General features: G+C 45.8%; 1 protein-coding gene and 1 non-coding gene across 2 annotated transcripts; both read left to right on the forward strand.

Annotated features, from left to right (window-relative positions):
* The first annotated feature begins 27,920 nt into the window (after positions 1–27,920).
* Positions 27,921–103,847, forward strand: Fam78b (family with sequence similarity 78 member B). Its single transcript, XM_052200430.1, has 2 exons — positions 27,921–28,349; positions 102,841–103,847. The coding sequence occupies exons 1-2, from the start codon at positions 28,087–28,089 to the stop codon at positions 103,361–103,363; spliced, it is 786 nt and encodes a 261-aa protein (XP_052056390.1). The 5' UTR covers positions 27,921–28,086; the 3' UTR covers positions 103,364–103,847.
* Positions 103,848–122,329: 18,482 nt separating this feature from the next.
* On the forward strand, positions 122,330–122,433 carry LOC127698036 (U6 spliceosomal RNA). The gene has a single exon (XR_007980675.1). It is a non-coding gene; the product is annotated as a U6 spliceosomal RNA (small nuclear RNA).
* Positions 122,434–144,179: the final 21,746 nt, after the last annotated feature.

Consider the following 144,179-nt stretch of genomic DNA (forward strand, 5'->3'; position numbering starts at 1 on the left):
ACCCCCCCAAAAAAACAAACAAATAAAAAAAAACAAAAAACAAAAAAACAAAAAAACAAAAAACAGAATCAGTGGGTGATTATGGGCAAAACATGATGCTTAACAGAGGTTGTTATGATATTAAGCCAGATTAGAAACATAAGAAAACTTATAGTAATGTGACTTGAAAAGGAAACCTCTCATCTCTGCTGGCTACAAATCAAGAGACTCTCAGAAACAAATTATGAACTATGTTCATAAACAAACCATGCCTCAAACTCCTTACAGCCTATGGATAATAGGGCTTTCATTACCTTTTTACAATCAGTTTTTTTTATCACATTATCTTGTAGACCTGTACAGTGTGTGTGTGTGTGTGTGTGTGTGTGTGTGTGTGTGCAATATTTAAATGCAACTCTATTGAAAAGCCTGTGCCCACTCTAGGAACCGTATTATTGTCTTTTTCCTAAGCCCCATCCCCAATACTGAGTTTAAATCTATATTAAAATAGTCTCTCAATTAATTGCAGTGATTGGATTGTTTTGAAATTCTTTTCTATGCCGTTAAAGCAAGAATTCCAACTTAACTTTAGATGAGTTCTCTGAAAGAACACCTCCAGTTGCTACAACCAGCAGCATCAAGGTACATCTCTCAGTGCCACTTCCAACGCTAGCCAAATGTCTTTTCTCACTTCCAGGAGTATTGGTTGAGCCCCTGCATTAGCATGAAGGAAAAATGGAGCTCCTTTGGATCCACTTATATGTTTTCCCCTGGGGACTCAGACATAATCTTAGGCATAAGGAAAAAAAGGTTTAGCTGAAAGCTAGGCATCTCCACACTATTGATTCCAACATCCTTAAGGTAGCCTTGATGCAATAGCAGCAGCAGGAAGCCACTGTTCCAGAGAGCAATGACATGGTAACGTAATGTTTGAGATGTTCCTTTGGCAGGAGAATAGAGATGGGCTAAATGGGAAGAGATCTGAGTCTAACCCAAGGTAGACATAAAAGGAGAGTGATGGAGGAAGCATAGAATTTTAAAAATAATGAGATTGGGAGAAAAAAAATGGTGCCATTAACATAAAAAGAATGTAAGAATATTGTAAGACTGTGAGACAGCTAGAAACGCAGCAATGAATGGAAAATCTACCCAGAAATACTCTCTCATTTGGATCAGAGGATAACTTAACAAGTTATCATATAGGCTGTTGGCAGGGAGTGGCTAGGAAGCAGACAGTTGACCCCGGAAGGTCAGAATCCGGGACACCACCGCATACTTCCAGGTGTGGCCCGCTTGACTCCAGTTTTGCTTTATCTCACCTTTCAACTGACTCTGTGCGCCAAGACGTGATAAACGTCTGAATCTGAGGTCTGGGCTTCTAGAGGGCTGCCTCACCAGATTTCTTCCTGGGGATGACATCATACTCCTAGATGACCCCTGAGTCATGGCAGACAGGAAGTCCTACCAGGACAGAGGACAAAACACCACACCCTATTTTACACCCAAAGGAGATTCATTATCACCTATCCACCACAGTCATGAAATCCCATTATTTATGCTCCAAACAGACACTGCATACAAAAATGAGCTTGATGCCTTACCAAGAACTTGGTAACCACTCAGCGTCCTTCAAGCCATCAGAATAGGCTTCTTCCTGTCTTTCGTCTCTTGTGGGTCGAGTTATTCCTGTATTTAAACCAGACACGGAAAATAAGCAAAGCTGTGACGATGAAACCACCTTTGGATGGCTTCAGTGCTGTCGTGTGTGTCACCCATTGCTTTACACCCACAAGTTTAAAGGAATGAAACAGATTCTGAGAATCACGATGCTCAAATGGCTCCGAGATCCGGATGTGTCTTTCTTGAATGAATTTTTACCATTTCGTTGTTTGTTGCAGATTGCACTCTTGCATATATTGTGTTCTATATATTGTGTCCTCAGGCCTCTGTCCCCACTCCGATCAGCCCCTCCTACCTCCTGTCAGTTTCCTTTGTCTCCTCCCCACAGACAGTTTTACTTTTACTCCCACCTCGTATGTGTGTGTGTGTGTGTGTGTGTGAGAGAGAGAGAGAGAGACAGAGACAGAGACAGAGTCAGAGAGAGACAGAGATCTGTGTATTTATATAAAATCTAGGAAGCACAAATGATACACAAGGTTTGCCAATAGTTTTAACATTTAGCTCTTCTAACTTTTTAAGACTTTCATCCATGAGTGTTGTTATGTGATTTCTGCCAGCAGTCCTTCTCCACCCTCCAACTCCTCCCATGTCTCTCTCACTCCACCTCAAACTCACCAGTCTTTCTCTTTAACTGTAGGTACATACACATAGATGTAGTATGTTACATATAGGGTACATATGCGAGAATGCTTGCTCCTATCTCAATAGGATTTGCGTTGACCACATGGGACTGAGTAACATCAGGGTCTCATTCCTGGACAAGACTGATTCTCCCTCTCTGCAGCCATTGACTGTAACTTTTCATCCAGGTGTAGGGCCTTGATGAGATTTCCCAGTGGAGCCAGTTTTATTTAGATGACCATATATTTGAAAGCTTATGGGCCCAGCTTCCCTGTCACTTATAGAAGTCACTCTCTTCAATGCAGATGTCCTGATCCATTAGCTCTTACAACCTTTCCACCCTCCTTCCTTGGTATTCCCTTCGATATATATATATGCATATGTGTATGTGTATATGTATGTAATATGTATATGTGTGTGTCTGTTTATTCTAAGACTGGTTTAGATTACTTAATATGATTATCTACAGGTATATCCATTTTTCTGCCAGCAGCATAACTTAGTTCTTAATAGCTGAGAAAACCCCATTGTGTATGTGTAACACATTTCCTTGTCCATCTTTCTATTGTTGGACACCTAGGCTGGCTTCATAGTTTAGCTATTTTAATGTACTTTTAAACCCAAAATGCATAGTTGATGCCATTTCTGTTAGAGGCCAACTATAGTTTACACTATACCATTTTATCTCTTTAGTAATTGTTTGGTTTTCGGATAACAAAATACATTATTTTGTGAAAAACCATTTTATAACTCTTGCTAGGCAATATATACTCCAAGTCTCAAAAGCAACAGAAGAGAGCGAGATGGTACTGAGAAGCCTCAGTTTCCCCAGAGTAGATGGCTATATGTCAGAATAAGAAGACAGGTTTGAGTGAGTTCTCTTAGTCATAGATTGTACACCTCTCCTGCCTCTCTGAGCCTCACCTCCCCAGATAGTGTCACTTTTATACAACAATCAAAATAAGAGTGAGCATTTTTACCATTTCTCCTGGGCCAGGTCCATATGAGGCACTTTGTGGAAAGGATCTCATTCAGTTCTCACCACCACTATCTCTGGAGCCTTTATGTCTACTGCTTTGTCAGTGAGTTAAGTAAGTCCAGAGAGGTTAGTGAGTTACCAAAGTATTGAGTGAACGCATGGTTTCCTAGACTGTGGCTTCTCACCAATGTCTCTCTCTCTCTCTCTTTCTCTTTCTCTCTCTCTCTCTCTCTCTCTCTCTCTCTCTCTCTCTCTCTCTCTCTCCTTACTTTTTCTTTGACACACTACTAGATCGTGATCTTAACTCTCTTGCATCTGGACTGACAGTCACCAATTGAATGAGGAGAAAGTGTAATCACCCTCAATGAGTGCCTAAAACAAGTCCTATCAGTTGGTCCCTACCTGTTCTCTTTCTGTGTCTCAGGGATGGATGCAGAAGATACAGTGGAAGACTTAGATGAGGGAGCCTGGGCCCATGCATTAGGGGTCCACAGAGACATGGAATAGGATGAATGTATACATATGTAAATCTACATATAAGTACATGCACACACCCATAAACAGTAAACATAATATACACATACAAGCAGATTTGTTGTGTGATTTTAGCTTACAGAGTGACAAGGATTGAGGGTCTTAAGACCTGATGCTCTCTGTAAGTCGGAGATCCAGCAATGCCGATGAGACAGTTTAAATCCCTGAAAGCCAGAGAGTTGTGGGCAGAAGACTGATGTTCCAGCCCAAGCCTTCAAAGGTAAAGCCAGAGAATTTTCCATTTCTCTACCCTTTTCTTCTACTCAAACCCTCAGTGGGTTTGATGAGACTATCACATTTGGGGAGGGTAGACTTTTCCCTCAGCATGCCAATCCCCTTCCTTCCTCCCTCCCTCTCTCCCTCTCTCCCTCCCTCCTTCCTTCCCTCCCTCTCTTCCTCTCTCCCTCCCTCCCTCCTTCCCTCCCTCCCTCTCTTCCTTCCTTCCTTCTTTCTCTTTTTCTCTTTCTTTCTCTCTCTCTCTCTCTCTCTCTCTCTCTCTCTCTCTCTCTCTCTCTCTTTCTCTCTTCTGCTCTCCTCACGGTGCATGCCCACAGAAATAATATTTAACTAGATACCTGGACATCCTGTGATCCAATCAAGTTGACAACATAAAGCTAACCAATACAGTCCCTGAATCTCTTCATGGATATATGTAAGCATGATCAAGTTCAAACCAACTTTCTGAAGGATGAATCACCATATGGTGTTGAAACAAGCAATCTCAGCTGAGCCAGCCCCCTTGGTCCTCTTTGCAACTGATCACAGCTGTGTGAGTTACAAAATATCCACAGACTATAAGATGGGAGAGAAATGCACGTTTATTGTGAGTAGACACTGTGAGTTTCATTTGAGTGAATAATATTTTTATTATATATGTGTACACACACACACATTTAATTAACTCCAAAGCTTGTGCTTTCCAGGAACAGAAATCCAAGACTGGTAATCAATGTCATGTCCTGGTCAAGTTCTCCCAGTGTAAGAAAACTGACCCTAAATCCCATAACACACATGCTCTCACCAGTAGTACTGGCTCTAGGGTACTACTAGAGAAAAAAAAACAGCTTGGGAGATGCCAGCATTAGAAGGCTTTTGATATATAACAAGCTACCCCAAAGCCAAATGGCTTAAAAAGAAACAACCCCACACAAATACTACCCCCACAAAACAAAACAAAAAAGTTTTAGCTCACAAATTTGAGGCTCTACATAAAGTGTTTGCTGGACTTAGCGGGGCCGTTCTTCCCACCCAGGCTCTGCTAACATCAGCTGGGCTCACCCAGGTGTCTATGATTAGCTGAGAGTCAGCCATGAGTTGGGTAATGAAGTAAGCCTGGCTCGCCCAGTTGCCTCTGTTTGGAGTGTCTTTTCCTCCAGCCGACCTCTGAGCCTGATAGCTTGATAGTCATGGCAGAGGCTACAAGGGCAGCAAGAAGCCAAAACCATGTGTTTTCAAGTGACTTGGTCAATGCAGGTTTACTAGCTATACCATGGGAAAGTGTGGGCAGTGGGCATGGAGAGAGAACAAACAGGTTCCCTACTACAGCCAAGCTGCTACAGTATCCCAGGATCACTGTGCAGGGACCAAAGTGAGAACACGCACATCTCCAAAGTCATCTCTTCTGGCCTCTGATCTTAAAACCTCCAGCTATCTAATAGCAGCACTGTCTTCAGGACAGCAGCAGCAGTGAGCTGTCACTGGAGTATATAAGAAGCCATATTTGTAAAGAAGTGACCGAGGCTCTGATCTTGTGACTGGTTGAGCAGAGTGCTGACTCCATCTGACTGAAACATGCTTCCACAGGATGTGAGAAATCTCCCTGCAAAGAATGGATTGTGTGATCCCAGAACCTTGCCTCCCTGTACCCCTCTACCTGTCAAAGATTGTCGTAAAGCAATTTCCTGAGACAAAGCCCTACTTCTCCGAGGAAAGCTCATTACGTGAGGAAATGAACAACTCAGAAGCTTCAGGAAACCCCTGAAACTGACTAGATTCATTGGGCTCCTACCTCCCTAATAAAAGCAGCAATGATTGTTGAAAGACCATCTCAAACAAACAGAACTGCTTAGAAGACTCTCAGACAAGTGGACCTGCCTAAAAGAGGGTCTGAGCAGCCGAGCTTCCTGGAAGGAGCAGAGATTAGCCTGGTGACCTGGAAGACTCAGGGGTCAGCTGGGATATCTACAGCCCCAGTACCTGGAAAAAGCCCAGGTAATCTAAGATTCCTGTAAGAGACAGTCCCCTACCTGTGGAGCTGCCTGCAGGCTTTGCACTGCTTTCTTGGTTTCCAGCATTCATTAACTGTCACAAGCTGGGGCAGGTTTTTTGGTGATGCAGCTGTCTGAGTCATTTGTGCTCTTACAATGTGACCCCTCACCCATATATTTCAAGTAATTCCAATAAAACCCATTGGATCAGTACAACATCAAGGTGTACTATGATAGCATCCTGACTATGGTCTTTCCTTGATTCCCTATCTGGGATGAGTACATGTTTGTTTCTATCTCCACAGAAATAGTGTCACACAATAGACAATGTGACAAACACTCACCTGAATACAGTGCACTTTTTCCCCCAAAGAAAAAGAAATAAAGAAAGATAGTGAGGTATTACACACACACACACACAAAAACCCATGGGAGCTACTGTTCAAGTTGCTACCCAATTTTTATTCTACTAAAGCTTCTTCTCTGTCTTAGTTTCTATATACCAGGACTTCTCTTTGTGGCTTATTATTTCTATAAAAACACATCTCATTTCATAACATCTCAGCCAAGAAAAACAAAATGTTGGATGTCAGCAACAAATCATCTCAGTGACTTAAGGCTAGACCAATAATAAACTGTTAGTGTGAGTTGTGTCTGCTTCCAAACTCATATGTTAAAGTTCTAACCCCAGTAGTTCAGAATGTGAGCCTCCTCGGGAGCAGGGTCACTGTAAATGCAATTAGTTAAGCGAGTGTATTACAGAGGTGCACACAAAGGGTGTATGTGATGATTTAAAGGCTGGGGTGACCCAACAGAAGCCAGGAATACCGAGGATTGCCAACAAGGAAGGCATGACTCAGCTTGTTGGTGTAGGATGTCTACTGTCTGGAAGTGTAAGATGAAGTGTTTCTCCTGATCAAGCCAGCCAACCTGTGGCCATTTGTTATGGCAGTCCTGGGAAATGAGTTTGTGTGTGAGTGATCACCTACGTCATGGGCCACTGCACACTTGTTTCATTTTTTTGTTCCTTACCCTTAAAGAGGTTGCTGGCCCCAGTTCCCACTATGAGCACAGGTCGTTGTTTACCTGGGCTCAGCCACCATGTCCAAAGCCAGTTCAAAGCCCGATCTCCTGACTAACTATGCACTTCGCTTTGCGAGTTATTACTCTGTAGAGGTTTCTAACAACCAAAATAAAATGTTGAGAACAAAGCAAAGACTGGAGCTGCTGCTGTTCAAAGATGCCCCCATGGCGCAATAGATTAGTCTCTAAAAGAATTAGTTCTTAATCGATTCCTTATAAACTCGATGGTAGTTTATGCCCTCTCAAGGTATTTCCCATTTAAAAGTACCCTGTGGGAGATCCTTTTGTACAGAGAAAGGTATTTTTTGGAATGTGAATGATTACCTGCTTCCTTCTAAATTTGTTTGCTTTCCGCGTATAATTTCCTTTCCTTTAAGAGATTTGTGTGTCTGTGTGAAAGGAGGCCTGCCTTCAGTTCTGCGCCTCTCTTTGGCCACTGAGGGTTGGCAAAAGCTTGCCTCTGCCATCCTAGCTAATGATAGCCATGAAAGCCACCCACAAGTTGCAGTGCTTTTTAAATATACGTGGCACCTCCCTCTGCTTCCAGCCATTTTGAACATCCTCAACTTAAAATCATTGCTTGCATAGGAAAAGGGAAAACGTCATTTTGTTAGATGCCAACCCTGAGTTGTCAGTCACTCCCTAACTCTTAGTGATCTCTGTGTCAATTACTATTACAGATACCTAGCTGTGTGTAAAGTAGCAGGTGCTTTCTTTCCTTTTCTGGGGTCTGCCTCTAGGCTGCCTGTGTAGAAAGAAATCCTTCTAGTGGCCCATGAGATAAAGAATGGCTATGGCTAATAACTCAACTAATTGAGTGACTTTAATATCAGTTTTTAGGGGCAACAGAAATGGTTCAGAGGTTAAGAACACTTGCCTGGGTTCAGTCCCCAACACATACAGGACAGCTAACAAATGACTGTAACTCCACTTCTAAGGAATCACATGCCCTCTTCTGACCTCCTTGGGTACCAGGTTTGCATGTGGTACACATACATATATGTGGGAAAACATATGTGCCCATAGTAAATCTTTAATTACAGTTTCCATTGGGGGATGAAAGTTGCCGATGTTTTTATGGGTCTCTCCAGCCATTGTGTGTGTCATTGATTAATAAATTTCATAAATACCTATGAAGATCTCAGGTCAGGCATTATTTTTAGTCCTCGGGACACAAAGGTGAAGAGGACTCTGGCCCTCTCTCACTTGTTCTATCTCCACTGAGAAGATATATGTGTAAATAAGAATCACATCAACATGGAAGTACAATATTAAAGAAAAGTGCTTTGGGAACACAAAAAGGAGTCCAACATTGAAAGAGCATTTTTCCAGAGTTGGTGGTATTTTTATAAAATCTTAAAGAATGAGTAGATAGCTGCTGAATGCATCATGTCATTCAGGACCAAATGCATGATGTCATTCAGGATCAAATACATGATGTCATACAGGACCAAATACATGATGTCATACAGGACCAAATGCATGATGTCATTCAGGATCAAATACATGATGTCATACAGGACCAAATGCATGATGTCATACAGGACCAAATGCATGATGTCATACAGGACCAAATGCATGATGTCATACAGGACCAAATGCATGATGTCATTCAGGATCAAATACATGATGTCATACAGGACCAAATGCATGATGTCATACAGGGCCTTTCAAGAAGAGACAGTCCTATGAGGCAGTTTTGTGATCCTGGTGTTTAGAGGTTGGTGGGTGGCAGGACACAGAAAATGAAGAGGAGTAGGAAATTAGTTGAAAACTCATAGTCTTCAAGACCACAATGGAGCTTGGGCCCTCACTTGCCATGGAAGGATTTCATCCTGGGTGGGTGTCCTCGTTACTTTTCTGTGGCTATAAGGACACTACAGCCAAAACATCTTAGAGAGAGAGAGTTGGTTGGGAGTTATAGTTTCAGAGAGTGAATCCATAACCATCATGGTGAGGAACATGGCAGGAGGCAGGCAGGGATGGCTCTGGAACAGTAACTGAGATCTCACATCCTGATCCCATCCTGATCCACAAGAACAAGGCAGAGACAGAGAGAGAGAGAGAGAGAGAGAGAGAGAATAATGGTATAGGCTTTTGAAACCTCAAAGCCTACCTTCAGTGACACACCTCCTCCAACAGGGCCACACCTCCTAATCCTTCCCAAACAGGTTCACCACCTGGGGACCAAGAATTCAAGTACACAGAGGCCAAGTATTCAAAAACATTAATTTATTTGAGCCACAAAAGTAAGGGCAGGATATCATAAAATTTGACAACCTGGATAAGGGCAGGGAGGTGAACCAGAAGACAAACATAATCGCAGAGCAGCAACTGTGGAAAAGGAGAAAGAGCAAACAATTTACACAAGAGTAATGAGGTAAAATTCCACAAGCTGATGGTTGAGATGAGAGAAAAGGATCGTAGAAGATCACACATCTCAGACCTCAGCAGTCAGGCAGCCTTAGAGAAAAAGAGATGGCAAAACCAAGGAACATGCTGGTGGACATATTTCCAGAGAGCAGAGGACTCGCAAGCTGGTGGACATATTTCCAGAGAGCAGAGGGTTCAGAAACTATAAAGGAGACCTTTAGGAGTCAGATTCCCAATCAGTCCTAGATGCAGGTTTGGGACCTGCTTGTTCATTCCGACCTAGCTCTTCCTCAGAAATTGTATTTTCAGTCAGAGTAGAAATGAGTTCAATTTGCAGCCACATACACAGGAAGCATTAGCCCTTAACAGTGTAGAGTTGAGAATTGTATCTGCCAGCTCCTCAGTTCTGAACAGCAGAACTTTCTGGCCACTTCAGTCAGGGAAGAAAAAAATATTAAAATATATTATTGACTCATAAAATTACCCAGAAGGCCAGGCTTGGAAGTATCATGGCCAGGTATGACTTGAGCCAAGTCATACCACTGATGTTGGGCCCGGGAATGCCCAAATTCTGCCTCTTTTGTGCAACAGTCACATATCAGAAAATGGTCTATAGTTCTTATTTCCTCCCTTGCCTTTCTTCCCACCAAACTCTCCCATCAGTGCAAGTAATTGATAAAACTTGAATCTATAGCCAGGAGGTAAAAATACTAGTAGCTGTCTTTCTCCTTAGGGAGGTGAGATTCACATAGGCAGGATCCATCCCATAAATAATGTTGGGGGTGGCTGGGGGTGGCTGGCGGCCCCCGCAGTGGCAGCGGCAGTGGCTGGCGGCAGTGGCTCCAGAAAGACCACACCAAGCCAAACAGTTCCATGTGAAGTTTATTGAGATGGGAAAGGGCAAAGGTGACCGTGGAAAGAGAAGAGGAGAAGAGAGGGGCGGGTGCTTTTATAAATATACAGATGGTAATGTGGTCACAGGTAAAGGTGAACCCAATGGATTCTGGGAATATGGTGGCTGTTACCTTGGCAACAAACAAGTGTCTAGGTCGCGCTGTTACCTATGTGATGTCACAGGTTTCAGAGGCCCTGGTACCAACAAATAGGAAACCAAATATTTCTTGACAGAGCCACTGTGAAACATGAAGGAAATCCCTTGTTTCTATAACTTGGGAGCTGGGATCACTGAAATTTTTACAACTTTGTGCTTTATAGGAGAATTATCCCCATATTGGAGAATTCACTGTGGCATGTGAAGTATTTTCAGTGTTGTGTAGGTGCATTGTTGGTACACACAGCCAGTACGACCTCCGTGACTATGGTCCTCTGCAAGGCCATGGCAATTAGGAAGCTCTCCATTTATATGTTCAGTAAGGACTAACTGCATGCCTATGAGTGCTCTGACCTATATTTGGCATTACAGTCAACTGAGCACAAGTACTGGACACATCTGTGCCTGTATCATTCTGTGTCAGGTTCACAGAGATGACACCTGGAGTCTGTCATCCTGACAGCAATCTGTCATCGTTACAGAAGCAATTACAGTTTGCCCTGACACGAAGACCTTCATGGTCACTCAGGGAGGTGAGAGCTTGCTTGGCACTTGTAGCAGGACCACCCTGGCTACACCTTCCATTTAGCTGCTACAGACTCGGCCTCAGTAAAAAGAAGCCACAAAGGAAATGATATAAGGCCCAAGGAGAAACAGGGTAAGAATGAGCTTTCTGGCCAGACTCTTTGAAATAATGATTCCAGGCATGGAAGAGAGGCTCACTCTCCTGATAACCATTTCCATCTTCTTCCCCTGAAGGCAGTCAGTCATCAGGGACACTCAGCCCATTGGATTTCCTGTCCCTGTGCAGCACAGGAAGGCTCCTAGCCCTTATCCCTCATCTTCACAGTCTCTCCATTCTAGAAAAATCTGAATTATTTTAAGGAAAAAAATCATTTCACTGCAGAATTAAGCATCATCCTAAGAGGCGTATGTGGGCTGTGGCAAGATGGCTTCCTGCCTCAGTCATGGGTTAATGTTTAGGTGTGAAGAGGCCCCCTGGGCTCAGGTCTGTTTCCCTGGAAACGTGAGCAGAAACAGTCTTCAAGGAAACCAGGCAGGTACTCTATGACCAGATTCCCATGAACATTTGGCTCCCTATGAGTAAGATAAGTATCCCAGATTCTGGTTAGCTAAGACTCCCCTGTCTAGCTCTACAAAAGCTTTCTGCAGGACCCGTGTACAGTTCTGACATGTGGCAGTCAGCGCCGGCTGTGCAGAGCTTAGGCACACTGAGGGTGTCTTAAGGTTCACTCCCTACTCCAAGCTTCTGTAGTTTCATTTCTTATAGCCATGGTATTGTTCCTTCGATTTTGAGATGCTTTTGAAATGTAGTATCTTAGTAATCTCATCCTGAGATTTTTTTTCCCTTTAACCTTTTATTGATTTTCTGTGAATTTCACATCATGTACTGCAATCCCATGCACCTCCCCATCCCTTTGTATCCTGCCCCCACCCTCGCAACCTCTGCCTGAAAATAAAGTAAAAAGTAAAAATGAAAACAAAAGAAAACAAAAATCTCACCATGGAAGCTGTAGTGTGTCACAGGGTGGTCCACAACACATCCTTTTGTCCCCGCGTCTTTACTTGCAAGTGTTCATTGAGGTGACTCATTGGTCTGGCTCAAGGCCTCTGACTTCTGCTACACCATCAATACTGGATCCTCACAGACTTTTCTCAGATATCCTGTTGTCGCCCTGTGTCATGAAGATCCTGCAGCTCTGGGTTTGCAGGACTGTCCCCTTCGTGTGATCCAGCAGATCACAGACAGGGTACATGTTGGGTGGGCCAACACAAAGCCCTGAATCTGGGCCTTGGTGGTCGCTGAGCTGGTCATCCCACCAGCTCTCCCCACCCCCACACCACCAGAGCATGGTCTCCGGCACCACCCTGGCTAGCTGACCCAATGTTGTAGCCAGCAAGGGACAGGGCCAGCAAGCTTATGCCCGGAGGGCCAGCACTGCGCTTCTGCCACGAGGGTCAACTCTACTGTGCTGCCCAGGGGAGGTACAGGGCCCATTCTCCCAACTGCTGCAGCAGGTTAAGGGCAGGGCCAGCTCTCTCACTCCCATGAACCCCCTTAGATATTTTATATCTGCTTCTATGTCCAAGAAGGTGAAGTAAAGATGACCCAAATTACCACACTTATGAAAACAACAAAACCCGAACACGATCTATTGAAAAATTTTTCATACAAATAAGTAAATAAATATATAGACAGACAAACAAATAAATGAATGAATGAATGAATAAATAAATAAATAAATAAATACCCTAAATATGTGCCAGATCCAGGACTGGAAAGTTTATTTTACTTACAACAGAAAAGGAGATTCCCCAGGGAAAGGAGTTTACCTGAAGAGGTGGAAGTGTATGTTTAGAAAGCCACGAACAGCTAGCTAGATCTCACTGAGCAAATGTTCCTTGAAGATCTGTGCTCATGAAGGGGACATTGGAGCCTCACTCAACCACTTTTCCCCTTTCTCTCCACTTCCTGGTCGCCTCGGGCAGCATGGTTTTGCTCAACAACACTCTCTTCCACGATGCTCTGGGTTGCTCCAGGCCTAAAAACAATAGAACCAAAAGACCATGCACTGAACCTCGGAAACACTAAAAAGAATTGCTACCTCCCTCATCTTAAGTTGTTTATCTCCAATTTGTTGTTATTGTTGTAGTATTGTTGTATTGCTATTGGTGATTGATACAACTTACTTGCTCAGTGAGAGAGCTGTAGAGATCTACAAAGGACTTCCCTTCAACGTGTGACTGAACAGAGTTGCTCCTTGATCTCCACAATGAATCGGTTCCAGGAAGTCCCACAAACACCAACATCTAAGGATGCTTACGTTCAACATGTAAAATAGCATAATTCACTTGAGTGGAGTCTACACATGCTCTGAAGCTCATTACTAGGCTTCTTATATATACTGCATCACAAATGTTATGTGAATCAGGCTTATGGACTATTTGGGGAGTAATAAGAGGGCAGCAAAAGATCACTATAGGACTTAGTATAAACACAACTCCGTAAGAATATGCTCAATTCAAGAATGGACAAATCTGCAGACAGGGAATCCAGGGATACTGAGGGACACCTTCACTGGTTAGGATTGTATTCAAGAAAATTGCCTGAGGCAGGAGAAAAGCCCAAGCAGGTAAACAATACTTGAAGCTGGGACTCATTTATATTGCCAAAACTTAAGGGCAGAGAACCCTGCAGAGCATCAGGAGTAAGAGATGCTATCCAAGAGAACACTGCCAAATTAGCCCTATGTAAAATATTGATGGGTCTCACTTAACCAAACTCAAAAGAAAGTCTCAAAAGGCTTCACTATGTGATCCCTGACTGTTGCTTAGATCACAGCACTGGGGCATTTAAAGTACAAAGCTTTAGCACCCAAGAGCCTGAAAGTGTAAAGTACTTGGCATCCAGTAAAACTTTATCAGACAAGCAAACTAAGGAGGGTGACCCACAAGGGACACATCATTCAATAGAGACAGACGTGGAAATGGTATGGTCCGTAAAATTACCAAACAAGGATATTATGCTCCTAAGATAAACATACCCCTGCATGGTAAAGTGGAGAGCAAACATAATTAGCATGGAAAAGAGAGACATAGATGATGTTTATAAAATGCAGCTGGGTACAACAGTGCACACCTAATTCCAGCTAATCAGGAAGCTGGAGAAGAAGGACAGCTGGTTGCTGGTAGTTTGGACAATTTAACAAGACCCTGTCTCAAATTAAAGTTTTTTTTTTTTTAAATCCTAAAGCTATTGAAGAAATCACACTTGAAACAAAACTTTCCAGAAAGAAAACTCTAGGCCCAGTAACTTTGCTGGCAAGTGCTATCAGTTCTATACAACACAAACACTCTCAAAAATTGAAAATTACTGTATAATAATGGTCAAAAATAATGGTCTCTTCTGGATGTTCATGTTGCGATTCCTGGAAGCTATGAACATGTTGCCTTGCATGGGAAGGGGGAGTTTTCAAATGTCACTAATGAAAGGACAGTGTCCTGTGTTACCCAGGTTACCAATGACAAAGGTCACCTAACTGAAATGAAAGTAGAGAGAGCACAGGGTGAGATGCAGAGAGCCCTGTCTGGCTGGCTTCTCTACAGAGTAAGATGGAGGACTGAGCCAGCCTCTGGAAGCTCAGAAGGTGAGGAATGAATTCCCAGAGCCCCCAGAAGAACCTCCACTCTGCTAACACCACTATTTTACTCAGTAAAAATCATGGAACCCCAAGAACTTTGAGATAATGCGTTTTTACTGTTTCAGTCAGTGGTGGTGGTGATGGTGCTGGTGCTGCTGGTGGTGGTGATGGTGATGGTGATGGTGATGGTGATGGTGCTGGTGTTGCTGGTGGTGGTGATGGTGCTGGTGATAATGGTGGTAGTGGTAGTGGTAGTGGTGGTGGTTGCTTAAGGGTTTAAATTTTTGAGGCAATGTCTCACTAATTCCAGTCAGAACTCAAGCTCAGTACAGTGTGGGCTGAACTCAGAGTACACTCTAGGCTGGCTTGGAACTAGCTGCCTTCCTTCTTTAGTCTCCCCATTACTCAGATTAAAGATTCGTGCCATCATATCTAGCTCGATTTCATTGTTTGAAGCCGCTAAATTTATGTTCATCTGTTACAAGAAATAGCATAAAACTGATACCTGGGAAGGACATTTCCAACTTTATTCCATGGGGCCCACACCAGATACCCAGAAGAGACCGTAACATTACAGTAAAGAAACCCACAAAACCATTACCGAATTAGCAAGCCTATTCTAACAATATAGAAAGAGGATAAGTCACCATGACTGAGCGAGATTTATCCCAGAAAAGCTATAATGTGTTCAAACTCCAGTGCGCTCCCCTGTGTTCCAAATTTCTCTAGTGGTTTTGACATCTACCAACACATCACGTGTCACCCTTCATCTTTTCCCATGCTGTTCTTACCCCAGGCTTCACCCACAGTGGCCATCTTTCTGTTTCCTGCCTTGTCATATGCCTATGACAAGTTCAGGCTCTGTGACAACACTGTCTTCCCTTACCCTCTCTCAGGGACCATCTCTTACTGATCCTGTAGCAGATGCGCCTTGGGTTCTGCCTCGGGCTCCTTGTTCCCACCTCGCCTATCTTTCTACCACATTCTATCAAGGCTTTTGTACCAAAGTATCACTATCTGTTAATTTTTTTTTTTTTTGTCTAGACTATGAACTCCAACAAAATTGAAAGTGCTCTTCAGAGCATCTTTGAGTCTAAATGCTTAGCACTGTGCCTGGCACAAGGTAGAGCCTTCACCTGTGTCTATTGATTTGTATCTATTGAATAGTTGGTACTTTCTAGAGATAAATCCCATGTTCTAGGGAACAGAGAGAACTAACTAAAATAAATAAAATAAAATAAGTGGTCCTTCCGCTAGAGACTGGAAGGGTTCCAAAAACAAACATCACTTTTCCACTCAAAAATACATCACACGATTTGCATGTGTTCATAGGCTTACCATGTCAAAGTATTCATAATTTGCCAGCCTATCTGAGATACTGGGAAGGATGTGATTAAGCCCAGTTCTCTGATGAGAAAGTGGAGATCCAGGAAAGAAGAAAGATATGCCTAAGATTCTGGTGTGAGATGATGCAGACCAGCTAGACCCAGCTCCAGCTGGCTTACTCAGTGCCGCCTTACTCTAGCTGCGTCTTCCTATATGTGCTGCAGTCCCACCCCTCCCTACAGAGAGCAGAAATTAAGAGTGTTTGCCCTTACCTCAGGCCCTGTGCATTCTGTCTCTATTTCCGTCCTTTGCCTTCTATATAACTTCTTTAACTAATGAACTGCTGCAAGTCTAGTCGGCCCTGTAGCAACCTGAGTTAACCCTGTGGTCCCTAGACTTCCTGAGCATTGCTTTTATTTCTGGGCAAACAGGCTAGCTCCTTTACTCTCCTCTTTAATAAAAAATAAAAATATTTATTTAATAATAAAATGAGAAAATATTTGAACAAAAATTGATTAGCTACAGCTAATCAGGCCAACAGCCCATTGTCTTTCCTGCTTCACATCCTAAACTCCATCTCATCTCAAGACATAGCCCACTAGGTCTACCATAATCATGCACTCCATCCACCTCAGTGATGGTGAGGATCACTGATCCTGTCTAATGCTCCTGGTTGGTCCCTCTGTTCTTGTTTGATGTGTGCCTTGCTGTGCCAGTTTGCCTCATCCGCCCATTATTGTCTAACATGTCTGCTTTCTTCTTTTTGTCTTTACCCAGCTGCCCCATAGCTTCCACGTTCCTGTGAAGAGAAGGCCTCTTTCTTTTCTGCCTCTGTTTTCTCACCTTGAGAACTGTCTTTGGGTTTCAGCATTCGGACCCCATCACTCTTTGTCTTCTAGAAAATAATCTGAATTTCCTTCCACTGATTATTCATTTTTTCATTTGTTTCATGTCATATTTTAATTTCTTTCTTTGCAGCCATCAAATTGCTCAGTCTCTTTAGACCTCTGCCAAATTCCTCAGATTTGCTTTTTTTTTCAGTCTAGTACTACAAAGTGTTCAGAAAGATGCTTTCCTAGTGGGTGGCCCTTGATCCCCAACAGCCATGAAGAACAAAGGAACACCTTTGTATATTACAGTGCAAGTCAGAAATTGCATCCTGTACTAGGGATTCCTAAGGGAACAGAAGTGATTGTATGACATATAGTAATATATGATATATGGGAAATTTATTACATCAGCTTACAGGATATGTTCTGGTTGGTCCAGCAATGGCTATCTCACACTGGAGAGACCAAGAATCATTTGCTCATGCCATAAAACTGCAGAACTCAAAAGTCTTAATCTGGCACTAAAGACTTAGAAGGTTCCGGGAGAATTCCTGAGCTTCAGTTTATTTAGAAGTGTACCCCCCCCAACACACAGACAGACACACACACACACACACACACATATTGGTGAATGAATATTGGTGAATGAATTCCACAGCAACAGGACAGATGAACTTGCCAGTGAGAGTGGGAGTACGTAGGCAGAGAGCAAAGGTCAAAGGACAAGGTGTCCTTCATCTGCATCTTTCCATTTGGAAAAGTATTCGAAAGCACCTCCCATACTTAGGTTAGGTCTTCCCACTTCAAATAATCTGATCAAGAAAATCCCTCCCGAGTGGTCCCTGGTTCTGGAAAGACTCAGTGAAACAGTATTCGGCAAAACCAGAACAGGGAACTGGGAAGGGGTGGGAGGGAGGACAGGGGAAGAGAAGGGGGCTTACGGGACTTTCAGGGAGTGGGGGGGGGGGGCGGCTAGAAAAGGGGAAATCATTTGAAATGTAAATAAATTATATCGAATAAAAAAAAAATTAAAAAAAAAAAAAAAAAGAAAATCCCTCCCAGGAATTCCCAGCAGTCAGTGCTTTGGGTGGTTTCAGATGGGTCAAGTTGACAACCAAGATTCACCATCAAGTAGCGCCAAAGTCTGAGGACACAACAGAGAGTATGTTAAGCCCTTAAAACAGTGATATGTAGCACTTAGGAAACCTCCCACGTGTGTCTGATATGCAAAGAAAGCATGCAAGGAAATTGTCGCAAGGCCATTTCTGGCAGTGATGGAGGTCCTGACTGCAAGAGTAAGTGCTCACAGAGATCTCTGCCTTTGTGCTGCGTTTCCTTCCCCCATGTCATGTGTCTCCCTTCTTGAGAAAGAATTAGGTTGGTTCAAGCACCCAGCACCAGTTCTCAGAAATCCCCTTTGCAAGATTTCTGTCACTGTTAGGGAACTTTAATTCTCCATTCTCCTCCGAATTTGTCTTCATGTCACTTCTCAGCACTGGAGCTCTACTGTCAGTCATAATTGTTCCTACGTCTTTATCCTAGAGTTGAAATCGATTCAGACATGAACTCAATCTTATTCTCTAAGCTAGGTGGCAGGGGGGCAATAAAGAGAGAGGGGAAAACACTTTGACTGTAAGGAAGATTGGGTTCCAATTTGGAGAAACAGATTAAGTAGCTCCTGTACGTGTGTGTGTGTGTGTGTGTGTGTGTGTGTGTGCCTGTGCCTCTGAGTGCGTGCTTGTCTGTGTGTGCATGTGTCTGCATATGTCCATGTGTGTGTCTGTGTCTGTGTCTATGTGTGTTCTTGTCTGTGTGTGCTTGTGTGTGTGTCTGTGTCTGTGTGTATGTCTATGAGTGCTTGTCTATGTGTCTGTGTATGTGTCTGTATATGTGTGTGAATGTCTGTGCATCTGTGTCTATGTCTGTGTCTGTCTGTGTCTATGTGTGTGTGTCTGTGTGTGAATGTCTGTGTATCTGTGTGTCTGTGTCTCTCTGTGTATGTGTATTGCATGTGTCTATGCATGTGAATACATCTGTGTCTGTTTCTGTTGGTCTGTGTGTGTATATGAATGTGTCTGTGTGTCTGTCTGTGTGTCTGTCTGTGTGTCTATGTGTCTGTGTGTAAACAAACCTCCTAAAACTGAGCCACAGGACTTCCTTCCGAGAGGCTAGCCTCCCTATTCATTTTGATTGAAACTATATTTGGATCTTTGTCCCTCCAAAGGCCAAATTCTTTTTAGTCCCTCATTTTGCTCCAAGATACACTCTTGCTATGACGTGCTGCCTTGGCACAAATGAAAAGGAAAAACTGTCAGTCAACGTAAATTTCTTCTTTTTGTAAATTGATGACCCTGGGTCTTTGCTATATCAGAAAGCTAACAGAAAGAGTAAACCATCCATCCTCTGATCTCTCCTTTGTCTTCTCCTTCTAGTCAGTCTTTTCCTACTCTCTAAATTCATGTTCATTTCTCTAAGAACATGTAGTCGAATCTTTGGAAAAAACCTGGGTCTTAAATTCTTTCAGTAAAGGTCACTGAATAAGGGTGTGTCTAGGGTGTGACACAGGACAGCCCTTCTGGAGAGTCAGAACCCTCAGCAGGTCACCAAGTAACTGTCAGTTCTTTTCCCATGACAGAGCAAGTGGGAATCTAGAGACAGCCAAGAAGGCAGGTATTTTTAATTATGAATACAAATAGGGAAACTGAGGCTTCCAAAGGAGTTCACATAACTGCTGATTCTTTGTGAACTGAAAGACACAAAGCCCATGAGACACAGTTTCCCAATTACTGGTCCCAGTGCTGGGTTGTGGTCCTATTTTAAGATACAATCAATTGTGCTTCGAACATTTTAGGGAAACAGCATGGATTTCTGCACGCAGCTCGGCGGGAGGGCTGTGAAATAGAATTGCCATGTGTGGCCTGCTCCTGGCTTGTCTTGTTGTCATGCAGGATTCTGGGTGCTGCCCTCACTTCCCCCAGAAAGTGTGAACACTAATGTTATTTCACCTCCACCGTGGGTGATGCTTATTGAACTGATCCAGGTAAAATTAGCTTCTAGTCCGGTAAATACAATACTTAATTTGAAGAGAACCTCAGGTTTTTCTCTTTCCCTTCTGTATTTTTTTTCCTGTATATACTGTTCATTTCCTTTATTTTAATGTGTTTTGGGTTTTCTTTCTGTTCATAAATCAATAGTTTGCAGCAGTAATAAAATATAATCAAATACATCAATGCTAAATGTTCACAAAGATTGCTACTCTTGCATTGTATTTACTTAGCCTAGACTAACGTCCGTGCTATATTTTTTTTCTAACAGAATCTCACAGAGACGAAGGCGTAGCCCAGGTTATCCTCAGACTTTCAACAATCCTCTTGTTCTGTAGTCCAAAAGCTGGGATTACAGGTGTGAGCCACAGTATCCAGTGCTGCATTGTCTAAGAAAACAAGGTAAAGGTTTCCTACGGGTCACCTTCCCAGTGCCCCCTCTATGTGTGTGGTTTCTTCAGACACTGCTCCTTGGCACAAATTGGGTGATCAGCCCAGAGTGTGGAACCGAGGACCCACAAAAATAGGCAGTATTTGTAAATCTGAGGGTAGGTAGAAGGGTCCTGTGCAGAAGGAAAAGTTCAGAGATTCTTTTATCCACCCAGATAGTGGGAGAATGTTAAAAGTGAGATGAGCTCACATCTCTAGAAGGTGTGGGGTGCTACATGGGTTGCCAAAGCAAGGTCCCAACTTCATTTGTTTGACAAATATTTGTTAGAGCCTATTGTGTGCCCACTGCGAGCCTACTGTATGCCCATCATCGCTTTGAAGGCTAGAGAAGCAATAGAAGAAAGATCAACATAGTTTCCCACCATTACAGAGTGTGCAACCTAGCAAGAAATACAAGTCATAATTAAATAACCAAGCAAATGATTAAGTTCTCATAGGACAGCTGAGGTGGGGCAGGGGTGAGGATGGGACTTCAGGAGCTCGCAATAATGATTCCCAGCTGGGTCTGGGAAATAGAAAGGAGGGTGAAATGTGTGGGTTAAACTTTAATAAAGCTTGAGTTAGCTAAGTGAATGGCCGGAGGTCAGAGATTGGAAAAGGCGAGAAGGAAGAATGATTCATCAGGAAAGGGACCCTCCACAAAGGCCCAGAGGAGGGAAGCAAGTGGCTTGACTCAGTCAGTGAGGCGAAAGAAGGAGAACCGTCAAATGGACTAGGTAAGACGGTGCCTGGTGAGGCAGAAAGGCAGCCAGGGGCCACATCAGGAAGGATCTCGTCACAGCCCTGGCTCTCTGAGGTCCCCAAAGCAGCGGGAAAACATAGATGGATTTGTGGATGTTTTCTCAAAATTTATGATGTGATCTTATGAGGTGATCTTATGATGTGATCTTTTTCAAAAAGATACTTGTCAGTCCCAGTATTAAAAAAAAAAAAAAGTAGGCTTTTTTCTTTGGTTGGGGTAGGGGAGTTGTAGATAACACAGTGTCTGCTGTGCAATGTGAGGTCCTTATTTCAGATCCCCCGGACCCGTGGAAAGAGCAGGAGATGCCAGCACACATCTGGAATCTCAGTACTACAGAGACAGAGACAGAGACAGATCCCTGGAGCTCGCTTGCTGGCCAGTCGGTCCAGCCAAATCAGTGAGTTCAGTGAGAGACTCTGCCTCAAAAAATATAAGGTTGAGAGAAATTGAGAAGGACACCCCCAGTTTCCACATGTACACACATACATGTACACACACATATACACACTCACATGCATGTACACACACACACAAACACAAACACACACATACATACATACACAGTAGTTTTAGGGCACCTGAGAAAGAAATGTGGAAGAAAAACAACTAAGTGGCTCAAAAGAGTCAGAAAGGAGCCTGCTCCTACATGAATAATGGGGACTAGAACCAGGAACAGAGGCTCAAAGGAGCTCTGGGTCTGTGATGCTCTAGGTCAAAATCAGCCTGAAAATGAGGTTGCTCTGGAATGGCTAAGACTCAGCAGAGTGGATGGCCTCCTATTTCTTCTGCTAATGAAGAGCAGGCTCAGAGGTGTCATTTCTGAGCTCCAAGCTAGGAAACCCTAAAGTTAACTCTTGATCTACGAAGAGGAGCCGTGGTGATATACACTTAGCCCATAGGTAGTCAGTATTTTGTTTTGTTTTGTTTTTTTAGAAAATATAATGGTGCAGGAACAAGAGTGGAGTCCCGAGGCTGCAGAGTGTGAGTAGCCAATGGTAATTTAAGGAAGGCATCTACCTTCTCCTGAGGTGCTCTACAAACTTGGGGCTGTTTGCAAGTGGCAATCTCACCTCAGGCCACACCTGTACAGTCAGTTCACAGCTTGTCCCTTCAAGTTTGGGAATGAAACAGACAAAAGAAGAGATGGAGGAGCTGCTGTTGCTGGGAGAGCTCTCCACTGTGGTAATCTGATCGCGCTTGACAATCCTACAGGCAGGGCCTGGGCATTTTCCACTTGTCCACAGCTCACATTGCCCAACCTCATCAATAGTAACAGTGGTCTCAGGAAAGCAATCTCCACAGAATTGGATGTGAACATGCAGAGGACATGGCCTAGCCAACACGGAAAGGGGGCTCTTCAGGAAAGGTGAGTGAGCCACTCTGGTTGAGCACAGGGGTGGATAGGAAGCAGAGACATGGCTAGAAAGTCACGCTGGTTCTCAGGGCTCTATGAGGGGCTCTCAATCAACCTGTGTCTTGTTTGTCCCTTACAGAAGGCTGATGTACTAGAAAACAACAGGGAAAAGGAGAATGAAGATCTAGGTTGGTTTAGTTTCAATACTGAGGAGACACTGAGAGCGTCAGTCAGAAATGGTTGTCAGAGGAGACTCTGGCTGGCCGGAAGAGTGTCAATTCATTGATACGGAAGAAATATGAAGACACTCAAAGAAACATCTACTGGGTAGACTGGAACACTTGCCTTGAATTGAAAAGAAATGTATGGCTGCAGGGTGGGGAACATAGAAGACACTTGTGACAATAATAGTCAAATCCAATATCATGTGGAAAAGTCCTGAAGACTCCAGGAGAACCCCTTAGGAAATGTGGGGAGCAGGAGGAAAATAAGGGAGTCAGAAGCTGAAGGAAATCAACAGGGAGTGGGATCCTGGCTTAGAGGAAGGAAATAACATCACTGTACTGATAAGGACTAAGAAAAAAGACCTTTCAATGTGTCAGAGACGGGACCTTTGACAGCATGGCAAAGCCAGAGCATGTCTTCATGAGCTTTATAGAACCCAACACAAAGCTGTCAGGCTACTTGAAGCAGTCCTGTATCTCAGGCTAAGAGACTTGGCAATCCTGTGTCTATGATCATGCTCCATGCTGAGCTTCTTAACCTATCTGGAAGAAAATCTGGTTATTCACATCCTAAAGTCACAGTCAACCAAGTAATAAACCTAAATGGAATGACTCCTCCGACTTTGTACCCTTGCAACTGGAAGCTTCATCCAGCCTCTTACCCATCGTCAGGACATCTTAGCCAGGTCCCATCTCCGTTTTTTAAGTTTCAGAGGAGATTCCTCAACTTTTGGCAGTCTGTCCTATGGTTTCTGGAAATTCTTGACAAGGTCAACGAGAAGATAGGCCTCTCTGACCCATCATTTCTAAGAAGGCATGCTTGGCAGGCTGAGGAATGACTCAGTTGATAGGAAAAGTCAAGACAGTGATCTCCCTCTCGTGAAGTCGGAGCACAGGGTCACGGCAGCTGAGGCAAACAGGCTGGAAGTCCCTCAGGGTGTGCTGGAGGGCCCCGGCTAGGGAACTGAAGACCTCTGTCCTACCCCAAAACATCAAAAGCTTGGAGTACAAAGAAGCATCTGTGCTGTACCCCGAGAGAAAGTGCCAATGACATTATTCATAAGGAAAGATTGTTGTCAAGGTCTTGTCATTGGGGTTTGTCCAACTTCTGGTACCCAGGACTGAGAATCCTTCAGACTATGTACAGAGCTTAAAGACACAGGGCATCAATTAACATCAGGCAAGCCTGCTGAAAACGCAGTGGGATGGGAAAGACTCAGGACCCAAATGCATCCTCACCGTAGGTAATAGGACAGTTTGCAGGGCTTGTAGGGAAGGGCTGGAAAAAAGATTACATCAGATTTCCAAGTCTGGAACATTGTCAAATGCTTATTGAGTACTAGACACTGAACTGGGTGGCAGAGCCTCATGGAGCATTTTCCTGAGGAAGAAACTGCCTCCCTCAGGAGATTAGTGTGAGAAAAAAAAAAAAACTATGAGCAGCATGCAGGTAGCCAGCAAAGGCAGGCGTGCAGTGCTGCCAGAGGCAACGGGCACACACGCGAAAAGGTGGAAAGAGAAACAGAAGAGGGGCTAGGTATAGCTAGGAGCATGGCACTTGCCTGGAATTTGGCATTCTTAGGGTAGATCACTAACACCTGAAAACAGGGAAAGAGAAACACAGAGCAGCCTCATGAGAAGCTGCTGAACTTGCAAATGTTCCATCTGCACTATGTGCCTAGGTGCACCGGCATCTGACAACAAGCAGTGGGGAAGGGTAACTGTCCCCAGCCAGTGACCTGAAAGGTTCATGTCACAATGTAATTAATTGGCTGAGATGTGAATTTGAATGGGCTTCCGGGAGGCTAGAGCGCCCACGTCAGCCATGTAGCCAGTGTGTGGACCACGCTGAACACCTGGCATTTGTGTCTCCACACAGCTTAGCTCCCTCTTCTCATTGACATTTACAGAGTAAGTCTCACTGCCTTTTTTTTTTCTCGAAGACTCAGGTGATAATGCAGTTGATAAGGTAACAATGCACTGTAATGAAGTAAGTTTATTTTAATTGCAAACTTTATGTAAATACCTTTAGAAATTATCATAGTCCCATGTTTATTTAAGATCCATTAAGTCTGAAAGGATTCCTTAGATTTTTACGACTATAGTTTACTATATTTTATAGTTGAAATTGTCTTGGTGACATTCATGATTCTGGAGATTCACCAAGGTCGAGGGTGAACATGTCAAGAAAGTCATTGATCAAAGTCTGTAGATCATATATTTTATTGACACTCTACAAAACGTATTCTCCCTTACATAAGTTTTCTACAGGTTGGAGGCAGCTAACGTGCCCTCCCCATGTATGATGGCTTGGCTTGTGCTACCAGAAGACAATGGAGATTTTTATCCACATAACTGCAGACTGACAAATTATTCAAATGAGAAAGATAACCTAATTCTCCAGCTGCGTGTTTTTCTTTCAGTCTCTCTCCTAGAAGATAATAACCACTGAAACCCACACTCTGGCTCCCTCCCCAAACCATCTCTTGAGCACCTCCAACTTAACACGATTTGACTCCCAGCCTCAACATGATCCTACCTTTGCCTTCTTCAGACCCACGTGCATTTGATCACCAAAGCTGGAAAACTCAATAGTTAGCCCCATCCTTCTTCTGATACTAATCAATCACTGAGTGACTCAAATCTACCCCCTGATGACTCTCAGGTGCATCCAGGCCTCCTGAGCCACACAGCTCTACCCTAACTGAAGGTCAAATCATCTGCCAATCACAGACCCTGAAACCTTGCCTATTTCTAGTTTCCACATTGATAGAGAACCATTCCCTAACCCCTCACACTGTGAAACTTGCTTTCATTGGCTTCCTCTGAAGATCAAAAACTAGTTTGGGGGACAGAGATTTGAAGCCTGTTGCCCACACTAATATTGAAACTCTACTATCAGCCTGTTTTTCCTGAGGGTGCCCAGGGTGTTTCACATCTCTATGCATTTTGCTTTTCACAAACTCATCTCCTTCTCACCCTCTCACGCTTCTCTCCTTGGCCCGTCTCAATCAGCCCTCAGGATCTAATTCAAATGTCACTGTCTCCGTAGAGCCATCTAGAAATCTCAGTGGCTCTCCTGTCTGGCCTCCCATAGCAGTGGATATAAGTTTCTATTACAGCAGCGTCACAGTTGACCGTAACAACTTGTTAATAGATTTGTCTTCTCCAGTGAATTGTGAGCATTGGTTCAACTCTGCATCCCTAGTACCTAGCACAGTAATTGGCTCCTGCCTTTCCACAGGAAGTGCTGAATGAAAGGACCAGTGATGGAGGCCTGGAGCCACATCATAAAATGAGCCACATCATCAAAGAAGGAGACTGCTTTTGTTGTGAACTATAAAGTGAACCCAATGTGTCAGAAAAGGTAAGACAAGGACGAAGGGTGCTTTTAGAACTTTAGCCATTCATCTGTCCTAACTAAAGACTAACCCCAGCAGCCATCTGTGGCCTGTTAGAGGAGTTCACACCTTGAGTACCAGATCTAGCAATCGCTCAATGATCGTGAAGGGGGAAAAAAAAAAAAGCTAAAAGAAGCTGCTGGCTCTGAACTATGTGAGAAGATGCATAATAAAAAAGTATCAGCTAAATATTCTTCCTATTTGACACCTGAGATCACAATAACACACACCTGGCAGATACACGGAATGGAATGTGCAGCCCATCTGTGGCGTCAGTTTCCATCCGGAGAGCGTAGACAGGCTCTTCTGTCAAGGTTTTACTCTGACACAACTGGTAGGAAATGGCTATATGCTGGTCACTACATACTTTCCAGAGAGGCAGAGACAAGAAAAGATCCCTAAAATCCCCAGCTTTCTATAGCGTTTAGGGTTTTCTACAAATGGGCGCCTTGACTGTGTAGGATTCAAGTGGTTACTCTTTAATCCTCCTGGGTCCCGTGAAGTCCTGAACTTCTGCTTGTATGAAACAGGCCTTAGGTAACATCGGGAGGGTAGCTAAGCGTTCTGATCTAGCTAGATGATTCCACTAAGTACAACTTGTCTAAGAATGCGAAACAATCAAAAGGCAGTGCTTCCCAAGGAGCTCCAATCCCCCGCCCCCCCCCCCCCGCACTGTCTGTTGTTCTGATAAGAATATTTTCAGAGGTTGTGGGGGGAATGATATGAAAGCAGGCCATGAGTAGGCTGAGCTCGTGCTTCTACTAACACTGGCATTTGGGGTGATTTTGTGTCAGCCTCCAACGGGATTTCTCAGGTACTACTCTCAATACTGTGGTGAGGGGAAAAAAAAATCAGCTTCTACTAGTCTAGAGGAAACAGTGGGCCAGTGAACGAGGTAGTAAATCATTTAGTACCGCTGCTGGAGCTCACACTTCAGCCTTCCTCAGGGTAGGATACCAGAGGAGGTCACACCCAACTCTAACAAACTACATCACAAATATATATCCCAGATAAAGCTGATTCTCCAACCTCAAACATCTCTCCTCCCGCACCCCACTGTGGTTCCCTCTATACTCTGAACCACACCGCGCCCTCCCTGCCCCACCCATCCCAAAAAGCAGGGTCCCGCTTCTGCTCCCCACTATCACCCGCGGGGCGCCACCTACCGGGGTCCCGGCCCCGCCCAACCCCACGTGCCGGGCCCCGCCCGGGAGCTAGCGGACCTTTAAACACCCCCACCCTTGCACACTACCCCCCCTCCGGACGGCAGCCGAAGAGGGACAAACTCATGGCGTACAGCCAGTCTCTTCCGCGGAGCATGTCCCCCGTAGCCCTAAGCCGCTGGGCTCTCCGCCCGGGGCTACGGTCCCCTGGCGCCCCCCACACGCCCCCGCAGCCGGATGCTGGAGTGTGGGCGCTGTCCCGCTCCAGGGCGGGGCGCGAGGGAGCGCGGTCTCCGCCGCCGCCGCCTGCCTCCGCCTACCGCTCGGGCCGCCCGCTCGCCCGCCGCTGGGTGCGCTGCACGCGGGGGGCAGCCGCGGTGCAGAGGTTCATGCAGCGGCGGCGGCGGCGGCGGCTGCTGCTGCTGCCGCCGCGGAAACAGACAGACCCGGCGCTGCTGCCGCCACCCTCCCGCAGCTCCATGCCGCCGCCACCGCCTCCTCCTCTCCGGCGAAGGGCGGGGGGCTCCGGCCCGGGGTGGGCACCACTCCTCGCAGCGCCGCTCCCCTCCCTGCCCTCCGCCGGGGCGCGGGAGCCGGCGAGAGCGCCCGCCGCCTCCTAGGAGCGCACGCTCCGCGCGCCCTTGCTGGAGCGAGGAGGCGGGCGTGGGCGGGCGTCGGGGCAGCCGCGACCCAGTGCGCGGAAAGGGGAGGGGGCTTCCCCGGAGGATGCCCCGCGGCGGCGGCTCCTCGCTCTTAGGCGCTAGCTGAGCTGGACCGGGAGCGAGCCGCGCGTCGCCATGCCGGCGTGACGGGTGCCCGCGGCTGCCCGCGCCGGGCCCCCGCGCTGCCCCACGCCGCGCCGCGCCGGCGCCGGGCGGCAGGATGGGCTGTATCCAAAGCATCACCTGCAAGGCGCGGATCCGGCGCGAGAACATCGTGGTGTACGATGTGTGCGCCACCATCGACCAGTGCCCCACGCGCATCGAGGAGACCTCGCCCATCGTCCTGCGCTACAAGACCCCTTACTTCAAAGCCTCGGCCCGTGTGGTCATGCCCCCCATCCCCCGCCACGAGACCTGGGTGGTGGGCTGGATCCAGGCATGCAACCAGATGGAGTTCTTCAACACCTACAGCGACCTGGGCATGTAAGCGACCGGCCACGCCACGCGGCGCGGGAGCGGGGTCCTGGCTCCTTTCTCCACTCTCCATTCCGACCCCCCTCCCCAGCCCCTTCTTACCGTTGCCCCCATCTCTTTCCGAACCTTCTTCCTGCCTCCCCACCCACCTCCCTCCTCCCTGCGCTTTTGTTTCAGTGACAGGGCGGGTGACGGGAGGCTCCTCGCGAAGGCATTTTCTCGTGCTTTGCTTCTTACTTCCTCAGAGAGGCGAGGAGGATAGTGAGGGGCAGGAAGAACGCGACTGGGAAGGTTCAAGAGGCAAAGATGGGATGATTGGCGATTGTCGTGGGAGTTTGGGGGCGCAGTCTTTATTTGTGGGTCTCCCTGGGAAGTTTGGGGAGAGGAGTGGAGTGCCGGGGGCGCATGGGCTGTGTCGTGCGTCTTTTGGAGAAAATCAAGCTGGCTTGGAAGAAAAGGTCCAGGGTGTAGGAATGGAAGTTAGAGGTCTGCCGTGGCCACCACCACCCCTCCCCCAGAGGCCAGCGAGCCTAAGGGGCATCTCTGCCTGGAATCTCCAGCAGGCCAGAACGCCCTTCTAGCTATGCGCCTCGAGGACCAGTTCTGGGGCGGTGGGGAGCTGGAAGGCTCAGGATGCTCCCGGGCCAAGAGGAACTGGTGGCCTTATGCTAGCAGCTGCCTGGTGTAGCACGAGGTATTCCTTAGGCTCGAGGAAAGGATGCGTCCCTTTATTTGTCTGGGGTCTTTACTTTTCAAAACTTTCCTAATTGCGGCGCTGGAAAGGATTCCCGGGCGCCCACCGCCTATCCAGTCGGCTGGCTGGGAGCTCTCCAACTTCCTTCAGCAGCGCCGGGTAGTGCGCGCTGAGGGTTTGGCAGCTGCGGTGCACCTTGATCGCCAGGGCTCTGCAGCCGCCAGGGGCGGACATCCTGCCCTGGAACCACACGGGCTTTGAGAGGTCGAGTTCTGGACATTTTTATCTACTACATTTTCATCTGCCCTTCTGTCCCTTTTCGGAACTAGACTCCGTGTACTTGGCCACTACGTTTGGCTAGGAGATTTGGGGCCTGTATTCTACTTACTATTACAGTGTCAGTCTAGAACACCCTAATTAGCTTGTAGCCTATAGGGAAAGCCCTTTTCTGGAAATTCAACCTCATTTCATTTCTTAGTCTAAAACTGTGGCACTCCCAAGGTTTACCTATTTAATATGGATATGGGATGGGGGAGTTCTCATTTTAAAAGGTCAAACCATCTTTTTAGCAGCAGTTTTTTGGGCTTTTTTCTTGCACTCTGGGAGCATGTAAGTTAACACTAGTCATAGGTGCTAAGAGGAATTTTGACAGATTGCTTTGTTTCTTTTCCTCCCAGAGTTTGCACTTTGCTCTTTAAACATAAAAGCTCAGGGGAGAGAGAGCTAGTTGGTGGTGAAGAAATTCAAACCCCGCTTTGCAATATGCCTGTGCACACTGTGTTCTTGTCTTTCTGGAAATGAGAGAAATGGGGGACATATTATTTTGGGTGAATCATGCCATCTAAAAAGACACAACCTGAAAAGAGCGGTTAGAACTGTTGGCTTGTTTGTTTGTTGGGGGCTTTGTGAAATTCATTCTTTCCGGCCAAGTAAGGCAAGCAAGGAAGCCTGGCAGGGAAGGCTATCCGTCTCATGATGGGGCAGTCTGGGGTTGCTTAACCTTGCTGGGGCAGTCACATAGCCTGAAACCCCTAGTAAAGAAAGCCTGGAGAACTTGGCAGAAGCAGCGCCCCACCCATCTGTCTCATGACTACATGGGGGAGCCCTCTGTGGCCTCAAGTCCCTTGTAAATCAGTAAATACGAGGCACACGTGTGTGTGTGTGTGTGTGTGTGTGTGTGTGTGTGTACATATATATGTATATATGCATACATATATATTCCTTCAATAAGATATAAAACGTTGTCTGCCAAAGAAGTCGGGTTGAGCTGCACTCAGACATGATAGTGGAACTTCCTTGTCTCTAGGGGAGGGTGTGTCCACCTTTGAAGCGTTTTCACAGGCATGAATGAATTCCTAACAATATATTCTCCTGTTATACCTTGCTGAGTTCTTGCATCTGAGGTTTGGAAAGATTTTGTTTGTTTCATTTAACTGCTGCTTTCAGTATTTCCAGATTGCTGGTTCCTGTGTTGCTGGGGAAGGGAAGCAACAATAGTCCCCCAAGAAATCATAAATTGCATTATTATAGATCTGTATCCAGAGTCGATCTCTCTCTTTGTGGTTGTAATAATTGCTATGTGTTTAGGGCCACTTTGGAGCCTAGATTTTACTGAGCCAGTTTCTACAGAATATTTATGCCCTGGAAACTTTGCCAATATAAACTTTTAATGGGAACTCATATTGCATAGAAGTCACCGCAGTCTGCCGGTTGTTGTGTCTGCTTTAGCCAGTGTCGTGAGCAGCAGACACTGCAGCCTGGGTGTTCACTCCTGTGCAATGTCTTCTCACAGGAGCCTAGTCCTGTGAGGTTTGGGTTAGGAGAGTGACTTCTCAGTATTTTGGAAAGAACTGTATAAGACTAAATCCACATCTAAAACACCAAGAAGCTGTCAGTTCCAGGATTGAAAGAGAGCATGTCTTTGTGGCTTAAATGTTGAATTTCCTGGAGTGGAGTGGAGGGGAGGCTTTTGTATTGGCATACAAAGAATAAGGTTTCATCGTGGCATTTTTCAAACAAAATGTTTGCTGTGATTTCTCTTCACCCCACCCCCCCCACCCTTAGTTACCCACTTCCCTCCTGTGCCCTTCAACCCCAGTAGCCTCCTTTCTGCTTTCATGTTACATGTGACCTTTGACCTCTCCCCTCTTTCTCAACAGCGTGTGTTTCTCTCTTGTCATCTCCTACCTGGTTTCAGAGTCTGTACCTACTCTCTTACACATACCCATTTACAAACTTACAGACGCCAGAATTTAGTCAGCATATGAGAGAGCGTGAGATTTGTGTGTATGAGAGAAAGTTTGTGTGGTTGAATGTGTATGTGTGAGTGTGTATGTGAGTGTGTCTGAGAGTTTGTGTGTGTGTGTGAGTTTGTGTGTGAGAGATAGAGTTGTGTGTATGTAAAAGAGTTTGTGTGAGCATGTGTGTGAGTATATGTGTGAGAGAACGTTGTTTGTGAGTGTATGTGAGAGTTAGTGTGTGAGCATGTGTGTGAGAGTTTGTGTGTGTGAATGTGTGTGAGAGTGTGTGTGAGAGTATGTGTGTAAGAGAGTTGTGTGTGTGAGAATTGTGTGTATGAGTGAAAGAGTGTGTGTGAGTGTGTGTGTGAGAGAATTTGTGTGTGTAAATGTGTGTGAGTGTATGTGTGTATGTGTGTGTGAGTTTGGAGGAGGTTGGTTTTTTGTCTTTCTGAGTCCAGGTCACCTTAATTTAATATACTTTGTAGACCCACCTATTTTCTTGTAGATTTTATCATTTTATTTCTTTTATGGTTAAGTAAAATTCCAGTGGGTATATGTGCCATGTTCTCATTCTCCATTCTACTGTTGATGGACTCCTGGCTAGTTCCATTTCCTTCTTGTTGTAAGTGATGTGGCAACATGGATGTGTAGATGTCTCTGTGGTCTGATATAGAATTCTCTGGGTATATATGCTTAGGTGTGATAGGGTAGTTGTATGGTATGGGGCGGTATGGTGTGGTGGGGTATGGTATGGAATGGCACTTCTATTTTAAGTCTTTTAAGACACCTCCAGACTAGTTTCCATAATGGATCTATCAGGTCTACACTCCCACCAGCACTGAATAAGGGTTCCCCTTTCCCCACATCCTGCCAGTATTTATTGCCATTTTTTTTTTCTTGATCGTAGCCCTTCTGACTGGAGTGGGACAGAATCCCAAGGTGGGTTTAATTTCCATGTTCAAGGGGTGGGCTTCTAAAAGCGTATTTGAAATAGTCGATGGCCATGATGACCTGACCTTGGACTCAAGCGACTTGGTACTTCCCCAGGGCGCTATGAGGAGTCCGGCTGGCGAATCCATGCTGTGACTTGTTTATTTCTAACTTGGGTCTGGTGAATCTGGTTAATGTAGTCTTCAGCAGAGTGCTCAAAGTCTTCCTCTTCCAGCAAGGAGAGCCACTGGTTTCTCCATCAGCCTTCAATGAACACAGAATTCCCAAGTGTCCGGATATACAAGCACCACAGAGAAAACAAGGGAGGGACAGACACTGGGCTATGGTGGAGGATGCACGTAGCTCAAGTCTGACAGGCAGATTAGGACCTATTGGGGAAGATCGCATAACAGTCTAAAAAACAGGAAAGTTAAGGTCAGCTCTTCGTGACCACGGGGCGTTAGGAGTTTCTCTGTGTCTTCTCCATACCTCATGGGTATGCCTAGGCTGTCCAGCAGAGGCGGAAGAACAGCCCTGAATGCTCAGTGCAACATCCTAGAGATTTCCTGGGTGAGGCACAACACCCCAAGAGATGAGGCTTGAGCAGGAATGGGCTTTCTTGCCAGGAAGGAGTGGGGTGAAGCTGAGACCAGGGGCAAGGCTGTAGCTAGAGAGCTCCTCCTGCACATTGTCTCCTCAGGCTGGAAAGGGATTCTCCCAGGATGGGCTCAGACCTGCCCAAATCTTGAGATCATTGGCTTAGGTGAAATTTAGGAGGTCATATCTCGCTCCTCACTCTCAAGAGGGAGTCCCTACCTGGTTCCCTGATCCTTCAGTGTCACAGCTATTGAGCATCTGACCAGCCCCCACCTCTGAGACCCACTCACCCCCATCCGAGCTGCTCTTCATCTGTTGAGAAACTTACTCATTTCGAGTTTGCAATCTCCACGCTGCTAACTCCAGTGGACCTGCCTATGAAAGGCACTCACCTTTTCAATGGACCACTCGTGACTGACAGCTTTCTGTCCTGGTTAACTACTCTCATCTCTTTGCAGCTGTTCCTACCTCTGTCTTACCTTACAAATCTTACTTTATATCACTCAAAATACATACTTTTCTTCTCATTCTACACTTTCTCTGAGTAACTCCATCCACCCCAATAGCAGCAGATGCTCTCTCTCTCTTTCTGGTATGCAGCCAGGTACATGTGTTTGTGTGCAGTTCTGCTTGACTGGCGGAAAGGTATCTCTGGCTTAAGATTTCTACTCTTAAGTCATTTTCTGTTTGTTTCTTTTGGTAGCAGTGTTGTTTAATCATTTGAGAAAGACTGTACTACGTAGCCCTCCATGGTCTGGCGCTTAGTACGAGACTCAAACTGGCCTGGAATTCATGACAATCCTCCTAATTTGACCTCCTGCTTTGACCTCCTGCCTACTAGGATTATGACCCTGAGCCACACCCAGCTTCTCTTACATGTTTGCTCCCCACTGGAACATTCTCCATATTTCTTCAACCACTGTCCTTTCCCGTCTTACCAATCAGTACCTCCACTCCCCGAGTTAGGCAAGACAAAACATCTCGGTTTCATTCCTGACATTCCTCTGCTTGTCCAGTCTGTCTTCAGACCTACTGACCCCTCTCCATGTCTGGGACACAGCCACCTCCCTCTGTGTGTTCGTGGCTGCCGTCTTCTGTTTCCCACCCATACTTAGCAGCCCCATCCTTACTCTGCCCCCATACCCTCCCCGCCCCCCCAGCAGGCAGAGTGATATATTACAAACACAGATGTGCTCACTTTCCTGCTTAAACTTTTTAGTGTCCTCGCATCACAGGTGGTATAAAATGGATAAACCACTTTCCACTCCGGATTTCTGTTTCTAGGCCATGTCAGATGTCGCCCCGCCCCAGGTCTCCAGTGGAACTGGCATTACCTAGCTCAGAGCATTGCCCAGGCTGGCCTGTATCTGAAATGCTCCTCCTGTCTACGCTGGTCTATCTAATTCCTGTTCATTTTGCAAGTCTCAACTGCCCCTCAGAGGCCACCATTGACTTCACGGTTTCAGTGGGTTCTCTAGTTCTGTTCTTCCATAATGCCCTGTTTCTCTACCTACAGCCAGGGGAGTGTAACAGTTCACTAACTTCCTACATGTATCAAGAAAGTAGATATTGTATCGGTTGTGTCCTCCACGAACACTGCCTGGACCATAGAAGATATCCAGTAACCATGTGATAATCATTAAATACGTGAGATGTTTTTACCAAGTTTAATCACCAGCGTCCCCTTGAACAGACCACGTCTCTTCAAAACTAGCTTTTCATGTGAACCTTCAGCGACCGCTTAGCACTGACACACATCCTAAGGGCCCGGAGCTTCTGTGTCCATTTTGTCCCCCTGGACTTCACTGGAAGGTTTGCTTCTCAGCGTATGGCCTGTATCTTTCACCTCCTCCAACTCAGCTGGGTCCTCTCCATCCAAAGCTAAAGCCTAACTCTCCTCTCACCTATCTGCTGTAAAATGATACTTAGTGTCCACCCAAAGGAATATGGCGTAGAAACTCTGTAGCCATTGTTCCGCCTGATGCTGTAGATCCCAGGATTTGTGAGGATGGAGATATGAAGGTCTTGCCTGGTTGAGTTGTGTTCCCCTAAGTTGTTGCTTACCTTTTTGTTTCAGGATCTATGCTGCTGTGTGTGTGCAGTGTTGTTTGGAGGGTCGCCCTCACTGATGGGCATTTGACATTTCTTCAAGGGATCAAGTGAGTCCTCATACCCATGATCCCTTCCTATGACGATAGTGAGTCTCAGGAAACACAGGGGACCCTTCCTAGTCTAGAGAGAGCATCAGGTGGGAAACAAGATCCAATTCCTTGCTGTATGTCCTGAGTGCCCTTGAAGGGGAGATGGCCTAACCCTGTTCCTCTAATCTCCTCCTCCATCTCTGCAAAAGAGGAGCAGCAGAGGATTAACTGGTTTTATCAGCAAAGCATTAAGCTCTCTAGAGATAAAGCACAACTCCCAAAGGGACAGAGAGCATAACGTGTGGTTAGAGGAAAGGTAGAAAGAAGGAAACAAGATGTACTTTGTGCCTGGATGCTAGACTGTGACTGCATGGGCAGGGTGGGAAGGGGCCAAGCAAGGAGAGGGTAATTTGAGGACACTGGACTGTAAGATACAAATGGCCTTCCGCTAGGCAGCGGGAGTACATGATGTCTTTGGGGGCAGGTCCCAGGTTTGCTTCTCTTAGCCTCCTCCTGTCTACCTTGTTGCATTAAGAAAAGTTGCTAAGGATGACACAAGCCACTGTTTCTATTAACACTCAGCAGGAAGTGGCTACAGTTTCCACATCAATTGCTATGGGTTCCTTTAAGAATTAAAAAACAATAGGAAATAAGCAGAAGAGCGTTTGGGTGAATACTCCAGAGAGGGGCAGAGCTCACACAGGGCTGAGGGTCTCTGGGAGGGAGGGACTGGAGCCTGAACTCCGACAGCAGAGATACCCACAACGTGAGGTCAGCACCCACAGAGGTCCGGTGGGCTCCATCGCCTCTCCTTCCTGCAAGTTCAAATCAGTAGGACTTTTAAGGACTGGTCCCATAGTTGTCAAGGATTTCAGTACAAAGCAGGTGCTGACATGTATAGGAGAATGTCTGGAAAATCTTGGTGGTTTTGCTTGAGAGGAGCCAAAAATAGCACACACCATAAACATAAAACAACATGCTCTACATGTTAGAGGCCTGTGTGTGTGCGCACCGCAATACTGAGTTCCCCCTTCCTTATGTGGCTTCATGGAAATCTTACCCAGCAAGGGAGCCTTTCCTAGAGCAAGGTTCAGGGAGGCTTAGCAACCTGCCTGGGGCCTCATAGGCAGCAAGAGGCCCAGCTGGGAAGCCAGCCTGTTGTTCCCTGGCCCCTCCATTTCTAATGGACCACTTCCAGGAAGGAGGCTTTTCAGACGTGCTCCGCTAAATAAAAATAATGAACTTAGTCTTGTTGTTTTTCACTGATTCGTGAACTTCCTCGGTGCTTTGGATTGAGTTCAGAGAACATGGAAGCAAACCTCTTGGAATCTCCATCTCACCCTCCCTCCCTCCCTCCCTCCCTGAGAAGCAGTTGTGATGAACAGTGAACCCCATCTTTGTGGGAGGGTGGGAACAAAGAGAGTGCACAATGAGCTCCATCCACTCGTGTTTTCTGGAAATAAAGGTGCCATCTCCAGCCATCCACACCCCCCCCCATTGTCTGCAGTTCCCCTGTGGCCCCGTGGATGACTGCGGAAGCGGAGGGGGATGCTTTGTGGTGACTCTACCCTTAGACATTCAGATGTGTTTTTGGCTTCCCACAATTCATGTCTCACATTCAATTTCATTAAAGCCCATCAGACCAGTGCTGGTGGGTGGACCCTGCTTCTAATTAAGTTCTGGGAGACACACCAATTGGAACTATTCACCATGCCAGTTTAAAATCTAGCTGCTGGCTCTCCAGCCCAGAGCTAGAGTCAGAAGACCCAGGTTCCGGTGCCAGCTCTGAGACCTTTGGCAGGGTCTTCAAAATTCAATGTCTAGTTTGCGTGTACATAAATAAACAATCATGTCTAGAGTCAACTAGATCTAGGAACCAACTAAAATGAAAACTGTGCAGGGGCATTCCAAATTGTTGCGTGGTGTGGACATGTTAGCTTGATTATTATAGGGGTTATCAGTTAGCATTACCAGTCAGTGACTCCAGATAAACCTAAAGGGAGAAGAAAGTTGAGGTTGTAGCTCTCTGACTTTCCTGGACAGAATCATTTAGACCTTTGAGAGGACCTGGACATGGCAGCTGCCTAGCAGCCCTCCCCAGAGCTAGAGGAGAAGGAAACGCTCATCCTGAGCCTCTAAGGCCATGTTTTCCATTCATGCTGAGGGGAAAGGGAGGAGATACCCTCCCATCAAGAGTCATCTTCCAGCTGTGCTGTATGAAGCACCTGGGACCCTGCTTTGAATTCCTGAAGCAGATCCCTGAAGCTTGGCCCCTTCCTCAATGCCACCTGCCCCTCACCGAGCCCTCTCTTGGTGACAATATCACTTGTACTTAAGCTACAGAGTACTGCATTCGAGGAGTAGGGGACGCAGCTGTGCCCTGTTCATACCCAAGAAAGTCACAGGGTTTTTCATTTTAGAGAAGACAGAAACCAACATATGAAATCATTTATATCCTAAACTATTTCTAATATTCTTCATTCTTTCCCGTTGTGATTTTTTTTCACAATTTCATCTCTGTAAGCGGATGTCTCATAATTAATCTTACAATAATCGTGAAACAGATTTTAGGACAACAGTTATCCCCTATTTTAGAGAAGCAAGCAGAGGCTCAAAATGATTCAATAATGTATTCCATGTCACCTTGGCAAGAACTGGTAGGACCAGGTACATGATCCCCCAGTGTCCTCCCACAGCTACACAGGAGTTAGACTTAGGGAAAATTATCCTCAGGACCACATGTTGTTTGTTCTGAGCATGTCTGGGGACATCATTCATAGCCTCTGAAAACCAGTGAGGGAAAGACAGGATCATCCAAATGTGTTCAACAAATGCAAAGAGAAATTTCAGGCTGTCCAGTAAAAACCAAGTGAATAAGGCTGTCTGGCAGTCTAATGGTCCATGAGTGGGGTGACTGTGTCAGCCCTGTCTCTGGAGCATCCACTGGCTTAAACTCTTGGGGCCTGACCTTTTCCAGCTGGCTTGTGAGTCTGTGTCAGGCCAAGGCACTCAAAGGCCACCAGAGGTCTGGCTAATGGGAAACAGTAAATCGACATCCTCAGTCAGCAGTCACAGCAGCCTCCTAAAGGGGCAGACAGGCCAGGGATGCCAGGGAATGAGTGGTGTATGGAAGAGGCTTTGGCAAGGCTGAAAGCTACCAGACACAGGTAAATGACATCTCGCCTTGCCCTCTGCCATGGGGTGGGCATTGAGGGGTGTCAGGAACTGGAATATGTGAGAAGAGAGGAGCTTCAAGGGAATCAGAAATGCTGGTTCAGTGAAGATACAGGATCAGACCTGCTCATTCTTTTTTTTTTTTTAAACATGAGAGTCACATTATGAACTGCCCATTCCAAAATGGCGAGAACATCAAGTCAAGAAACTGATTGTTCTAAATGACTCAACACTTCCAAATCTTCCTGAACCAACTTCATATTGTTTAGAGAAGATGAGAGATTTGTGCCATCCAGCTAAACCCCAGAGCTCCTGGTGAAGATGTTTTCTTGGTCTTTGGAACCAGGGAGCCAGTCTTTTATAAGGAGACCTGTCCATTTTGAGTGATTGACAGGTGTCTACTTAGCGTGTCTCCCTGTGCAGCCATAAGCAACTTAACCAACTTAATTATTACAAAGCTATTTGTTGAATGCTTAAATAGTGCCAAGTGTTTTATGTGCAATGCCTCTGAAGTAGGAACCACCCTTGTTTTCCTCAGAATAAAATAGTGAAATAGGAATAAAGAGGTTCTGGTGGCATGTTTAGTGTTAGGCAACTAACTAGTGGAAAAGGCAGATTTAGAAACAGAACTAATTCTAATGACTGTGATAGGCTGCCCTTAGAAAAGTTGAACAAATGGATGGATGGATGGATGGATGGATGGATGGATGGATGGATGGATGGATGGATGTATGGATGGATGGATGGACGGACGGACGGATGGACGGACGGACGGACGGATGGACGGACGGACGGACGGAAGGATGGATACATGGGTGAATACATGAGTGCATGTTGGCTGTTCTGGACATTGTCTGATTGCTTGCTCTTGTCCTTGCTGAGGAAACCTGGAAAAGGGTTAAACCACATTGGATATGCAGAGGGTTCTCGCCTCCCAGCTGCCTAGTTCACTCAGCTGGTCAGGATCTGATGCTAATGAAACCAAGGTCTTAGGAAGAGATCCAAGAAAGGGCATGAGCACCTGAGTCGGTACGCTTTGCCCTTCCAGCTCCCTCACCAGCAGCTGTCCCAAGCCAGCTCTTGTTCACAACAAGGTTAGACCGACAAATAGTGAAACAGCTAGGAAAAAAAAAAACTGAGAAGGGTGGTCTACCAGAATCTTCTTTGCCTCATCAGGTGTTAGCGCAGTAAATCATACGGCCCCGGAAGCACACTTTACAGATGTGCACACTGGAACCCAAGAAGGGCAACATGAAAATGTGCACGCGAGTCGATGATAGAACCTGGATTCAGACTCAGGTCTATCTGATGCCATTGCTAATTCTCCCATCCCTGGGCCTTTCTACTGCCTTAGCCTGTGGGTCAAGGATGGATACATACCTAACCTTTTAGTTTGAAAATCAGTAAACAGGGGAGATTACCTTCTAATTTTGCACCACACACACACACACACACACACACGCCCTTGTTTGCTGAGAGTCCAAGTCTGCTGACAGAAATGATCACCTATATCAGAGAGGAAGCAGACAGAGCACAGGAATCCCTTGGCAGCCCAGAAGAGAACTCGGATCAGCCCAAGGGATGTCTGCACAATTGCCAGGAGTGGGGACCAGGCTATTGCCAGTGTCTGTACACAGTGATTAGCAAGCTAGAAAGGAGAGGGTCTCCCCAGAGACACCCATCACAGATGGCAGGAAATATGAGGCCCTGGCAGCCAAGAGAGGCTGGACGTATGGAGAAACTGGGATTCAGCTGGGGTACCCAGCAATTCTGAACCCCTGTTCACCAGCTCTTTCAGACCTACCCCACCCAACCCAGAGGCTGATGGCAAGGACCGGCCTCCTGGCTCCCTGCCCACAGACAGGCATGGTATCCTCATGTCCCCTGGCAGCTTCAAAAGAAACAAGATCCAAGTGGTGTCAAAGATGACAGATTGTGAGGGGGCCAAGGGCCCTCCCCTGACGGCAGGGCTCAGCTGGGAGGCCCTGGAGAGCAGAACAGATGGGGGACGTCTGAGAGGGATATCCTAGCAGCCTGGGGACTCTGTCTCTGTTGTGGATTTTGGTTGGGTTTCGTTCATTTGGGATCTTTTTTAACATTTTCTTTTTGTGTTAAGGGGGTTTAGCCCATGGATCTCATAGTGCTGCTTCTGCTTACTCCAAAGGAGAGGACCTGCTCAGAACAGGTCCAAGCCACTCAGTTGTGCTTCAGTCTTGTTAGGACTTCAGTTGAGGATAGAAGAAAACCATCAGAGGGGAAAGTGTAGACTTCCCAACAGTGCGTCACAACTCCAGAACTGTCACCTGTCACTTTCCAGGCCATGTCTCAGAAGGACTGGAGAAATCCAGGGCAATGTCAGGGACTCAGCCTCCCCGACCCGATCCTATTCCAACCTTACTCCCTCTCTCAAAGACTGCACTAAGACCCAGTTCCTGTCTTCCCTGAAGGAGGATGCAGCCTCAGATCTCCTGGGCAACTTCCAGCCCCCATTATCACAACCCGTGTGGCATGGTCTTTGCAGGTCCCATAACTCCAAGATGCCCTGATGCCTGGGTAACCTGGGATTTGTTAGTATTTGCTACCAGGCTCAAAAAATCTTAACCTTTTGCCTTGCCTAAGTGACCTCAGATTCCAAGTAAATTCTGAAGTGAGTTCATCAGTCAGGTATCTCCAGATGTGGACACACTGACAGCAGTTAGACGAAAGTGAATGCACGCTCAAGTCCAAATGCAACTGTGTCCAGGTCTATACCTTGGGAGAAAAACCCCTGTGTGAATGCTCAGAGACTTTACAATGGTTTGTAATAACACAAAAATTGTCAGCTTTTATTTTATGAATAAGCATATGCACCTGCTACTTCCTGACGTGGTGGGTCACTTACATTGGCAGCCAGAATTAATTTGCATCCCAGAATCACAAACAAGCAAACAAACAAAAAGTTTCCTGGAATATTTTTCTGCCTTCATACATAAGCATAAACACTGGAAGATATTCTAGTGCAAATCTTGATGGTTAAACTGGAACTCCCAGGAACAACAGTATGAACAAACCAGTACCCCCAGAGCTCCCAGGGACTTAACCACAAACCAAAGAGCACACATGGAGGGAGCCATGGCTCCAGCCACATGGGTAGCAGAGGATGGCCTGGTGGGACATCAGTGAGAGGAGGGGCCCTTGGTCCTGTGAAGGCTCAGTGCCCCAGTGTAGGGGAATGCCAGGTCAGGGAAGTGGGAGTGGGTGGGTTAGTGAGCAGGGGGAGGGGTATGGGATAGGGGCTTTTCAGAAGGGAAACGTGGAAAGGGGATAACATTTGAAATGAAAATAAAGAAGATATCTAATGAGAGAGAGAGAGAGAGAGAGAGAGAGAGAGAGAGAGAGAGAGAGAGAGAGAGAGAGAGAACCTGGAACTCCCAGCCTGCAGGTTCCAAACTAGATCATAGTCTTGGGTCTGGATTATACCCTCCTTCCACATGGTTGTGATTTGCCTCTGTAGACATTTAAAAGAAGCTGTATAGGAAACTTGTCATCCAAATTTATTGCAAAGGTTGCATAGGTGCTCTGTGTTCTAGACTATTGTATCTTGAAAACGTTGCCTGTTCTAGATGATTCTCTCGGCTTGGACTGCCAGTCACAGGGAGGGTCTTGTGAAGTGTCTCTAAAGTGCTTGTGACTCCTCTTTCTGGTTTTCAGGTTTTAGCTTTACAGGATTTTTTTTTTTTCAGGCTGAGCCTTCTTATGTCTTGAGTTTTCAGATTTTTGCTTCATTTTGGACTTCAAGAAATTTATTTTGCAAACTCAGCCATGCATTAAGAAGAAATCATACCAGGGCAAATTTTCCAAGATGTTTAGTTTATCATGGTTTGTTCACTAGATCCTTCATTACTCGATTATGGACGGAAGCTAGCTTTTCGTGATTACCCTTGTTGGATTGAGTGAGTATGTTTTCCAAGTAAATTTGTGTCGAGGCAGCACTCTTAGAAGCACTGTTTCTAGGCATTCTGTATTAGGAATTGAGATGAGAGCCAAGGGACGGCCAGTCACAGAGAGAGTCTGATTAAGGCCAAGGTCGAGGGAGCCCAGCAATCACCTCTGCTGTGCACTTGACAGAACCAAGGTCATATTGATGCCTCAGCAGATCTAATATTTTTTCTGACATATCATAAAGGACTCTGATATATGACAGTGATCTCTGTCACCCAACTGTATGCACTCTAAGGTCTAAACTACTGTGACACTCTGGAAGATTCTTCTAGAAAGAAACCTGCATTCCTAAGATGCCTCCGGGCTCTTCTGAGGTCTAGCCATCCTCAGTATCTCCCTGCAGCAGCGGAGAGACACAAGCAGCTGGCTCCAAGTTTTACCGCACCTGTTCTCTGGCCTCGCCCCAAGGGCTCATTTTACACTGGCATTTGGCTTCTGGCAGGCAGGAGCTTGTCTGCTTCCTTCTCTTCCAGATGGCTCAGAGAAAGACCAGCCGAGGAGGGGATGGGGCGGAGATAGAAAATAGGACCAGGAGGCAAAATGCCTGCCATTTGGAAGATGCAACCAGGGACTCCTGAGGAGACAGCCTGGCACTTGATGGTCTGACCCTAGATGCAGGGAGCAGAGCACAGGCCTCCTGCATTGAATTATTCTGGGACGCAGCAATCTTAGGTTGGTTGGAGCCATAGAAACCTACACTCTCATAGGCAAATGAACAAATGAGCAAACAAACAAGCCAAAAGGCCAGGGTGTAACCAAGTCAGGTAGAGATGCTGCCTTGTGTGGAGCACCCACAGGGTGTAGAGCATTAGAGATTGGGTATGGAATTATCCTTCTCCATTGCACACGTGGGCAAACCTGGGTTCAGCGAGCAGAACTTAGCAGATGGGTTTATAGGGTCAGGAAGTGCTGACACTCCCTATCTGATTCCACACTGACTGTTCCATTAAATAGCTAGTGCCTGGGGGTGGGGGGCAATGGTTTTTCAGAAGCTAAAGGACTGGAGACTTCAGTGTAATTCCTCTATTGCACAGGTAAGGGAACCAATTAAAACGAAGGAAGGAGGGCTGCCCAAGTCCACTCAGAAAACCCAAGGGCTCCGAGAATGATGGAGCTTCTTTTAAAAGGCTGTGTTTCAAAATATTTTAGTTCAGTTAATCTCAGTTTTATGAGTGCTTAGCATTTCTCTTAGAAACCCACTCTTTCATGGAATGAGTCTCTAGGAATGGCCCATCCAAACAGACAATTGTATAGGGAGAAAGGATCTCATGCCCTATTTTCATTTTTGCCCTTGCCTCTTGGTTCAAAGACACAGAATGGGTTGTCTCCTTCTGCTTAATTTCCATTAAAAAACAATCTGAGCTGACTTCAACTCTACTACCTGTTAACTATCCATTACTGATACCTAGTTACAAGCAAGGAAGAGGGAAAAGAGGAGAAGGGGGGAGAGGGAGGGGGAGGAGGAAGATGAGGAGAAGGAGGGGGAGGAAGAGGAGAAAATGATCATGAGATGCTAAGTGTTTACACAAATTTGAACTCAATTAAATCTCATACAGATTCATATTACTTACATTCCAAATGTAAAGAAATGGGGACTTTCGAAAGATTAAGTAACTTACCCAAGCTTGTAATGAGAAGAATTCTAAATGAACACCTGATTGCCATGCATATAGATATTTATCCTTAAAAAAAAAAAAAAGTAAATACCAAACTGTAAGATTTGAAAAAACTATAAACCACAAATAGTTGGAACATTTCAAACAAAACCACAGCAAACACTCTTCCCAGTACAAAAGGTATTGATGATTCAGCCATAAGCCAAACACTATGTAATATGTCAAAGCATTGAGTTCCTTAAGTTTTCAGCTCTCTGGGTCCTTCCTAGCATCCTGTGTATCCCTCAGAGGTTTCCTGGTAGGTAGGAAGGACACAGTGCTGAAGATCCCCTGCTGTTAAAGTCTAAGGTCTAACTTAATGGAAGGGGAAGGGTGTGACTTAATAGGGAGAGTCACAAAGTCCAGGAAACAGCAGCCAAGAATCTGTTACCCTTGACTCTCCTTTCATAAGAGACAACATATAGAAAACATGGTCCAAGGAATCTTAGTAAGTAGGTTCAAATCCTGCCCTCGACCACCTACCAACATCTCTATCTGCTTCCCCACCTAGGAGAAAGGATAGTGGTGTTCCTACTTGTGGCATGGTCATGATGGTCACGAACCATTGTTATGTGCTGTAGCCATTAATAAGTTCTATTAATACGTTCATGCTCCAATAAATAATCTCCCACGGCCTCCCCACCAAAGAATAGAGAGACAAATATTTATTGAATACACGTTATATGGTAAATGTTCATGGTATGAGTCCTCCAGTTGGTTTGGAATTACCTGGGTGTACACCTCGGTACTTAATACCAATCACGTCTACCATGGGCTTTCCAGCCAGTAAAGCCCACACTACTCAAGGCAGTCCAATAGACCCATGAAGAACTTGGTGCACCATACAATTGCCTTTGTATCCAGCCTTCTGCAGGCAGGACTCTTGCCAGTTCCTGGCAGTGCCTTTGTGGTTCTCACTTGGTTCAGAAGCTCCAGGCTAAGCCATCTGCAACCCTGGGAGGACTTTACTGTCCCCCTACTCACTAATACTGCCTAGAAGTTGTTATCTTGGCATGGTGACCCACAGCATGCCAATAGGAAAGGGCATCTCTTACCTTTGACAACTCTAAGACTATCTGCTGTAATCGGCCTTTCCTGCCCCAATGTCCAGCAGGTTTCCCTGTGTCCAGAGCGGCTGGTACTGTGCTAAGCTTTCTTCCCTGCTGAGCATCTTTCCAGGACTGAGGCTCTTTTTGATCATCTCCTCTTAGACCTGGTGTCTTCTGAACTCCAGCCAGGCAAGAATTAACTAAAAGCTCTAGGATAATGAGCTCAGAATTCTGGGAACCCCAATAGCTTTTATGTGAGTCCCAGATGGTTTGGGGAACCTTGGAATCAGACCTATAAGAAATTGAACAGACCATAAAAAAAGACAAAAGTGGCCAACTGAGCCTGGGTACAGAGGAGATGAGGGGTCTGAAGCAGACAGTGATGACTGCTTAGTGTAACTCTGGAGAGCTCAGAGTGGAGTCTGTGCACATGTTCAGCAAGTGGCTGCTCCCTTTGCCAAAAGCAATGGTTTCATCAAATGGGTCATGACTCCTTTGAGGGTCAAACATCCCTTTCACTGGGATCAAATATCAGGTATCTTGCCTATCAGATATTTACATTCCAATACATAACAGTAGAAAATTGCAGTTATGAAGTAGCAATGAAAATAACTTTATGGTTGGGGATCATCACAGCATGAGGAATTGCAGTAAAGGTCCTCAGGATTAGGAAGAGTGAGAAGCACTGGCCAAGAGCTTGGCTGAGATGCCTCCTAGTGCTTGTTATTCTGATGTCTTCTGGGTATTGAATTTGAGCGTTAGTTTAATGTATACCCTGACCCTGACCCATTGTGTATTCTCTAAAGAGAATGTCTAAACTGTCTTGGAAACTTTACAGGCTCCAGTCCCCTGCCCCCTTAACTTCAAACCTTAGCCTTTGGTATAATGAAGCTCGGACCTCACAGCACTGCTTTGACTTGTATTGCTAGTTACTGAGTCTTCTAACAGCAGGAAACAAGAAAACAGCTTACTTTCCATTCCTCTTCGTTCCCAGAGAAGTACATCATCCTGAGTAGCCCATTAGTTGGTCTTTATTTATTATGTTATCAAATGTCTTTAAGATTTATATTAGCTACTGTTTCTAAGCATGGTGTGGGAGAGGTAACAATGGGAATCTTTAAGTTCAACTCAGAGACAGAGAAATATAATGTTTGATGTCCTTGAGTACCATAAAATGTATGAAGAATAGAAATTAATTCTTGGGTCAAAAGCCTTTGTAAGAAATGGTGGTCATTGTGGACTCTAGGGCCCCAAGCCCCCTGCATTGTCCTCTGGGAAGATGTTGAACCAACCAAGCTATGCTGATATTTATCCTTCACCCAGGTCCTATGCACATAGTGTGCTTCCCTTCATTGCTTTCCCTTTGCCTCTCCCAGTAGCTGCATGAGAAGGGCAGAGAATGTATTGTTTGTGTTGCCCATGAAGAAACTGAGACTCTGAGAAGGTCTACGATTTGTCCACGACAGGGGGAACAAACAGAAGACTAAAGAAATGTCTCTGACTTGCTTCCCACTGCTTGTCTACAGTATCATCCCACTAGCCTTCAGGTTCTGAATTTGAATACCCGCTTAATATGCAGCCAACAAGAAGAAAGCATTAGTCACCTCTCCTTTGGAGAGCTTGCATGAATGGTCTCTGCTGAATGCCAAGAATGTGTCTGACTTGGGCTTGTCTTTGAGTCTGTAGAAGTTCCAAGACTGGACATTTTGCTGACTTGAGCTATGAAAATGCACCATGACCTATCTCTGAGTCATAAAGCAGTTAGCAGGAACTTTGGAGAAATATCTGAATCATGTCTTCCACTCCTTCCCACAAAGAGGCAGGTAGATGTCTCCTCCCTGCTGGCCTGTGTTCCTGCTGTCTACTGAAAAGCCCTCTTCCCCATTAAAAAACCTAGACAAAGTGCAAGCAAAACCTTGGGCATCAGCTTGCAGAATGCTTGGATGGAAGATGCCAGGCATACTCTGGGAGGCTGGGCCAGAGACAGTGACGTGAGATAACAAAGCTTTCTCAATATAAAATCCCACACCCCAGTCTCTGTTGGATGAGGACACCCTCCAAACCGTACAAATGAATTTGGAGTAGATTTGATGGAAGTGGGAGGAATCTGAAGCAGAGATTTTGATTCCCACATCATGGCTTCCTGAGTCTGTATGTATCAGAGGAGTTCATCATTGGTAGACCAGGACCATCCTTAATGGTGACCACAGTGACTAAGTGGACTCCTCTGGTTTGAGAGGATTTGTCCCAACCTCCTGTCTTCTTTTACAGAGTTTATGTTTTAGTTACTTTTCTTGTTGATGTATCAAAATACCTGAGAAAAGAAACTTAAGGAAGGGTTTGTCCTGCTCACAGTCTAGCATGGTGGGAAGATTATAGAGCAAGGGCTTGAGACGGCTGGTCACATTGCATCTAATCAGGAAGCAAAGGCTCCTAGTTTTCTTTCTATTGCTGTGATAAAGGTCTTGGCCATGGTGTGGGGGAGGGGCAAGGCATGAACTCAAAGTGGGAACCTGGGGGTGGGAACTAAAGCAAAGGCCATGGAAGAATGCTGCTTACTGGCTTGCTCCTCTTGGCTTGCTCAGCCTACTCTCTTTTACAACCCAGGACCACCCACAGAGGACTGGGCCCTCCCACATCAGTCATTAATCAAGAAAATGCCCCACAAGCCAGTCTGTTGGGAACATTTTCTCAGTTGAAGTTCCCTCTTCTCAGATGACTCTAGCTTGTGTGGATTTAAAAACTAGCCAACACCGAGAAGGTGCCAAATGTTGTGGGTGAGCTCTCCTAGGATTCGTAGGTCCAGGGTCCGAGTTTATGGATGGCGCCGCACACTTTTAAGGTAGTTCTTCTGTTAACTCAATCTAACCCCCTCATAGAATGTCCAGAGGTTTGTTTCCATAGTAATTCTAAATCCCATCAAGTTGACGGTTAAAATGAAAACCCTTATAGTTTGAGATGTAGAGGAGCAGGTAGGTACCAGGGCAGGGATGAGCCTTCAAATTTAAATTGTGTCTAGTTTCCCCACCCTTCACTCCACTCCTGTGGTTTCAAAGAAACCCCCAAATTCTTCATGAACAAAGCCAAGAAGAGAGGTTGCCTTTTTAAGGGGAAGATGAATGAGTTCTCAAAGAAACCTCTGGGTCTGGTTCCATGAGGACCAGAGGAAGATGTCTTGGGTGGTGTGCGGTGTACCTTTAATGTTCTCTACTGCCACTGAAGATTGTGCCCTGAAGGAAGTTAGTTTACACCTCTTTACTGAAGAAAATAGCTGAGATTTCAAAGATAAACAGCCACCCACTCCCTGTCTATCAGGAGCGGAGCAGTTTAAGATGAATGGAGACCTCTGTCTCCTCTGTTCCCGCCCACCCCTTCTCTCTCTGAACCTTCCTGCTCCATCAAGAGGACAGCCTCCTCCCCATCCCTGCCTCTCACCTTTAGAGGGAGGCGGGGCAGACCTGGGCTGATCCTTTGGGAAATATTTCATGCTCACATGCGTCCCTTGCCTAGAAGCAGTTTCAGGGTTCCTGTGACTCTGCATTTCAGTCACTTTCATTTTCTACAAAGTAATTGCCATCTGTTGATTTCATTTCTGTGACACCCACATCAAGATCATTCATAAGGAGAATTAGACCACTCCTAGACCCCTCCCATTTAAATGGCTGACCTGAATCTGTGAAAAAGTTATTCTCATTCTCTCTCCCTCTCCCTCTCCCTCTCTCTCCCTATCTCTCTCTCTCTCTCTCTCTCTCTCTCTCTCTCTCTCATCTCTTTCCCTTTCTCCGTTCCCTCCCCCTCCCCCCTTCCCCCAGTTCCTCTCTCTCCCTCTCGCTTGCTGGCTGTCAGGCTATCCTGAGTTTTGTGGCATGTGCCATCTCTTCTTTCATCCCTTGAGAAGGGTGATGGTTTCTGGAAACTTTCATTCGAGCCAAGGGTTCCCCTGTGCCATTTGTCAGCTGTCCGGGCTGCCTCACCATTACTTAATGAGATGCCATCCTTTTTGCTTTTATTGAAGGAGCACGGGCAGGCTGTGGCTCGTGTGTGTTTCGGCTCCTGAGAACACTGCTCCCGCTCCATCCTTTGGGCCCTCCCTACCACACACCGAAGGGTTCAGATAGGACTGCAGAGGCGCTCTGTGGACTGTGTTGGGCACAGGGCCAACACACATGCATATACACACAAACACCTTATGCACAAATACACACACACACACACACAATTCCTTTCAAGAGCTGTAGCTTGAATCCAGTGATCTGGTTCCAAAGTTTACACCCTGGACATACATGCCTGGGAATTTGTACCCTCATAAAGCACTGTGTCATCAGCCAAACCACAGCTATTCTAGAACGTCTCCGGAACTGAGAAACCATGTGCTGCTCTCCAGGTTGGGATTCTGGGGCCTGATCCAGGGCACAAACACGATCATTTTCTCAGCCAATCTCTTTGTCCACCCATCTTCCCAGAATTGTCTTACTCGGCAGATCTTAAAGCTAACCCCCTTCTTCCAGTCAGGTGCTTCACCACTCCGACAGGCCTGAGTTGTTCAGAACACTGGAACTTCCTTTAAGTGACGTATAGCCCCTCCCTCTTTATGTTTCTATTCATTGCACAGTGTTCCCATGTGACCTGCATAGATACACACCCACACAAGGCAACTTACCTCTTCTGTGCAGACATGACTCAGGTCAGAGCAGAGCTGGTCAGCCTCACACCCAGTCTGACCCTTTGAGAAACTCAGGGCAAGGAAATTCAGGACCTGTCACTGTTGACGTGCCCTGCTGGGACATGTAGAGAACAGTGCAACTTTTCAGGACAAGCCCTTGCCCACCGGCCTCCTCCCTTCCTCCCACATCCGCAGAGCAGCAGTCCTCCTCCAGAGCCTATGGACCTGGCGTGAAAAGCCGTGCCCATCAGGCAGACACAGAGGACAATGCAAGTTGTCATAGATTGGGCATCCAGGTAGTAGCCAGGTCAGAGGTGGCTGCCCTGTGTCTGTCTTTCACACTTTGGCTTGATGGACACCACCATAACACTTCCACGCTGCAACATTTCTGCCATGGAAAGTGGGATTAAAGATCCTGCATTTAGTAATTAGAAAAATGCATGTTAAGTATCTGTTATGAGCCCAGCTCCCAGAGCAGTGTTAATCTCCCCCCACAGACAAAGGCTATCTAATCATGTGAAAGCAACGCAGGGAAGGATACTCCTATCTTCTTTCTGAGGTTGGATGACCTGGATAACTAGAACCTCAGGGAGGTATGTCTTGCTCCATATATAGAGAGAGTAAGCCAAGTGATGTCATATGCTCAAACCACCAGAGTGCTCCCAATATTTGTTTGTCTCCCTGTGACCCAACTGCATGTTGACTGTGTCTGCAGCAAGAGATCATCAGATCTGTGTCTCTTATAGACAGATAGCCTCGGTTCCTAGATCAGCCTTTGACCCCTGATACACCATTCTGGTGGGATCGTGCCAGGGCCTCATTTCTGAGTGTCCACCTCCTCGATGGCCTATGATGTCATGGGAGCAGTCCTGACCATCGAACAGACACACATGTTGTCGACATTTATTGTCCCTCTAATTCAGCCACTTTTGCTTAAAGGAGGGTTGTTTTCAGGAGAGCAGATGGTAGTCCCAGGTAGACTCTTGGCTGCCTGTGATTCCTCTAAGTCATTACCTCTTAATTCAGTAAAAAAAAAAAAAAAAGATGGATGCATAGTAGTAACACTTCCCTCACGGGGTTGTTTTCAAAGTGAACGTAGTTATAAGAAGCTATTGTGGAGACTTCAAGCCCTTTCCTCTCCATAACACAGGCAAGCAGAAGCCCAGTGATTAGGGTGGATACCACTCCTGCCCTGTGCAGAATTTTGGTTGTGTTTTATCACTAACATTTTCTGAGAGACGCTCTACATACTTTAATTAGTCGTTATCCCACTACTTGCTCTTACAGATAATGACACATGCCTTGAGAACTAAGTATCATCTAAGGGTGCAAAGGCAGAAGTCCCTTGCAGATAAGTCCCATCATTCCTCCCTGTATAGATGGTGGCTCCATTGTCTGTCTTCTGGCTTAGTTAAGAAGACAAGTTTCAGATTTATTAGTGGCCCCAAATGCCATTTTCCCTGAAAACCCTGAGCTCTTAGAGCTGCCGTCTGGCTTCTGAGATTTATAATCACCATTTCTAGCCCTTAACAATGTCCACAGTTTGATTTGCATGTTCCCCTCCCCTGTCCAATCTACATCCACCTAAGTGGCTGTCATGCTAAAGGTGGCTCTCTCCTAGAAAGTGAGCCTGCTTTCTCCAGCAGAATGGCGATACTTACGAGCCAGGAGTTGACAGTGGATCAGGCTGTGGAAAAGAAACAACATGCAACCCGCATGTGGGAGGGCTTAGAGCGGGAGAGACAGGGTGGTGTTTATGTGCGCGGATTGTCCACACTGTGACCACAAAAGCGTTCATAACTTCTACCCTGTAACTAGAGAGGTTCTCATAACTCGGAATAGTCCTGCGCCACCAGAATGTGTCAGGAGTATGTGTGCTCTAAACTCTTTCCTGTTTGCTTAAAGAAGTCTTCCAAAGACATCTGCTGAAACCTGTTTCTACCTTCCTCCTCATTCTGCATCCCCATGGGGCTCCTGGCAGTGGTAAAGACTCCTGTCTAAGAGAGAGGACCCTGCTTCCCCCACCCTTAGACTAGAACACTGGACATTTTATGAGGCTGTAACAGAAAGGGGAGGCCCTCATGAAGGCCTTCAGCTGTCTCTCTAAAAGACTGTGCTTTGCTACTTCTGGGGCAACACAGACCTAGTGTCCACAGGAAGAGTAGCCTCGGGGATTCTCCACACTGCCAGCTGCACACCAGATACATGCAAATAAAAGCCACGCACAGCCGAACTGTCCTAGTTAGGTTCTCTGCCACTACAATGAAACACTATGGTCAGAAGCTTTGGCTAGGGAAGGGTGTATTTGGCTTATACATCCACATTATAGTTTATCACTGAAGGAAGCCAGTGTGGGAACTCAAACAGGGCTGGAACCTGGAGGCAGGAGCTGATATGGAGGCCATGGAGGGGTGCTGCTTCCTGGCTCACTCCCAAGGGCTTTACTCAGCCTGCTTTCTCATAGCACCCAGCACCACCAGACCAGGGATGGCACCACCCACAATGGGCTGGACCATCTCCCATCCAGTCACTAATTAAAATGCCCTATGGCTAGATCTTAGGGAGATTTCTCTTGCGGTTCCATCCTTTCTGATGACTCTAGCTCCTATCAAGTTAACAACATAAGACTAGCCAGGACATTAACCTAGGCAAAGACATCTATCTGCTTGTTGCTCAAATGTTGCTGCCTCTGCCAGGAAGCATTTGACTTGAGGACTTCTGGTTTTTTCTGACATCATTATACCATTATGGTCATTTTGTGGGATTGTGGAATGTAAGTGCCAAATGTATAGAGATTTTTCTTTTTCAACTCAGCATTCTGAAAGCCCCGTGTGGTTTGTGGCACATGTGTGTGTGTGTGTGTGGGGGGGGGGGGGTAAGCATGCACAAGGTCCCAGGTTCAGTCTCTAGCACACACACACACACACACACACACACACACACACACACATACACATGCCTGATTGCATCTGAATCCCCAGTGGTTTGATTTGAGCTATATTAAAGAATTCTGCTACTCTCATAAACAACATCTAAATGATTATAAATTCATTGATCTCAGATTTGTTTTTCTAAAAAGTTTCTGCATTGTGGGGCTTATCTCAGCTGTTTCTTATATTACCCCCAATCAGGACAATATAAGTCTTATATTCCCAGTCAGCCCAGGCTTCTCCTTCTAATGTAGGTATTGCACCAGATAACCCCCTCTATTTTCTTCTCTTCAGAATGAGAGTATTGGTGAGAAAAAAAAATCCCAGTATCCCCTGCTGCCCTGTGATTTTTGAAACTCCAGTACAGCAAAGGGTCTGGATTTTCTTCACATAATGTTCAGGGGACTATAAATATTTTGTCAGGGAAGGAGATGACTTGGGGAGTGTGACAGCTGTCTCAGATTGTTTCAGGGGCTGTCGTGTAGAAGATGAAAAGGGTTAGATTTTTTGAAAGGCCTCGAGGACTATAAACAAGACCAATTATTAATTCATCCAACAAATACTTTTCGAGTGGATGCCATATGCCGTGTACTATTCTGGGCCATCCCAAGGCAGCGATGAGAAAAAACACCAATAATCCATACCTTTTAGGAATTTACATTTTAATGAAAAGAGATTATCCAAAACCAAATGAACCAAATGGGAAGAGGCTTCACAGATGTTCAACATGGGCTTCCCGTGAGCTCCTCAGTTGTTCTGGCATTAGTCAATGTCCTGTCACCGTAACCCGAGAAAAATCTACTTTTATTAATCACATTTTATTTTGGCCCATGGTTTCACAGGCTGATCCAAGATTGGTTGATTTTGTTGTCTTAGGCCTAAGGTAAGGTGGAATATCACAGTGCTGGGAGCTTTAGCTGGGAGAGGCTGTTCACCTTGTGACAGTGGAGAAGTAGTAAAAGGGAAGAGAAAACAGAGCTGGGGGAAAAACACCCCTCAAAAGCATGCTGCCAGGAGCCTGCTTCCTGCAGCTGACCCCTGTAAAATAATAGCCAATCCAGCTTGGAACTCATCAATACAGAAACACAATGATGAGATTGACGGTCTCACTAGCTAGCACCATTCTGAGTCCCATCACTGAACATTGCTGCATCAAAAACCAAACCCTAAATTACCTGAAGTCTGAGGGGACACTTTACAACTAAACCATAACATTTGCTCTTGTCTCACAATGACTCATGACATCTCATAAAGCAAAATGCATTTATTCTATCTCCAGGAGCCTCTAAAGATTTAACAGTTCCAGCATTGCTCAAAAGTCAAAGACTTCTTAGAGACTCAAGGCAACTATTACCTTTGAGCCTCTAACATTTCTACTGCTGTGCTAAGACACCATGACCAGCATAGCTTATTGAAGAAATGGTTTATTGGGTTTACAGGTTCAGAGGGAGAGTCCATGACCAGATGGGGACCATGGCAGCAGACGAGCATGGTGCTGGGGCAGGGGCTGAAAACTCACATGTTAAGACAACAACCATGAGGCAGAAAGCAAGAACTAACAAGAAGTGGCATGAGCTATTGAAACCTCCAAGCTTGGCCCCAGGGACACACCTCTTCCAACAAGGCTTATCCTTCCCAAACAGTTCTGCCAACTGTGGACCACGCATCAACGATAGGAGCCAATGGGGACCATTCCTATTCAATCCACAACATAAAGACACAGTAGATGCAGAGTTTCCATTCCAAAAGGAAAGAATGAGAAAACGGAAAGAAGTGAGGCCAAACAGAACAAACAGTGAATCTTGTGGTTCTACTTTCAACATATAGTTGTCATTTAAACTGCAAAGTGCTTAAACAGCCACACCCATATGACCTTGCTGGCTGCAGACAGATGGCCATTCCCTTTGGGCTGGTTCCACTTGCTTCCTGTGGCTTTTCTCAGTAGGTATTATATGCTTCTGGCATCTCTCAGCTTCCTGAGGTCATCACCGCAGCCTCAACTTCACTCAGGTTATATTATGCATTGCCTACTCCGGAGCTGACATCAGGAACTCTAATTGTGCTTCATGTTGCCTTCCTTTGAATTCTGCATAGGAACCTCTGTTATTCTGTAAGTCTAGCATTCTGCTTTCCTGCCGGATGAGTATCAGGGGGACAGCATCAGGTCCTGCTTCCAGTTTATGTAGAATCTGGCCCGACTTAGACCACAACTATAGGACCCTCCCAATGTCGGAATGGGTAACATGGTGGAATTAATCCTGGAGTAACATCTTTTTAGGCAATCCTGTATAAGGAAATACTGTAGCAGTTTTATTACAAAATATTTTTTGGAGGGTTTATACTTTTATACCCTGGTGCCCTGGGTTTAGCAGTTGCTGAGATTCTCATAGCTGCCCTGCCTGGTGTCCTGGCACAAAGCACGGGGCTTCCTTGCAATGGAACTGTGTCTTCAGTACCAACAGTTCTGGTACTTCTCTGTGACCAATGCTTTGCTTTTAGCAGTGAACTCAACTCATTGATCTCATTGATGAGCTTAGCACTTTCTCCAGCCATCTCTCCAGACCCCACCCTGCCCAGAGTGGAGACTATTCCCCACCTGTGGAACTATTAAATCATGGGTCAAGCCTTCTCTGCACAAATCCTGGAGGAAGGGGGATACTTTCTATTCAAGCCAAAACAGTATTCGAAGACATATCTATCTAGTTCTGAGGATCCATTTCCAGTAGCTTCTTAGATCAAACAACCAGTTAGTCCTTTTAGTCCTGTTAGTCCACAAGTGTAAAGCTAGTTAAGATGAATGATATCTTACATGCTAACAGTCCCAACTCAAAACATTATGATCTCCACTCTGGGCAGTATCTAATCAAGGTAAATGTAGTTGGGAAAAGCATTAAAAATAATGCCTTAAAATCATTCATTGTAATAAAGAGATTTTTTAAAATTTTTTTTTTGGTTTTATTTTGGTGGTTGTGGTAGTGTGTATGCGTGCATGTGTGTGTGTATGTGTGTGTGTGTGTGTGTGTGCTAAGACATGTACTCTATTTATAGCCATAGCAGACCTGGAGCTCTCTATGTAGACAAAGCTGACCTGGAACTCACAGAGACTATAGGAGTTGGATATTTTGGTTGAAGAACCAACAGAAGTGAAAAGAAATGAAAGGAACAGAAGCTGGTTATAAAGGGCAAGCAAGTGAAGCTTCTGACAAAGAGAATGAGGAGGGGACAGAACTGGGAGACAGACCAAGGGTGGACCACCCCCCAGACCTGGGAATCCTGGAGGAATCCTCTGTAGTAGAATGCCCTACAGCCATTAGCGCCTTCTTTGAGGAGATGAAAGTCTAGGAAGTATTCCAGGGTTCCAGCTATGAATTCATCCTCAGTGAACTTGGGACACTCAGCCTGAGAGTGGGAGAACAGGAAAGAGGAATCCTACCCTGATGGAAGTGTTCTCATCCTACCATACACTTGGACCTGAAACTACATAGAACCAGATGCCTCCGGGAAGATGGGATCGTTTCAGCAGCTTTCTTAATTTCCTTTTGGGCTCTTATACATAGGGACATTGAGTAGAAGCCTGTAGGCATGCAATAGGTACAACTGAGGCAGAATCTACTGCCCCAGATGCCTGACGACCTGTAATGCCCTGCATCTTGGACAGCTGCCTGTCTTTATTATTTTCCCATCTATGAATAATGTCATGGCGCAATGGTATGGGCGTGGGCTAGTTTTAAATCATATTTTCTGGTGCTTGAATCTATTATTTATAAAATAGGTTGGACAAGAAAAGGGAAGTAGGTCAAATGGGTGACATCTGTAGAATTATTAGCCCTTTCCTTGTCTGGGTCAGACATGGATAATCGATCACCACACACTGTCCCACTAAGTCCGATACGTGCCAAGTCCTCAGTGCGCACCATCCAGGAGTCAGCAATCCTTGCTAAACATCGGTTCTCACATGAAGCGACAATGCTTGCCACCCCTCAGCTAGCTGCTTACATTCTTGGCTAACATTCTGGCCTTAGACAACTAGTTTTCTTCCTTTCCAGCCTCACACTTTCTCCAGATCATTCTAGAACACTCCTTCCCAGGCATTCAGTAGAAAAACAAAACAGCCTGACAGTGAGGAGACTTCAGGTCAGGCCCCTTTTCTGGCCATTATAAACTTAGTTTCCTCGTGTTTAAGTGCATGTAGTTGGGGAAAGCACATAGTTACAGTGGATAAACATTTTTCTAAACTATAAAGTGCAGTGCTGGTCATCCTCTTGGCAGACCTCAGTAAGTACCCAGTCCATGCCAGGGTACTTAAGATCCTCACCAAGCCTCTAGACCCAGCTGTTTCTCGGGACGGTAGGGATGAGCAGATGTCTGAAGCGTGGGCCACTGGGCAGACCGTGTTGCGGCCTGTTCACCATCTTCCCTTTGGTGGGTCCTCTTGCTCCCCTTCGCTTTCTTATCTGCCCTTTGCTTCTTTATTCTTCGCTTTGTTTGTTGATAAAGTGGTGACGCTTAAAAGAGAAGAGAAGGGTCTGATTCTTAATGACTCTGGGGCTGGGAGTTGGCAGGGACAGTAGCAGCTGAGAGGGCAGAGATGAGGCATCTGGAGACAGCTGCCCTGCTCCCCACATCAGAGCTCCGCTCATAGAAGCCAGCACACAGCGAGAAGCCAGCATCCCCAGCCCTCACCCTGTCCCTGCAGGCACAGGCTTTCCATTACCGGGCTCTGTGAAGATTAACGTGTCATCTTTAAAGCATTTGGCACTCCTTGGGAAAAGCCATGCTGTGAATTCAGGCATCACTAAAAGATTCAACTCTTATTAAGTCTCCGACACCCTGCGTGCATCAGAATTCTTACAGCCTTTGCTGTTACATCTCCAGTGTCCTGGGTTAGTTCCCAGCTGGTCCTACAGGCAAGCAAATTACTGGCAGGCTCTGGTTAAGACACTGTACTTAGCACACCTAGAGTAGTAGTGAGTGACAAGGTTCCTTATAAAAGGCTGTTGGCAATGAAGCATGCTGCATTCCTATGTCCCCTCTACTCCATCTTGAGAATGCAGGGTCCTCCTGGGATTTCATAGGTCTTGGGGAAACTAGATCTCTTAATACACCCAAACCAACCTTGGGAAATGGGCTTTCTCTCTACTGATTCTAAAATACTTGGATGTTAACCTTTGTGTTCTCTCTCTCTCTCTCTCTCTCTCTCTCTCTCTCTCTCTCTCTCTCTCTCCCTCTCCCTCCCCTTTCTCTCCCTCTCCCTCTCTTTCTCTCCCTCCCTCCCTCTCTCCCCCCTTTCTCTCCCTCTCCCTCTCTTTCTCTCTCTCCCTCCCTCTCTCCCCTCCCTCTCCCTCTCCCTCTCTCCCTCTCCCCCTCTCCCTCTCCTTCTCCCTCCCTCTCTCTCTCTCTCTCTCTCTTTCTCACAGACAACAGAATGCACCTTTGTTCTCTCTCTCTCTTTCTCTCAGACAACAGAATGTGTTTGTTTGGTGAGGAGAAGCTCATCTAGGCCTTGGCTTCCCGTCTTCCCTTGGCAAAGTAGTAGTATAGAGTTTCACACCCTGTTCCTGCAGCTGTGTTGGGTGAGGCAGGGAATCAGAACCAGACCATGATGGAAAATGTTCCATTTGGAATCCTCTCTGGCTTGGTTCCTCTTCCAACCCTTTTCTCTCCTGGCTGCAAAAGAAGACTTAAGACTGCCACCTGACCGTCCTGTCTTTTCATCAATAAAGAGAACATCCTCACCCAATATGCCCCTTGCTATTGAGTGGAGCAGACCAACAACCGAGACTTAACTCCTCCGTGGGTGAAACAAAGCTTTATGACGAGGGAGGCTTGAAATACAGCAGGCCTTTCCTCCGGATGGCAGTTCCCAGCGTTTGTTCCGTCTGCCCTCTTTATATACTAGAAGTCAGTTGGCTCTACCCAGCGTGAACCAAAGTGGGGTTTTTCTGAGAGCATTGAACTTTGAAAACAAAAGAATTCATTTTCAGGAGTCACTGCTGGAATATTTTCTCTATAGTCTATGGGTCACTGCCCGAGTCAGTGTGACCCCCACCCCCACCCTGTGCCACCCCAGTATCACTTTTGCATCTTCTCTTTTGTATCAGAGACAAGCCAGGCCCATACAGGTGTATAAAGCAAATGCCTACTGAAGTAGGTTCTAACTCAGACCAGCCAGGGAACGTTACGGTGCAAATGGACTGAACTTTTCCAGGGCACTTGTTGAAACCTCAAAATTGGCCTAATTAATGTGTTTGCATAGTATTATGCCTGTTTTCATTGTCGGCTTAATTAGCTTCTTTAAAAATAATTCCTCAGGTGAAGGATGTTAATGGCTTCGCATCCTGCCCTGCTGCGCAAAGCCAGAGAGCTCGATAGTTTTAGGGTCGAATGGAAGGAAGTAGTACTTTACGCTGCAGGTAGTCAGTGTGTGAAAATCGTTACTCTAAGAAACAGTATGGGCCGGAGTTATAAATAGATCCCAGGAATGAACTTTCGGAGAAAGTCACAGATGACAGATATAAACTGGGTTATTAAAGGAGACTCAGGACATTTCCTACATTTTTAAAGTTAACATTGCAGACAAGTCACTCGTATTCTCCCAGGACAATTGTGATGCTACCCCTCAGAGACCGTGGGAGGTAGTGACGGCTGTCTGGCCTACTGAGCTGTTTCAGGATATTCGTGCTCTGTTCTTTTTAAGCCAGTTAAGTCGCTGTGATTCGCTCACTCTTACTGTCTTTGTCTCCTGCTTCAGTGTGCTGACCTTTTAAGTGGGCGCTCCTTCTGCACTCTGAAATGACTTCAGAATGTTGAGAATGGTCAGCATAACCATAAGACTCAAGCTCAGATTTTGTCTCTGCCACTAACCAGTGGCCAGGTTAATGATCATTCCCCATCTGGGCTTCACTAATCCTAACAACCTTCCTGCCACTTTATTATAAAAAGAGAGGTGTGGATTCAATGCTGTCCAGAATCCCACTGGTGACTAAAGTCTGACTCAGTCAGTAAGTGTTGCATGCACTTATTCAGAGACCCCCTGAAATGGAAAGAGTGTCACCAACAGGGACAGTATATCAAAGGAAATAGCATGGGAGGGTCTGCACCCCAGAGCCTGCACCCCAGAGCTATGAAGGGACACTTTCTAATTAAGTCAACCCCAGTCAGCAGTGGACTACATTCTAAGCCCTGAAAATGAGATGCAATGTCCCATATTATGTCTAAGTTCAATTTTTTTTTCAAGATTTCTCTTCAAAAGTTATCTGCCTTTTAATTACTCACTGGAATTAGATACACGTTTGTGGAAGATCTTTAAGTAAAACATTGTTGCAGTTGGGTTTGTATTGCCGCCACCTGCTGGTGGAGTATGCAAATTGCAGGTTCTTGTAAAGATTTACCTCTTCGAGGTTCATCTCAGAAGCCTAGACAGCAACATTCATCCTTCATGCTATGAGCCTTCCCAGCCAGCTCTGGGGGAAGCCCAAAGCAACACTCAACAAGGAGTCTGTCACTGCCGTGCAGCTGCAAATTGCGGCCACGACTGGGCTAAGCCTAAGCCCTTGTGCCCACCCAAGAAATGTAGAGAAGGAACAGGTCCAGCCTCTAGCAGAAAGCTTGATCTCTGGAAGAAAAAGAATCACTCTTCCATCCTTGATAAGTCAGCAGGGCCCCTCCAAGACACTGCCACTTTAATAAGCAACCCACTCCTTCCATTTTTAAGGGAAGCCCCAATTCTCGACAGATTTCCATGAAATCTGAGACAGGCCACACAGCTTGCTCCAATACCCCAGGAAGCCTAAGAGAGAGGCAACTTCACAAACTTTTACCTCTCAGCATCTTGGGGGGTCACTACATACCAGGAAGCAACTCCTTCTTTGTGTGTTGAGCTGGCAGTATAACTGCACGTTATTTCAAGATAATCCAGAGTAATACAGAACAGAGCTAACTTGATTAGATCACCTAATGGGTGTTTTGGGCTTTGGGGGGTTGTTTTTGGTTTTTGTTTTTGTTTTTTTTAGGGGTTTGTTTGTTTGTTTTTATGGTGCTTCCGTCACAGAAAACTGGAGGAAAGTGACTTTTGAACTTTGGGACTTCATTCAAACATGAGAATCTTTGCCTAACTAATTAGGTGGGGTGACTTGGTGCAGAACTGCAACAGTTAGGTAGAGAGCGATCAGATAGGGAGATGGAGGAAATCACCATTAAGGAGAAGGATGATATAGGAGAAGCCCTCCGTTCTGATGACTGACTGTGCTGGGTGTCCTCTCTATTTTAAGTTCTCCACAAGCATCTCACTTGCTCCCTAGGGGTGCTGGAAGTAAAGTAGAAAACTGCAGAGGAAGTTAAATGGCTCAGCCAGGGTCTTCGTGTAAAATCACGCCCCTGGATTTTGAGCTTAGGCAGTGTTAGTCAAGCTCTGTGGAGTCACAGTGTGAGTTCTCCAAGGATGGGGATTGCTAGATTGACCTCTGAGTAACAAATGCAGAGCAAAGTATCCTCAAGTCATTTATGTGAATGCTTGTTATAGAGTAGCCATGACAAGGTATCACCAGCCCCATGATGTTCATTGTATGGTAATTGTATTGTATGGTGGTGGCTGACAGTGCTCAGTCTTTGTAGCCTGTTCTTGCTGTAGAGACATTTTGACAAGTCTGGGATTTTTGTTTGTTGTTATTTTATTTTGTTTTGTTTTGTTGAGACAGAGTCTCACTTACATCCCTGGCTGGCTTGGACCTTGCTATGTAGACCAGGCTGGTCCTAAAGTCACAGAGATCTGCTAGCCTCTGCTCTCAGAGGTCTGGGATCAAAGACATGCCCAGCTTCTGACAAGTTTTTTAATTGGCTTGCGGGGTAGGAGGCTCTGCTTTGGTTTTATTCTCTTTCTGGTCTTCTGTCTTAGGTGAAAGCAAAAGTCTCTGTCTGAGGAGCTCTTTCACTACATTGAAAATGTAGTTCCCTACCATTGGGGGGGAGGGACAGGATGTTCCCAGTTACATCAGGTACTCTGCTGGGGCCTGCTCTTGTGGTTTCGGCTCAAGCCCTGCAATTAGCACACAGCAGATCCTCCTTCTTGGTTTCATAAAACATAATAAGTTCTTGGTACTTTCCAATTAGAACCTTTTTTAGTGTCCCTTAGAAGTCATCCAAATCACTCTGAACCCCAGTGATGTTGTGTCATTTTAGACAATTCTCATCAAACTCAAGTGCAGTATAAATCTAACTCCTGCCCACCAGAGCCTCTCAAGACGCCTCCCATAGATGCAAAAGGCTGCCTTGTAGATTCTAAACATGTTCATGACCCACAGTCCCTTCCTTCACATACCAGTCCTCACAGCAAAGTCACCTGTGCTGGAGGCTCAATTCTCCATCCTTTGGAGGGATTTTCCTTCCTCTGGCCTCTCCTCCACATGGACCAGTGTAGTTGCTGCAACCTGGAGCAGCCTTAACTGGCCCACTAGGATGAGGGTTAGCTGTCCTCTCAGCCTCCAATATGGCCATCACCACTGTCTTGTTCTGTGTACACACAGAGAGGCGCTGATAGGCCACGTTACTCTGCCTGCACCCTGCGACCTGTGATCACGTTGACATCCACCAAGCAAAACAGTGACAGCATTCTTTATCAGCTGTGACACTTCTTGGTTCCTGCTGTGACATCTGATTATGCAGGTGGACACATGACCTAGGAAGAAAAACACTGCTCAGAGAATTAAAGCCGTAAGGATTAGACCTTGTCCTCACTCCTATTACTGTTATCTTGGGAATGATGCATAACTGTGCCTCGGCTTCTTTACCTGGAGTAAAGTTAGTGGCCGTCTTACATTAATGCAGGTTTTCTTGCCAGTGCCTTACTGACATGTTGACCTGTCAGCTGTCCTGTACGTTGTCTGATGCTCCACAGCGTCTCTTACCACTCCCATTGATGCAAGTAGCATCTCCCAGGTGTAACAGTGAAACTGTCTCCAGATTTTACCAAGTGTTCCCTGCTTAGTAAAGCTGGCCCCAGTAGACTGTCCTAACTCATAGGTTTAGCAAAATACCTTCATTCTCCATACGAGGAGATACAGTCTAGTGGTTTTCCTTCTCTTCCTCTTCCTCTTCCTCTTCCTCCTCCCCTTCCTCCTCCTCTTCCTCCTCCAGCATCTTAGTTTCCTCTGATTTGTCTTTACTGATGTAAAAGCAAGAAGAAGAAGAGACAACACTTTTCATACCACATCCTTCCGTGGTCCAGAAAATAACTCTGCGTTATGCAATTCGAGGAAGCTGCTCCTTTTTAATGTATTTAAGAGCTGCTGTGTGTGAAGAGTCATAAAGTAAAGGTGCCTGCTTTCCTGGATGATGAGTTCTTGTGGGAGGAATATTTAAGCACAGAAATGACTAGAATACCATGTGCACAGACAGAAGACCGACAGTACTTTTTACTCCGGTAGCAGAAAAAGTAGAGAAAGATGATGTTTGAGATGGGCACTGAGGGTAAAGCAGGGTTTTAGCAGGCAGAGGTGGGCAGTATAGCCTGAAGGTGGTTGAGGCAAAGGAGTAGAGTGGTCTGGAGTAGAGAGCACTAGAAGAGAAAGCAGCAGGATGGGGTTGGGGGGGGGCGACCTTGTGGTCAGATCATGAATGCTCCGGATGCCAGGTTTGCAGGGTGCTTATGGAAGATGGTGTCTGAGCAGTGGACTGGCACTGTCAGAGCTTGGTCTGCTAGGGAGGAGGAGCTAGGCGAGTAAGGATGTGGGGGGGGAGGGGCAGTTATAACGAAGTGAGCACTGGGTTAAACAGGACGAGTGGAGACTAGCCAGGAGAGGGGAGCACAGCTAAGGGAAGGAGAGCAGCATTGGGGTTGGAGAAGGGTAAAGAATGGGGAGGCAGCGGAAGGGTAGGATTACAAATCTGAGTCCCTGAGAAAGTGGTTTCCATTAATAGAACCGTAAGCAAAAAGATCCAGGAGTCAGGAACTTGTCCACTGGACAAGCGCCAGGGAGCAGCATTAGACTGGAAGGTTTCTGGACTTTTCCACACCCGTGTCTGAAAGGTCGCCTGTACTTCCTGTGAGGAAGCACATGGGGTTTTCCTCAGAGATTTGTCGTTGCCTGGGAGACAGGCTTCTCAATTCCATTTATCATTTGAAAGGGGAGGTAGTTATAGGACCCTCAAAAAGTAGCATTCGGGGTATCCTTTGTTGTTGCTGCTGTATTTTATGGAGAACAGCTCACCTTGGCCTCCTGCTCACTCTGAGTACAAAGACTCAGAGTTCAGCCCTCCCTGAGTTGACAGCAGGGACAGAGTTGCATGTGGTGCGTGTGCCATATGCTGACATCCCCTCGTGTTCTAGCAGCACATCGGGATGCTGAGTCTGTAGCCCCAGGAGAGCATCCCCAGCGGGGGCTCCAGGCACTAAATTGATACAGCTGGCCTTCCTGCTACGTTCACACAGCCAGAGGGCAAGGCCTGGCCTGGACTACAGAGGGGAGAGCATGGGCAGGATCCCATGCTGTGTTCTCTCAAAAGGCTCTCTTATCCTTCCCAGGGACTCCTCAGTCACATTGCCATTTTTTCTTCTCCATAGGTGACTTGACTTTCATCATTACTCTTCCCAGGATCACCTTGCCTCCCCCATCTCCCCCCACTCTCTTTTTATTGTTTCATTCCAACACTCCATGCAATTCTATGCTGAGCTCCTTAAATACACTGAAGGAGAGGCATCAGAGGACTGACTCCCAGAACTCCCGCCCGCCCATCATCCTCCCTATATGCATACTCACTCTCCAGGATTTATCTGCCAGCAACCCAAGGGATACTCTTGCATCAGTGGGTTTACCCCAGGGAGGAAAGCCATCCTTCCTTGTCATGCTCATTCATGAACCCCATGCTGTGTTCATTCCCAGTGAGACAGAGGGATCTGCCCCCCCCACCCCGCCCCACCCCCAGTCCAGCTGTGAATGCGGCAGTGAGTTCAGATGTAATCCTGTTTCCAGCTGATATCCGGGAGATGTGGCTTCCCTGTGGGGAGTTCATCACAACTGGGTTGGTATCTTCAACACCAGCCCATTCTGTTATGGTGAGAACTGATACAGGTAATAACTCCCTGTGTTTTAAAGGGTGAAGGTGACCGTGAAGGACCAGACCAAGGCTGTGCTCCTGTTCACTGCTGCCTCTGCCTGTGCTTTCTCTCCGTCTCTTTCCCCGGGCTCCCTCTTCCCTGCTCCACTGTTACTAGGGACTGCATGGAGTGAGAAGTAAATCCAGGAGAAAAGTACTAAATGAATAAAACTGATGAATTAATAGCATAAATGAAGTAATAGGCAAATAACTGAAGAATAAAAGGAGAGGCAGAAGCCGGGGCGGTGGAGGCGCATGCCTTTAATCCCAGCACTTGGGAGGCAGAGGCAGGGGGATTTCTGAGTTCAAGGCCAGCCTGGTCTACAGAGTGAGTTCCAGGACAGCCAGGGCTACACAGAGAAACCTTATCTGGGGGTGGGGGTGGGGGGGGAAGGAGAGGCTGTGTCAGTCAGATAGCCCAACCAGTAAAGGCAGTAGCCTGACACCAAACATAACTCTACCTGAGTTCAGTTACCAGGTCCCCTATGGTAGAAGAAGGGAACTAACTTCCACAAATTGTTCTCTGACCTTTATGTGTGTGTGGACTGTGGTGTGTATGTATGTGCACACACACACAATTAATTAACTAGATAAAATTTTAAAGCAGTGAAATGCAAAGACAAGGCTAGCTCCTGTTGACTGGTCTGATTAGACTGTCAACCCTGTTTCTGTACATTTAGCCTTTCTGGTTCTCAGTTACGTGGACAATGTTCAGTTCATCTGTTCATAGCTTTTATTTCTTAGGAATTTCCCAGTGCTTAAAATTAAGTTTGTACTCCTGAGTTCACAGGTTGTTTTTAATCAAGTACCATAACTCTTTATCTGATGCTAGTAGTTCTAAAATGATCCATATTACAAGCCAAATAAGTCTATGTGGATCCATTTGCCAACATAGCCAGGGCAGTTACAAATTAGGTCAGGTCTGGGGACCTCCTCAGCCTTCAGGTTCATACAGCATGGGGATTTTTTTTTTCTGATCTTGGATTTATCATCTTCAACCTTGAAGAGTAGTCAGACAGTCCTGTGAACTAAGCTTGTCTTTCTCTTCCACACCAAAGTTATCTTTACCAACATCTGTTCAAACTGGCTATACCTTTTTTGGCAGCAACAAATTCTAGTTCTACCAGCTGACAAGTTATATAGCACATCTAACTTGTGTTGCTAATTCTTAAGACAGTGCTATGCACATGCGAGGTTAAGTTCTACATGATGAGAGAGAGAGAGATCATGGTGTCTCAAGACTAGAGGAATGTGGAGCATCCAATTCTGGGTACCTTTGGAGGAAGCTGGACTGAGGTACAGCCTCCCTAACTTCAGATTAGGTCCCCAGGACCAAGCATCTCATTGGACGTGGTGATTGGAATCGGTCTATATCCTGCCTCTGTCTGGAACAGTGTTGAACTTGGGGACAGGCAATGACTACAGCTGTAAGAAGCTGGGGAACGAGACAGGAAGTGAAGGAGGACCTGTCAGCAGTTTCAGAGCCCTGGCACATTGATCGTTTAATTTAATCTCCCCAATCCTGCAACATTGGGATGACTATCTTTATTGTACAGTAAGGGTACTGGCATCCAAAAACTATGCCACATGTCACCTAACAAGATGAAGGAAGGCTTGAGCCTTGAAGTCTTTCCTCCTTCCATTACACAAGAATTAGATCTCTGAGATCCTTCCAGGTGAAAACATTCTCTTGTCCTACTCAGCTCTGCCTGCTTGATAGGGCCAGACATTGCTGCTTGGCTTGCAGTGTCTTAGGAGGCATATATTAGGATGAAAACATGAGACTGGTCTTAGAGCATGTCAGTTCATTTCCTGCTCTGATGTGTACTGATCACGTCACCTTGGACAAGACATGTAACCTCTCCCTACCCCATTTTCCTCATCTGCAAAATGAGTCTAATAATGGTACTTATATTGTATCCTGTGTAAGAGAAAAATCAAATCTCACCTTATCCTCATCTTTGCATCTGCACTCTTTCCTAGCCTTAACCTGCCTTCCCCCCCACCTCCCCATATGCACCTCAGAAAGTGTTCCTACCCTTAGCATTTTGCCTAGAAATGTTCCCCAGATATGCACATGGACTGTTGGTGTGGTAAAACACCGTCACCAAAAGCAAATCAGGGAGAAAAAGGTCTATTTTCCTTATACTTCCCCATCACAGTCTGATAGATGACTAAAGGAGGTTACAGCAGGAACCTTGAGGCAGGAGCTGAGGCAGGGTTCATAGCCACTGAGGCAGATTATCAGTGTGAGCCTCCATGTGCAACTAGAGCATTTAGTTAGTTATCCAGCATTTAGTCTGAATAAAAGTTGGAATGGGGAGAGTTTTGGCTGTGTTAGAAAGGGACATTTCATAGAGGTGACCTTGAAGGGTACAGGGCTCCAGATGGATGAATTGATGTCTTATGTCCCCTCCTCACACCAAGTCTTCCAGGACAGCCAGTTTGGGACTGAGCTTCTTTGACTAATTCTTCCAGCAGTCCCTAAACATCTAACTCCCGTGAACTCAAGCAGCTCCTCTTCCTCCTTTTCCCTGCTTCTGCCGGGTGAAGTCTGTTTTATTCTGTCAGTGTGGCATGAGTGCCTCAGCACCAAGAAGCACGAGGCTGGCTTGTTAGTATGTTTGTTTTAGCTATTTTTGGGGTTCATTTATTTACTACCCTTCCAATCCTTATTCCACCTTAATCCCAACCCCCTCAGCACTGGGTAAGAGAAAAAGGAGGTTAGAGGGGAAAGGGGGTACAGATGTTTTTTAGACTACTTTATGCTGATTAGGGGCATCAGGTTCCTAGGGGCAAGTCCAATATTAGTCATCAGAACGTCCAGCAATCCAGCAAGTGCAGCAGCAGGGGGAACAGCAGTCACCACGGGCCCTGTTTGAGTTCTCCCATTTATACTTTCTCTGGAGTCTCCAGAATTAACTATCTGCTGCAGGCAAAGATCACAGCCCTGCTAGTGCATGAGACAAATCATAATCACCTGCTGTGAATCAACCTCTTATCCCAGACCTGGGATTAAAACAGCAACATAGTCACATAAAGTAACTGGGTTTTTAAAGAAGCCAAAACTCTCACTACACTGGCTGTTACAGGCCCTTGTTCATAGGCCAACTGGGTAGACGGGGCCTGCTGAGTTCGTTCTGTAAAGCACAGACTTAGAGCCACAGTGGCTCTGCTACCTGTCATAGGCTCTGCTGTTAGCTTTGTGGTCTCAAAAAAGTTATGTGGGCCACCTGACTTCAGTTTACTTCCTTCAGAAAGTGGGACTAATAAGAGCAGCTACTGTTGTGGGAAATGCATGAATCTTAGTTAAAATGTATCAAGTGCCCAGAGTGTGGCTTAGCCCTATAGCAGGTGTATGGTGTGTTTGCCTCTATTACCATTCTCATTTTCATTGTTACTCTGTAGCGACTACAATAAAGGGACAAAGGTGTACTGGGATCACCAAATAACATACCTAGGAAGGGCTCTTAGAAGAGGACAATGAACTGAATATCTAAGGATGACTAATGTATATCCTAGCAAAGAAGATATAGAAATGGTTGCAAGAAAATATGGTAGAAACCATAACCAAGAATTGGCAGAAGGAGGTGAGCTACCACACAGGCCCAGATACTGCTGTGGTGTCCCATTCGAGGTCGGGGACAGTGGGTAGGTAGCAGAGATGTCTCAGGGTCAGATTGTAGCTAGTCTTAATCAGCTCAGCACCCTTTGACCTCTTTAGCCCAGATCCCACTCCCCTCCCCAACTCTAGATTAGGTCTGGTCTTGAAACCCAGGTACCTACCAAATGTTCTTTCACTGTGTTGTCCACAGTATGGAGAGGAAAGCACATGGCTTGAACTGACCAATCATACGCTCCCTGGGATTTCTGCCAGACAGCAGCAGAATACCACTATTCCCTTATGGCGATTCTGGGAAGAGTGATTCTGGGGCATAGGCCTGGCCCTTGAGCTCCCAAGAGTCCTGAGATCATCCATTCCAGGAAAGTCCCTGTGTCTTTTCCTTCTGTGCTGTGAATATTCCCAATATCCTGCCAACATACCTTTATTTTTTTTTAAGTTTTTTTTTATCTGGTTTCCTACATCGGTGGATGAAAAAGACCTAACTAGTAGACTAAGGAGTGTGGTTCCCATCATTCTCCACCCAAGAGCTGTGGAGGGGTTAAATTTGGGTCAGTTGTGCATTTTACAGCTGTCAATTTGACAGCTGTGTGAAGCAAAACTAAGAGAAAAAGATGTTGGAGATGGTCATTCTGGGTAAGCGCTATTGTCCAAGCTATAGAATATAGAAAGGAATAGAAAAGGGATGGATGGATAGATAGATAGATAGATAGATAGTAGTTAGAGATATCTATAGATAAATATATAGAGATGTATAGGGATATATATATATATATATATATATATACATATATATATATATATCACTAGAAAAGGGAGGTGCTCTGGGAAATGTCAAGCAGGGGCCTGAGGTGATGTAGGGTGACCAAGCCAAGGTTTATTGGCAACTGTGCTTCCATCTGCAAGGCTGAGAGCCCAGCACACATGGTGGATACATGGGAAAGGTCTAGTCCCAGAAGCAGGCAGTTGGCAGAGCAGCTAAGGTCTGTTCTCTCCTATACTCTGAGCCTTCCTGTCACACCTGAATGTCACCTTGCTGGTTGGGGTCCCACCCTCACTGCCTTGCTGTCTCTTCCACTGAAGGATGCTTCATAAACTTATGTGTCTGGTTCTACTTTCCTGAGAGAGTTCCCTGCACAGAACCCCTGTGTTCTTAGGCCCTTCCCCTGTGTTTTGATGTCTTTCTTCTGCAGCCTGGTCATGCTTGCCCCATAGAAAACAGGGTCACCCATAGCTGTGAACAACCCTCTCCACAGATTCTCCAAGATAACCACTGGCTGAAGCTCACGGAGGGAGATGCAGAAGTTAGAAATTGCCTGAAAGGGGTAGTGGCATTTTAATGTGTTTTATATACCAGAAACTATTGCATCTTTTTCTTGTAGTAATCCTGTGAAGCACTTACCATCCCATTTACATGTAAGAAAGCAAGGTTCAAGGACAGCTGTTGTACACACCACCACATTTTTCTGTGGCTCATCCTTCTCTCCCACACAAGGGCAGTTTCCTTCGCTAGCTGCTGGGAGCTCTGCTCATCTGAAGTTTGTCTCTTGCTTCAGATTGGCCAGCGCTCTGCCCTCAGAAGCCTTCTGATTATCAGCTATGGTGTCCTGCCACCAGTGTCCTCCTGTGGAAATCTAATGCTTTGCCCTGACTGGGCATTTACCTCCAGCTTCCCAAAATGATACATCAGCAAATCTACCACTGGGAACCTAGGAAATTCACCCATGATTCAGCAAAGTAGTCAGTATGGAGCTATAGCAAAGAGAAGTTTCTGGATATTCACAAATGTAATCTAAAACTATATAGCAGGCAGTCTGGCTGGGAGTTGGCTTCAGGGCTCTGGGAGGCTGCGATAGAACCTAAGTGTCCTTAAGATGAGTTATGCCCCGTGTGGAGGACTGTAGTGTAGTAGGAAGATAAGAGGGAGGAGTTACAACCATAGATCTACTTCCATTACTAAAGAATTCTGGGCAAGTTGCTTACCCACTGAACCCTAAGCTCCTTGTCTGAAAAACCACACAAAGAGTAACACCTGACAGTATTTAATGAAACGGAACAGCACGTGTAGCCTGCATAGGGCAACTCTATTATATGCATCTTTAATACACAATATATAGTATTAGCAAAGATTACTGTCATTCCTGCCCTGGTCTCCGTGCATCAGTGAGCCCCACTGAAGCCCTCTTATATGGACCCCACTCAGGATTTGAAGTTATGAAGGCCGAAGATCCATTCTTCTCGATCATTCTTCAGTGACAGCTAGGACTCTGGAATCTCCCACATAAACAACTTAGAGTTTCCAGAACCCACGTGGACGTTTTCTGGGCTGTTTTCTGAGAATGGACTCAGACTGCCTTGGGAACTCTCAAAGGCCCAAAGGTGTCAGGAGGTCAATGTGGTGGGCTGTGTCTGATCCTGTGTCCTTCTGTGTCCCGCGGTGGGTGCATGGCTCCTTCAGTACAGTGGTACCCACACATTTATTTCTGTGTAGACTCAGATGCTGCATTTCAATGCTGGTCAGAAACAAAGATAGTTCTTGAGGTAGGAGACAATCTCAAATTTAGCAATGTGTAGGCTAAATTGATAACTTTTAAATAAATATGTGATGGTGGATTTGTTTTTATTCTTGCTGAAGACCCTATGGTTTTAGGGTTGGCCTTGATCCCTGTGCTGATGCAAAGAGAGATCAGAGTTCCTAGCACGTGGAAGTGACCCTGCTGCCCACACTGATGTGTGTTCTCCATCCTTCCTGCTCACTTTGCCCAGGTAGACAGGGGAGGAAGGGGAGGAATCTGCAGCTAGGACTCCGTGTCCATCCATTCTCCGCGGCTCACTGAGTCTGCAATCAGGCATCCCACCCACTCCTGCTCCCAGAAACACCTCTTAGCTCTTCCCATGTTTACCTTCCCACCTCACTCGGAAGTGAGGGGTGCAGGGATTTTGTCAGCTTGTTTGTTTGTTTGTTTGTTGTTTATTTTTTGCTATCTTAAGCTTCCTGTGCAACGTCTCTCAGGGACACCTCTTCATGTCCCAAGTGAGCACAGCTTTCCATCTGGTTGGCAGTATCGCGGCCATGATCAATTCACACCAACATAAACAAGTGTATCTCCAGGAAAATCAGCTGTGTTTTCTTGTTCCACTCTTCTGCCTTGGCTCTGCACACCGTCTTCGGTTTCAGTGTGTTCCGTTTCAGTGTGCTCTACCGCACATTGAATGCATCTATGCCTGGATGCCTGTTCCTGGAGCTGCTGGACACCCTGTTGATTGGGTGAGGCACAGTCATCCTGCAACCCTGGGAAAAGAACATCTCTAGAATCTGGAGGCGGTGCCATGTGACAGAAGACCCCATTCCACCACTGGCTCCATCCATGTCTCTGCTGCAGTCACTTAGCTTGGATTTGTGGGGGGCCACATATGTAAAATGATAATGGAGTTGACCTTGCGGCTTTGTGAGGACACGCCTTTCAGCTAATGTAAACATTAGGACCCTGATTATCTCCATCCCCAGTGCCACACCCAGTGCCTAACATACCACCTCATTGTCTTTCTGCTGAAAGGAGTCAATTTGTAGGAAGGGGAAGGCTGGACTCCAAGGGACAGGTAACAAGAGAGTCACTAGCTAAGCCCCAAGCAGGACAGCAGGACAGCAGGACAGCCATTATACTGAACATCTGTCAGCCTCAGCTTTTCTGTGGCTGCAAAATGTTACCCTGGAAATTCAAGCTGGGCCTGAGCTCTATGGCCCAGGACACCACAGGCATGTCCAGTGCAGTGTGTATTGCTTTGTCAAAGCTTCTTGTGGGTGTCTCGTGTGACCACTTCTGATATGTGACCCTTATTTTCTCAGCCACATATGCCCAGACTGTTAATGCACTTTAATCTCTTCTGTGAATATTCACTCCTGCCTGTCTAAGAAAGATAGATGCTTGGTAAAGTGAGGGGCATGCAGGCAATGAAAAGGTGTGTAGCCTCAGAGAAGGAAGAAAGAGCCTCCGGGGGTGAGCTGTGAGAAGGGCTAGACTGGGGCTTGGCTTTCAGTGTACGCTGTCCTGGGCAAAAGTAGATTGTTCTGGAGGTCTGATTGATTCTTGTCACTCTGGGAAATCTCCCGCTCAGAAGGCGGAAGCCAGATGGGGGCCTTCAAGTGGCCATTTCTTCCTTTAGCTATAACTGTCGGCAGGGAGGGCTTGTTTTCCCCGCTTTGTGGCATATCCTTTGGAGTCTCTTACTTCAGAGGAAGGTAAATATCAGGCTCTTGTTTGTTTTGCTGTTTGTAGCAGACGCTGCCAAAGGAATCGAAGAAGACAACTAGATGTGTTAAAATCATTTTAACCCATCAGGACTGCTTGGAGTAATTTCCCATGAAACCCATGAAAAGGGTCCTCAAGCCGAGCCTGAGACAGTTGTAAATGTGTCCTTTTGTTGGCTAACAGAAGGTGAATGCTAATGCTGAGAGGGACTCAGAGAGCCAAAGGAATTCTTGTCTACAGAGCTCTCGGAGTGCTGTCTTCCTCACCTCAGTTCCCTGGCATATACCTGATGGTTGGGAGCTGCTTCTCAGGTTGAGGCCTGGCCTGTGGAGAACAGACAAGTCCAGTGGCGTTTGTTGGGGGCCCAACAGACAAGTTGGCCCTCTTGGCCTTGATGTCTGTGACATCACAGTGTTCATGATGTGAAGAAGTCCTAGTAGAGAAAGCATCCAAGAAGGGGACCCAAGAGCTGAGGCAGAGTCGCATCCCCCCTCCACACACACACACACACACACACACACACACACAAAAGAGTCACAGTCCTAGTGTGCCTCCTCCTTGGTTCCTCCTTCCCCTCCCACCACAGATGGGCCTGCTGTTTTCCTGATAAGCCCATGAAGCCTCAGATCCATCTCCTTCACACTAACCTAGTTAGCACTGCCCCCATTGCCTTGTGCTGGGAACACTCTCCATTGCTGCATTTCAAGGGCTTGGGGGGAGCAGTTTAAAGCATTGTCCACTTCTAGCTGCACTCCTGACCCCAAATGACCTACCGTGCATACTTTTCCAGACATCCAGGAGCTACTGTCTGAATCCCAGTCTGTCCAGAATGGAGGATTAGAATATTTAATACTCCTTAGGTATTGAAGTCCACTCTTTTCCAGGCCAATCAGAACTTATGTGTATCCCACCGTATGCCTGCAGTTCAGCAATTCCTGCATGAATGAAACAACTAGCTGCCTTGCCAACAAAAATCTATGCTAATACAAGCATGCATGCATAGAAAAATAAATACCATTAAGACTGGAATGAAGTGGAGGCCCTTGGAGTAGCATTTCTCAGATAGGAGTAAATGGATGCTTACTGTTATTAGCCTATCAGAGAGACGGCAGCTTGTGCAGACGAGAGATTGGGATATGGGGATGCCAGGACTATAATGGCTGATCCTCTAAATGAAGGAAGGAGAATGTGCTATTTGGAAGCCTATTAATCTGCCCTCGTATTTACTGAGCACCAACAGTAAACTACGTGTTTGTTCCACAAGATGCAAATTGCAGACCGAGGCAAAAATCTTACTTGGGGAGCTACATGTTTCCCAAAACAGATAGGGAAAAAGAAGAGGTCAAAAGGTCAAAGTCAAGGTCAAAGACGAGGGGTACGGTCAAGAGACACCTTCAGCTGGGGTAGATGGCAGGGCAGTGCCATTCATAGCAAAGGGGTGTGAAGTCCAAGAGGTTCAGCCTAGGAGAGGTCTTGGACTCTTCTGTGCTAGCACACTCCTCATTGCAGAAAGTCGTGGAAATCTGAAGAAGGCTCTGGTTCTTGAGCCTAGTCACTGTTTTCCTATAAGCCAAGAGTAGGCATTTCAGCCAGGGAGGTAGACTTACTGTAGCACGGCTCTGATGAGGAGATAAAGTGCTGTGCTAGGTGGAATGGGTAAGCCTTGAGTCGGAGACGCAAGCGCCCCTGAGTGTGGGTGGCTCATACGTCATTCCAACTTCCTTGCTGGGAGTTGCTTCATTCTGAACTCTGACCTGGCCAATATCCTGATGGAAATTTACTCCCCATTGTCCCTTCAATATACTGAAAGTACAGGTTCTTCTTTCCTTGGCTGAGTGCCTCTAGCTATAGAATAGCACAGTTCTGGGCCAAGCCAAGACACCCCACTCCCAAATGCAGACAAATGGCAATCCAAATCCCCAAACACCTTGTGCCTGAGGGCTGCTTGGAGTTCTGGTTGGAGATAACAAGGCACTCAGAAGCAAAAGGGATAAGGCATATACGCTTGAACAATTCCAGTTAACTATTATGGTAATAATAGTTACCATACAGCAGCAGTGTCTCTGATAGCCCCACTGAGAGTTAGAGTCTGTACAGAAGCCATCAGGCCTGAGATGAGAGGCCTGACTATAGATCCTCACAGAGCAGGAGACTAGCCGGGATAGGGCAGTGAAGAGATATGAGGAGCTTATGTGTCTGCCTGTGCGCATGCTCACATGTCGTCACAGTGTGTATCCGTGATCCGCGGTGTGTGTCTCCAGTACAGTGAGCCAATAGCAAGCGTAGAACATTTATCCAGGATTCACAGGCCTCAAACATTTTCACACCTTGGCTTTGTTTTCTCTAGAGAAAAGCCTTGTTATCTTCATTTTATGCTTGAGCCCCAGTCTCACTAAGGATGGTTGACAGACACATAGAAGATGTACAATCCCAGTCCATCAACATGGCTTCCAGGGGCCCAGGGTAGCTGCACTACCACTGTGCTTACCACTCTTCAACTTCACCTCTGCCCACCTTCCCTAAGCTGGCCTCAGGGGCACAAAATACATTCACACCTCCAAGCCTTTACTGTTGTCTGTGTAGCCAGAATATCTGTCACCTGGTATCCCTTCTCCTTGTTGGCATTCATTTAAAATGGTGAAGAAACCATCTTTGCCCCTCAGTCTAGAAAGCAGCCCCTGTTCTTATTGACTGTTTGTTTGTTGCCTGCAGGTAAGGTCTCTTGGAGAAGGGACTTTACATTGCTCACTATTGCAACCCTAAAACTTAGAACAATGTCTGAACCCAACATCTGCAGGAATGTCAGGTCATGACATCCCATCATGCTCTCTGTCTCTCTATCCCATCATGCTCTCTGTCTCTCCATCCCACCATGCTCTCTGTCTCTCCATCCCACCATGTTCTCTGTCTCTCCATCCCATCATGCTCTCTGTCTCTCCATCCCATCATGCTCTCTGTCTCTCCATCCCATCATGCTCTCTGTCTCTCTTATCCCATCATGCTCTCTGTCTCTCCATCCCATCATGCTCTCTATCTCTCCATCCCATCATGGTTTCTGTCTCTCCATCCCATCATGCTCTCTGTCTCTCCAATCCCATCATGCTCTCTGCCTCTCCATCCCATCATGCTCTCTGTCTCTCCATCCCATCATGCTCTCTGTCTCTCCATCCCATCGTGCCCTCTGTCACTGTTTACCTTTCCCTCCACCTTCCTGAGACAGACTTGTTGTCTCATGCCTCTATGTTGTCAAGTGGTGAATACTAAAGGGAACTTATTCTGGAAGATCAAGCTTTGGTCCTGTGATCTTAAAGAACTACAGGCAACTAAGGAATGCTGTGAACAAAGAAATAGTCATCTCTAGGGAAGAGCACTGAAGTTTGTTATCCAAAATGGTCAGCCCGAAATTATATACATACAAGTAATATTACATAGAATGAGCAGATCTCATTGATATATTTAGGAAGTGGTATGTGTCTATGTGTGTGTACACTTATACATAAAACAATTAGAGAAAAGAGGTCATGTATTTGAGCACGATCAAGGGGGCACATTGGAGAGAGGGGATGGAAGGGACAAAATGATGTAATTGTATTTTAATTTCAAAAAAGTAAAAAATAGCAAAAAACAAACAAAAAAACAAAAAAACAAAAAACAAAACTCTAGGCCTGGCAGTGTCCCTGGCATTGGGAGCCTCGGAGATGCTGAGTCAGACCCGGGAAAAGGTGCTTGCTGGCATAGCTCTGGTTTCTGAGTTTTGGTAGAAACTGTATAGCAAGAAACCTAAAACTAAGAATCTATACTATAATGCTATCTTTTAAAATAGGGTATCTATGTTAAAGATAGGCCCCCTCCTAGTCAGGCCATGTCTTCCCTTGCTGTGCCCTCTGAGGTAAGTAGCATGGAGAGGGTGGGTCATGGCCGCCACCTCCTCAAGCCCCACTGTGTTAGAATGCAGGATGGACCACATTGTTTCAAGTCCTACTGGGAATCTCCTAGCTAGAAACCTTCTCAGACACCAGACTTCCCTACTTAAACCATAACTCTTCTCTTCTTCTTGGAAATTAGTGCAGAATTTTTCTCAACATTACAGGAGGTATAGTGCATTCAAAATTCATGTACAGCCTTCTAAATGCCAGTCTTTGTCAGAAGTTGACAGATCTCTGCCAAACAACCACAAAAATCAATTCTGAACCATCCCAACCATTTAATAAAGAGTAAACTAGTGAATGATTGAAACTACCAATGAGCTAACTCCCATTTGATTGAAGGTACCCACGAGCTAACTCCAATTTGAGTGAAACCACCAATAGACTCAATCCCATTTGATTGAAACTACCCATGGGCTAACTCCCATTTGATTGAAGCTACCAATGGACTTACTCCCATATCACTGAAGCTACCCATGGACTAACTCCCATTTCATTGATGCTACCCATGGGCTAACTCCCATTTCATTGAAACTACCCATGGTATAACTCCCATTTAATTAAAGCTACCCATGGGCTAACTCCCATTTGATTGAAGCTACCAATGGCCCAAACTCGCCATTTGTTAACTATGTCTTAAGACAGTCTTTCTCTGAGCATCAATTTTCCAGGCTCTAAGTGATCATTAAAATCCATCAGTTCACTTCAAGAACTCAGTTAGAATCTCTGTGCATGACTGCCTTAAAATTTTTAATCTGCAATCATATTTTGATTATTATACACAGCACCTCCCATAGGTGCCCAGTATAGAGTGTACACCGAAGATGCTAATGGATAGTGAAAGAAGAGATGGGATCCATTTGTTTTATTCCTTGTGCTGGGTCTTGTTACTAAAGGAATTTGTACACTTGATCTGAAAAAAAATCACAGCAAATGCTACTACTAAGGCAGCCTAAGCTACACAATGAGATCCAGGGCTAGCCTCCACTAGGCAGCAAGAAAATCTGTTTGTTTCCATTTAGTTTTGTCTTGGATGCTTAGCAAGTCCTTATAGGCTTAGGAAATAGCTAAAGTGATAAAGAGACAGGTGGACCCTGTATTACTAATGGGTGAGCCCAGTCCAATGAATGATACTGCCTTAAAACACAAAGTGGATATCAACTGAGAAATGCCACCCAAGGTTGATCTCCAACCTCTACATGCCTACACACATGCATGAGCATCCTTCACACATGTGCGTACACATATGAACATGAAAATTAATTAATTGATGCCTTCAAGCTGGTTAGTAGATTTGTATGTGGATAAGCAGCCTCCTTTTGGTCTGTGTTTGGTCTTTGTGGCCTTTGTGGTTTGGAGACTGTCACTGCTATGAGGTGACATCTTTCCCATCCCCCGCCCCCATCCCCCATCCCCATCCCACCCCCATCTTCCCACGCCACATGGGACAGATCTGAGTAAAGGCCTAGTGTTTCCATAACCATGTCCATCCATATACAGGTCCCAGTGGACAGTGACATCCATCACTGGCTGTCAGGATGCTCAGTGCAGAGGAGAGCAGCCAGAGAGAGGCAGGGCAGACAAGTCCTCCCCCAGTCCTTGCTGTCAGCTGGAGAAGTACAGAACTCTTGACTTTTTGGTACCGCAAAAATAACCTCCTAATTGGAACCTCGTTTATTAAATTCCTCTTTCAGTGATCAACTACGTTTGGAATCCTAGTTGTTGTCCACACCCTCATGAAAATACCTTTAGTTATGGACTTAATTGCTGAGGTTTATAAAGCTTTGATGTTCTCTCGCCACACATTTAATATTTACAACTCTGTGAAGTAGCTGTGATCCCTGTCAGACACCTGAAGAAACTGAGCAGTAGCCTGGAAGCTGCAAGGCAGAGAGAAAGTATTTCAACAGAGCCTTATCTCTCTAATGAACATGTCTCTGTCCTGACCATACTGTCTCCCAGGAGTCTGGAGGTCCGGAAGATGCAGACTAGGGAAAAGCTTCAAAGCAAGACCCTGCTTAAAGCGGACCCTGGCCAAGAGCAGCCAGTTTGGTCCAGAGCGCCTGGTGAGAGTCAGCTTGCCCATCTACTTTCCACTTCTAGTCCCTAGCCCTACCTCCCAAAAGGGGATGCCTAGGGTCGAGGGGACACTGGCCATCATTCGGCTGAACGACCATCAGAAGAGGCTTTTCTGTATCTTCATTTATTTAATTGGAAAATGGTTGTTTAAAATCTCTCATATCTCTAACTTAACCATTTTAACAATGCACTTAGAATAGTTTTCCCAAGATTAGAGACACAAGAATCCAATGTTTAGATCCCAGCTGTAGCAGTTATTGATATGATTTTGGGTGAGTTACTACATCTGTAAAATGCCTGTGACCTGGACACGCGCCTGTGACCTGGACACGCACCTCTGACAAGTGTTGGTAAGGTGAAACCAGGTGATTGTTATAATGAGAGCTCAACACATGACAGGAATGTAGGAAATGCTCACAGAATCCTGGGTGGTCCAGGGCCTGGCAGTCATAACACCATGCACTCTATTTGAGGACAGGAGTTTAGGCAACACCCACTTACTGCAGGCACTCCTTGAATAGTGGAGAAGGGAGTGGCGGGCGTGGGAAGTTAGCGTATGCCGCCTTTGCTATCAGCAGAGTCCAGCAGCCACAGCTTCATGGAAGGTCTTTCAAAAATCTGTCTCAGCTGAGGCCGGAGCTGGGTCTCAACACACTCGAAAGCCTAGTCTGAGGGGATGCACCCTTCTCTAGCTCCCAGGTTTTTCTCAGTTATTGCAGGGTTTTCACCCAAAACCCTCATCAGACTACTTCATAAATGGGGTGGCATGGAGGTAAGAAGAAAAGGAATGGGTTTGGCTTGTAGATCCTGCTGTGGACTCACACCAGCCTTTTCCTCAAACAGACTGTCTTGTGTCAGTCTATCCAGAGAGCAGGCTTGTTGGCACAATTGTAATAGAAATATAATAAACAACTAACAACAACACTAGTCTCTAATGAATATATCTAAAAGATGAGAATGAATGAGCTGAAAGAGAAATTCAGAAGCACAGAAGAGCTGTACTCTAACAAGGTAGACAGAGACAGCGATGCCAGAGAGGCCTCTGCCTGCCTTGAGATGAAAATTGCAAAATTATAACCTGGGAAGCCACGGCACTGAGTAATGTCTCCTGATGTTAATAAAGTCTTTGAGAGCCTGGATCATGCAACTTATTGAACTTAATTTATATTCTCTTAGGCAAAATCACCATGACCTGGATAGAAATTTAGCCAGAAAGTAATAAACCACGGAGAGCCACAGGTTTTGAAGCACCCTCTTAGCAGCCAGGGGCCCTGCTCTCTGACCCACTGTATTTTAAATGTTATAGGAGACTAGATAATATTGGACATTTATTAAGTGAATTTTATGTGCCAGGAATTGTGCCGTGAACTCTGATGACCCATATTCACTAGACACCCTCGGAAGCCCTCTGCAGGAAGACATTCCAGTCAGGTCTTTTTCTGTTCTATGTTCTTTGACCTTGGGAGTATGAGTTTTCTTCCACCGAGGTGACCAAGAAGAAGTCATATTCCTGGTTACTTACAAAGACATCAAGAGGCTTATGACATTTCTGTGACAGATCACTAGCCAAGCTGAGTGAGACACAGTCCCCAGCAGTCCACCTATGTGGTAGACAGCAGTTCCAGCCTCTGCTGCAAGGAGGTCTGAACACTTCCGAGACTTCTAGGTTTCAGTCCACACTTGCAAACATCATGAGTTTTAGACCTTTCAGCCAGATACCCAAGCTTAGAAAGCAGAAGCCCACAGTTGGGGTACAGACAACAAATGGGAGTTCCAACGTAGCTTCACCCTTCCCACCCTTTCTGCCTCTCCTACTGACCTGGAGAGAGTTCTCCCAAATTCCATGAATCTGGGGACTCTTTGAGACAGAAAGCAGAAGCTGTTATTCCCACCAGAGCCCAGCCACCTGAACCACATAGCTGTTTCACCCAGGGAGCTAGATAAGAGGACCAGGTCTGGGCCAGTGTCCCTAGGATGGTCCTGGTATACAATGGTCTGTCTCTCTGCTTGTCTCTTTCCCACAGAAGCCTCACACCTTCCACCCTATGAATTTGTTTCTTAAAATTCGTGGTTCAGGAACCACCTTAGTAAGGTGCCTGAGTTCAGGTCCCCAGCACCCATGTCAAAACTGAGCTGTAACCCTAGCCCTCAGGGGAGATGGAGACAAGCAGATCTCAGTGCTCGCTGCCCAATCAGTCTAGCCAATTGGTGCACTCTGGCTCAGGGATAGAGCCTGAATCAAAACTAGAGAGAGAGAGAGAGAGAGAGAGAGAGAGAGACATAGAGACATAGATACATAGATAGATACATAGATAGGTAGGTAGGCAGGCAGGCAGACAGATAGATAGACAGGTAGATAGACAGGTAGATAGATAGATAGATAGATAGATAGATAGATAGATAGATAGATAGATAGACAGGCAGACAGTGAGAGAGAGAGAGACAGAGAGAGACAGAGAGACAGAGAGATGGTGGAGAGAGAGAGAGGAGGATACCCAACATCACCCTATAGCTTCCTTACACATCTGCACATTCTCACACATAAACCTAGACCAGTGCTTCTCAACCTTCTTACTGCTGGGACCCATTACTACAGTTCCTCATGTTGTAGTGGCCCTCAGCCCTAACATTATTTTCATTGCTATTTATGACTGTAGTTTTACTATTGAATATCTGTGTTTTCCGATGGTCTTAAGTGACCCCTGTGAAAGGGTCACTCAACCTCCAAAGGGGCTGTGACCCACAGGTTGAGATCTGCTGCATTATACACCACACACACACACACAAACACACACACACACATAAGATGATAATTCCTACTTATTATTTCATTCATCACAGCTCCTGCATTCTTGTTCATATTTGTTGATGGGAACTTTTGAGATTTTTCTGACTCCTATAGAGATATATAGGACATGGGACCACCCAAAGCTGGGTGATATAGGACCAGAATTAGTTCACTCTTAGAGCTTAATTCATAACCTGACCTAAGACCACTCTGGCTTCTTGGACCATCTTCAGGGTTCCAGATGTGATCAGTTTTTCTGAGCCCTGCCGGATGAGCTGTCAGAACTAGAATCTAGTAGTTGGGGCCACACACTCACTCTTCTCACCAAAGCTGGAGATTTTCAGTGTTTTCCATGTGGCTTTGTGTCAAGTTTCATGGCAACCAAAGTCATTGTTGCCATCTGCCACCAATGATTGTGCACATGGGGTGACGCCGATGTTTCTGTGTTGGGCAATCAATAAAGAGACAGTGAAGGTAGCTACAAGGTGGGCCTTATGCAGCATCGAATGAGAGGAAAAGCCAGTGGTTGCTCATCTCAGTGGCATCAGGTAATGAATAAATTCCAAATAATCAGAAGTAAGAAATCAGCCGCAGTCTCTTCCTGCCTGACTCTTCAAAGATGGCCAACTGTGCAAAGCAAGGATCTGAAGTTAGGATTTCATGATACCCAGGGAATAAAGAGATCACAGCCAGTAATAAACCCAGAAGATCGCTTCTTATCTTCTCTGGATTCTAGGACTCTAGGTTGACTCCCCTGGAAACTAGCTGAGTTCCTGGATCAAAGGTCAGAGGGAAGGAGTGGGGTTGAATGACCTGCCTGCCACAGGTAGGGATGCAGGGCCAGCTGCTGAGGGCAGATAACAGGTTTAGGAGTGGAAGACAAAAATGTTAGAGCGATCATTTGTTTACACTTTTAGGGCAGTCAAGAACATCCGCTGCTTTACTGATGAGGAAAGAACAGCCTAAATGCTGAGCGACTCACCCTGGGTCACACGGGTAGGCTATTGTAGAAACCAATTAGATCTGTCAGGGCAAGAATTTTCCTTCTTGAAGAAAATCCAAAGAGACTGTGCATTTAAGGTTGTTGTCTTGGACAGTTGATTGAGTTGTGGCCAGCCAGGTGCAAGCTGACCACCGCAATGTGAACAGACCTGCTTCCCTGCCTTGCCTCTGCTGAGTGGCCAAACAGAGTGCTCTGTCCAATGACCAGCCTGTCCCAGCAGGCTCTCCTGGGTAACACCAGGCACTCCAATACCTAAAAGAAGGCTGAGATCCAAGTGTGTGTTCTTCCCACCAGCTAGAGCAACTCAGGATGGATGATTTGCTGAAAGCAGCAGAGACTCCTGGGGCGACTGGCAGTTTGAGTTTCTCAGAGACAGACAATATGTTGGTACCAGATGTCATTTTAAGCTAAAAAACCTATGGTTATGTTGCTTAGATGATCTTCTTTATTTACTCTAACCCATAATCCCCAAGCCATTCTAGACTGAATGTGGACTGCTGAGCATTCCTGGGAGAACCACAGCTCAGTATTTTTAGGTGATGCCATTTCCGGCTGGGGAAGAACTTCTGCCTGCAGCTTCCTGCATTTAGCATCTGATTACCTCTGCATTTATTCTGTCGCAAGTCCTCAGAAGCTGGGCTGGCACCTTGCTCCTCTCTCCCAGGGGGTGTCTCTCTCTCTCTCTCTCTCTCTCTCTCTCTCTCTCTCTCTCTCTCTCTCACACACACACACACACACACACACACAGGCACAAATTGTTTACTCACCTGCTCCAGTCCCTGGAAGAGTCTGTATCTCACTTAACTGGATCTGTCTCTTGGACAGGTCCCTGCCCCTTTTCTCCTGCTCCTTTCTAGACATTAAGAAGAGGGAAAGGACCTGGGATTCTATGGATTCACAGAAGTAAGATAGGCAAAGGAGTGAGTGTTCTCTGACAGGGCCGTGGCTGAGAGTCTGGATGAGCCAGCTCTCCGAGCCCACTGAAAATGCTGCCGATGCCCTCATTGCCCTCCCTTGGAGGCACTGGGCAGCCATGAAGAATATCTTTGCCCCACGTATATCCAAACCTCTGGCCAGCACCCAGGCCTGCTCCATCAGTCTGAGTGTCCTCCAGTCTGTCCCAGTTCCTGCCTGCTCTATTCCAGACTGCACCCCGAACCCCGTGTTTCACTTGGGTGCCTGGATCCTCTTCAATCGTCCAAGTCCCCCTGGATCTGGCACACGTCCCCTCCCTGCCCTTTTCAGGGCTGCTCTGGCCTGTCACCACTGGTGGGGCTGGCATGGCTGGAGAGGCTGATATGTAAAGAAGGGAGGGGAACTTCTGGGATGGAAGTCCCAGGCAGCCCCTTTAGAAATGGAGGAAGTCCATAGGTCCAAAATGGACCTCCTGGGGTTCTGCATTCTCTGTGTCAAGAGGTTTGCTCCTGAAGGGCCTTCTAGGGTAGCTCAGGCACACAGAGTTGACAATACCTGCAGATGAAGCAGGAGTGTCCTGAATGTCACAGAGACCTGCCACATCAGCCATCTGTTGATGTAGTTACCTTGGACAAGTCTCTTCGGCGTCCAGAACTTGTTTGATTTTACTGACATATCTCAGCTTATGATCTACTTAATGTTCTGGTGTGTGTGTGTGTGTGTGTGCGCACGCGCACACACATGTATGCATGTAGATTGATGTTGGGTGTCTTCTTCCATCACTCACCAGCTTTTGTATATATGTATTTATTATTGTGTATGTGATGCGTCAAGCAGTCTGATATGAATGCGTATTTGTGCACATGTGAAGACACACATGTGCAGTGATGTGCATGTGTGAGTCAGAGGACAACTTTACCATGGGCTCCAGTGCTCAAACTCAGGTCACCAAGTTTGTGTTGTAAGCTCTGCATGGTTTTGCCAGCCCTCCACCCTATTTTTTGAGACAGAGTCTCTCACCAAACCCAAAGCTTGCTGATGCAGCTAGAATGTCACTAAGATTAAAGGTACATGCATCATGGGAGCTCTTAGGTGCTAGGGATCTGACCTCAAGTACACTGGCAAGCTACCAAAGGAGCCATCTTCTCAGACCTCTGATAAAGCCATTCTAGGTGTATTGTAAGTTTCTTTAAAAGCACTTGATACATCTGACCTACCGAGCATCTCATCTCAGCAGCATGGTACACCACAGATTGTCGGATATTTACCCTGAGGTTGCTCACTGCCACTGTCCAGCCCAGCACTGTGACAGCAGCATCCATGTATTGCTGGCCCAGGAAGAACTGAATGCTGACTTGTTTTGAACCATCATAAAGTCAGAGCATCCTATGCTGAAGCTTTGTAAGTTAGGGTCTGCACATGAAGTGAATCTGGTGAATTCCACCCTGCAGAAGGGTTGTTCTCAGGATTGAAATGAGGTGAAACAACAGTATGTGTGCTGTTGGCCTCAACTAACCCTGCACTCCAGCCTGATGTAAGGCAGGGGAGGGCGTGGCTCAGCCTCACTACCCGCCTCCCCGACTCTCCTGCTCCTCATTGAGTTAACCTCCAGGATATGTGACTATTCAAATGCATAGGGGCATTAATGCAAGGTCAAACTATTCACTGAAGAAAAATTAAGGCACACCCCAGACCCCACATCTACAGCAATGCGCAGTCAGTCTTACAAGGAAAGCAGAAGCTCTTCAAAGCCGAGAAAAGTCTGCCCAGACAAAACAATGACAGTGTGGACATTTAGGCTGATCTCAACAGTGCAGTGTGGCCAAGGGCAGTTCTGGGGCCCCCTGGATTGGAAAATGCCTGCTGTGGCATTCTGTCAGGGTTCAGCGGTCAGCATCATATGCATACAGCCTGTGAGAATTGTACCATAGCAGAGCGCTCCTGTCCATAGAGACTACAGGGCACAACCTGCGTGCCTGTCCCCATGCAGAGTGCTGGACACGTGCTTGTACCTTTTCCTCTGGACTGCAACTCTCCTCTCCACTGGTGCCCACATGATTGCCATCCCTACCTCCCTGTCACTGACTCTCACTCGACACCATTCTCTTCCGGCCTGTGAGCTTGGGCATCCTACGCACAGGTCCACCCAGATGGCTGGTCTCTGGAACTGCACTGAGCTCTTCACGGTTGAGATAAGCCCCTCTGCCCCACCTCCTGCATCCCTCCGGCTCCATAAAGCTTGAACCCCACACCATGCACAACTGCTCTCTCCTGGTCCCCCAAACTCCTCTGTGAACTAAACCCCCTCCATGGTAGCCCTGTCCTCGACCAGCCCCACCAGTCAGGGGATATTGACAAACAATTCAAATCCTCCCTTTAAAGATCAGTAATTGCCTCACCTCCAGTGCCCCGTCTACACCTGCTAATGTTTTCGCCTCTTTTAAAAATACAGTAAAGAACGCTTCCCATGTGACTGCTTGTCTGCCATTCACAGGCCCCCGAGAAGCTCTGCTGGTGAGGACTCTCTTGTTCTGCCAAGAATTGCTTTGACGCACTTTTCTCTAGTGGGCTTGTCCTCTATTAATTTAGCACAGGTTCAGTCTCTTTGAGCCTTTACATGTGGGGAAGGATAGAGAGATACTGTGTTACAGAAAGCCTTCAAAGGAGGCCCCTGAGCCATGGGTCCCAGAGGGCCAAGCAGGCTGGGGTTTTTTCCACCTCCTGTAGCTCAGAGGAAGAGGAAGTAAAGGAAACAAAATGTGGCCTGCCCCCCCTGTGTCTTGGGAAAAGCAATGGGAAGAGCAGGCTCTTGAAATGGACATTTGGAAATGAGAGTTTAAGGCCACCGCCTTGGCTCCTCTACTCCCCGCCACTGCCATTCATGCCCATAGCTGAGGCACAACCTGTGCATGCAATCATTTGCCTAATACCTGTTCTAGGCAAGTCCCATAAACTGATGTGCCCTGCTTTAGGAAAGTGTGTGGAAAGGAAGAGGAGGGAGGTTTGCGTGTGTGTGTGTGTGTGTGTGTGTGTGTGTGTGTGTGGTATCTGCATATGCTAAGAATCTAACCCTGTGTGTGCATGTCTGTGTGTGTGCTAAGAATCTAACCCTGTGTGTGTGTGCGCGTGTGTGTGTGTGTCTGTATATATGTGTCTGTGTCTACATATACTGAGAATCAAACCTCACAGACATGCTAGGCAAATATTCTACCACTGGGCCATGCTCTATCACAGCCTCTAAATAGAATATTCAACAAAATGTGCAGCCCCTGGTAGGTCAGCCTTGTACTGGTAGAAGGTCACACATTTAAGAGTATGTAGGGAGCCCAAATTATACTCAATAGGATTAAAAAAAAAAAAAAAGACAAAGTTGGGTGAGCAGTGAAGGAGATGGGTCTGGGGAAAGAAAGAACATATCAAAATACATTGTATGATAGACTTCAAGAACTGATTTAACAACTCACAAAAAATATAAAAACAAGAGAAATGAATGGATACTTATTTACATGTGACATTAAAATGTTCCTCTTCCCAATGCTCCTTTTAAGGAGATGGAATTTGTGTATTGAATTGTCTCTTCACACACTCTTCACAGTTAGTCAGTCTACAAACACATTTGGAAGAACAGATTTGGGACTCAGAGACAAGTTGAATCCAATCTAGACACTTACTGGCAAGTTACAGTGTCTGCAAAATCCAAGGTGCTTGTCTGCAAAAATAGGATGCTCTGTATTGTTTAAAGGATAAAACAAGCTACTTAGTCCTTCATTTATCAAAAATGTGTATTATGGTCTAGAAAAGTTACTTAGTGGTTAAGAGCACATGTTGTTCTCATAGGAGACTTGATTTTGGTTCCCAGCACCCACATCAGGCAGCCCACGACTGCCTGGAACTCCAGTTTCAGGGAGCTAACACCTCTCTGATCTCCTCAGGCACCTTCCCCAACACACATACATATAGAAGATTCAATAATAAAACTTTTAAAATGTGTATTGAATAACATTTCTTATTCTTAAATCAATACAGAATAACAGTACGTGGTCAGACATCACTGAATTTTAAGAGTGTGTATTTGAAATGATTAGAACCAAAAGTAGTGGTGCATTACAGAATTCACTCTTGAGAACATGGCAAGCCCATGCCCTTGAGCCCCAAGGGTCAGGATTGGAGTTGTAAGTGGACAAGGATGGCTTGCAGCTGAGGCATACAGAATAACCAAGGATCGGAGTCTGTATTCTAGATGACGGGACCAGATTTAAAGAAGCCGTAACTAGGGAGTAGGAAGAGAACTAAAATGGTTTTAAGGTAAAGGGTGTCCAGGACAGAAGACACAGGGAAGGATCTTGCTGTAGGAACAGGATGTTGGGAGCCCTGGCCCAGGGCAGGTACCTTTGAAGAAGCCCTTGGATGGAAACAGACAACTGGGAGTGTGAGCCAGGGTCCAGGATTCGGCCTGCACACTGGCCAGGCCAGGGTGGATTGGCACAGACAGTCAAACACTGGTGACGGTTCTTTAGCTAATTATTTCTAGCTCCTATTAACCAAGTGTACTACAAGCAGTTTGGACCAGGCTCCCTGTAAGCCACAGTCTGGAAAATGCTTTTGAAGACAACTTCAAACACAAAAGGAATTCACTCTTTTTTGTTCTGCAGAAAATAGTGATGGCTGCGCCGTGAATGGCGGACCACAGTTTCCAGGTTCTCTTGTGGGGTCAATCAGTGAAAGTCAGGAGAGGTCAACAGAAAACGCACAGGCACGTGTTCAAGCCTTGGCTCCATCACTTAGCAACCATTGTTGAACTTGGAGAAAAATCTCCAAGTCTTCTGAACTTTGGTTTCTTCTATTAAGAACATAGCGACTACTTGGTGGGCTTTACCATAAACGTGGGGGATGTCTTATGAAATGTACAAATGGATATCTAGTTGTGATTCCTTTCTCGTTCGTTCAGTTACCAAGTATGGAGGAAGCATCTCCATAGCAGGAAAGATGGTGGGACACCAAAAGATCTATGCATGGGGCACACCTCCTGGACCACCCAGACAACCAGCCCTGGGGCACTGTCATGGCTACCATATCCCACTCTGTCTGCTCCTTTCCTAGACCAACGTTATGTTCAGCTAATTCAGAAAGTTCTTTTACTCTCTCTGTCTGCACGAGTCAGAAAACACTGTGCATTCTCCTCATTCAAGCTCTGCTCTAAGGAGCCAGTGTTCAAGTTCTCTGTTGTCTAAGGCTGGTTCCTCTACCTCCCCAAACCTCATCCCTCATCCTCCTTAAACAGGCATGATGGTAGTACAGATGTTGTAAGGTCACTGGGAAGGTTCCTCATGAAGTAGTCTGTATGGAGGTGTATTGACAGCACCTGTGCACTCTGAGCTCTTAATCAACAGGCGCTGTTATCATTGTCACCGACATCTTGCTCTTCCCGATGCCCAGGTCCTTTTGCTGCTGCTCCACCCTGAAACCTCTTTCCCCAAATATCCCAGATAAGAGAGGTCCCCCTCTCAGAACAGAAACACTGTCTTATGAGTCTTGGTGTCCCCTGCATATACAAGATGCCGTGCCCATTGTAAGTAAGTCAAAAATCATTGAGCTGATGTCAAATGAACCCTCTCTCTGAAGTGCTTCTCTGTACTCCTCCCTGTGGCTGGGGTTATGTTCTCTCCAACAGAGTTGGTTGTAGCCAAAGAATGGCTTGGCATCCTTTTGATTTTAAATGGCTCTCACTACACCAGCCCTGGTGAACTGGCTTCCTGACACCCATGGCCCTGTTGACTTGGACCTTTCGCCTGTGCTCATGCTGAATAAAGGGTTGTTTGTAGGGGTATAGCATTGCTCTCCCTGCCCAGAATGGCAGGCTTGGGTATCAGAGAGAGATCAGGTGGTCTTGATGGCCCTGGCCTGGATAGTGTAGAGTGATCGATTCTGGCAGTGGGCACAGGAAGCCCAGTGGTGCATGTGTAGGAGGGCTTGCTATCTTCCAAGTTTTATACTGGTATCTTTCTACCCACATCAGAATGCATGATCCTAGAGTGGACACTGAGGGGAACTATGGGACTCTGGGAGAGATGGAGGAGCTTTATATAACTAACCTGGGTATGAACTCGTTCATTTTCAACAGCTGCGTCTGCAGCCGACAATTATCATCTTCCTGTCTGGTTTTCCATCCTCCCCTGCCTCTGCTGTTCAACTTTGTAAGTGCTGCCAGGAAAAGCAGGGCCTTGGTATGGCTCAGAGACAGCAGAAGTGGAATCCCAGGAGTCTCGCCCAGGGCTACAGACTACTGAGGAAAGGAGACAGTTTACCCTACATCCCTGTATCTTAGCTCTGTTAGCACAGTCCTGTCTCCCCAGGAGAGCTCCCTCATCTGGGTCCAAGGGACACTGGTGAGGTTCCAGTCCTCTCAAACAACTACAAGGCAGAACCATCCTTCCCAATGGATGGTGTCAGACCCCTCCCTGGAGCCTGCTCCTGCTTCCTGGCCTGTTTCTGAGTTCCCGGGAAACTCTGGATACCCTATACTTCAGCATTGTTTGGAGTGCTGCGCCTGCTGCCTCCCTGGAATCTCTCCACACAGAGGTCCTCATAGCTGTACATCGGAAGCCTTAAATTCACGAAGCCCACTCTTGGGCTTTCTGCTGTATCTGATCTCTGATCCCTCCAAGCCCCTGCTACCTCTGCCTGCCCTTCCCTGCTGCCTTCACGTCATTGTTACCCTGCTTTCCCATCGGTCTCTGCCATCTTTCCCACAGAGGAAATGGACGCTAAGTTATAAGTGGGTGTACACTCTGTAACTAAAAATAGCAGTAAGGTACATGAATCAGGGAAATACGGAGTTCTGAAAGAGTCCTAATTTAGTTCAGCGTGGGAAGGTGGAGGTAGGCGGATCAAGGACGGAGTCCCAGAGGACGTGATTCTTAACACTTCGATTCACACTTACCCCCATGGACTACACAAGTTAACAAAGTGGTGGGGAAAGAGTATATGTCTCCCAGAGCACATGCTAAGGCCCTGGGGCAGAGACTGGCATGCGTAAGGACCGCATGAGAAGCTAATGGCCGCAGAGTGCTGAGAATATGGGACAGTGTGATACAAAAGGGAGCCGGGGCCTTGACAGGAAGTAGATTGTGCAGGTCTCTGAGGAACAAATGAAGTGTTTATGTTGTGTTGTAGTGACAACAAGGAATCTTTCAGGAGTTGTACACCAGTAAGCCCAACCTGCCCAGCACAAATCAAACTTCAGATTAGCCACTTGTCACTTCCTCTTTCTCCCATCCTAAGGAGAAAGATGCTGGGGCCACAGCCCTCCAGCAGAAGGAAGATGGGGAGAGTCAGGAAGCCCATGAGAAAGGACCGAGTGGTGGGAATGGTAAAGTCATAGCTGGATGCCACTTGACAAAGTGTCTCTGTAAGAGAATCCTGTCTTTCAGCTTAGGACTCTGAGGCCTGGTAGAGCCTCAGTGACAAAGTTATGCAGCAGAGTGACAGGCCAGAACACAGACCCAGATCTGACTCCAAAGCCAATGTAGTTTCTGCCCCACCCAGTGAGGTCTGCTGATGAGAAGACCCCCCAGGGAAGAAAGGCCCCTTGCAGGTGTGCTGGTGTTCCTCAGATTTCCCTCAGCAGATCGAAGGGCCACCCACTGACTGAGCTCCTGATTTCAGTTTAACATCTAAGGAGCAGGAGGTTCCTGAGGCCTGTCTTGCATGCTGGCTCTCCCCCCCCCCCCCCACACCAGAATCACCAGAGCAGAGATGATCTGTCCGTCTGAGGACAAAAGCCACGGCCCAGAGCCTTTGAAGGAGAGGAACAACAGCCCGAACAGAATGGATTCAGAGCGCCTGCAAGCTGCCTTCTAGTACGAGCTGCCTACCTCTGTACTCTTGCCCAGGAAGCAGCAGACACTGACTTAGCCCGCTATGCCTGGCACCCCAGAACCTCCTCTAGCCTTACTGACACTGCTCCCATTCCTCCATTCCTGTGGTCACTTACGTAGGACCTATGCCTGCCAGGAACCAGGTCACAGACATCTTTAAGTCCCTCTCCATATACTACCTTAGACGCATAGGGCTCAAGTGATCGCTTATTTAAAACGTTAGCCAATCGACCCACAGGCAGAGTCGTTGGGAGGATGCAACGTTTAGAAACAGAAAGCTGAGCTGTCGTGTGGGAGCCTCTCTTGTGGATCTAAGTCTCAGCTCTGACCCAGCTAATCTAGAGGACACAAGTTCCCTTCCCCCACATTCAAGCGACAATATTTGCAAGACCAGGCTGACCATGCCTCCTCCACCAGCACTGTGGAGTACCAAGTAAGCACTGAGCACCGTCCAGTGGGTGAAGGAGGGTAGTGGGGCTTAAGGACTGGCCTTCCCAAGTTGCTTTGTGAGAAATGAGCAGCTAACTCCAGCTCTCTGGTCCTGAAGCTCTCTGTCTCTCCTCCTTTGCCAAATGGGCTGATGCTCCAGTGTAGGTATGCCCGCTGTAGATCAAGGACGGGAACCATTTACATCCTTAAGAGCTGCCGGGGCCTCCCGTCTAAACACGCTGCGTGTGGTGCCACTTAAGCACCCAAGAAGTCTTGCAGCCTCCCTTTCCTTCACAGTCTAGAGGTCACTTTGTGAATCCCTCTGTCCCTGTGTGTGTGTGTGTGTGTGTGTGTGTGTGTGTGTGTGTGTGCATGCACGCACGCGTCAGTGTGGTCCCAGCACTGTCCACTATAGACGAGTACCCACTCTACATGCTGGTAGGACATTTCCACAATTCTGCCCTCGGGGTACACACAGCTGTGAGCGACCTAGTAGCCCCTGCCCAGGCTGAGCTGCAGCTGGAAACCCCTCACATCTGTGGCCCTGCCCAGCAAGCAGCAAGATGCAGCTGAGAAAACCAAGTGGAAACTTAGTGAAAACAATCAGGCCTGTTTTTTTTGTTTGTTTTTTTGTTTTTTTTTTTAATCTCTGCCACTAGACCACGCCCCCCGCTGCCTCCTTCCTCTTCTGTTTTCCCAAGCCCGCCTCCTCCTTCTGTTCAGCATCCACAAACCTGGTCCCTCCCATTACCCTTCCCTCCCTCCTGGGTGCTGTTTGGCCAGAACTGGACTTCTTTCCATCTTCCCGCCTTTGATACCAGGGAAACAAGTCAGTGTTCCCAACAGCCGGCCAGTAAGTAGCACTGGCAGAGCCTGATCCTCTGGCACCTTGTCCCCACCCCACCCCCTGCCCCCCAAGGAACATGCCTCAGCTCTGATGCCAGCTGTGGAGAGAACCAGTGCTTGGGGGACGGTGGAAAGAGAATCAGGGTAGAGGACCCAGGCTTGTACTGGCTGTGACAGCCGGATACTGACCAAAGAAGTGTGCACTAGAGCTGCGGTGCCAGGCCCCTCCCACTTCTGCGATGTCCTTGCTGATTATGTGACATGATTATGTGATTTGCCTGAGTTTCAGCTTCTGCACGAAATAACCAAAGCAACATGCTGCTGGAAGGGCTGCCGTGTGGATCGTTTGGTAGACTGCTTGGCATCCAGTAAATACCGGTAGTGGTAATATCATAATATCTGACTTTGGAGGCCCCTGCCCTCTGTCTGCCCTGAGCATCTCGACTTAGTCACCACAGCTATTTTGCTCTGTGGTTCTCTTGGCCTTGTTCTTGTGCCCACAAACAGATTTCTCTGAGTTTGACTTTATTTCTTGGCTTCTGGACTTTGGAAGTCTGCTAGAGCACTGAGGCCAAGGGGTTGAGCCTACACTGAACAACCCCCAAGTTCACAGATGTTGTCCCAACTCAGGCCCATCCTTGGCTTGGGAACCCAGACCTAAGGTTTGCCAGGCTGTATTCTGGTTCCTCAGACTTTTGGCCTTATTCTTTCCCCAACTCTGTTTGCCACAGACATTTCTCTTGGTATGTCCTAGCCATTCTTGTTCCTTCCACAGGGCTAGCTAAAGGAGGCAGGCAGGAGTACTGGGGTGGGGTGGGGGCACCTAGGGTATCTGTGAGCCTCTTATGGCTATGGTCATAGCAGCTGGGTTTAACATGATCATTTTTCCCTGGATCACTAATGTCCCAGTAGCCACCTAAGCAGGAGAAGGGTGACAGCACTGTCTGGCCCTACTGGGGCCTAGTGCCCCTGCTCCCCTGCTGCCGCCTGGGGGCCCAGGAAACTGCTCTTCAACATTCATTCAGCTGATGCCTTTCTTTGTATCCTGGAGATTTGACAACTGTGTCTTCATCAGTATGTTCTTGGCCTTGAAGCTGTGTTCTCCTTAATCAGACAGGTGGAAAAATCACAACTACTTCTGGGCCAGCTACTCAGAAGGGAGGAAAAACTGTCCTGACCTCAGCTTTTAAAGCTAACACCAGGGCTGGAGGGATGGCTCGGTGGTTAAGAGCACTAACTGCAGTTCTGAAGGTTCTGAGTTCAAACCCCAGCAACCACATGGTGGTTTACAACCATCCATAATGAGATCTGGCACTCTCTTCTGGTGTGTCTGAAGACAGCTACAGTGTACTTAACATAGAAACAATAAATAAATCTTTAAAAAAAAAAAAAAAAAAAAAAACGCTAACACCAGTTTAGGTCCAGATCTCAAGGCTTCACAAAATGATTCTCCTTCTCTCAAGGGCTGCCCAGCACCGCCACCACCCATCCTCCCACAGCTGCCCATTCTCACTGTTCATTGTCACCAACAGATGACTGATAGATACCGTTGCACTCGACCACAGAAATCTAGCCTCAACAGTTAGGAGCTATGGAATCCTAGATTGTGGCAGGGACTCTCGGAGAAGCTTGGCTTTGAGGATTCAGGTAGTGTCCAGGCAGGAGAGGAACCTCCTCCCACCACCCGGCCTCCACATCTCAGCCACAGACAATGCAGGAAACACTGAAGGAACCAGAAGCCTGAAGAGGACAGTGAGTAGACACCTGGGCCCCTAGACACCCAAGAGCCCAGGAGAACCAGTTGTGTGGGATCTTCGTTTATGAGATACACAGCTCATCTCTTGGGAGCAGACACTGTGTCTCTTTGTTTGAGGGCACATCCCTTTATGGCCCTCAGAATGCAACTCTATCAGTACAAAGACCCAAGTCTTAAGTCAAAGTATAGCAGTACAGCCCAAGACCTTCCTACCCAGGCATGTATTCTGCCCTCTGGGTTAGATACATGAGAAAATTCAAAACTAAAGAGCTTGCAAGGGAGTTGGAACTTGACAGTCTCTCAGAAAGATACGAACAGGCTCTTCAAATAATTCCTGCGAGTAACCTTTACCATGTAAGGTGTTTGTGCTCAGTGTGTGTGTGTGTGTGTGTGTGTGTGTGTGTGTGTGTGTGTGTGTATTTAGGTCTTCCCGGGCATGCATATGTGCATGTGTGTATGTTTTCTAGGTCTTCCGTGTCGTAAAGTTAAACATAATGTCAGAACAAAGTAGGTGCTCACCAAAACCTTTGTGCAAAGACTTTGGGAAAATGTGTTCTCTTGGAGTTGTGCTATGACTGGCATTTCTCTATTTCCATGTCCCCACTGAATAAGTGAAGTGTGGCTACTTACCCTGCTGTCACCTCCTTGGGATGAAAGTGAAATGGTCCAATCCCATCTGCATAAGGGGAGGAAAGATCCCTTTGAGGACTCTCAGGCCACGGTTGTTCACCATTGGTTTGAAAAGAGCAATATGCAGAACAGTGCCCGAAAAGCAGCTGCAATGCACCGAGCACCGCTTCCTCTTGGTCTACATAGCAGCCGCGCAGCAACAATACTTTCTTAGGAAGAACCATCTCTTCATCACCCCATGGGCTGTGGTCTTCCTGGAGGATTGGGGAGGGACCCCTCCTTGCCTGCCACTAGGCTCTGCGTGTTAAGGGACTAAAAGGGTTTGTGTGGCCTGCGGGCGTGATCCTTGTAAGAGACGCACACTGGGTCTCACAGAACTGCACTGCAGTGTGACTAAACGCCCTTCTGTGTGCAGGCTGCCAGCCTGAGCAGCCATGGGAAGGAAAGGCGCTGTGCTCCAGGAAGCTTAGAACCGGAATCAGAGGCAAAACATCCTCAGACATGACCCGGAAACCTGGCCTCCCACCTGAGGTCCCGGGGCTGTCAAGAAGAGAAGTCCACAAAGGTTTCTGGGTCCCAGGTGGGATAACTGACCCCCACGAGGCGAAGGAGAAGCACATCCCCAGGTGTCATGGTGCTAGTGAAACTCAGTATTACCAGAGCGTGTGGCTGGGGAATGAGAGAAACCTCCACCCAAAGATAAGGCCTCTGCCAGGACTCAGGAATCTTGGGAAACACGGGAGATTTTCTTTTCTGTGATAGAAGAGGGGAAGAATATGTCTGCATGTGTGCCAAAGAGAAACGGATGTGGTCAGAAAGGAAGGAAGTGGAGCGGAGGTGGGAGGGCTGTGTTTACAGGCTTCTCAGAGTCTGACACAAACAGTGCAGAACTAGGAAAATCCTAATTTTAAAACCTATTCTGCAATCATGGTACAAACCATCCGAGAACTGGGCCATGGGCCAGGGCCAGGGCCAGGGCTGGGAATTGGTAGCTGAGAAGCTGGGTGACTGCTTAGAGACAGTGAGATTTGTGACTCATCAGGTGACACACAGGGTCTTGGTTTCCACCCCTGCTCACCCACCGCTGCCACAGCTCTCCCCCCAGCCCTGAGCCCAGTTCTCACCTGCTCCAGGCCTCTCCTTTCTTCAGCTACCTGATAAGGACCGAGGCAGATCCTATCAGGGTGGAGTTTGGAGGGAGAGGGGCTACAGACCTTCAGAAGCTCCTGGACGAACGCCCGTCACTCTCCTCAGCACTAGATATAGGAAATCTTGAGTTCTCAGAGCAGGTGCCGTGCTCTTTTTCCCAGAATTCTAATTCCTTAGACTTCACCAATGAAGATTAAGAGCAAAGATCTGAGGCTCTTTCCCACCCTCTAAGTTCAGCACAGTTAACTTGGCAAACCGGTATCCCTTTAAAGAGTTGGCTCAGCCCAGCAGTTAGACCGCAGACTCTCATCACCGTATCAGTAGTGAGGATGCTGCAGTCCACTATGATGGGGTGACATTGTTGGGACTGATCATCAGCCCCACAGGAGAGCTGGATGGTGGAGGTCTCTGCTCTGCCTCTGTTAACCCTTGAAGTTGATGGAGTCTGAAGAAAGGAGGCCTGAGTAAACCTAGGTAGCCAGGGTGCAGAACCTGTGGGGAGGATGAGAGACTGTCTAATAGCTATTCCACAATGTCTGGCTATTGTGATGCTAACACGGCCATGGCCGTGTGCATCAATGTCTTCCATGAGTACCACTCTGATCTCACAGGAGTCCAGGGCCATTTAGCACCAAGGAGGCACTGTGAGAAAGCAGGTTTAGAATCAGACCTCTGTTCTGGCACTCAGTCTTGACTCTCCCTAGAAGGATGACTTTGAACAAGGTTCCTGTCCAACAGCACTGCCCAGCCCCCACCCCACCCCACCCCATGGCCTCACAGGGTTAGGAAGAGGAGTGTGAGCCCTTCTCAGAGAGGCTGTTCATTCCACCCCCTCCTTCACACTGGGGACACAGGCCAGGTCAAAGAGCACGTGCCCCTTAACTCAGAGAGAGTGCGTTCGAATGAAATGTTGCGTGTGAGCTGTGTGGCTGAGATCTGTCTCTTCTAAAAGGGAGGCAGAAGGCATGAAGGTTGTGATAATCGACGCTGTCATTATTAGGCCCATTGGTGAGTGCATTAGCTGTGAGCTTTGGGTCAATGGCTGATTGCTTAAAACGAAAACACTGTTTATCACAGTGAAGAGAAAGGTGGTGGGAGAAAGCAGAGATAACGAATGTTGGCAGAGAACGGTATATGTTACAGAACCTTTGCTCATACACCAACACTTTGTTTTACCCTCGCAATAACTCTCAGATGAAGGGATGCTCAGAGCTGGTCCTCTTCCCATTTTACACACGAGGAGCCCGAAGCTGATAGAATGATTTCCAGAGGTCAACTAGATCTTAAGAAACTATAAAGAGATGGACAGGGAACAAGAACAAAAGACTGAGCCTTCCAAAGTTAAACTGTTAGGAGATGAGGCAAGGCCATTAGTGGTCCCCTACTTAGTGGACCAGTAGTTGTAAGCTAAGGAAGAAACAGAGTGACACACATGCACCTTGTCCCTAGCACAGGCAATGGGTAAAGGACACGATGACAAGCATGGTCACATCTCACTGTTCCATGGAGAAGTCGGGAGCTTTAAAACCCAAACCCTAGTTTGTGTGCACTAGGATGTTTGTGTGCACTTGGGGAAGAATGGTGGAGCTATGGAACCGAGAACCGTAAGCATGCTCATGCTCCCCTCTTCTGAGTGACACTTCAGCTGTGTCTCTTCCTGTATCTGGAATGTATCTATTGACTCCCGCAGCTCCGAGGGTCTACCTTAGTAGACCTCTGATATAACCCTTCCTTCCCTTTGGCTACCAGCTTACGTGAAGACCCCGTTAAAGATTATGTAAGTCAGGCCTAATGGTGCACATATGTAATTGGATCACATATGGATACAAACAGGAGTATCAACAGTTCAGGGATATCCTCAGCTCACATATAGCAAATTCTTGGCCAGCCTGGACTACATGAGATCCTGTCTCCAAAAACAAAAGCTAAAAAATTAATCCATAGATACTGCCTACACAGTGTTGTAAATGTTCCTCCTCATCCTTGCTTCATGTCCCTCTTGCACTCAACTTCCCCTTTTAACCTCGCTGTTCCTGGCCCAGCAGCCCCCAGTGCAAGTCTTACAACCCCTAGGATGAAGGGCAAATGCCAAAGCCCATTATTCAAGATGCCCCTCAAGCTGAGACCACCATTCCCACTCTCTTATTCTCACTGTTTTCCACGTTCACCCTCCCAAGCCTTCTCTTCTGTTTCCCCGCACACCCTGCTTCATGCTGGATGTTACTTTGGCCTTTGATGAGACCTCCCAACTGAGAAGGGCGGGCTATCTTCATCTCCCATGGCCCACTCCCTGCTGTGGCCTTTGTGGATCTCCACACATCCAGAGCCAGCAGCACTTGGAGTCTGTGTTACTCATTTTCATATGTTTGCTATGTGCTGGCAAAAATAGTCCCTGAAATACATTCATGCTTACTAATTTGCTCATTTTAAATGTGGCTCGCCTCCCCCTTAAGACAAATAACATTCAGTGCAAGGTGTGCAGCTATCCTAATAATAGATTCTAGATGAATAATAGATGTTAGGGTTCTTAAAGCAAGCAAATACACAAAGCGTAAGGCTTTGTAAGATTTTTGTTGTGTACAAGTTATACCAAGCCCCATGAATAAAGTCATGAAAGTGATTCAAATATAATGTTTAATCCTTGAAGAAATATTAATGTCTTAAAATATATTTTATTAATTCTTTGTTTCTACTCCCTCTTGGACCTAATTTTTCCCATACCCATTCCTTCCTCCTAACTTCATATTGGTGTGTGTGTGTGTGTGTGTGTGTGTATCCAGTTTGTGGTACTCATATAATCATGAGTGGGTCCATTCAAGAAAAGTTAAGTTGTAGTCATATGCCAACTATGTACTAGATACTGACTCAAAACCAAGTAACAATTCCAAGGAAATCGACATCTAATTGAGATAGAGACACAAAACTATAAGTTAAATTATAGTCTGCCAATCTGAACACATCCATAGGCTCATGGAAATACAGATCTTCCTTGTGGAGAAGTGACTCATAATGATTCTCAATGAATTAATGGCCAGACACAGTGGACTTGTGTAAAGAGGAAGAGTGCCGTGGGCGAAGGATAAAGCAGGAGCTGAGGGGTAAAGGGAAGACTCAGCATGGTACCTCTGGTCAGAGAGGACAGGTCACAGTGAGCCAGGGTCCTGCTGATAAGGAGCTTAAGTTTTATCCTATGAGTGACCCAGTGATTTCCGTGTAAAGGAGTCTTAGAGGAGTCTTTATAGAGCAAACAGGTTCGAGAACTTGTGCAGTCTCCGAGATGAACTGGAGAGAATCGGCATTGGGTGCAGAGGCCAGTTAGCAGATCATGATGGTGAACCGTGTAGGAGATGCTAAGGACTTAGATTAAGTGAACGCAGCATGAGGCGCATAGAGGAAAGGGAAGTAAATTCACAGGTGACTTGTGGGACAAAAGTCACAAGACACTACGCAATGATATGCAAGCTATGGTGGTCTGTGAGGGATGGAAGGGGCCAACTACGACGCTCACTCCTGACAGGAAAGCTTGGAGGCAGCAGAGGGGAAGGTCCCACTCTACGGGGAAGATAAGGAGTTCCGTGTGGATGTGTGGAGTCCGAAGTGCCTCCAGCATCCTGTTCAAGATGCCCTTTTAATGGCCACTGAGGGAATCTTGAGGTCACCATTCCTGGAAGTTTGAAAGGAACTCTCTGAAAGCCATCACCAAGCCCTCTTATCTTCTATGTAAAGTAGTTATGCATTTTCTAGGTGAAGCTCTTTCAAGCCACTGCCTTGAAATAAATACCTAATTTTCATAGAAGAAATGAAGATATGATATTTTAATAATAGAAAGCAACTATTCCCATTCACTAGATTTAAATCATATTGAGTTGGGTTATTTCCTAAATTAAGCCACCCCTCCATGCTGCGGATAGAGGTAGATATTAGTTCCATGGGGGACTTTTGGAGAGATCTCACTTTGAAATCAAGCAATCCTAAAACAGAAGTCACAATGAGCCTGCCAAGGCCGCGCTCAGTCAGTTATGTCCTCGCTCTGATCGCTAAGAGGCCTCGGATAATTTCAGCACTCCAGAGAATCCTATGAGACAGGTCTCTTCTTCCTGGCCCAACTCTCTTGTGCTCCTCATCATACCTCCATATGTGAGGAAACCTGGAACCAAACTAAATTCCATTATTTTCCAGCCAGACTGACATTCAGACTATGGGCCCGTGTCTCTACCCTCAGCTCTGGGGAGGAAGATGAAGGCAAAATGTAAATGATAATGTAGCTATAGACATGGCAATTGAACTGACCATCAAGATAGCCAGTCCTGGGGCTGGAGAGATGGCTCAGCAGTTAAGAGCACTGACTGTTCTTCCAGAGGTCAAGAGTTCAAATCCAAGAACCACTTGGTGGCTCACAACCATCTGTAATGGGATCGGATGCCCTCTTCTGGTGTATCTAAAGATAACTACAGTGTACTTACATATTGTAAATAAATAAACCTTAAAAAAAAATAGAGCCAGTCCTGCAAAGGTTAGCATTGTAGTGGAGTAAGGTCTGCATCCACTTGAGACGAGACTTTCCAGATTAGATATGACACAGCTGGCCATGAGAAGGGTGTCGGAGCAAGCCTGGCGTGGCGCTTCGGAATGTGTCAGACTGCGTGGCCACTAACCAAAGGAAAAACTGAGGTTTGGAAATAATGTCTGGGGATGGAGGAATTGTCACAGCCCCTTAGCTCAGGCACAACAGCTCCAATGTGGTCATTTCACGAACCCAGCAAGCAAATTAGCCACTTGGTTCTCTACCACACTAACTCATGCACAATTATATTACACCCAAACAGCACACTCCTTTTGGTATGGTAAGAAGTGGTGTGTGTGTGTGTGTGTGTGTGTGTCTGTGTGTGTGTGTGTGTGTGTGTGTGTATGTGTGTGTAACAATACCCAAACAGCACATACTCCTTTTGATATAGTAATAAGTGGTGTGTATGTGTGTGTGTATAGCAACAGTTGATTCTAAAAAGAGGCCATGAAATTTGAAAGAGAGAAGGGAAGGATATGTGGTAGGGTTGGGAAGGAGGGAAGGAGAAATGTAATTATATTATAATTTCAGTGTGTGTGTGTGTGTGTGTGTGTGTGTGTGTGTGTGTGTGTGTGTATAAGTGGGGGTAATATGGCACCAGTCATAGTGGTGAACACTTTTAATCCCAGCACTTGGTAGTCAGAACAACACAGTTCTCTGAGTTCAAAGCCAACCTTGTCTACACAGCAAGTGCTGTGACAGCTGGGGCTACATAGAAAGACACTGTCTCAAAAGAGAAAGAAAGAGAGGGGGGCAGGCAGGCAGGCAGGCACCACAGAGTGATCTGGGCACTTCGCCCAGCACAGCACAGCAGTATGGGTAATTAGATGAGCATTCTTTGACTTTTCATCTTTGACTTTGCACAGCACAGCATCATGGGTAGTTGGATGAGCACTCTTTGACTTTGCGTCAGGTCCGTCTCTGTTACTTAGATTCTGCCAACCATAATAAACTACAATTATTCTCAACAGTTAGAGAGGACATGAAGACAAGAGAAAAGCCTCTTGCAGCTGTGGGCTCACCTCCTCCCCAGGCGGTCCAGCCCTTCCTTCGCTTATGATGGGATGACTGGCATAGAAAAAACCCTGGGGTAGCCAGAAACTGCAGTTAGTGTTTCCATCTTCCCTGGTGATGGTAGGGGATGCTGAGACATTATCAGTATCAGCTTGAACATGCAACTTCTTTTTCTACCATTTGGATAAAGCCTACAAGATCTCCTGACATCTGTGAAGGGGAAGAACATCATATCAAACAAGGCCACCACCTCCTAGCTAATAAATGGAAAATTCACCATTCTCTACTTATTTAATTCTTAGGCATTATTACCAAGCATTGCTACCATTCCTGGTTCCACGTGTAGAAATATCTAGAATGTCTATATTAGGACCCAGTCAAATTCCCCAAAAGACATGCTAAGGAATGTTAGATCATGGTATAGTATAAGCTCCCTTTACTCTGGCCCATTGCCATGTAATGGTACTTAGAAACAGTATGATACAGTGGTCAAAAAATCAGACTTGTATGATACAATCACAGACTTTAGAGTAAAACAATCCAACCTCTTAAAATCTGTAGGACACTAATCCCATTAACATTTTCAAACCTCTGTCTTCTCATGTGAAAAACAGAGAGTAATAGAAATAAAATCCAGTTGTAGCGTGGAATCATTTGGACATAACCCGTGATAACAGAGTACTTAACACAGTGCCTGGGGTGGGGTAAATGCTCTATAACCATGGTTGTGACCATTGTGATTATCATAATTACATGCAGCCTCTCCTGGGAGGAGGTACGTGGAGTGTTCTCCCGTCATTCTCTGCAAGGATGAGATGGACAGGAAGTATAGACATGTACTCAGAATGACAAGCTCACAAACAAAGCGGTGCAGCTTACAGCCCAAGACAGGAGGCCAAACAGAGAGCAACGTGCGAGTGAGCATGCGTGCCAGCCTACAGTTTCCACAACGCACTGTAGCTCTCAGAAATGACAATGTCGCTACTGTCCTTTGTGTGTGATTCCTGAGTGCCAGGTTGGTTTAATGGTAGAATTTAAAGATTCCAGGATGAGTAGAAATTCTACTACGGTGGCTTTTCCAAGTAATTCATATAATGTTGAGCTTCACCTCTTCTACCCCTCCTGTTACCTCCTCTCAAGTACATTACATTTCAGATCACCTAAGAAAGCACATCCAGTCAGGGGTCACCTCTACACTGTCCATTGTCATCGTCCCAGTGAGCTGGCAACTATACATGGTCTCACCACTGTCTCCTTGGGCTTATTTTACATTGGACAAGCTTATTTGGTGTTGCTTTTTTTTTTTTTTAATGTCACTTTGATTTTTTTTCTCTCATTTAATCCTGATACAACCCAGCATAGAACTTTTTGACCCAACCCCCCCCTCCTCCCTCCAAACTTCCCATTTTGCCCAATTTGACTGTCTTAGTAAGTGGTGGGCATGTCTCCAGCTTATAAAAAATTCATACCGTCTCTTCTTTTCTTGTGTATGCCTTCTGCTTTTCCAGGTCAAGCTGGGAACTGCCTGACTTGAGGGAAGGGAGAGTAAAAGCCATCAGTGACTCAGATGGGGTGAGCTACCCATGGTACGGGAACACGACAGAAACCGTGACCCTGGTTGGCCCCACCAACAAGATCTCCAGGTTCTCCGTCAGCATGAATGATAACTTCTACCCCAGTGTGACATGGGCAGTGCCAGTGAGTGACAGCAATGTGCCACTGCTCACAAGAATCAAGAGGGACCAAAGTTTTACCACCTGGCTGGTGGCCATGAACACCACCACCAAGGAGAAGATCATTCTGCAGACCATCAAGTGGAGGATGAGAGTGGACATTGAAGTGGACCCTCTTCAGCTGTTGGGGCAGCGGGCCCGGCTAGTGGGCAGGACTCAGCAGGAGCAGCCCCGGATCCTGAGCCGGATGGAGCCCATCCCCCCTAACGCACTAGTGAAGCCCAATGCCAACGATGCCCAGGTCCTCATGTGGAGGCCCAAGCGGGGGCCACCTCTGGTTGTGATACCTCCTAAGTAAAAGCAGACTGCCCAACTGTGTGCGGAACACATGCCACTGAGACCCGCAGTGGGGTGACCAGGGGTGGCAGGAGCCAAACTGAGTTTCTGAGCCAAAGCAGACCTCTTGGTGTGCCAGCCTTTGCAGCTACTTGTGCCGAGTACAGCTGCTCCTTGGGCGGTAGAACCATAACCCTTAGGAAAAGCCCCTTCCTCTTAGGAATAAAGAAACCACTGATTTGATAGACTTGCTCTGATTACCGTGCAAGTAGCCATATTTTGGAGCTGACCAGGACGATTCTTTTATTTGAACTATTGACCATTTCTTTCCTGTGAGATGCAGGGTATGGAAATGAAACTAAACAGTGCCTGTGGCAGATGCTGCTTCCCAACCAATTAGAAGCGAGAGTGAAAACATCCACACCAGGTGTTCGTAAGACAGTCTCCGTGGGGAGGGTGCTGGGGAATTGGGTGAAAACTCCTTGGTGCTGGGGAGAGAGGAGAAAGAGCTGTTACTACAAGTTAGTATCAAGTATTAGCTGGTGGTCAGATTGTCACCCCCCTCCCCCCTCCTGGGAATGAGAGGGACACTTAGGAAACTAGAAAAACTTCCACGTGCCCTTTGTTTTGAGGAAGAGTGGTTTTGGAACTGTCCGAGGTGCTGACGTCAGCGCCGCCCCTCCCCCCTCCCCCCCCTTCCCCCGTGGAGACTGGCTGCTTCCATCCATCCACTCATCTCTTTCCAAAGAGATTGCTCCTTCTAAGTGTTGTTAGTTATGGTATTGGATATATAGTTCCAGTTCTCCGTAGTGATTATGGCCCTCTTGAGTTTCTAGTCCCTCAATCTGTGACTTTGTTTACAGCCACTGATTCCTATCACCAGCCCTTGATTTACAAAGATGTAAAAGCCTCATGTTCGTGTAGGGTTTTGGGAACGTCTCAACAAATGAGGACAACATTTTCGATATTTAGTTTCTGAATTGTTCAGGTACAGGAAGGGCACACATCTGCACACACACACACACACACACACACACACACACGGGTGCTCACACACCAGTATTTAGGAAGAATAACAATTAGTCTCACCGATCGTGCCTGAATATTCATTCATGGCTTTAAACACACACTGTGTGCCCACATAGGTTAACTTCAGCTATACTTACAAAAGTTCAACTTCAGCTGCTTGCCCAGCTGTAGAGAAATGTTCAGACTTCTCTAGTGAAAGCCTTAAGCAATCTTGTGTTGCTGAGATTCAGCCAATAAAGATGAGAAGCGATTTTTCCTGTAGTCCAGCAGTGTAAAACTTTTTAAAGTGTTTCCAGTGTTTGCAGTGGTAAGATTTCCAACCCTTTCTACCTAAGTCTCCATGCTCCACCCCCACTCCCAAAGAACTTCCCCTGTTATTCTCAATGGTACAGATTGTGAAGTGCATCCTTCCTTGTTCAGAAACTCCTTGTGTAAACTGACAACAGAATTCTCACAGTGTTATACACTGAGTGAGTAGATTCTTTAAGCCAAATTTCGGTGGTGAGAGAGAGATTCCAAGTACAGAGCCATTGTACAAATCCCATCATTAACTCCAAATCCAGAGTTTGGGGACAGAGAATGCAAAGCAGTAGGCTTTCTTATTACTCTTGTTTCCCATGCACTGTAGTCTAATTTCCTTCAAGCTCTGGTCCCAGAGGATGCTACTCAGAATAATATAGCACTAACTTCACGCTCCAACCATCAGTTTTTCTCACCTAGATTAGTTACCAATGGCAAGTTATTTATAGCAACACATTAATGGCTCATTGGTAACATCGGTGAGTTGCAAAGACTCTATTTAGAAATAATTCAGCTGTTAACTTTTGGGTTTCCCATGCTTCCCTACTTTTTAATGGCAGAGCTGACCTCAGAAACCTACAGACTGACGAGTAAATATGCTTATTTTCCATGCTAATATCAGAAATAGCAAACTCCCTCACACTGAGTCAGATGCCACTTTTATGAGATTTGGGTCAATGGATGCTGATCTTGGAATCTAAGCCATGTAGCCACCACTTCAAGAAAATCTAATTTTTTTTTACATCTAAAATTGTAACAACAGATGAATAAGTTTATATTAAAAATTCTATGCAAGGTTTCAGTCTTTAAATGTTCCTAGCACATTAAGATATGACTCACACAATTATATTTACATATAATATAGCTTTTCAAAGCCTCGTCTACAGTTAAAAGCAAGGTTCAGTGTGCTTACTTAGACTTATTCCTCCTTAAAAAGAATCAGTTCAGATTTTTAAAATAAATTGCCCAAGGCAGTTTCATGGGGAATGATGTAATAAAAATTGAAGGAAAAAATATATGAGAAGGGACTTTTGAAAGCTAAAAGCACTGTGCAAATATGCTTTACCATTGTTGTGAGTCACTTCTACAAACTCTATAATTGGGTCTCTCACCTCTGAAATCAATCTGGCAGAACACTCAATTGCCCAATAGCCAGTTATGTCAAAATTATCATTGTTTTACAAGGAGATGACCCCTTTTCTCAAAATCTGTGAAGCATTGCCTTTTAGCTTAGTCAGGACATTGCCAAGCCAAAAGGGTCTCTTACAAGAGAGAATTAACCTTGAAATCTCTGCTGGGGCCACCTGCATCTTCCCACCAGCCTGCATTCCCTTGAGAATGCATGGTCTGACATCAGACAACATCAGTTTCAAAGGGGCTCATTCTGAGCCTTTGGTATTAGTTGGGTGGTCTCCAAACTATATTTGGATTCCATTTATGTGCATCGTTTCTTAGTGGTACAGAGTTTTAAATTCCTATATTTGAAAGAGCCTTCCACCAGATCTTAAGTTCTTAAATGAGGTCACCTTTGAGATCTTCCAGTGTGTGATCTCCAAGGAAATTGAAGCCCATTTAAATTAGGTCATCTATTCAAGATCACATACCTAATCATCACAGGCCAAGAAAAGGCCTGAGTCTCCCAGATCTCAGCTTACAATGTAGGCACATTACCTGGGACCTGGGGTCCTCCCTTGTTTCCAGCCAGAAACGTTGTCATTGTCCTGGAGTCATTCACCCACAAATCAATTAGCCTAGAAATTAAAAACAATTTGGTCCAGAACCCTTTTGTTATAATGTCAAAAATAATGCCTATTTCAGACTGCTTTCTGTCTGTGACAGCTGTTTTGGTACTGAACCCTTGGTCTTTGTTCTCTGCTGCACACATACCACATCTTCAACCCATTGCTATGGCCCACAACACACCACAGGCCGGAGGCTAGTCCCCTTTCTGCCTTCCATCCAGTGAACCATTTTGGATCCTCCTTCCTCACTCCCCCAACGAATACCTCAAAGGCCAAAGTCATGGTCTAAGAAACAGTTCTGCGTAGTAACATGAAACAGCAGTGGTTTATCAAAGATTTTACAAAAGGCTTCCACATGTATTTTCTCATCCAGTGCCGAACAATGGTGGTTGTGGTGTTCTTGTCTCCATTTTGCAAATAGCAAATCAAGACCAAAGAGGTTAAATGGAATATCCACAGGCACACAGACAGAAAAATGCCAAGAGCCAGGGTTCAAACTGGGCCCTTTGGCTTAAACCCTCATCTTCTTCCTCTGAATCATGCTGTCCCTTAGTTTACCCCTTAGCACAAAAGAGAAGAAAGGAGGAAAGCAAGTCACTGTCACCTGCACAATCATGTAGTCCTCCCCTGCCTACCAAGTGGAGTCATTAAAAATGAGAGAATGAAAGCTGTTTTCTTCCTCAAAGAACCTTGTAATCCCCAGGGAGGTTGGCCCAGAAAAATGCCTGTCAGGGACTGTGGTGTGGGGGAGGTGGCTGTCATTTGTAATTAATGGAGTAAGAAAGCTGTTCCCCTGGTCTCTGAATCCCTTAAACACCACAAGTACAAAGACAGGCAGGAAGAATGCATCCTACAGCTGAGGTCCCAGCTGAGCACTGCCCTGCCACCCGCAGTCCCTCAATGCGCACACAGGAGCAGCCCATGGGGCGGAGGCCGTGGAAACAATGGCTTTCCAAGGCCTTCTTGGCACATTGAATGTTCTTGTTAAGAGCAGAGGGCACAATTAAACATGGATAGAGTCAGCTCCCAACTGAGTTGAAAAAAAATAAAGACATAAACACACACACACACACATATACATGGACAAAGACCTATCACACACACACACACACACTTTCCAGGCTGAAAAGAAAATTAATCAAAAACCCAATGAATGCCTGAACTCTATAATTAAGCCTAAATGATCCTTAGATCAGGAGCTGAGTGAACTAGCTCAGTGAGCAGGCACACAGATATTTTTACCACAGAGTCTTATTGCCATTAATTTCTTTTGAGATCTTGAGTACATCTGGTCCCCATTTCCCTGGTAGGACATCTGCCTATAGAAGGCTTCCGAGAGAGTTGCCCGTTCAGCGACACCCAAGGTTATCTGACCATTCCCAAGCACTTTTATAGGAACTCCTGTGGGGAGATGCGGTATCATCAACCCCCAGGTCAGCCACACGCTCTCCTATAACAGCCTGTCACTAGCCTCAGTAGACATTGGAATGATCTCTGAAATGTACAGGAGGATCTCAACTAAGCATTGCCTGACATGAGACATTGTCAGATTCGTAGACACTCTACTAGTTAGTGAACCCTCGGGCATCATCAACTTGGAAACCTCATTCAGTCTCTGTGAAGTATCTGGTATCTGGGAAGGTTGGGAATCCTTCGTCTTCCCCAGCATTAGCCTGCTGGCTCAGTGAAGCCTATATACCCAGGCAGAGGCAGAAAAGGAAGAAAAGGAGAGCACCACATGGTCTTACAGGTAGCTAAAATTTCACGAGGTCTTTAGGAGGGGACAGGTGGCTGTGTGTCAGGGCCAGATGGAAAATCCCAGCACACTTTGCTGGGTTGAAATGGACACAAAATCCATCATCCCATAAACAGTGGCCTCTTCATCATTCTGTGCTAATGTAACAGAGACACAGAGGGGAATGTATGTGTGTGTATAATATACATATATATATATGTATATATATAATATATATGATATGTATTATATATATGTTTTATATATATATATATAACACACACACACATATATATTCACACACATATATTCAAACCTTTGCATGGGTCTCTACTAACCTGTCCATCCCTACAGTTTTGGCTAGGAACTTAAAATTTGACAGCCATTTTACAGATTTGTCATCTTGAAGCAGATAAAATGAGGAAGTGCTTCTCCCTAAACTTCACATACACACACATCCCAGGCTATCTCACAATGATGGAGTTGTGATTGGTATGGCCTCTCTCTGCATTGCCTGTAGTGAACCCATTATCTGTGGTCTCTCTTGGGCCAATTACATAGTTTTCTTTAAACCTGCCACAGTGCCTTTCCCATGCCTCAAATTGTTCCTTTCTACCAACTGGGCCAAAGGGTACTGCCTGAGAGAACCTACCCAGCTCTTCTTTCCAAGACATATGGAGCCAGGCCTATGGGCAGAAGGCCACTTGGCCAAGCATGGGGCCTCTTTTGCCTCTAGGCCCACATTTGTCTTTAGCTTACCTAAAAAATGTGGGTTGGTCCTTAAAACTGCTGAATGCTTGTTCAGAAATACCTAGAGAAAAGACACAAACACACACACACACACACACACACACATACATACACAGAGCTGGGGAAGAGCCAAAACACATAACAAGGCCCAGTGTCACATGACATTTTGAGGAATATGGACAGGTCTGTGAGATATTTAAATGATAGCATTGAATTGGAGGCTGGATAAATGCCAGCATTATTGGAACAAGAAGGAGATTAAAAGGACAGGTTGCTTTGTCACTCAATAGGCCTAGGGCAAAGGTAAGCCAAGCAAGGCACTAGAACATCTAAAGTTTAAGAAGGTGCTTGCTCTTGGGTGTGTGCACTTGCAAGTTTCTATAAAAGCAAGCCTATGCGGCGTTTGCCTTAGTGCCTGGTTTGCCTCCTTACTCTACCCCACTTCACATCTTCCTCTCATTCTCTGCTTTTCACACAAGAAAAGCAAAGTAGAGGAGGTATCATGGGATATCTCCAAATAGCTCATTCTTCCAGCAAGCCTTTCTATAGAGTGTCCTACCGACTTGACCAAACAGAGTCCCTTGCCTTCAGGGACAGTGCTCATAGGAAGCTGTAGGAGGCAATCACTCCCATTGGGCCATACATTGGGTCATCTCTCTGTATCCAGTGCATCAGCCTGGTTACCTTTTTACAGGAGCTGGTCTGACCCCTCTCTAGTCCCTAAGGGTAGATAAATGACAGGGCAAAACTTCTTAAGCATGCTCTTCTAAAGAAAAGCACAGAGAAACCCTGCAACCCCATCAGAATACCCAGCACTTGGGTGGAAGATACAGTAGTTACCGCTCCATCCGCAGTGTTTCCCCTTGCCCCACCCTAGAAACCAATTAGAATATTCCACACAGATGTGATCCAATGAAATGATACTTGTAAAAAATAATTTAAAAAAACCAGAAAAGATAATATATGCATTTCAGGCTGAGAACTGTTTCATTAAACTGGGCTTGGAAAGCAAGATAGCCAATTAAATTATTTCTCACTCTGCTCCCTCACGCACCAGAAACTACGGGAAGCTAATACTTCTAATTAATTAGAGAAAGAAAGACTATGCACATGCCTACCAGATGAACAGAGACAGAGATACTTCCCCGCCTGTCTCTTTATATTTGCACGCGCACATGAACGTGCACACAAGGACACATACCATAAAACTGAGGACTTTGTCTGACTGACTCATGCCATGGATTTTCTTAGACAAAAAAAATTCCTAGTTCCAAGAGCCATGAACAAGATCAAAGAATTCCTTCCTTGAACAAATTCATGAGAAAGGAAACAGGGCAATTTTTATTAATAAAGTAAACAGCTTTAAAGTTGGTTAATTTACAAACTTTCTGCAGAAAAATAATGGTCTTGTGGTTTTTTGCCTTTAGTAAAGTCAGAATTTCCACCCAGCCCTGTACATACCAAACATAAGGTTTATTGGCACAGACTAACCTGGAGACCAGGGGACCTGAACTCCCTGAGGCCTGGTTTTGAATTATATTGACCTTCATTATTTCTGTGTGACACAAGGAGGAGCCCCCTTCTCAGTGCCGTTGTACCCCACAAAGGGTTTAAGCTTAGGAGAGCATGACACAGAGAGCTACAAGCTGTTTGTGCCTTGCCTTAGGAAAACTAAGAGACAAAAGTTAACCACACAGTGAAGATGTCTATACAAAAATTATGCTGCCTAAAGCATCACCATTATATAATACATATAATGGAATCAATATACTAATGGTATAAGGACTAATATCAAGGATAAATAATAAAGGATGTGATTGATAGAGCAGTCTTCTTGGTGATATGACTTTTGCACATGAGTATCTATCTGCGTGGTGTGCTCTGTGAACATCACGTACACTATGAGTTCTGCCCACATGTGCTTACCTTGTACTCAACCTCCTCCCCTATCTTGCCATGTTTGTCCTTCTGTCCAATGCCAGGTATCTAGGCCTGGTAGAGTGTGGCACAATCAGTACAGCTGACCCATTCTGACTAATCACATTCCTGCAGAAATGGGAAGTGGCATCTACAGAATTGCATGGTTGCTATTCTTGTGAATGGGGTACACAGAGGAACATTTTCTAAAACACAATTTAGACCAGCCCCTGTTCATATATGTAATGGGTTTATCTTCTAATTTCAGAGCATCAGGGCAGGTTTATTTAACCAGCTACCTAAATATTTTGGGTTTTTCTTCCTAAAACTGAAGCCATATATATAATCATAAAAGGCAAAATTATGTTGTTTAATGTGGAATCACAAAGACATATGTGCCACAGCAATACTGTAAGCAGGTCCAGCATACACAAAATCTAGACAGGGGTCTGGCTAGATGGCTCACTGGGGAAGTGCTTGCTTCACAAGCATGAGAACTTGAGATCAGATACCAAATACTCATCTAAAGACCAGGATGACAACACGCATCTGTATCCCAGCGATGGAAGAAGCTGGCAGAGAGGACGATCACTCACAAGCTTGCTGGCTACATAGTTTAGTTAGACTTGTGAGCTCCAGGCTTAGAGAGATCCTGTCTCAAAAAGTAAGTTGTAGAACTACTGAAAAAGCCACCCAATATAGAACTCCAGCCTCCACATTTATATGTGCATACATGCATGTGTATACATATGCTATACATGTATACATACACATGTAGACACATGCACTCATACACATACATGTGTACACACACACACACACACCAAACAAAAATTCAGGAAAGAAAAAGGGTTCCCATAATTTGGCTTTATCTCAGAACAACATCCGTCATGCATTCAAAAATGGTTTTTGTTTTATTTTTAAAATTGGGTTCATCCACTTCTTTAGGACTTCAGCTGTTACATAAAGCAGTATGTACAAGTGCCCCCAAAAAAGAGCTGCTATATATTTTCTTTCTAAAGAAAATTTGATTGACTACTCTAAGTTGAATAATATAGACACATAGTCAAGAAGGAGGCTTTGGCAACGTTGGCATGAGTCAATGAGAGAAATCCTGGCTATACCGAAGAGCTCCAGTGTGTCCAATAAGCCTGGTTTCTACAAGTCTCTGTGCCTCGAATACTAAGGAGCAGTGTATGAGTTCTCACCCATTTCTGTAGATCCTTTTGTGCTTTCATAATGGGCTGAACACACAAATGACTTGGAATCCCTTTATATTGTTTTAGTTTTTTAATCTTTTAAGAATAGATGAAAGTTACAGACCTCCTTTATAGAAAAATGTACATGAAGCTACTCAAAACTTTGCACAAATTTTAGCCTATTATCTCTTTGAAAATTTACTTACAACACCTGAATTATGAACATCTGCTTTTAAGGAACAGTGTTTCCTTGGCCACTGTATTAATGCACACTGTTTGCCTGTTTCCGTGTCTACATGCAGGTCTCCTAGTAGACAAGGCAAGCCCACCCAGCAAGCAGAACCACATGGCAAGACACTGAGGAGGAGGGGATGAGCAATGGCTGGTGGCTCCAGAAGCTGATGCCCTGGACAGCTGACTTCCTATTGAACAAGAGTGCCATCTTGCCAGTCTCTTCACCACCCTCCTATCCTGAGACCAGTACCTCCTGGCCCCAGCACATGTGTCCAACCAGGCCAACTGGTTGGCTCATGGGGGAGCTTTGTTGAAGTGGAAGTTGTGCCTGCAGCACCTTTTGTGTGTGGAAAGATTGAGTTCACCTAGACCTCCTCCTGCTCATCCCCTCCCTCTACATGAAGCCTCCCAAGGACAAGGCTGGTCATCCTGGACTGAAGAGACCCCACACACAGCCCAGCCCTGGCTCCCAAGCCTGCCACCCAAACCCACATTTTTGGGTGTGAGAATATATATCTCCCCTTCTCCTCTCTCTTCTCTATGTGGATAGCCAATGTCAATCATCCCCTGAGGTGTCTCTAAGGTCTTTGGAAGGCAACTGTTTGCTCTACCATGGACAGGGTTGGTGACTTCAAGATAACCAAGAGCAGCATTTATATCACCAGGATCAGTAAAATGAGAGCAGAACTTCCCCAACAGGGCAAAAGTGGTGTATGCTGTTCTGTTGATTGTTTTATTTATTGGTATACTCCCCTATTTATTTATTTATTTATGGACCCTGTATTTATTATATACCTTCTTCCATCTTTCAAACATCAGCTCCAAATTTGTCTTGTTGGTCCCCCTACAGAGCACAGTAAATGATTCCTCTTTGAAGCCACAAAAAAGAGGGAATTTCTTCTCCCTAGTCCCAAATACTTCTATCCTAGCCAGATTTTCAACCCAAAATGAGATCAGAATCTACCAGCTAGTCGTAAGCTGTTCGGCCACACAAACCAGCACAGGCTCCACTGTCCAGGCAGAAACAGTCTTCCAACCCCTGCTTTTACACTGTTTTTCCTTCTATTCCTTCACAAACTCATGCAAGACTAACCACCTGATTCCAGCCTGACTGTTAAGACTAGGCTTCTCCTTCTGCTCTGGTGCAGAATGCTTGACACCAGATGCACATTAGAATCTACATTGGGTGATTAAATCTGCCTGCCTGGTTTCCACCTCGACGTGCCCAGAGCAGAATCTCTGAGGGGTTGAGCAGCAGAGGTCTTCTTAGTTGCCCAGATTATTCTAACTTGTAAATGCAGTTGATAAAAAAAAATTTTCTACTGTCTTCTTCATCCTAAACCACCTCTAAGCTCCCTCCCTCCTTTAGTTCCCAAACTTCCTCTGGACTTCCCATTTCTCCAGTCCCCTTTCCTCATGAAACCTTCCCTTCCCTCCAATGGCACCATCAACATGAATAGACCTCAAAGAAGTGACTGGTCCTGAGAGTCACACCAGAGGCTGATGTCTGCACTTGCCTCTCTTAGAAGCAAAAACTTGTTCCCGGCCCAGACTCACCTTCCATCTGCACTCTCCCCATCACACATGCCTCCCTCCAAAGGTTAAATGTTAATATGGTTATTCCTGGTCCTGCATTGCAATCTCAAGGAAAAGCTGATTCCAGTCTTTATAAGCCAAGGGTTGGCTGTTTCTGTAGAGCAACATGAAATACCTGAGGGTAATTTCCTGGTAACAGGAAGGGTTATCACGTCCCCAAAACAGTCCCTTACCCAATGACCTGATAGCAACCCCCTAGCATACAGATGATAGATGACTGAGACTTCTCACCCCTCATGTTGACAAGTTCTCAAACGATGAATAGAAGGTGTGTGTGTGTATGTGTGTGTGTATGTTTGTACTATCTTCATATAAACTAGATGGACCTATGGAGATGCTGAACTTCAGCTTTACGGCTTTGACATTTACTTGAGAACAATCAAGAACTCGTGCTGTCTTTCACTCAGTGTATTCAATTCACTCCTTTCCTCAAAGACTCATAGTGAATTCCATAGTAGTGCTTTATGCAGAATGGTGTAATGTCTGAGAACTGTTGGGTGTGTTAGAGACTGTATATGTTATATGCACAAGAGAGTGCCCAGAATAGAAAGAGTTCATTTTCCTATTCCACCTCCAGCATCTAAGCAGGTTCCCAGAACAAGTAGATTTCTCCTGCATTCATAGCACCATGCCTTCTTGCCCCATTAATCAGACTGTCCTGCACCAAGTCCCATCTCTCAGGGTCCTGCTCTCTGATAGGCAACAGTTCAGTCAGTGGGTGCTAAAGAGTTGAGTGTTACACTTCTTGGTTGACCTTTACCTTTTAATTGGGGCTATAGACAATGCCTTAATCTGAAGGAGTAGCTTGAATGCTGGGAATTTCAGGTGCAGAAGTGGGCCAGTAAGAGAGATTAGTTTTTTTTTCCCTTAGGAGGGCATTTTAGAGCCTCCCCTATACCCATCTTTAAAGTCAGCTCATAATACACGAGCACAAGCAAGCACACTTACCTACATCCACATCCCATAATTTTGGAATACCTCCCTTGCATTGGCCCTATCTTTAAACATAAAAATAAATTAAAAATGAACCAGCTAAATTAATTTAAACCTCATTGGGAAATGCAGCCTATTTTTTCCCACCGGCCACCAGCCATCTGGTCTACCCCACCCTGTTCCATTTCCTTCCTGCTCCTTCTCTTTTCAGCTACTGGCCTATCAGTTAATTTATGTGTAAATGTCCTCTGCTCTTCCCTTGTTTCCCCCTAAATGTATTTTCCCCCTTTGGAATTGTGTTGTTTTCGGTGTTGTGAAGGACAGAAGTGGAGGCTAAGAGCATGAGCATGTATGTATGTCACTGAAGATGGAGAAGCCAGGTATTCTGCTACAGTTTGAAGAATAACGCCACAAAGGAAGAGATGAAAGCTGGCTCTGCAGAGTGCCTTAAAAATGACTTTAATTAGGAAATTCTGAGTCGTCAGTCTTTGGATGTTACATAAACTCAATGGATGTTGCATTTCACTTCTCTGGGATTAAAAAAAAAAGTTAAATACAGTATGTATTCAACAATGACAATCAAGTATATTTTCTCTTTAATTTGGTCCTTAAAAGATTTAGTACCGAGGAGGTCTGGGATTCTGGGACTGGAGATATGTATGGCTCAGGGGTTAAAAGCACTTGCTACTACTGTTCAAGGAGACCAGAGTTCATTTCCCACCACCCATATCATGTAGTCCACAGCTACCTGTAGTGCTAGCTCTAAAGGCTATGTAGACACCTATGCATACACACACATGCACAGGGGTGGGGAGAGAGGAAATTGGGAGGTTGATATACATACTCATAAATAAAACCTTTTATTGATTATTGATTTTTCACAAAGAACAAGGAAAAGCTATAGACACATACAAGAGGACAGGTACAAGGGTCAGGTCATACATATTTAAGAAAACTCTGCCCATAAAGGCCACATACCACAGCCAGGTTCCATTCAGTGGGCAATTTTGCAGTGAGAAAGAAACAGACTATTCTGAGCAAGGAAAAGAAAAAGATTCCCCCTTCTCCCTGATGGTATACTATTGGTCTTCATCTGCTGAACCACCATAACAAAATGCCCCTAACTAGGAGGCTTATACACAAACAACATTTATTTCCCAAAAACCTAGAGGTTGAAAAGTCCAATATCAAGTTCTCTGCACACTTAGAAACTGTTAACGATCCACTTGCTTGTCCATGGACTGCCTTCTCCTGTGTTCACATATAATAGAAGAATAAATAGGCTCCTTCAGGCCTCTTCACAAGGGCACTAATCCAGATCACAAGTACCCCATTCTCATGACCCAGTCACCGGTCAATGCCCCACTTCCGCCATCATCACCTTAGGGATTAGAATTTAAGTATATAAATTGGAAGAGGAGACCATAGTATCAGCCCACATCAGTCTCCTAGTCTCTGCTTCAGGGAAAAGTTGGAAAAATAATCCAGAAATGCAGAGGCTTTTCCTTGCTACCCACCCACCCCGCCTTCTCAGAGAACCCTTGGCCTTTGCCACCCAAGGAGCTAACCCAAAACCAGTTATTTTGAAGCAATTGAGTTCTTGAAGGCAGTTAAGTTTCTGCACTGTTACCTTCTCTCTCAGAAGGTTGAATTTTTAAAAGGTCAGATATCCTCTAGGAGTTGGGAGTGAGGCTGTTCCAGACTCTTGAATTCTGAGGATTAAGTGTAGTTGGGAAGAAACTGAAGTCCTCAGCTCTATCAGATCTTTCTCCTACCTCTTCCACCACCTGAACTTTAGTCCTGCATTGCCAGCTGGTATGTGGCTGGTGTCATCCAGCTAATAGCTGCTCTCTCTTACAGTCAAATCTATTATGGCTATTTTCCACAAGAGGCATGACCCTTCTCTAGGGACAGTAGTTTAAGAAGCCTAAGATACTAATTCATATTCAATCCACGCTCGCTCTCTCTCTCTCTCTCTCTCTCTCTCTCTCTCTCTCTTTCTCTCTCTATCTCCCTCTCTCTCTCCTCTCTCTTCTCTCTCTTTCTCCTTCCCTCCCACCCCCACCCCCCACATGCATCAAAATAGCAAGGAGACACAGATACAGAGAAAAAGATAATAATTTCCACTAATCACACACCTCTGTCAGACACAAATCATGAGCTCAAATGGACGAGGGCATAGTTTTAAGCATTTGTATTCTTAAGCTAATAGCCCTATCCTCCCAAGCCAGCAGAGTATCATAGGCTTGAATCTGTAGAAAGCAGTTCCACCAACAATTTACAAAAGGGAGTCCTGTGTCATCCTCGCCAGAAAGCATGACCTGAAGTATGCCTTCCACGAAAGGACACTTGCTGGATATGCATAAGACCTGGGGTCAATTCTTAACACCACACACACATACACACACACACATTTAAAGAACATTTGTACATTTTTCTAGTTCATTCATATTAAGCAATCACCAGTGATCCAATTACCAAGCCCACTGTAGCATGTATTATGTGTGTACACAAAGCTCTACTGTAAGATCAAGGGTTAGGGAAATGTAGCAACAGTTGAGGCAAACTGAAAATATAAGTAGTATCTGTTTCCCATTTTAAAGGAGCTGAAAAGTTTTGCATTGAGTTCTGTGATGACTTGGGAGAAGAGCAAGTATGTTCCTGATTTCAAGAAACTAAACTACCATATATTGAAAGAAAACACTTTAAGAACTAAAAAAAAAATAGTCAACACAAGGAAGTGGCATAACACGCCTAAATATCTTGGGCTACAAATATTGTCACATAAAGTATGTTATATATTAATTACCAAGACTTTTTTTGTTCTCATTAGAAACACAGCAAAGAATCCCTTTGTGAGGCTGCTCTACCCACTCACCACCATTTTCCCCAACCCCCTATGCCCTTGACCCTCTCCAGAGAAAGAAAGCATAGGGTTCGGTCAGCTTTTCCTTCTGACCTGTACCTTCCCCACCTACTGCCTGAAGCAGGACGGAAGTTCATGGCAGTTCAGTGCTCAGGATACTGGCCTACCAGGCCACTAGAACAGTCGCATCCTCAAAGCATAAGGATGTCAAGAGACATCCATTATCAAGTCAAAAGCTTGAGCTTTCCCCTCCCCACAACACCATGACCCTCAACATATTTCTTAGGCTCTGAGCCCAAGTCCAGGGTCCCCTGGAAGATTCTAATGTCCAGCCCAACTTCAAACCTTGGGAAGATGAATTAAGCTTTCATTTTTTTGCCTCCCAGAAAATCCCAGGTTCCCTTGGCAAGTTAATCTCTTTCTTCCACACCCCAGGAGCTCTCCTTCTCCTGGGGATCCTACATTTGCATACCTAAAGACTCCTAGTGTGATCTATGGAGTGGAAGTACCACCCTTCTATAGGACTGCCTTCTAAACAGATAGAATCTATCCCTCTGAGAAGCTCTTTTTCGAGTGGGAAGAAAAAAATCTATACAACTAGAAAAATATATACTAGAGAGTATGGGAAGGGAAGAAAGGCCGGATAAGGAGAAGGGAGAGGACTGGGGATGTTCAGTTTGAATTCTACTAAAAGTAGTTGTCAAATAAACTTACTGCTAAGAATGATGCTCACTTCCTCAGGTCCCCTTCTTAATCTCTGCAGGTGTGAGTATCATATTCCATAGAAGCCTCAGCTCCATTATACATTATACATTACAAAGCAGAAACAAGTTCATTGCCTCTTACCACGGCAACAACCCATGCAGACTCCATTTATTGCAGTTGAGAGTGAAAGAGAGATAAAATGACTCTGTCAAAGTCACACAAAAGTCACACATTGGAACAAGGATCCTGGTATGGCTGTTGCGACTTTACTATATGATTTTTTTCAATGCAGTTGTAAAGAGAACAAGACACAATTCCAGAATTGAGAGACCCGGGCTAGGCATTTAGCTCAGTGGATGGAGTGATAGCCCAACATTCTAAAACTGAGACCCAGAATGGCTTCTAAAGTGTATAAAGCATTGATGGGCTCCCTGCAAACATAAGATAAGAGATGAAATTCCAATATAAACTATAAGACACAGAACAAATATAAGGTTTTCGGGCAGCTCTGTAAGCTGTCTCAAAATGCCACTTAACCTACTGTCTGTGTGATTCATTAAGTAAATATAATTAAAGGGAGCTGTTTTTATAACATGCTGCACACAATTCCCAAAGCAATCCTTAGTCGAGCTGAAAAAATTAAAACACTATATATTTTCTGTCTATAAACTAATTATCTGAGTCACATGGATTCAAAGCAAGCCCACTCCCAAGGTGTTTTCTAAAAGTGTGTGCGTAATTGCCCTAAATATATGGAGGAAGCACCAGCACATGGCCTTATATGAGTCTCTGAGCTCTTTGCACAGCACCCAAGAGCGAAGAAAAGAACATTCATGTGAGACTATTCCATGAAAAGAAAGTGTATCTGAGAGTGCCCAATGGAATGCGCTGTATTTTTGCAGAACCCTGCTTCCTCTCTTCTACCCGAGTCATCTATGCTGAAGGCAGCTGGTGCCAAGCCCATCATCCGAGCTGTTAAATAAGACCACACTGCATCTGGGCAGGCTCAGAAGAAACAAATTCTAAGAAAACCAATTCTACTTTCTGACAGGGTCCTGAAATTGAGCTAGCTTCTTTGAGAGAAATATCGTAGCCTTTGAAAAACTATATTATAATCTCAAAGACAGACAGACACACACATACACACACACAGAGAGAGAGAGAGAGAGAGAGAGAGAGAGAGAGAGAGAGAGAGAACACGCATACAGACAACACACAGAAAAATGAAAGTAAATCTCATCTTCACACTGCTGCCAAATGTTGCCAACCCTCTCTCCTCAAAGTCAGAGCATGGGACTCTACAACAAAGAAAGTCAACCTCCCCATCATCCTGCCAGTGTGGAGATGGACGCAAGTGTCTGCATTGCCTTATGTGAGTCTCTCCTGATCATGATTCCAAAAGAAATTAGAAAACAAGCACCCAGAAGACAATGGTGTAAATGAAAACCATGGATGAGTTTCCCTTTCAGACAGAGAACATCTCCAGGGCAGAGAAGGTAGAGGTAGAAGATGGGTGGACAGCTCCTGGATCAAGCAAACAGGGAACAAGAGATGCTAAAAGTCACGGTGACCGGAGTCTCCAAATTGAAAATTCATGTCCCAGCCTAAAAGAAAATGTAGGTTAAGCGCTTGCTCCCAATTTCAGGATTTCTCCTTATCTCCTTATCTCTGCCAACAAGTATGCTGTAGCAATTATTCTCCCTGGGGAGATTGTCTATATTGTTTTCTATCGTTTGGGAAAGGCACAGAGAAAAGGGTTCCCAGTGAAACTGTTGGTAGCTTTTGTTAAGGTTTTGAGAGGATAAAAAAAAAATGGTTCCTGGTGGAGAATCTGAGTTGCCCCTGCCTTACAGCCTCCTCCTGACCAGAAAGACAGAGAGAAGAGAACAGAAGACAGACAGTGAAGGGAAAGAGTTGGTCCTGATCATGTCTGGCTTAACACTGGCTCTTTCTTCTAAATCGCAAGGTATTAAACTGATATTTAATGGTGTCTCATTTTGGACGTGAGATTCCCAATGTCTGTGCCCCTCCCGGCAACCACCCATAAATAGCACTGAAGATAGATGGAGTAATAACCCAAGTCACAATCAATAGATTCCCAAGCTCATCCACATGACTGCTTGCTCAAAGACTGGGCCCCAGCCCCACTTGAGCTCCTCTCTATCTTCAGACTCCCAGAAAACTAAGGCTCTTTCTGCCACGAACAGTGGATGCTGAAGCTGGATCAGACCTCCAGGATATCTGGGTGTAACGAGACAGTTCTAGGATGTTTGATTTTAAAGAAACTCCAGGTTGGCTGGTGCCATCTACAAAGAAATGCATCTTGAGGAAGGTCCTCATTGTTAGGATTCTGTCTAAGCTCCACCCCACAGTTGCTTGGCAACAGCCAGGTAGGTCTGGCCCACTGTAAAAGGAGCTACTTGCCCCTCCTCTCTCTCTTATCCTCTTGTTCTCTTGTTCTCACTTGCCCTCTTGGACTCTTCCCTTCCCTCCTCTCTCCATATGGTCATGGCCGGCCTCTACTTCTCTAATCTCTCCTTTCTGCCTTTCTCTGCCTCTACTACTCTCTTAACTTTCCTCCCCATGCCCTAAATAAACTCTATTCTATTCTATACCATCATGTGTGTGGTCCCTCAGGGGGAATGGATGCCTCGGCATGGACTCGCTGAGGCACCACCTTCCCACACATGCCCATAGAACATATTCTTACGCCACTTTCTCTTTTTATGATCACAACACTCATCCCAGTTCCTCAGTCTAGCTCTTCATAGTTTATCCTTGAGAATGCTCTGACAATACAATCCTCATTCTCCCCCAAAAGACTGGGGAAGTCTCTGAGTTGACAGAATTAGAATCAAAATCATTCCTAGGTAACAGAAGTCTGTCCAGGGACGTGCCATTCAGTAACCAGACAGCCTGAATTCAAGGGGCCAAGAAGAAAGAAAAAGAAGCGGTGCTCATAGAGTGTGCAGTTTGTTCTTGCCTCTCTCTGTCCTGCCAACAAAATACCTTCTTGCTGCTCATTAGCACCTTTCTTCTTCATTGCAGTAGGAAAATACCACCACATATAGTAAGATAGCTCTCAGAAATTGTCAGGAGGGGGATGCAAACGTTCAAAAACATCAGGGATACTCCATTCAAAAACATCAGCAGGCACCCATTACAAAGGAGAACAAAAGAAGAGTGCCCTCTCTCAGCCCTGCGGCACCTAGGTGAGCCTGTGACTAGCATCTGGTAGAGGGATGTGATGCCCTGAGGAAAGGACCATGCCCCTTAGAGCCCAGGGAATGTTGCCTGGAGACCAGGTAGATGATTTCCTAGTTAGTCTCCCTTGGTGTATAAGTACCACCTAGCACATGTCAGCAAACACATAGAATGAGCCTATGTTCCTCATTTGGTCCTAGAAACAAAGGATGCACAGTTCTCTTTATCAAAAAAAAAAAAAAATGTGGGACATATCTGCAGTCAGACAGGTTGACTCCATGACAGGCTTCAAACTGGCAGTTCAGGAGACTAGGCCTAAGGACTGGGCAAGCCCAGGCAAGTCAGTTACTAGGAAAAACCCCAGACTTCAGGCAGCTAATCAAAAAACTGCTCTGCCATCAGAACCTGTCCTGCCACCTGGCCTGAAGCAAGGGCAACAGTTTCCAGACCTCCACAGCAACAGTTTCCAGACCTCCACAGCAATAGTTTCCAGACCTCCACAGCAACAGTTTCCAGACCTCCACAGCAACAGTTTCCAGACCTCCACAGCAACAGTTTCCAGCCCCCACGCCCTGGTAATGGAATACCCAGAGATGGAGCAAGATAAAGGTCACCTACTCCAGAATCCCCTAATGCCTTTTAAATCAGGCCTGTGAGCTCACTTAGTTGACCCTCCATCCTGGAACAAGACGGACTTGTACAGAATAAAACGCTCCTTGCTTTTGCATACTATTTGAGGCCGGGGTATCACTCTTCTGCGAACAATGAGCCCTTATACACTTTGCAACAGAAAGTATTTCAGGTACCAGGGTGATACAGAGAAGATTAGCATGGCCCCTGTGCAAGGATGACACGCAAATTCAAGTACCAGGGTACAGGAATGAAGAATGCAGACAAACTCTCATCGGGAGCTTGCAATCTGGATGGAGGTCTTAAAGGTGAAGAGTTAAAGAAAATTGGAACAATGTATGCTGTGCTGGCGATGAGGGCTCTAAAGGAAAGGAGAATAGAAGCTGAGAGGTGTATATTGATGGGGGCTTAAAACAATATGGTGGAGGGAGTTTTCTTGAGATGATGGAGCAGAGTCATAAGAAGGGAATGAGTAGTGTAGACAGCTGAAGAAAGCACTAGAAAGGGAGCTACACAAGGGTCCCTGGGTTGTTCCCACAAGTCTAGAATGTGAGATGGTTGCAGTGGGGCAGGACATCCCCAGAACCATGGCCAACTGGACCCAGCACATCTCTTCATCTTCATAAGGACACAACAGGAGTCACTAGCTCTTTGGAGAAAGTGGTACCCAGTGGCCACAGAGAAGATAAATGAAGCTCTAGCCAATGGCATTTTTATGAGGTTTTGCAACGTATTCCCCAACTGAAGTGACAGGGCCAAACACACTCTAGGCCAACCGTTCTCAGTCTTACTTATCTGTTGCCAAAGGGAGAATTGAGCTATGCTATTTGCTACTACAAGAGTCTAAGGCATCTGAGCACTGAAGACTGTTTAGCAACAGAAAGGGAAAGTCACTCTTTGAGAAGAAGCAGTAGGACAGAAGCATCCACAGCCTCCTCACACGTGCCCAGGGAGGCCAATTCTGATGTGACATCCATCTTTTAAACCTTTCCAAACTTACAGAGCAGCCTCTGGCTTACAACCACCACACAGAAGCACACCAGCAGCCACTCCAGGTGCCAGGGAGGCAAATAGATTTTTCTAGGTCATCGGAGTGTGGGGAAGCAAACCCTTTGCAGGATAAATGTAGCGAATGCTTTTATCCCATTGCCCATTTCAGACCGTGTTTCCTATGGCTCTGGCTCTCAGGCAAGAGAAGCTGAGTAAAAAGCCTTGTAAGTCAAATGAATGTAGCACAACAGTGAAAGGAAGAGTGTCTACATAGCAGCATTGGCAAAACCTCAGCTGAAGTTGTACCACAGCAGGCAGCCTTTAGTCTCCAGTAGATTCCTTACCTCTGTTGGAAACTTCACAGCACAGCCTTTCTGTCTAATTGGCTCCCAGCATCCTTTGAGTCCTTGCTAAAACTGTCCATTCATCCACACTTACAGCAGTCCAAAGTTTCTCTTAACTTGCTTCTCCACACCTTTGTGAATTCCTTCCACAAACCCATTCTGAAGGCTTCTCCGTGTCATCTCAGGTACAGCCACACCAATGACCCGCTTCTCAGTAGCTGTTATCTATAGCTTTCTGCTACTATGATAAAATTCCTGAGACAATCACTATACAAGGAGGGAAGTTGTATTTTGGACACTTGAGTCCAGAGGGCTTTGTTTATGATTGTTAGGACCTGGTAGCTTTGGGCCTGTGGTAGTATGAGTTGTTTGTTGTGCTCTGTGGGATAATAGACTGTTCCTCATGGTGGCTAGGAGAGGAAGAGGGGGTACCAATCCCTTCAATCACTTACCTCTCAATGACCTAACATCCTCCCACAGAGTCCCACATATTTAAACAGTGGTTCTCAACCTTCCTAATGCTGCAACCCTTCTTAATGTGGTGATTCCCCTGAACCACAAAATTATTTTTGTTGTTACTTCATAACTACAGTAGCAGTGTTTTGCTACTGCTATAAATTGTAATGTAAATATCTTTGGAGATAGAGGTTTGCCAAAGGGATCAAGACCCACAGGTAAGAACCACTGCGCTATAGGTTCTACCATCTCTCAATAGCACCTCAGTCCATGGCCTAAGCTTATTGTCCTTGAGAGACAGTCCATCTAAGCCACAGAACTAACCATACCATTCTGTGTCATTTTTCTTCAACAAGCAGGGGGACCATTCACAGGATTCCCTGAGTATTAACTGCTTCAACAGCCCCCAGTTCATCTTCCAGATGATCCTACAAGACAACAGAGGAACCGATCAACCTTCCTGGAGAGGAAACTGAGCCTCTCCAGTGTTGACTCATGGCAGAGCACACAGTCAGTACATAGCAGTATCATACTTAAAATCCTGATGATGACAACATATCTGACCACACTCTTCATTTCCATATAAATCCTGAACAAAAACCGTCTAATCAAGATAATAATTTCCCAGAAAAAAAGATACTCAGCATAATATTAACTAAGTGGTTTAAAGATAAAAGCAAGCATCTTCTCCTTCTGCTGGCCCAAAAATGTTTGGTTTGGTTTGGTTTTGCTTTGTTTTGTTTTGTTTTTACATCTCCCCCAGATTCCCTTTGGGGTGTTTGCTCTTTTTGAAAAGACATGGATTTCTCATTCTTTGTTATCTCCTGGACAAGCCCACAATGAGCCTTTTTACCTCCTGTGAGCATCTCATGTCGGCATGTGTCATAACTCAAGCTTATAGCTAGGATTTCAAATCTGTTGAACCAATACTTTAACACCAGAATGTCTCTGCACTAAGACTTATGGGCTGGATTTAGCCCTGGAATGAGGTAGGAGTAGCAGAACAAATGCATTGGATCAACAATGAGGAGCTCTGTAGCTAGACTGCATTCTTGTGTGCACAGACCTAATGGCATGTCTTCTCAGAGACCCCAAAAAGTATCTTAAAACTCTATCTCACACTACTCCTCCAAAATCCATCTCCCACTCCAAAGAGAGTCACCATGGTTTCTTTTCCCTTAAGGCTTTGATCCTGTCCAAACATACTAGCTAACACAAGGGCAGCCTACTAGGATGTGACACACCCCCTTCCACTGCCCTTGGGGTGCTATAGCACACCCTGTGTTATAGAGTCCTGAACCTGTATGCTTCAGAGGGTGCCACTGACACTGGACTCATCAGTGTCAGGCATCTTTCTGTAATATGTTTCAGGCAAGGGGCTGTCAAAAACCTAGTCCTGCCACCACAAGACAGGCTCACTTTACTTGTCTGCCTTTCCATGTTGAAGAGCCATGGGCACTGGAAGCCCCATCTGCCATTTTTCCTTCCGGGTTTGTTGTCCTCGTGCGGCTTCAGTTTGCTTCTACCTTATGACTTGCTTTTGCATCTTGACAGGAACCAGTTATGGAATCCTCTCCAGAAGATCATGTCCGGGGACTCTAGGCAGGCCTTCTTGGTCAAGTGGGGAAGGAGACTGGAGAGAGGTCTGGAGAACCCCACATCTGAATGCCCAACTAGCCTGCGCCTTCAGGACGAGAGCAAGCAAGCTTGTGCTTTTTCCGAGTTCCCCTGGCTGGCCACCCTACCCCTGTGGAACATCTCCCCAAGCAGGAGAAAGCGTGTCACCTGTGCTCCCCATGGGCCAAGGATGCAAACATTGCTCACACCTGTTGGTTAGGGCATCCTTGTTGGTTACTTGGCAGCTTTTGTTTGTTTTCTATCAGTATCCCTGCAGGTCATCTCGTTCCGTGCTTATGGCCCTCACTTTCCTCATGACTGTCATACAGAAGTAGAGGGACACAGTAGCTCACATTACACACCGTTTTGCTTTCTAAGGTTATGGTTATTAGCAATCAGATATGTTTCTAAATGCCAAATCAAAACATTCCAGAAATAGTTAATAAGGTTTAAATAACCTGTATTATCATTTGCTGTTTTAATTGTTCTGCTTTATTACAAATTATTGTTGATTCTTTACTCTGTCTGACTTAAAAGGTAGACTTCATCAGTATGTATGTATGTACATGTATGTGTGCATGTATGTATGTATGAATTATGTATATATGTGTGCATGCATATGAAATGGAGACTGTGTACAAGTTTAAGCTTTCCTCCTCCCCAGTTATGACAAACATTTGCTCAAATAAGGAATAATTGATAACAAGAAGCACCATTACTGGAAATCAAGCTTCGAGCTAGAAACTTCTAAGGGACCAAACTTCTCGCCTCGTCGTAAGCTACTTTGCCTTCTCAGTCGCAGTTTCTACTCTTCCCTTCAAGAATCCATCCCATTTTCCTGTTAAGCTCCAGGTCCTTCATGAATTCGCTCCATCCATGGGCCACAAGTCTCATCCAGCTTTGGTCTCCTTGTGATCTTTTCTATCTGCTCCCATTTTGAGTTGGTGGCTCTGTTTTCTGGAAAAAGCTTTCTGATTGGTTGTGGCTTGTCAGGGTGGGTCAGTTGACAGTGGCTATCCTTGAGTCAGCTGTATTTCATCTGGAAGACTCAAGCAGGAAGCAGCAGTGGCTGTAGGTGTGAGGCAGTCTTCAGTTCCTTAGTAGAACTGTCTTCCAGAGCATCTCCTGGAGAGATGAAGATCAGGAAGTCAAGGGATGGAAAAAGGATGTTGTGAGGTCTGGGTATCATGAGCAAGCCTGGTTCTACAGTCATGCTTTAAGTCAGGCTTGGCCTAGCCCTTTCCCTTGGCCTCTCTTCAATCCCTTCACTTGAACAAATTTTAAAGAATCTCAAATACAAAACTCCAGGAGTGCTGACATAATTCAGATGTTAGGAGGGGAAATGTGTAGAACAGTCCTGTCTCTCTGGCCCACTGTCCCCTTCTCCTTCAGAGCCTTTGAAAAGCCAGGCCAAGGTGAAACTTCGGTGTAACTCTGCCCTAATATTCAGTCATCCCTAGGATTCAAAATCTCGTCTCTTACCTCTTACCTCAAACTCCTGCCCTTTGGTGAAGCCTGGCCTGGGGATGGTGCCTACAAAACTGTAAGTAAAGTGGTGGCTGGCTTGAGGGCAGTAGTAACATATTAGTGTTCCCTTATTCCTGCAAGACCTGAGCAAACTGGGCTTTACTTGATGGAGTGGGGACACCTGTGTGTGCCCAGAGACAGCAAAAAATTGTACGTGCTGCTTGGTACTCAACTTCAGGTTAGACAAGCCTTCCCAAACACTGAAGAGCTGTGACCAACCTTCCCTAATATACAAATGATAACAGAAAAAAACATCTCTGAGTCCTTCCACAACTAAGACCAGAATCCTTCTCCCATTCCGGCAGGCCCAAAGAAGCTCTCCTGGTGGGTGTTGGATGTCCATAGTCCTCAAATTAGGGAGAAAATCCTACTCCTCAGCCTCAATACCTTTATCTGCTCTGCTGCACCCTGGATGGAATAGTCCTGAGCTCTTCTCGTTCATACCAGGTCTGATATATGCTTCAGAACTGCAGTGGAAGCCACAGTTCAGATACTGATAGCAATGGAGTTCTGACAGGCTGTATCTTTACACACACACACACACACACACACAGAGAGAGAGAGAGAGAGAGAGAGAGAGAGAGAGAGAGAGAGAGAGAGAGATTCTGTTATATATAAATTCTGCACTTCTACATATCCTCTCTCTCCCTCTCCTTCTCTCCCTCTCCTTCCCCTCCCCCACAAAACTGAAACATGACCTAGGATCTGAATTATTAAGAATGTCAAAACAGTCTCAAAGCCTTCAACTCCCTACTGTTCCAACTAGCCCACCAAGGCCTTCTTAGGGAAGCTAGAGCCTCTTCCATTCAAGACATCTCTACCCAGTTCATTGGAGTCTGGCTCTTAGTGTCTCTTTTAAACCATTGGAATTTTTCTTCATAGAAGCTTAATTTTAAGGCCTTATTTTTATTTTATGTATATGTACGTGTCTCCACATATGTGTATGTGACTGATTGATGCCCATGGAGGCCAGAAAAGGGTATCCGCTCCCCTGGAACTGGAATTACAGGCATTGGAGGGCCACCTTGTAGGTACTAGAAACCCAGATCTTTTGCAAGAATAGCAAATGCCCTTAACCACTGTACTAACTCTTCGGAATGTATATATGCATTCACACCACACACACACACACACACACACACACACACACAGTGTGGGGGCGGGGTCTTACAATATAGATCAGGCTAGATTCAAGCTCTCAGAGATTCATCTCCCTCCACCTCCCAAATGTATATACTAAATTATATCTATTTTTTTCAATGAAGCATGCATCCAGTCATACACCCTACCACCACCACCACACACACACACACATACACACACACACACACACACACACACACTTTCATGTACCTCTACAGAGAGCCTTCTGGGCTCTGCCTATAAATAGGGTCTCTAGTAACTGTCTGAGCCTATGTGCTCCTAGGCAAATACAGAGGGCCCCTGCATTAGGGCCTCTCTTTAATAGCCTTCCTGGGGCCTTTGCCTTTGGAGCACACAGAGCTCCTTAGGGCGGGCAAGGCTCAGATAAGGTGCAGGCCCCAGAACCTTGCTCTTCCTCAGGCTCTGGGAGACTGTTATTTACACCTCCTTAATGTCTACTTTCCATTCCTGGCTTCTTAAGAAGCATTAAAACAGGAGACAGACTCTGGCTGTTCCAAACACTCACCTGGCTGCAAACAAAGGCTTCTCAGGTCCTGCCCTCACCCTGGGTCCAGGCCGGGCTTCCCACATGCTGTAATTATACTTCTGTTCCAAGGGGATCTGGAGCCCGCCTCTTGAACTGTCTAAAGCAGGATGGTGTGTGTATGTGTTAGTAAGGGCAGGCCCACTGACCTGACGTGGTCGGGGCCAAGTCCATGAATTAATCCAGGAGCCTGCCAGCACTCAGGGCAGGCAACCCATCAATAAAACATCAAAGACCAGCACTGTTAGAGGAGGCAAAGCGGGATATTTTATTCATGACTGTATTTTGAAGGGGCTTGTTCATGACTCACAAATTATTCATGAGCTTTCTATTTTTAAATGTAAATTACAAGGGTGTTTAAAGGGGCGGAAGTCCAACACCCACCCCCTGGTACCACTCTGTTATTTTGGGAAAAGGCTGCCCCCTCTCAGGTGAAGTCCTGTCCCACAGTACAGGCCATTGATCCCTGAGAGGAAAGTCTATTCACTTGTGAAGCAGACCAGCCTGCTCCTCATTATGACAACAGCTCCTGGCCAGTCAGAACCAAACATTGTCCCTACCACAGGGACATCACCTCCTGCAGCATGCTAGGCTCAGGAAATGACCACCTGTGGCCCTGCTTTTTTTTTTTTTATTCGATATAATTTATTTACATTTCAAATGATTTCCCCTTTTCTAGCCCCCCCCCACTCCCCGAAAGTCCCGTAAGCCCCCTTCTCTTCCCCTGTCCTCCCTCCCACCCCTTCCCAGTTCCCCGTTCTGGTTTTGCCGAATACTGTTTCACTGAGTCTTTCCAGAACCAGGGACCGCTCCTCCTTTCTTCTTGTATCTCATTTGATGTGTGGATTATGTTTTGGGTATTCCAGTGTGGCCCTGCTTTTTTACACACACATACACATACACACACATACACACACACACACACACCACCAACACCACCACCCCACCACCACCACCCAGTTCAAGGCATAGATCCCTGGCCCCTCTCTGGCTGTCTGAACCAGAGCTTTTGGAGTTAGGCCCAGATACTTCCATTTTATATAAATACCCCCCATAAAAGCACAGGGTGCTTTTATCCCAGTGATACTTTACACTGTTTCAGTGTTACCCAAACAACCTGTAAGAAGCAGCTCACTGGCCTACCACCAGGATTTCTGATTCTGTAGGCTTGAGAATACCTGAAAATCTGTATTTCCTCAGTTTTTCCCAGGTGTGAATACCTATGATCTGAAGACTGTACTTTGTGAGCCACTATTCTGAGGAATGTTGAAGCTTGCCTCTGATGAAGTCCACACAGTGGAGGAAATGGGTAGATGAATGGTTCTGTGAGCTCAGAGCTCCCAGTTCTATGGGGTCCCAGTTGGCCATCATCTTTCATCATATCCTGGAAGCTTCTTCCACTTTGAACTGTCCCCAGTGTCCTCTGGCCAGCCCAAACATAGCCAAGGTGATGACATCATTCAAATACCAAGGCAGCTTTTAAAGAAAAGTTTACAGAGTACTCCTTTTAAATCCCTCACCACAGAATTTTCCACACATACTGCAAAGGCTTTTCACAATTCTCTGGCTTCATTTCTTCATCCAACATACACCAGCTAAGTCTGCACCACCATGTATCTGTCCTCAAGGAACTGACACTACAGAGATGCAAACACAAGCCCGTAATTATAACACACTTGGGTTCTAGGCACTGTGTATATTGTGACTCTTGGGCAAGGGACGGGAGCCTGAGGACTGTTGACACTGGAGCTGAAGGTGGCTCAGAGTGTAGGGGAAGGGAGACAAACTTCTAGAGTGACACTGGGTAACATTCATGAGTGGCAGGCCCAAGAGCAGAGAAGGTGAGTTTCTGTCGTTCCTTGGTCTGTTGGAAACACCACTGATGTTTTCCAGTGCCCCACCCAAGCTTGTCTGGAGGTAACTATGAGATGGGGGAGAGGTAGAGCACTTTCTCAGTTTTTGTGTGCTGGGCCAGAAAACCCAGAATAAGAGACAACTGTTGGCCTATGACAGTGAGTCTGTCCTTGAACATGCATCTACCTCATGAGAAGCAGTATTCCAGCACTGAGGGAGAGGGGGTTGAGATGGAAAATTGGTGAAGTTTCCTGGGCAGGCCCAGTAGTTTGGCCTTGGGGAAGTCAGGTCCACTGACTGGCTTCAGTAGAACCCTGTACATATGTCTAACAGTGGCTTTTCCCATCTCCTATTGCACAATCTCATTCTTCAAGGGAGATATATCCTTGAAAGAGATATATACTCTTTTCTCAGGATTTCCCTGTTCCCTCACTTAGAAGCCAGCCTCTCCTCCTGTCTTTCAGCTTCCTACAGCACCTACTGTGTGCTTCCCTGGTATCACATATCTCTCTCTGCGCTAGCTATTCCAAAGATCCTAAGGGCAGAAGGTATACCTCATTCATCTTTGATTGAGGCACATGGATAGACAGAATACTATCTAGCACATAGTAGGGGCTTTAAAAGATGTTGGATAAAGGAGGGAATATATTGAATGAAATTATTTCCCATCATGGTCTCAGTCCCAGAAGACAGACTTGCCACATAATGTCCTCATAATGAATTGCCTAAGAAACTTTATGTCTATGATATGCATGTATGTGTGTATGGGAGGACAGTGGGGGAGGTTGTGTGTGTTGAGAGAACCTGTGCATGTGTGGATGCATATGTATGTAGGATGAGTGTGTTTTAGTGTGTGCATGTACATGTGTATGCATGTTTGTGTGTGTGCAGGAGACCCGAGGACAATCTCAATGCTAGTCCTCACAGTCTCCGTCGCTCGAGACTGGGTCTCTGTTGCTTACCACGGCATGTGCCAGCCTTGCTGGCCGTGAGCTTCTGGGAATTCTTCTGAGCCTGCCTCCCATCTCATTTTAGGATCACTGGAATTATAGTGATGACTCATCGTGTTCAGCTTTTCAGTAGTTTGGGGCCTTCACACTCATTTCCACCCATTTGTTCAGCAAACATTTTTACTGAGCCAATACCTCAGCCCATACCTGGCATTTTTTGTTGAGTGTTTGTATTTGGTTGGTCATAGTATAGTTTTGTGTTTGTTTGCTTTTTTTTTTTTTTAAGACAAGGTCTCCCTATGTATCCCTAGCTGATTTACAACTATCTGTACCAGACTAGACAAGAACTCATAAAGATGTCTACCTTCCAAGTGCTGGGATTAAAGGCATATGGCACCACAGCTGCCTCCTCTCTCCCCTACTTGTTACATGGACACTGGCAATATGAACCCCAGTCCTCATACTTGCATGACAAGCAAGTGTTCCATCCACCGGATCATCTCTGCAGCCCTACAAAGAGCTTACTCTTGATTCCTAGGTGTGGCTAGTGGACATTAGGTCACAGCTAATGGACATCTCACATGCAGAAACCCTGCAAGGAGATTCAGAGCTATCTGGCCAGAGCCCCTGGGACCCAACAGACAGGCAGGGCCATCAGAGCCCCGGATCCCATCAGGAACTGACAGATCGCTCTATGTGTGCTCAGCCGATAATTAGCTTGTATGCACTAGGGACCACAGACACTTTGGGAAAATAATTATAACAGGTCAAGAGCTCAGCCTGGGCAAAACCAAATGAAATCATACTGACTGCTGAGGTCAGAAAAGAGCTGCCCTGGTTTCTGAAATCCCATCAAAGTAATTAGGAAAGGACAGGGGAGGGGAGTAAGGGGATGAATGGGAGAGGAACAGTCAAGGACCAACTCCTGCCTGAGGTGACTGTCAGCTTGTCAGGATCTAGAATCGTCTAGTGGATGAGCCTCTAGGCAAGTGTGCATGAAAGTCTCTAGACTGAGGTCAGAAAACTCAACTTCACCATAGGTGGCACTAAATAGAGAGACCGTAAGCTCTCTCCTTGCTGCTCCTCACAGCTCCTCGCCGATGTGACACACCACCAGCTGCTGACACCAGGCTTGCCCCACCATGAGAGACTGTGATGCTTTCAAACTGTGCACCAAGGGGAACCTTCCATCCCAGGGTTGCTTTTGTAAGGTGTTTTTAGCATGGCAATAAAAAAAATAATAATAATACACTGCCTCTACTTTAACTCAAGGGATTCTGGGATGATGTAGACCCAGCCCGCCAATAACATCTTGTCTCTGACTTCTCACATGGAGAGTGACAAGGGCACAATTTCTATACATGTCCTGCTTATTTCCTCACTGTACCACACACATGTTCTAATCTCTCCTGGAAGCAGGTTAGGAGTGAGGATTTCAAAATAAAACATGAACATCACTGTGTATAGCTACGGAGTTTCTGAGAGACTGAAAATCCAGGCAGAAAATCAGGTGAGTCTATGTCAGGTGAGTCTATGAGCAGCAGTGTGTGCCCTGATTTGTGTCAGGATAAGAAGCAGTGAGTGGGCAAAGACAGTAAGTGTCCCCCCAGACATTGATAGTTTAGCTCTTAAGTTTGAAGGGAAAAACCAAGGAATATGAAAGAATTACTCAAGCAGATGGCAGGCCAGGAGTGGCTTGTTCAGCAGTGGCATTCAAAGGGGGTGGGTACAGGGGAGAATCTCCCCACCCAGCATGAGTCCTGGGGATTGGGGTGTGCCTAGAAAATTTAAAAACACTAAGCCTACAGAAGGTATATCTCACCTCCAGAATGTCCGTGATAAATTGTTCCTCTACACAGCAACAGATGGCCTAACCACACCCTCCCCCCATTTGTCACTGCTGTTAATTAATTAGAAAGGAAAAATGGATGGGGGAGTTAATGTAGATTGGATTTTAATAATTTGGGAAGACTTTCTAGATAAGGAGAGATCAATGTAAAGCCTTGACCTGTGACGAGTATTTGAAAATCAAGGGACCGTATAGAGACTCATCTAGATACCACTCTGCATCTTCTAAAGCTAAGAGTCCTCCTTGGTTTCCCCCAAAATGGGTGGGATTAGGAGGCAGCTTTGATAGTTGGTCTAGATTCCTGTGGTGCCCCCACACAGAGAATCTTGTGTCTTGTTCAAGCAATCCTAGGCCATGCCTGGAGTCCCTGAAAAGATCCATGAAAGAGAAAGATCATGGAAGAGAAAGGAGATGGAGTGAGATGCTTGACGGAGGTCTCATCCTCAAGCTCTGAAATGAAGTGAGAAGAAAGCTCTGTGAGACACAGAACACAGAAGGCGCAACAAAGTGTGCTTGTCAGAATTCACAGAGCAAGCCGCAAAAACTAAGAGGCTGTGTCCTTTGGGCAGTCTCTCTCTCTCTCTCTCTCTCTCTCTCTCTCTCTCTCTCTCTCTCTCCCTCCCTCCCTCTCCCTCTCTCCCTCCCTCCCTCTCTCTCCCTCTCCTTCCCTTCCTCTCCCTCCCTCTCCTTCCCTTCCTCCTTCCCTCTGTTTCCCTCTCCCTCCCTCTCCCTCTTTCTCCCTCCCTCCCTCCCTCCGTCTCCCTCTCTCTCCCTCTCCCTCTCCCTCCTTCCCTCTGTCTCCCTCTCTCTCCCTCTCCCTCTCCCTCTCCCTCCTTCCCTCTGTCTCCCTCTCTCTGTCTCCCTCCCTCTCCCTCTCCCTCTCTCTGTCTCTCCCTCCCTTCCTCTCTCCCTCCCTCCCTCTCCCCAAATCCAACCAATTCAAAAGCAACTCACTTCTCAGCAGGGGGTCTTGAGAGGCGGCTCCATGTCACAAATGACTGTCAGAAAGAAGAAGAATGAATCTCACTGTATAACTCCAGGGGCAGAATTAGGCTCCACGGGTAGAAATTATAGGGAGAGAGATCTCAATACACTCTTACCCTGATGTTGTCTTGCCATTAGAGATACCACATAGTATGGCATACTGTTTGAAAGGTGAAGAGTGCCCAAGCATTGCACAGGATTAAAAACAAATAGCTGGATGACCATTATACCAGAGGACTAGAGTGTGACAAATCCTACCAATGAGCTTTGACCTCAGGGGTCACTTGAAGATGTCTCTTTAAATCCAAAGTCCTATAATTCCAAGTTTCATCTTTGACCAAGCTCTGTCACACTATCCAGTATCCAGCCTTATCTAACTAATCCTGAAAATATAAATAGTCGTTAAAGAATATGCTCTCCCTGTTAGCCTACTTGAACCCAACACTAGAGAGAGGCCACCTAGTCTCCAATTTTATTAATAGTGTCAGTAAGGATGCCAAACTCAGAAACAGGAGACCTAAGGTCAGCTCCGATGTCTGTCAGTCAGGAACTCTGAAGTCTTGAGTAAATCTCCTCTCTAGCCCTTTACTTCCCAGAGCATCTGGTAAGGTAAGTTGTCAGAACAGTCCTCATCTCCCCTGTCAGTCAGTTCCCTTTCTTCCTTCATGCTCCATGGAGGACACTGAAGCAATCAGATGAACAGGGCCTCACTTTCCCCTCCTGCCCCTGAAGCTCTCACTCTGCCGGCTCCTTTGCTGGAATAGAGAAGCACCTGCCTCTGTCCCTCTGCTGGAGGCCACTTCTCTGCATGTGCTCTGACCGCCAAGTCTCACAGAGCATGTGGGTCCTAGCATGAGCCTCTCTCTCACGTTCCTGTAGGAGAGACTTCGTCCTCTTCCAGTCAGCACAGAGACGTGAGAACTACCAACAGAGTCGTGTTGACCTTACGGACAGAGGCAAGCTGAACTAGGAACAGTATGCATATCTGATATGCAAACCCCAAGTTTAAATCTACCCCATAAAAGCACTTATGAAACAGAAACAAAAAAGTGAATTGTAAGTATTTAATAGTATTATAGATTTCTTTAATTTAGGTCTGATCATCCTACTGTGACTGCTAATTGTATGTTTCGTTGACTGGTTGGTTTGACAAGGTCTCACTTTGTGACCTAGAACTCATAGCGATCCTCTTGCCTCAGCCTTCTGGATTCTGGGATTGCAGAATGTGAGCCATCACCACACCTGGCTGACATGTTTCTAAAGATATTTATTTCTTTAAAATAATCCAAGAAAGTGGCGTGCGGTGGCATGCATCTATAACTTTAGCACTGGGTAGGCTGAAGCAGGAGGATTGTAAGTTGCAGTCCAGTCTTGGATACATAGTGAGACCTGTCTCCAAAACAAAACAAAACAGAATAATAAAGTAACTGAACAGACAGAAGGGATAGGTGGGAGCACACATAAAACTATGCCGACCATGCACTGGTTATCGTCACCTTGACAGGTGGGTACATAGTGCTGTACTGTGATGCTGGTAGGACATCTTTAATCTGAAAATCCAAACTCTGGAATGCTCCAACATCCAGAATTTTTGAGGGTCCACATGTTTGCCACGGATGGAAAACTGAACACCATGAAGTTCTGTTTCTTTGACCAAAAATATTTAAAATACAGAATAAAATTACTGTCAAGCTCTGTGTACACAGTTGTCCTCATTTTATTTCGGTTAGCATGATAAAATTCTTATTAGAAACAGCTTATGGGACAAAGGGTTTATTTTCGCTCCCAGTTCCAGGTTACAGTCCATTATGACCCAGAAGTCAAGGCAAGATTAAAATAGTTAATTGCATCAGAGCCATAGTCAAGAGCGGAGAGAAGTGAAGGTGTGTATAACTATTCTGCTCAGACCACTGTACACTGTACAATCCCTTAGAATGGTGCAGCTCACAGTGACTGGGTCTTCCCACAACAATAAACATAGTCATGACAGTCCTGCAAAGGCAACCTGATTTGCACAGTCTCTAACTGAGACTCTCTTCCTTAGATGATTCTAGATTGTGTCAAGTTGACAATCAGAACTAGCTATCACAAAGACATATATGAAACATAATGAAGTCTAGATGAGATGTGAATCCCTATTTCTAAAATATTTTATTATGTTAGGCAAATATCTCTCAAACCTGGAAAAAAAAAAGAGTCTAAAACACTCTCAGTCTCAGACATTTCAGATAAAGGATATTCAACCTGTGTTTCCTCACATTTACATATGGTTGGAATTTTCTAGTTATAAGTATTGATAAATGAACGAAGAGGCCAGCAGGCTTTAGATCGCATCTTAGAAGTGTTCCCCCAGAGTTGAGATGCCTTGGCACAGCTGTAGGTGGGTACAACTCATCTTATCAGAAGACAAAGGAACAGGGAAGGGGGGTACAACACATAAGAGGACTCATCAGAACACAAAGGGACCAGGTAGGGGAGCAGCAGAGTGTCCCAGGATCCCAGCCTTCAGTCTGAGGTTCCCTGGTCCCAGCAGGAGCAGGTGTCAGGTCCCACAAAGAGATGGCAAGCCAGGGCCTCAGCTGAACTTCTTCCCTACCACGTGGTGGTCCAGGTTGAGTCCATTTATCCAGTGTTTGCTACTTCCCACCACACTTGCACGTGTGTCTTATTTTGCTCCTTTTGGGCCATCAGTTTCAGCGAGGTTTTATCTTTCTCCATTTTGTTGATGAAAGAATGGAGGCTCAGAGGGAGACAGAGCTGGGAGTAGAAGTTTTGAGTCCTGAACATACACACACACACACACACACACACACACACAAATCATTCTGGAAAAGCAGTTTAGCAGAGATACTTTGCAAAGAAGCATTTATTGCAATGTAATGTTCTGGCCATAAGGAATATGCCTTCTCCCTCCTAGGAAGGGATGAATCGCCCTCTTCGTGCTTCTGTGGCCTCTCGGAGACCCAGCTAGTAGTCTGGAAGAAATAGTGGAGAGGCAGACTGATTCCTTCAGCCAGGCAATGCTACGCGTCTTTGTAAGAAGGCAGAGCAGGTTTCTTACACTCTCTGGGCTGGAATATAGATATAATTTCGTAGTGGAATAGAACCGGAATTTTATGGTGTGCGTGCTGATTTCTTAAACTGTTGACATATGTCACTTTTACAACTTTTACAAATCATTTTCCTTCTGTCATTAAAAAGACACATCGGGATGCTGGCAATCACACTGGCTTCCCATCTCTCCTCTGTCTCCATTCACTCCAGAGTCAGACACAGGAAGGGGGTAGGATCCTTCTCCATCCGGTGACATCAGATTTCCCAGAGCCTGTCGATAAGTTGGCAGAAGCTTTCTGAATTCCCTGAGAACACTGAGTGCCTTGGTCCTGGCAAATGGCACGACTTAGTCCTCCCAGGCATCCTGAACCAAACTGATTGGTTAATGGGAAGTGGGGCGGGCTGGGGAAACGCAAAGTTTAATTTCCTTCTCTGGCTCCCTGCCAGCTGGATACGACAACAGCTGCTAATATATTTCGAACAGCCACTTTCACACACTCGTACTGTAAAAGCTGGGTTTTGCTCAAACCCTGGGAAGCTAAAATGGTAAATTGTGAATGCCCCTGGTTGGCATGATCTAGGTGCTCATGTCCACAGGCCTTGAGCCCCGGCAGCCCCATTAGATAGCAGCCTTTCACTAGCCTGGCCTGAAGGCCTCTACCTGGAGTGAAGACTCAGAATATCTGCTAGGAGCAGTGTCACTAAGACCACCAGGCATTTTGAGTTAGCTGGAAATTTCCAAAGGAGTACAGAACAACAACATAATAAAATAAAATAAAATAAAACAAAACAAAATAAAATAATAAAATATCAGAGAGACTCAGACAAATGAAGGACACAACAACTGGGTTTTCTAACCAGTTCCTGTAGAGAATAGGCCAGCCATGGTTTAGATTTGTTGATTGAAACAGTGACCAAACAGGGCAGTCTGACACCTAGCCATGTCATTCTAAGACCTTCCTCCCTGACCAAGGGGCTGGGGAGATGCAGCTCCACACCTTTCAGTGCTACAAGGAAGGAACTTGAGTGGTGGAGGGAGGCAGGGAGGCGGTGCCAGAACAAATGGAGATTCCCTCTGATTAGCTTCTGACTCAGGCCTTTGAGGAGACCATGCCAGGCTCCTGGGGAGAAGGGAACTGTGATTAAAAGCTACAAATAAAGACTTGTGGCATCTGAAGTGTTGAGAGTTCTGTGGACACTGACACAAAGAAGATCCTCCCACCCTCCCCTCCCCTTGCAGTGAGCAGCAGAACAACAGGAAGAAGCAGGCACCATGACTACCGGTTTTCCCCCAACCCCAGTGTAGGTTTTCTCATGGTATAGTGAGACTCTGCAGCAGATAACTGAGAAAAGACTTCACCCCAGATTAAAAGTGGATACCTCCACAAATGAGACCAACTGCACTTTAACAAACGTACTGGAATTTTCATGCTTAATGATAGATCCAAGGATAGCCCCTTATCAGGGAGTGCCTCTGAGGTACACCAGAAACTGAAATGATAGGTGTCCACATGGACCTGTGGCTCAGTACAATTATGGAACACACACATGCATACACATTCTATCTCCAAAATAATGAAAACAAGTCAGGTGGGACCACCTTTGGAATTAGGCATGAGACTCCACTTCAAGGACCTCAACCTTGACTCGGGATTCCTGAGGGAATATCCTTAAAAGCACTATCGTTGCTTTGAGCACATTCTCCAAAAGGAATGGTGCCATAATGATTCAAAGACTGTGGCCTGGGGACCAAGGAGGTGGCTCAGCAGGTAAAAGTGCGGCAGTGTGAACCTGACTGCCTGAATTTTGATCCCTGGAACCCACATAAATAATAAATAAATAACCAGAATTGGGTGTGTGCATTTATAATCATAGCACTTCAGCAGTGAGATGGAGTTGAGACAGGAGAATCACCAGAGGCAGGCAAGCAAGCTAGCTTAGAGCACACAGCATGCTGACATAAACAAGAGAGAACTTCCCTCAAACAAGGTGGAAGACTAAAACATATTGTTCTCTGACCTCTGCATGCATACACACACATCATCCATACATATACCTGCATATCATACATAGACATCATACATACATACATACATTCACACATACATATATCATATGTAGGCAGCAACATAAACACATACATACACACATTCACACATACACATATCATATGTAGACATCATAAATGCACACATACATACACACACATTCACACACATATCGTATGTAGACATACATATACACATACACATATATGCAGACATCATACATACATACAAATATACATTCACATATACACATATCATATGTAGACATCATATGTACATATACACATTCACATACACATGTATAAAGACATCATACACATACACTTATACACAAATTAAATGAAAAGCTGTGGGTGTAACTCATACAGAACACTCACCTAGCGTGTGTGAGGCTATGGGTTCAGTATTACAAAATGATAGATAAACAACAAAGAAGCAAAGCAAACAGTGATCTGCAGGCAGAAACTGGTTGGCTGGTTTACAGACCAGTTATCTTGCAGACCTTCGCAAGGTATAGGGTGAGGCTGATCACCTTAGATACAGAAGGTGAACAAATTAGAAGCCCTCTGATTTTAGTGCCTCTGTAATTCATCAAAACTGCTAAGCCCTGTCCTCTCACAAGAAGCTTGCCTGGTTTGTTGCCTCAGCCTGTTTATTACAAAGGCTGGTGACTTCACATTTGCATTGCAAATGACTCTTTTGTGTTGACATTTCATTTGGACTTGAAGGGCCCATAATATTTTTCCACGGTTTGGGTGGGGTTAGTGGCTCCCATCCAGAAACCAGTATTTATTCATGTACTCAAAATACAACAGATGCTCTGTAATTTGAATGAATGAATACATGAATGAATGAGTTTGAAGATAGGTTTACGACTTCGCAAGAGCAACTCACATTCAACTGTCTCTAAACAATTATGAAGTCAAAACGCTTTGATTCTTTTGAGATTAAATTCTCGTATTCATTATTTATTCATCCATCTTTTACAAATGTTTACTCAATACCTCGCCTAATTCCCATGCGAAAATGGAGTCCAGGGAACACATCACACTCAACCTTGCATCTTCAGTACTTGCCAGTTTGTGTGAAGTGCTCGGTAAATATTTGTTTGGTGGAAATGGAAGTCCTACATGCCATCTCTTTTTCAAGGACATGCCAAACACACTCAAGCTAAGAACTTGACGTATGCACCATTTCTGAAACAAAGCAAAATATTAGCACAGACACAGCCTTGGTGGCCCTTTGGATATGTGAAGCACATAGACTTGAAAAGCTGAAGGGTCCCATTCTTATATTAATCTGGGATGGAGGATGCAGATCTGAACCTGGCCTTAAGTCATATTGACTGAAGAAGAAAAAGAGAGATCCATGGGTACAGATATGGGGGAGGTGGGGAGCTGACCATGCCCCTCAGTTCTGGAGCCAGCTCCCTAGAATACTTAAAATATTACTATGTATATTGTATATATAATATAATAAAAATAAAAATATTATACATAAATATAAATATATAAATAATGTTATATTATTGTTAATCTTATTTATTAATAATGTTATACATTGACAATACTATGTACGAGTGATATTTAAGAGACACTAAAAGATAAAGACTGAGAGCCATGCAAAAGGGGCAGAGCTTCCTAGAGCCTCTGATCAAATCTGAGAAATGTCACATCTGGAGCTGATCATACAGCTGTGAAACCTGGAGGCCATAGGACTCAATCCTTATGTTGAAGGCCTAGGAGAAGGCTGAAGGGAAGAAATAAACCATCTAGAGCCAATTTGGTGTTTCCATCTCTCCCTCTCTTTCTCAAAATGATCCACAGTAGACCCTGTAAAGTACTTCATTACTAATGAAAAGTCATTCACTTCATTACGTTGCTTTGACAAAACACTGACTATTAAGGAAAGGATTTGTTTGCTTATACTTCTGGGTCACCGTCTATCATCGAAGCGAGTCGACTTCCGGGCCACCATCTATCACTGAGGTGAGTCAGGGCAAGGATTCAAGCATGAACTTGAAGCAAAACCTGTATGAAGCAATGGTGCTTGCTGGCTCAATTGAAAGCTCATGCTTAGCTAGCTTTCCTAGACAGCTCAGGACCATCTGGCTGGCATCGGTGCTGCCCACAGTGGGATGGGCCCTCCTAAGTAATCAACAATCAAGGAATCCTCACGCCCAGACATGCTCACAGGCCAGTTGGATCTGGTCAGTCCCTCAAGTGAGACTCCCATCTCGGGCGACTTTAGGCTATGTCAAGTTGACAGACAAAGTTAACTAGGGCAAAGGAGCTTGATAGGAAGGACTTCTTCATTGAAAAGGGAAAGTAGGGGCTAGAGAGATGGCTCAGTGGTTAGAGCGCTGACTGCTCTTCCAGAGGTCCTGAGTTCAAAATCCCAGCAACTGCATGGTGGCGCACAACCATCGGTAATGAGATATGATGTGCTCTTCTGGGGTGTCTGAAGACAGCTACAGTGTATTTACAAATAATAAATAAATCTTTAAAAAAGAAAAGGAAAAGTATGTATAGACCTAAAGGGAAGAGTTGCTGTCCTGCGTGTAGAGGAAATGAAAGAAACTCAAAGCAAAGCAAGGATAGATATTGTTGAGAAGATGGATCAGAGCCTACAGAACCCTTGGGTTTGTGACAGAAACACAACACAGTTCCTAAGAACAAGAGGATGTGGAGATGGCTACGTTGGCACATGACATCACTATATTTATAATTTTGAAATGTCTCTGCCTGCAAGATCCTCTCTAGGAAGCATTTATTCATCTAAGCCATGTTAGCAACTCCAACTCGGGCTAGTTGGGGGATCTGGGGGGGGAGGCAAATGTCACTAAGGTGATGAATCTCAAGAGCCTAATGAATCTTGCGGCATTTCTTGACCTATTGCCGTGTGCTAGCCATGGACTGTCTTCTTGAATTCTCCACCTACTCCCCCCCAAGGGTGTTGCCTTTCTTATCTGCATTTTTCTCAAAGCAGAGGCGGGGCATCAAGCAGAAGCACCTTGCTTTGTAAGTGGCAGAGCTGAGATGCAGATCTGGCACTCAAGTACCAATCTTCCCTTACTCATCACGTCACACTATTGAGCTTTCTGACTCGGGCAGCGGAGAGAATGAAGGCACCATTTCCTGAGGGACAGCAGCACACAGGAAGATGCATGAGTCTGAGTGGGAGAGAAAAAGAAAATGCGTGTGGGAGGGACATTCATATGCAAATGAGGAGCAGAGAGTGGATGATTCCTAAGATCGGTTTGGGGAGCACCCGGCACAAGACAGACAGAGATTTGAAAATAGGCAATAATCACAGTTCACCCTTTCTCTCCTTTGCTTCAGTGCTTTGGGGTAAAATGGACCTGAGATATCAGTAAAAACTTAGGCTACCAGGAGGTACCAGGAGAGCTCCAATGAGGTCTCAGACGGGTCTTACCCACCTCTGATCCCACAATCGCTACTCAAAGGGCACCAGGCTCCTAGCGTTCTGGGACCCCAGTCTTCCCAAGCCATCTGGGTACTGGGGTTTCATGTCTGTACCACAGAAGCAGCCGCTCTGCTGCTTTCATGCCGATTAACTCCTCCTTAAGAAACTCACGTCTCCACGACGGCGCCTGCCAACACGGTAACAGACAGATAATGCACTGTGTCATTAACACATCCCTGTCTATTTAAAACTCTCCAGAGAAGCAAGCAGATGAGCCTTGGAGTTAGCGCAGCAGTGGGGATTATTGTTTGGCTAATTATAAGCAGCGCTGTCAGACTCTAGCAGATGCTAAGAGGGGGCATAGCCACCCTCTGTGCCCTGAAGATTGGGGTGTGACTGTTGAAAGACACCAGCACAATAGTCAAGACACCTGGAAATCAGCAGCACTCCGGAGGCTGAGGCAGGAGCAGAAGACAGAATATGTCTCAAAAAAAAAAAAAAAAATCTTAGCCATAACTCCTGGGCACCAGGCATCCTACCCCTACCCCCACCCCACCCCCACATGTGTCCTCAGTCTCATCATTCTTAATGTTGTGTGAATTGGGGGTTTGGACCTGTTTGATAATTAAAAAAAAAACACAATATAAGTGTGAGAGTTTCAAAGATAGATCATCGATGGCTTGGCTTTGCAGTTTCCCTATTGTTTCTTCTGGGTGACTAACCAGGGGACCTGGATCGTGCCATGCAGTGAGCACACTCAAGCACCCCTTTGAAGAGGCCCATGGGGCCACGAGCTGAAACCCCAGACAAGTACTGGTTCCAGTCTGTGGGTTTCCCCACACGGAGCATCTAGTCACCCCAAACAGTGTAGCGATAATAGACCAAAGGCTCCACCCAGCTCTAGCTCAGCAAACAAATGAGTTCATCGGAGTTACCTAGTGGAACATGGGTGATTGGAAAGCAAGTGCACCACCGAAAGGCCCCCTCTGGCGTGGGTGATGAGCCAGGAAAGCCAAATCCCTGCAGTTGCCTGCCCAATTCCCAGACAGCTCGGCCTATGTGGCCTCACTGCCCGCGCAGCACGGGGGGGGGGGGGGGGGGGGGGAGAGGTTTGGGGTGCGTGGGGGGGCAGGGGGTGCGATTAAAAATCCTGAGCTTCCTGAATCTTAGACCTTTACCCCGCCGCCCCACCCCCCAACACACACACACACA

The sequence above is a fragment of the Apodemus sylvaticus genome, chromosome 12 (genome assembly GCF_947179515.1).
Source record: "Apodemus sylvaticus chromosome 12, mApoSyl1.1, whole genome shotgun sequence".
Lineage (NCBI taxonomy): Eukaryota > Metazoa > Chordata > Mammalia > Rodentia > Muridae > Apodemus > Apodemus sylvaticus.

Bases quoted from the DNA above. Each gene is read 5' to 3' on its own strand.
- Fam78b (XM_052200430.1), top strand. From the start codon at position 28,087: ATGGGCTGTATCCAAAGCATCACCTGCAAGGCGCGGATCCGGCGCGAG. The intron at 28,350-102,840 runs GTAAGCGACCGG...CTGCTTTTCCAG, and splicing joins ACCTACAGCGACCTGGGCAT to GTCAAGCTGGGAACTGCCTG.